This window comes from Pelodiscus sinensis, chromosome 27 (assembly GCF_052426305.1).
Source record: "Pelodiscus sinensis isolate ZL-2025 chromosome 27, ASM5242630v1, whole genome shotgun sequence".
In the NCBI taxonomy this organism is placed as follows: Eukaryota; Metazoa; Chordata; order Testudines; family Trionychidae; genus Pelodiscus; species Pelodiscus sinensis.
In genome coordinates this window covers 7,894,830-8,007,696 of record NC_143078.1, presented here as the reverse complement: position 1 = coordinate 8,007,696, position 112,867 = coordinate 7,894,830, and the positions used below count along the sequence as shown (strand labels likewise).

At 49.1% G+C, this 112,867-nt stretch overlaps 1 protein-coding gene across 6 annotated transcripts; it reads left to right on the top strand.

Moving 5' to 3' along the window:
- The first annotated feature begins 6,743 nt into the window (after positions 1 to 6,743).
- On the top strand, positions 6,744 to 91,031 carry TMCC2 (transmembrane and coiled-coil domain family 2). Of its 6 annotated transcripts, XM_075909880.2 has the most exons (6): positions 6,744 to 6,939; positions 7,128 to 7,493; positions 24,649 to 25,155; positions 77,235 to 78,169; positions 81,722 to 81,857; positions 84,590 to 91,031. In XM_075909880.2, exons 2-6 carry the CDS (start codon positions 7,302 to 7,304, stop codon positions 84,899 to 84,901), a joined length of 2,082 nt encoding a protein of 693 aa, XP_075765995.1. In that variant the 5' UTR covers positions 6,744 to 6,939; positions 7,128 to 7,301; the 3' UTR covers positions 84,902 to 91,031. The 6 variants fall into 6 exon arrangements, with proteins under 6 accessions (XP_075765995.1, XP_006133119.2, XP_075765997.1 ...); XM_006133057.5 differs by having other exon boundaries at positions 6,744 to 7,493; XM_075909882.2 differs by lacking the exons at positions 6,744 to 6,939; positions 7,128 to 7,493; positions 24,649 to 25,155 and adding exons at positions 46,306 to 46,786; positions 51,845 to 51,987.
- Positions 91,032 to 112,867: the final 21,836 nt, after the last annotated feature.

The window sequence follows — 112,867 nt, the reverse complement described above, 5'->3', positions numbered from 1 at the left end:
AGCACCTGCTATTTCCCAAAATAGCAGGCACGCTATTCCAGCGCCCCTGTAACTCTCATTCCATGAGGGTTAAGGGATTTGTCAGAATAGTGCCTTATTTTGAAATTTGGTGCTATCTACACAGCGCCAAATTTCAAAATAAGCTCTTTCAACCAAGACTCGGAATAAGCTATGCAATTTGCATAGCCCAAATTGCGTAGCTTATTCTGACCAAAGGGTGCTGTTTAGACATACCCTAACTTGTAGATTTTTTTCTGAGGAAAGAATGGTGGGAAATATCTTGCAGGTAATTATTGACTTTTCTTTTGAAATCAAATGCATTTTGCTGCATTGTGGTTGAGAGAAATAAAGGCAGCAGATTCTATCTGCACATCACCCTGATATATAGAAGGCAGCATTTCAATCACATCTATCTATTCCATGCTCATCCCTGGTATCTGAGCTGCTGAAGCCCCAACACCCCTAGCAAATGCCTAGCAGTTGTTTGAGTGCGGTGATTCCTTTCTTAGACTGCAGAAATTGACAGCCTTATCTCCATGGCTCCACCAAGCAAGAATCCCACTGCAACTCCACACACCAAAGACAAATACCATACATCAGGTATTTGTGATCAGATACATGTCAATCTGTATGTTTGATTTGATCTGCGATCTCTCACACACAACGAAGAGTGCTTGATGCCTCTCAGCAGATGAGAGTAGAGAAAAAATATTAAGCCCCCATTGTAAAGGGCATGTCTTGATTCTTCTTGATTTATGACGTGCTGGACAGAGCTAATTGGCATACATCCCACAGATGTTGTTTCCAATCAAATGTAAAATGTGTTTAATGAATAGCAACTTTCGCTTCTCACAATCCCATGTTTATTTTTAAAAGATAGACCTAGATGCTAGGATTTTGATTAAAACAATAGAACGTTGTTTGGAGATGAACATTGTTTATGGAGGCTGGATAGTTCTCCCCCAGTACAGAGTGATGGCATGAGGTCTGTCTCCCACCTGCGTGCCATTTAAGTCATATTTTGAGGGTTCAGGTGGCACTTAAGCAGTATATATGCTTTTTGCTGGCCTTCTGCACAGGGAACTTCACCAATATATTGTCTTTTCAGTGTTTAATCTGGATTATGCAGCCATAGGACAAGAAGCAATGGTCTTAAATTGCAGCAAGGGAGGTTTAGGTTGGACATTAGGAAAAATTTCCCAATTGTCAGGGTGGTTAAACACTGGAATAAATTGCATAGGGAGACTGTGCAATCTCCATCACTAGCAATATTTAAGAGCAGGCTAGATAAACATCTATCAGGGATGATCTAGATCAGGGCTACTCAATACGCATGTAGCCCATGGCCCGTTTGTGTGCAGCCCATGGTGTGGTTTGGGTTTACGCGTGTTATGCTTAAATGAAGCACACAAGATCTTTTATGGGGGAAAAGGCAGTGCACTGCATTTATTGAGAATGCAACAGTTGCATATGCTTTTCAATCATTCACACACAAACACCATACACACACACAGTCCTGCCAGACAATGTTATAGTTACCAGTCCAGAGTCTGGATCAATCTAGTGGCCAGCCAGACTGATCACAGAGGGGGAGCTGGACTCTGTCTGTCAATCGATCCAATGCTCCTGGAGTTAGTGGCAAGACGAACCCAAAGTTCCATAGCAAAGCACCCTGCTTTTATAATCCTCTTTACCTGTTGAAGTCTATGGATTTCACTGTGTCAGTCTGTGACCAGCTACTGTTATCTTGTCGATGTTAATCATTCCCAAAACATCTCCAAAAGGCTCATCCTGTCCTGGATGTTAATCAGTTGTTTTTAGGGATGTCTTTACGTTTAGAGTCGTCAATCTGCCAATCTGATCAATTCTTGACCATGGGTACGCACTGATGGTTTCTCTGATGCCAATATGTCTCTTCGCAGTCTGTCTTTTACAGTTTGTCTTCACCCCACATTCTCCCCCTTCTCTCTTGACCATCTGGCTCTAACAATGTCCTTCACACCATATCTCATTCATACAATCAGTCTTTCACAGAGTACAAACAGCAAAGTTTTATATTGAACAAAAGCAAACAGCATTGTAAATTGCCTTACTAAATTTTGTACTTAAAATAATTCACACTGAAGGATCGGGCCTTCAACACTCCTCTAATCTCATTGACATAGACACAATATGAGATCTTGTCTCTCTACTTACTAAACTTTAAAATATATATATATCTTACTAAAGGGCTTAGTTTAATAAAATATTAAATGTGATACTATGTTACCTTACATTGCTACATTATTAATCCTAAAATACAAATATAAAACGAATAAAACTTTCAGTTCCAACATACGGAGCTCAACATGCAGCCCACAGGTGGGATCCTTTGAACATGGCCTTCACAGGGAACACGCTTCACAACGGCGAGGCATCTCCCATGTGGGGTGAGCACTGAAAGACGCAAGCGGACGGGCTGGCTGGAACAGATGGGTGCAGGGTGTCGGCATTTCTAGCCCCCAGGGAGGAGGTGCTGGGAGCACCAGGGCATTGTGGGAAGTGTTGGCTGCTTAGCCTTGTGGCCAGAGCCTGAGAGGTGCTGACTGACTCACACTGGCCACGTTTGGGTCCGGCGCCACAGCTTAAGGCTTAATCTCTGTATTCATTCCCGTCAGTGGGAAAGAAGCAATTTGCATTTATATTTGCCTGTATATGCAACCATACTTAAGTTGCAGCCCTTGGCATGTGCTGTGAGTATCATTGTGGCCTCGGGGGCTTCCAAAATTGAGTAGCCCTGATCTAGATGGTGCTTGGTCCTGCTGTGTGGGGAGGGGACTGGACTTGAAGATCTCTCAAGGTCCCTTCTATGGTTTTATGATAGGGCCTGATTGAGAGAGGTGGAATGAGGGACCATGGAGGCTGCAAGTCATCAGCACCTCTCAAGATCAGAGATATAGTGTGATTGTGTTGTGTTGTTTAGTGGTTACAGCAGGGAATAAAGGTTTGTGGGTTCTGGTCTTGGTGGTGGTATGACATCACTGCCCACAAATCACTCCCCTGCTCTGTACCTTAGTTAAGTTACCTGTAAAATGGACATAAGTTAAAGAATATGTGGCCCACAGATGGTGGGAAGCCCATCTGGTTAGTGTTTGTGAACTTATTCCAGATCTTCAAATGAAGGGTGCTGTCAGGGAACAACATACTATATTTTTGCTTCAATTGATCCCTTAAAATTAAAGAGTACTATCCTGTGTTTGTGACTTTGTCAACCAAAGCTTAGTCCCACTCTTGAGAGATTAGCCTGGGCACCTACAAATCTATTCTTTACCCACATTGATAAAAGGATACCTTTATCCATTAAGGTTTTGTGCTTGACAAAGAACAACACAGGCATGCTAAACTCTTAGCCCTCATACAGATGAACTAATATGCTTATGGAGCTATATCAGGACAGAGTAAAAATAACTCTTTGCAGAAATAGTCCGAGCAATAAGACCACCTACTGGATCACATCTGCTCTGTACTGAAATAACATGCATCAGTCAGAAACGGAAGATAAGAAAAATGCTGCAGACAAGATGAGAAGCTTTCATACCCAAAACAATCCATTTTCACCTGAGCCTTTCCTTCTTGATGAAACAGGACAGGTGTGAGCTACCAAAATCATTTTGTTTCATTAGAGTAAATAGAATTACCTGTAAGGATTAAAATAAAATGTCATTATAGGGCCATGCTCTGAAGCTTTTAATTATTTTTTTAGCCATTTAAGTCATTTTTAGACATTGTACAGGAGTTTTGATTGAATAAAGACTGAGCAACATATGATTTAGAACTTCAGGATTTGGACCGTTGATTGTAACATCTTCATTTATACATTGATATATTAAATCAATACTACTACTGAATATTATCATTGCTAATACCAAATAGCTCCTTTCATCTAAAGATCTATAAATAATTTACAAACACTAAGCCTTCTCCTGCTTTAGCTTTGAAATGCAAAAAACCTGATGCCGACCTTTACTGAAAGAGGCAAGCCCACCCCAACCGCAAGACAACTCTGCAACTCCTCCTCTTCCCTCCAGCTTCCACAGCCACTTATGGTAACTAGAGAGATCACACATGGGCTGTGTCTAGACTGGCAAGTTTTTCCGCAAAATCAGCTGCTTTTGCGCAAAAACTTGCCAGCTCTCTACACTGGCCACTTGAATTTGTGCAAGAGCACTGACGTTCTAATGTAAGAATTCAGTGCTTCTTGCACAAATACTTTGACGCTCCCACTCAGGGATAAGCTCTCTTGCACAAGCATACTTGTGCAAGAGGGCCAGTGTGGACAGGCACCTTAATTTTTTGCGCAAGAAATCCCGATGGCTAAAATGGCCATCGGAACTTTCTTGTGCAAAAGCGCATCTAGATTGGGCCCAGATGCTTTTGCACAAAAGCACTTTTTCGCAAAAGCATCCATGCCAATCTAGACGCTCTTTTGCAGAAATACTTTTAACGGAAAAAATTTTCCATACTGATAAAATTGAACAACATAATTTTCTTATTTAAACTGCTGAAATGGGAACACTGCAGCATCTTTGGCAGAACACAGACACATTTAACATTAGATATCCTAAAGTTTCAGAGTGATAGCCGTGTCAGTCTGTAGCTGAAAAAAACTTAAAAAATAATGCATAGTCTTGCAGCACCTTAGACACTAACAAAAAATGTAGATGGTGTCATCAGCTTTAGAAGTGGGTCGTACCATCCACAAAAAATGAGGAGTACAGGATTTGTGTCAAAAATGCCCCATCTAAACTGCCTTTTTTTTCAAAAAGAACCATTTCGAAAAAAAAGCGGCGGCCACCATTATGCAAATGAAGCGTGGGATATTTAAATCCCCACTTCATTTGCACTTTCGATATGTCTAATTTACATCCCTCTGCCAAGAGAGGGGTGTAGTTTAGACACGGCCTTGACTGGCTCCGACCAATGATGCATCTCATACCTGTCTCTCGCAGTGGTCAATGCCACCTATTTCAGAGAAAAATGTAAGAACCCTGCAATTAGCAGAAGTGGGGTGCACTTTCCCCCATATAGGTCTCATGCTGCTGCTCCTTCATAGGTAGAAATTGGCTTAAATCCAGAATCATTCATGAGACAGTGTTAAATATGGATATACTTATACTAGCTGGTAACTCATCAGATTGTATGCATGTTTGATGCTATTCCGTCTTCTTCTATCACTCTCCTGGTCACCTCTTCACTCATCCAGCCTTTCTCCCAGTTCCCACAGCTCTTGAGCCGCATGAGGCTCTTTGCTCATAGAAATACAGCTCTTATCGGGGTTACCATACATCCAGTTTTTTCTAGATATGTCCTTTTATTCCCATGTTAAATTGCCATCTGGCTGGCTTTTTTAAAACACAAAAAAGTCTGGGATTTGAGAAGGGAGCACCTGCCTTCGAGGGAACGTTCGACTGTCTTTCAGAGCCACGTGCCTGGACAGTTCATGGCTGCTCTGCGCACACGCCCCAGTGCCTGGAGGGAAAAGCGTGTGGCTGCGGCGAGGCTCCAATGAGACCCAGGGTGTTAATAAAAGAATAAAAGAATCTGGGCTGCCTGGCTCTGGGGGAGGAGTGGGTGCATTAGATTAGAGTGAGGGCAGAGCCATTTTAGAAAGTTTTATTTTATTTTTTTAATGGCCTCCCTCTCTGCAGGGGTAGAAAAAGGGGGAACCAGAGGAGCCTTGGTCATTCCCAGAGAAGTTCACTTCACCTGTGAGATGCCAGCAGGCCATAGGCAAGGGCTGGGGAGGAGAATCCTTTATTCCAAACAAACTTTGAAGAAAAGCCAATCCCTTCTGGAGGTGAAGATGGCTCTCTCAGAAAACACAAGGTGAAAAACTGCAAGTTTGCATGGTTTGGGTACAAAAAAAGGGCATTTTGTTCCAACTGAGACAGAAATGGAATTTGGTATTTTTCAGGGTCTACATAAAAGGGCACAAGAAATTCAATGCGAGAAACAGTAAGAATTTCATGCAACCTGAGTGCTAATTGTCTTACTGATTTTTCTTCTGTCCATGCAAGAAAGGAATGCGTTTCGCAAGCTCTGACTGAGATTATTAATGGTCTGTCTGTGTGTGCGTGCGCGTGCAGATGCGTGTACCTTAAAGGGATGAAAGAAAAATCTCTTTGGGGGGCAATTAAGTTTAGGAAGTTGGAAAGGAAAAGAAAAGAAAAGAAAAGAAAAGAAAAGAAAAGAAAGAAAGAAAGAAAGAAAGAAAGAAAGAAAGAAAGAAAGAAAGAAAGAAAGAAAGAAGGAAAGAAAGAAAGAAAGAAAGAAAGAAAGAAAAAGGGGAGAAGCCCTGGCCAGCGATCAGAGAACATCATGCAAGTAGGAGGAGTTTCCATGGCAATGAAGAGGTGACTATTCCACTCCCCAGTGCATCTGTCTAGCATCCTCCCCTTGCAGAAGTGGGGCAAGGTGGGCTCCTGTCTAGGGTCCAGGTGCGGGGACCTTGCAGTGGCCTCCCTCCCGGCTCTGCAGCACCCTGCCAGCTGCTGCCTGCAGTGCAAAGCCGCAGCCCGGTGCAGCACCATTCCCACTGACAGCTCCTGGGAACCGGGCTGGGAGAGGCGGGCAGCTGCCGGCCAACCGAGCCTGAAAGCGGCTCGGCGTCACGCCCCCTCCAGGCTCCCCACTCCATCGGCTAGCTCCGATTGGGCCGCGGCGGCTGTCACTCAGGCTCCCCCGCCGGCGGGGCGGATGGGTTAGGCTGAGCAGCAGCCGCGGCGGCCGCATCCTTGCGGTGGGCAGCGAATCCGGGGCAGTGGGGGACAAGCGGCAGCAGATGTCCAGGCGGCGGAGGGGGGAGGGGGGGGCGGCGGGGAAGCGATGCCCCCCAGGCCCGAGGAGCTGCAGCCATGCAAGGCTCCAGCATTTTGCATCACTCCCTGTTTCTCCTGAGCAGTGAGTACCAGCGTTGGGGGGAGGGGGGAGATGATTAATTGCATGAAAGGGGCCCCCTCCCGAAGCGCAGATGCAATCACTGCAGCTCAAACAGAGGGGAAAGTTGGGGGGGGATAAGGGAATGACCTTCCCTTCCTCCCCTCTCCCCCTGCAATGAGTTTGTTTGGATAAAGGATTCTCCTCCCCAGCCTTTGCCTGTGGCCTGCCTGCATCTCACAGGTGAAGTGAACTTCTCTGGGCACTGACCAAGGCTCCTCTGGTTCCGCCTGTCCTGCTTTTTCCTTGTTTTCCCCTTTCCATTCCTCTGCCATTCCTCCAAGAAGTGGAAGTGCAGCTCCGACCGCCCACCCCAGCTCGTCAGCATGAAGAGGTGCAAATCGGATGAGCTGCAGCAGCCTGAGGAGGACTGCGCTGGGGCTGAAGATGCTCCCAACCTGGCTGCCATGGATGCCAAACCCGGGGATTGTGCTTCCGCTCTGCCCGATTCGGGCGCCGCTGCTCACCCAAACCCTGCTCCCCATCCTGTTCCCCGGAGCAAGCCTCCCGATTTAAAGGTAAGCCTCCCAAGCCACCGCCTCTGCAGGTATTGCAAAGGGACTTGGGTTTTTCCTGCATGCTGCTGGAACACAAGTTCCATCCAGAGATTCATATGTGGTTTATTATTTGCATGAGAACTTGACTTTCTAGTTGAGGAGTAGTGATGATTGACACATAGCAGTATTTTCTTTTAGGGTTCCCCCATTGTACTCCTCTACCCCTGCTGTGTACAAATAGGTATGTTATGTGTTTTTAAGCCTATTCACCAAAATATTTTATTTAAAAAATCGTAGCTTGTGGATGCTACAGAGGTATTGAAAGGGCTGTGGTTTATGGGACATGAAGAGCAAAGGGACACTAGTTGTGAGTTTGTAAATTGATGTTAGTCTTTTCTTTAAGAGAATCAGTGCTGAAGAATAGTCATTCATACCCCAGCTTCTGATCCAGTTTACACTTTCTTGATTTAATCTGGATTATACTAATGTCACTGAGATCAGAATCTGGTGATCTCAGCTAAAAAAGGTCTGAAACCATGCCTGCGGCGGGCCTTTCTTGAAGGATGAGGGACTGTGGCAGGGCCCATGTTCTGCAGAGGAACTCAGCAGATCATGTTAAATAAAACCCAGGGCAGCAGGTGTGAAGGAGCTAAACTAGAGAACACCCACACCTTGTCTGCTTTAATTCAAGTGCAGCTGCAGTCAGAAAAGTATGTAAAAATGCCCCCTTCTCACTCCCAGCGCTGCCTTCTGTGGGTCACACCTACATACTGGCAACAATATGTTTTTACTAGCACTGCAGAACTGGTACAGCTCTGGGAGAACAAGCTGGGTTCTGTTTTGCCTTGCACATCACCATCAGAGCTACTGGCTAATCAGTTCCTATTGGTCACTGACATCAGTGCAAGAGGAAGAAAGGGCACTGCAGGAGGTCCCCCTTTGGAGCAATGCTGCTCCGGAATCATTGGAAAAGAGGGATACACGGGAAATCTGACTTGCTTTATTTTCGCAGAGGCAAGTTTTCTGACTGTGACTTCTCTTCAAATTCTGCAGGCACTGCAGTGCATTTCACTAGATCTAAAACATGTTCTCACCCCGACTTGATAAAATAGTGCACCCCTTATTCTAATAACACTGACCCTAGAGTGATTTTTTTTATCAGTTTCAATGTGTTGTACAGGAGGTATGTGTAATTAGCTGCAGGCAGGGAAACTGAGGCAGAATACCAGGGCCTCGGGTTGTGTAAGCCATATTTCATTGGCTCCAGAAAAGCTGCAGGGATTATACCTGCTGATGATCTGGCCCAGAGAGGTTAAACACCTTGCCCAAGTTCACACAGTGGTGGATGGTACCTAAGTGTCATGACTTTTAGTCCAGTGCTTCATCTCTATTTGCCAGTGTCGCCAGTTACCCCAAGGCAGATGTGAATCAAAAATGTCCATTAGGCTGTGTAATGTCATTAGGCAGGTGCCTCTCTTCCTCTTGGAGTTGTGGAGCTCTCGGCTTCTCTGTCATTGGCTCTTTCCAGTTGCTGTTGTGCTTTCGGATTGAATGCACCTGTCACTGCTGCTCTATGAACAGCAATAAAAGAGCTGCTAAGAGTTATGCATAAGACAGATGACCAGAGCCCCCGGTGGTATGCTTACCCCACGTGCTTCCAAAGTGGCTTTTGCTGGCCAACTCCTTCAATGGACACTTGGCCTTCTGCTTGCATGGCCATTCGAGCAGCTCCATGCATGCCTGATCCAACTGCTCAGCTGTTCAGACTGGCCTGCAGTGAATTGGATGGGGGCAGAAAAAGGTGAGGAGGCACGGAAACGTAGGAGAAGGGACCAGGGAAACAGAGCACAGGCTGAAGTGGGTGGCAGGACCCTTCCAAAGAGAGCAAGGGGGAAAAGCAGGCAGGAGAGGGAAAGATGGAGAATAGTTACGGGAGGCAAGAGCAGCTGAGAGCGGAGATCAAGAGACACACACACCAGGGCAAGCGAGCCCATGTCATCCCCAGCTAGTGCATCTCATCCTGAACTGGAGCAGCCACTTACCAGGACTGGGTGGGGAGTCCAGTCTCAATGGCTTATTTAGTCCTGGCCTCCTGTACTGAGACTGCAAGCTACGGTGCTAATTATGGTGGCTTTGTCCTGTGGACAACTGTGCACTGAGACTCCTAGGCCCTCCACCAAATAACTTCATAGCAGAATAATTTTTGGTCACCAGTGACCTATGCTGGACGTGTACCGGTAACCTGGAAAAAAAAGGCTCCCTTCTGTTCTCTCTAGTCTCCTTACTTCTCCAGCCCCTTCTCTGCAAACGCGTGGTGGTTTCCTCTTGTACAAGTATTAATCCAGTTCTTTTGGTATGAGCAAGCTTCCCATGACTAAAAAAAAAAAGAAAGAAAGAAAAACACTTAAGAATCCTGGCAAGAAGCAGAGCAGATGTGTGACACATAATTCTGCTTAAAAATATGTTGGGTGGTAGATATTTCTGAGCTCTGCATCAACATGCCGCAAAAGAAGGCATTCACATCTTCTCTGGAAGAGATGGTAGGCTGGGTGTCCTGTGGGGAAGAGATCATAAAGGCATTTTGCCCCTTAGATCTCATTTCTGTCTTCCCCAGGCAGCTGTGATCTGTGCAGATTCTCTCTGGTTTTTTTCCATAATTGCCTGAGTTTGATGGCCACAGGAACCAGGGTCTGAATGTTGAAACCTGTCATGGTTTTGATCTAAAATCATCTCTGTCGTCATGGTCCCCGCCTCTCCCCTTGTGTTTGACCTTGGAAGTGAAGAGCAGCTGGGAATCTGAAGGCTCCACTTGAGTTCCACTCCTCTCCCCAGGCCTGATCCCAAGCCCGTGGAAAACCTCCCCTTGCCTTCACGGAGCCCTAGCATAGCCCACTTGTGTGCTGCTCCGGGGTGTCAAGGAAGTGGAAAGCAGCCAGGTCCTCTCTGCACATTCCCACCCTGCTGCAGGAGCATTCCTAACAGGTGCACAGCCAGTGTAGACAATTCCTTTGTCGCGCCCCCTCCTAGGGCAATGGGAGTGGCCAGCTTACACTGCACCATGACGGTCTCCTGGAGGCCTGAGCCTGTTGGCATAGATTAGAGCAGTCCCTGGGCAGGGCATAGCTGAGGCTCTGGGCTTGGAGCTGTCAGTGCCTAGCTGGGGATCCCAGACTTTAGCACTTACCTCCCCCACCTTGGTCAGTGTATGGCCATCAGGGCATGGTGCTTTTCACCCAGACTTTTCTTGACAGGGTGATGGACTTTGTGAGCAAGATTTAACAGGCAGGGTCCCATTCTGTGTGGGCTGGGCTGGGCTTTAGCCTTGTTAACTTGGCATGAGTTTGTAGCAACAGGGTTGAAAAACTGAATAATTCGTCTTCCTAGGGCAAAGCCGTTGCTCCTGCTCTAGGGTTACACCCCTTGCAAACACAGCCTGATCTAAAAAAGCCCATTGTAGTCAATGGAAAAAGACATAATTGGGGATTGGATCAGGTCCGTGAAGCCACACCCTACAAACTAAACTCACTTTGAACCTAGACTTCACTGGAGAAAAAACTCTCATTGGGGCCAAACCCTGAACTTTTGACTCCACTTTTACTCTTGCTCTTTTATTCCTTATTCAGGTAGGTCTGTTTTTGGGGTGCAAAGGGACCCATTAAGAGTCCCTCTCTTTCCCAACTTTCTAGATTGCCCTCCTAGGCCAGGTCTACACTAGGAAACTGTTTCAAAATAACTACATTGGACTTAACTCCCGATTTTACGAAATCAAAATAGCATGTCCCCACTATGGAGAAAGCCTCGAAATGAGTCTGAGGCAGGCTCCATTAATGTGGATGTGCTGCCTCCACTTAGAGCCCCAGGAGGCACTGGGGAGTAATTAGTTCGAATGACTCTGGGGAATCATTATTTCGAAATAGCAGCATCAGAGCATCCACATTAACACTATTTCAAAATTAGCGTTATTCCCCAAGAAAAGCAGGAGTAGAGATTTTGAAATAACGGGCGTGGTCGTGTGGACGCTCCTCTTGTAAATTAGACCTAAGGGGGTTATTTCAAAATAAAGCCCTAGTGTACATCAGGGTCTAGAGAACCTTTCAAGACCCCTTCTTGCAGCTTCGGCCAGAGAATGTCCATGCTCCTGACCCAGGAGTTGCCCGCAGGGGAAGCTAAGACATTCCGCCCCCCCCGAAAAAAGACATTATCCCTAGATATACTAGAATTCACTTCCTTGTCCCAGCCATTTATGTGAATTTTTTGGTTTCAAAGGACACCGTGAAGGTGGGTTATGTCCCTATGGTTAGATGGCCCTGAACAGAAGTGCCCCAGTCACTGGAAAGTCCAAATTTACCAAATTCATCTTGGCTCCAGGCATGGATCCCACCAATTCCCTTTGCCTCACTCATGCGCACACCAAGCGCTACATGGGGGACTGTGCTACCTGCCTCCAGCTAATGTAAACCACCATTTCAGAAGTGTGGGGGTGTGAGTAGGTGCTCAAACAATTGCTCAAAGGCAAGAACTCCAAGCAGTTAATTAATACCACCACAACATTCTTCGGTATCATGTCTCAACCAAGGATCTCAAATCACTCTGAAAGTGTTAATCATGGATTCTCACACAGCTTGGGGAAGATCATTACTGTTCCTATTTTACAGAAGGGGACACTGAGGCAGGAAGTATTTTGCCTAAAGTCACACAGCAAGTCAGTGATAAGAGCCAGGAATAGGACACAGGAGTCTTGCCTCTCAGTTCCCTGCTATAACCCAGTTGGCCACTCTCATCAAAGTTTGCTCATGGGGAATAGGTTAACAGGTTTGGCGCACATGTTCATTGCACAAGTCTGGAACATCGAGGTTCTGGATTCAGTTGTGAATTGCATCACACGTGACGTGAGTTTGGGTGGTCTCAGCCTGATGCCAAAGAACCTTGCACTGCATGGCTATGGGCTCTGCAGAGGGAAGCTGTATTTCCTTTCCCTAGTCCGGGTGGTGATGCAGTGACTGAATAGCCATTGGAGGAAGCTTGCACAGTGCTTCTCCATATCAGCCTCTCACTGCCGTGAGCATTAACGTTTCCGTTCCTTCATTGTGAAAGGCCTCTTGCTAGCAAAATTCATCTACCTGCCTCATCTTGGAGGAAGCCCCAGGTTAACTGAACCTTCCATGGGACCTCAGATCTCTTGGGCAACTTGCCCTTGTTCCTTCATGTTCTCTTTTCGTGCACCCTGCCTCACACAAGAGGAAATTCACCCCCATGCAGCGAGTGGTCACAAAAACCAACGTGCCACTAGAATCCCACTTGAGCCTCCCAGAGAGGGCACCGGAGTCTGGGGCATAAGTTTTGGCCTGCACAGTGGAGAATTTCACCCACATGGTCAGGTTTAGAACCATGAATCTCTCTTACCCATTATGCTCCCTGCTGCCACCTGCTTTGAATATCCATTGCAGGGACTCATCTTTGTCCATTAATAACATTCCATTGAAGCCACCAGTGTTCTAAATGGGTCTAGTACATCCAATACTACAGAGATTTCATTCAGCCACACAGCAAGAGCAATTGACCTGCTTGAGCCTAGAACAATGCAAATACAGGTACATTCAGCCTAAAACATACCTGCAACATTCATCAGCATCCAAGCAGTTACACCCTACAGAGAGGAAAAGTTTGATTCTGAATGTCTTTGGAGTCGGTTCAGAAAACAAATAGGAGAGGGTGAAATGCTTGGGGGCTGAGAGAAATTGCACTCCTTATGATACAGCTCTAGCTGTTTTAGGTTACGTCTACACTGTGCAGTTATTTCAGAATGAACTATTCTGGAATAGTTATTCTGAAATAGCTTACAGGTGGTCCTCGAGGTACGAACACATCGACTTACGACCATTCGTACTTACGACAAACCTCCCATTAAGTGCATTACAGCCGCTCCCCGAGTTACGAACGCGTGATCCACACTTACGAACAGCGCGGCCACATTTAAATGAATGGGGTCCGACTTACGAACAGATCGAGTTACAACCAAATGTTTGGTATGTAACTCGTTCTTAATTTGGGGACTATCTGTATTTTGAAATAGCATGTCTACACTGCAGGGAAGCTTCCCTAATGTAGACGTGCAATCCAATTTAGAGCCCTACGAGGAATAACTTGGAATGGCCCTGGTGAGGTGCTATTTCGAAATAGCGGAAGTGGGTCATCTACACACACCTTATTTCGAAATAGCTATTTTGTAATAGGCGTTATTCTTCACAGAATGAGGTTTATAGAAGTCAGAATAAGCCATCCGTTATTTCGAAATCACGGAATGGCTGTGTAGATGCTCACATAGTTATTTCGGAATAACCGTCATTATTCCAAAATAACTTTGCTGGGTAGGACACACCCTTAATGAGCAGGGGAAAAGAACATGGGCAAAGTTTCAATTGCTTTGTAGCCCTTCTTCAAATTTAACTTCAAGTCTGGAGTTTGAGCAGGGTCACAGCATTATTGAAAAATAATTACAGATGCCAAAGAGTCTGTGTTATATAGATTTTTATACTGCACTCATCACAGGCACATCTAAGCTCCTTCCAGTAATGCAATTGAGCAGTGTGTGTTACATCTATCACGTGTCTATTCTCTCAGCCTCACCTCCAGGGAAGAAGTGGGCAGAGAGGGGTATCATGTTTAAAATATATGCATATATACCTATTGGTCTGATTGATTATTTAAGTCACAGCCATGGTTTTATTTTCCGTATGAATGTAGTGCTGGTGATAGGCAGCAGCCGTATCTAGTTACACTTCCGTATGGAAAAATTTCCCATAGGTCCAGTTGTTTTTTTGGAATTGATCAGTGGTTCTCCTGGGGTTAACCCCTCCTCCAGCTGAAACATGTAGGAAGCCAATAGGAATCAATTGAGCAACCAGCAAAAGCTGAAGAGACCATTTGAAGGGCTTAATGGGGGGCTGCCTGAATTTCCACTAGAGCCACTAGCTATTCCTACACTGGCCTGGCTCCTGCCCTCTCAGGGTTAGAGATGAGTTAATTGTCCATGCACATGTAAGCTAAGACGGACTTAAAAACTAAGTTCTCTATTTGGGATGCTATTTACCCCTGGGAGAGCACCAGAGCCTACACTGCAGCTGAGTCCCAATTAGGGCAGGAAAACAGCATGGCTGAGGGAATCACTTGTAGACATGGTAGACGGGAGGTTAGGGTTGTACTCTTTTCTCCTCCCCGTGCCTCACTTTCCCTTCACAAGCGGTGTCTTTTTCAGTTTAGTTCTTTGGGAAAAGAAATATCTCCCCCTATACGTGCCTAGTGCTAGCACTTTGGGGCCCCAGCCCTGATTGAAGCCTCTAGGTTACGGGCACGTCATCTGGAGATCGACATTTTGACATTCGATTTAGGGGGTCAAGTATAGATCCATAAATCGAACGCTGAGGGCAGCTCCGGCTGGCACCTGTACTCCTCACAGTTGCAAGGAGTAAGGGAAGCCAATGGAAGTGTTAAGTGTAGATCTAGCCTTACACTTAAACTGCCTTTAATACAGCTGTCTTTGATCCGGGAAGATCTGTGGTTTGGATCCCCCCACCAGATGGCCCTTCTGTGCCCCCACCCCTAGTGCACTCCAGCACTTCCCTCCTAGACTCCACCTCCCTTCCACCCCAATAATAGTTTAAATACAGTGCATTAAGGATTTATCCTGTGCTGTGTTATACATGTACAGTACTGTAAAATGGTCTATACATTCAAAAGCTTTAATAATAGACTAGTAATGTCAAATACTCGAGGTCTGGAAAATGCCATGATCTACATAGCCTATTTCCCAAGGCTGCCAAATTAAAAGAGGTCTAAGCATGTTCATTTTATTATTGTAATAAACTAGGATTTACATGGTGAATCAAGACTGTGCTTTGGGATAGTGCAGTAGGTCATGAGGGAGCAATTTGGATAAGCAAAGACGTTCAGATGACTGTCGATAAGATCGCAGCTTCCAGCAATCCCTTAGTATTTACAGAATTCCTCCTGTTTGTCCATTTGTGTTTGATAACATTTTAACAATTAGTTGTATCGATGTGTAAATAGCTAACAGGAAAATAGGGCGAGCAGCCATTTTTATTCTAGAACTGCTTTCAAACAAGGTGAAAATCTTTGATTGAACCTTGCCAAAGCTAGCAACAATTCAGGCCCACACTGGTGTAAACCAGGAGTAATTCCTATTAAATCAGTCAAATCAAGCTAGTGTAAGTGAGAGGAGAAAAAGGGCTTTTGTGTTGAATTAAAGCCCAGAACATGGTTGGTAGATCTTTGAAGCCAAAGAGATGTGTTATGGATATTTGCACATGAGTCACTTTTTGAAACAGTGGCCTTTTTTCTTTTTAAAATCGTACAGATTGCTGTGGATTTTTTTTTGGATTTGATTCATAGATATTTTGGATGCTATTCCATTTAGCAAACTGTATCAAACTTCTGCATGACAACCTCAAAATCTTAATCCCCTTAATGAAAGAAAAAGACTGTAAAGGCACAATAAACATTTATGACTACTGAATTTTTCAAGAGATTTAGCCACCCACAAGCTCAGCCAATGTTGCTAACTTTTTGAGGGCTTTTTTGTTTGTTAAATTAGCTTATTCTGTTTTCTGGGCTAGCCATTTATAAAGTTTTGAAAAAACAAGGCTGTTTTCTCTGACATAAGTACTAACTGTTTCATAAACTACTGCTAAACAAGAATCTAGTAAACAATTTCTTTACTTTTTTTCTATTCTGTCAGATTAAAGGTTATAAGACCATTGAAAACAAGTGGAAGTTTTAACCCAGTAAGAACTGAATAAAAACTGAAGGAAGACTCAGAACTCTGGCTTGCAAATTTAAAAGCCAGATTTCTTCCTCTTTGTGCAATAGCTATTTCCATCAGTTTCCTTGTAGATTATTTTTAACCAGACTTCAATTTAGCACTGAATCTGCCCCATCCAACACAACACTATCATGACTCTGACTTTCTCTGCATGCAGTTCTCCCTTAAATTCCCTTGAGTACCTTATGTGTAAAACCCCTTAAAATTTTTGGACAGTGTTATCCTGGTGATTACATTTTTCTATTAGTATAAATTTTAGGCCAGAAAGATTAGAACTTGCTGAAAAATATAGGCCAGGAATAAAATTCTGCCTCACTGAAATCAATGGCAAAATACCCATTGAGCTCAGTGGAAGAGGATTCCAATTTCATCCTTACGTGATGTAAAGAGTACAACTCCATCAAATTGTTATAGCTCTGCCAAAGTACATCAGTGGAAGATATGGACCTTGTGTATCTAGTGGAGACACCAATATAATCTGAACTCACAGCTGCTGTTAAAATGCTCTTTTTCTTTTATTCTCTCACTCCTCCCCCACCAAAGCCTTCTTTTGTATTTCCTTTTATTACTTTTAAAGCATGTGAATTGGTCATTTCTTTTCCCAGGGAGCTTCTAAAGAGCAAACAAATAATTTAAATCTACATTGTACCCTGATAGTAAAAATCTGTGGGTTTAGGGTTATTATCTAATGCTGTCTCTGTTTCCATAGAGACTCTAACGAGAATAAACTTTAGATCACGATTTCCTGAAGTAGAAGGATAGCACAGCGGATTTATTATATTTCTCTCAGGTAGAACCTTAGAGATAGCTGCATTACAACTGGATAATGCAAGTATTAAAGTTTTTGTCCTAATGGTGTAATTGTATTGGCTAGTGATGCAGCTATAGTTACCACCCTGATTCCTTGTAAATATCAGAAGCAGACCCATTATTGGATTAGACACTGGTTTATAAATAGTTGGGTTTTTTTTAGGGGGTGGAGTTCTTGGCCAGCCATGAAATGTTGCAGTTATCTGCCAATGTGTGTAGGATTTGCATTGCAAACACTGCTGCCTTTCCAGAATTCAGTGGCTTTGCTGGTTGACCACAAGGGCTAAAAGCAGCTATTAGTCCTGAATCCCCATCACATCATCATTTCAGGCAGGAGAAAATGTGAATATAGGTAAAAGGTGAGCCATAAGTCTTGGGGCAAATTCCTGCCCTCACTGACTGAAGTAACTAGCAAGACTTCCATTGCCTTAGAATCCTAGAACGGGAGAGGTCATCAAGTCCAGTCCCTGCCCTCACAGCAGGACCAAGCACCATTATTCTAGATCATCCCTGATAGGTGTCTGTCTAACCTGCTCTTAAACAGTTCTCCAGTAATGGAGATTCCACAACCTCCCTAGGCAATTTATTCCAGTGTTTAATCACCCCGACAATCAGGAAGTTTTTCCTAACGTCCAACCTAAACCTCCCTTGCTGCAATTTAAGCCCATGGCCTCTGATAATAGAACAAGAAGCAAAGGAGAACAATTTTTCTCCCTCCTTCTGGTAACACCCATTTAGGTACTTGAAAGCTGCTATCCTGTCCCCTTCTCCGTCTTGTCTTTTCCAAACTAATCAAACCCAATTCTTTCAGTCTTCCCTCATAGCTCATATTTTCTAGACCTTTAATCATTTTTGTTGGTCTGCTCTGGGTTCTCTCCAATTTCTCCACCTCTTTCTTGAAGCGTGGTGCCCAGAACTGGACACAAGACTCCAATTGAGGATAAGGATTTCAGTTCTACTCAAACTCATCGCAAAGCAGGGACAGCATAGCAGGCTGCCCTTACATGGTCCTGCCCACAAGGGCTGATATGGAGAGGCTATCCAAGGATGAAAGGATTCTCGTAGCCCTCGCTCATTCAGCCCACGTCCAGCGAGAATGGAGGATTGTGAGATGGGGTCATCTCTTACCGGGAAAGGGATTGAAATCCACCAAGCTCATTTCACAGAGGCCACTGAGCAGCCATCCAGTGGCAACAGCCTTCAGTCACTAGCCACATATAACTTGGTGATGTGGAGACTGAAGGCCATGAGCCAAATGCTGATCTGTCTTACGCAGGTAAAAATCTGGGTGTTACGCTGATTGCAATGGAGTCACTTTGGATCGATACTAGGGATGTTAAATATCGGTTAATTGAATAGTCGATTAACCTCATGATTCTTATTGGTTAGTCGACTATTCTAGAGTCCCCAGGGGTGGGGCCGGCAGCCAGTGTGCTCCAGCACCACTCCCGAGGAGTCCCCTGCCACTCTGTGCTGCTGACTGTGCATCAGAGGCAGCAGCATGGGGTGCCAAGTGGGAGCTGGTCTGCAAGGGAAGCCAGTTTAAAAACCAGCTTCCCCTCAAGGACCGACTGCCTGTCACTCCACACTGCTGCATAGCATGTAGGGTTGCCAGATACTTTCACAAAAAATACCGAACTTGGGGGGGGGAGAATTGGTTAGGGGGAAAAAAAGGGGAGGGGAGACCAAACTTGTTGAGAAAAAAAGCACCTTGAAATCCCCCCGCTGCCCCTGCCAGACGTGCCTTCCACAAGAATCTGCCCTGAGTAAGGCCTGCAGGAGTTGGTTTGTAACTTACAGCATGTCAGGGCAGGAGTCACAGAGGGCGGTAGCTGAGTATTCTCCCACAAGCTTAGCCATGACGCGAGAAGATTCTGTCCAAAGCTTCTTCCAGGTGTGTTCTAGGAGGAGTGAATAAGAGCCCAGTCCTGTAGCACTAGCATTGCTCCCCTATGCTTGCACAGATTGCGACTGATTTCACCAGCATTCCATAGGGAGGGTGGGGAGAGAGGAGGTGACTCCTGTGCAGATCTGCTTGCTGAAGCAGGCTTCTAGGGGGAGAATCCTTCTAGAGGTGTGTTTGGTCATTAGTAGTCATTAAGAAAAACAGCCTAGTTCTTTTTTTCCCTGGGACTTAGGCTAAGAGTAAGAACCCTTACAGGGCTGTGAGAAATGTACACGTTGACTTTAAGGTTTAAAACAAACAACCCCAACTGCTGCATATCCCAAAATGTTCTTTCCTCACCATGGAGCAGACTCTCTTCTCTGCTTCTTGGCTTGGCTCAACGACAGCCAAGCGGTCAAAGTTGCCACCCTGCACTACCCATGAAACCCCATTGAGATTAAAAAACAGGACTATGTAGCACTTTAAAGACTAACAAGATGGTTTATTAGATGATGAGCTTTCGTGGGCTAGACCCACTTCCTCAGATCAAATAGAGGAAGAAAATTGGCACAACCATATATACCAAAGGATACAATAAAAAAATGAACACATATGAAAAGGACAAATCAAATTTCTGAACAGAAGGGGGATGAAGTGGGGAGGTAAATTTCTGTGAGCTAATGATATTAGAGGTGATAATTGGGGAAGCTATCTTTGTAATGGGTAAGATAATTAATGCCTTTTTTAGACCGAGGTGTAAAGTGTCGAATTTAAGCATGAGTGACAGTTCAGAGGATTCTCTTTCAAGTCTGGTGTGAAAAGGTCTTTGAAGCAGGATGCAGGTAATCAAGTCATTGAGACAATGCCCTTTCTGGTTGAAATGGCAAGAAACTGTTTTTTCTTTGTGATCCTGTCTAATATCTGTTTTGTGGGCATTGATTCTTTGGTGAAGTGTCTGAGACGTTTGTCCAACGTACATAGCAGACGGACACTTTCGGCACATGATAGCATAGATTATATTTCTGGATGCGCAGGAATATGTGTTCTTGATCTTATAACTCAATTGGTTAGGTCCAATAATGGTATCAGCAGAGTGAATATGTGGACAAAGCCGGCAACAGGGTTTGTTGCAAGGGAAGGTACCAGGGTTGGTATTAGTGTGGTATGTCCTGGGGTTGTTGGTAAGAATCATCTTGAGGTTAGGTGGTTGTATATAGGAGACTGTGGGTCTGTCTCCCAGAGCCTTTTGGAGTTTAGTATCCTGTTCCAGTATAGGTTGTAGTTTATTGATAATGTGTTGGACAGGTTTAAGTTGGGGGCTGTAGGTGATGACAAGTGGTGTTCTATTGTTGGTTTTCTTTGGTCTGTCTTGAAGTAGACGGTTTCTAGGTATTTTTCTGGCTCTTTCAATTTGTTTTTTTATTTCTCCGGGTGGGTAGTTGAGGTTTATAAATGCTTGGTAGAGATCCTGAAGTTTCTGGTCTCTGTCAGTGGGATTAGAGCAGATGTGGTTGTATCGAAGGGCTTGGCTATAGACGATGGATCGTATGGTGTGTTCTGGATGGGAGCTGGAGGCATGCAGGTAACTGTATGAGTTGGTGGGTTTTCTGTAGAGAGTGGTGTCTAATTTTCCATTGATGATTTGTACTGTGGTGTCCAGGAAATGGATCTCTCGTGTAGAATGGTCCAGGCTGAGATTGATGGTGGGGTGTAGGTTGTTAAAATCTCTGTGGAATGTCTCCAGTGTTTCTTGGCCATGCATCCAGATCATAAAGATGTCATCGATGTAGCGTAAGTAGAGAAGGGGTGAAAGGGGATGGGAGCTGAGGAAACGTTCTAATCCATTGAGATTAGTGAGTTTGCATAGGTGAACTGGAGATTTAGTGCCTAACTCTCAGATGGGGTATTTGACAGGGTTGCTGATTAGCAAGTAGCCCCTCATGGCCAGAATTCCCCTTTTCAGCAGCCTCCATCTCCAGGACCGCTTACAGATCCTTCTACAGCCTTTCTTAGTAGTCCAACAGCCATGTCTGGGGCCAGTGTAGTGACCACAAACACCACAAAACATACCCACCAGTAAAGTCCAACACAGAAAACCAAAGGATCGCACTCAGCTCTGGCTTTACACTGAGGTCTTCTCTGCCACAGCCTGTGCTTCTCAGAGTCATAGCTAGCTAGCTGTCTGTCTGTCCGTCTGTCTCAGACTTGGCCCCTATCACTCTAGTTGTTTTCTCTTTTCCAACAGCTCCCCTGTGCTGCTGGAGAAGGCAAACTATATACTGCCCTCCTCCAGTGAGCACCTTCTAATTGGCTGGAAGGACAGGAGTCCAGCCCCACCTTTTATTATGGTTGCTGGTCCCAAGCCCTTAAAGGAACAGTATGTCTAGGTTTCCTTCCCATCCAACTCCTCATTCTCCAGAACTGCTTCCTCTTTTCCACTACCAAACCATTTTCCAGGCCCTTGTTCATTTCAGCTCCCTGATGGGGTCTTCCTTCTACTCCCAGTCAAAGAACTGGGAGGAACTTTGAGAGGTCATCAAGTCCAGTCCCCTGCATTCCTGGCAGGACCAAGCTCCATCTAGATAATCCCAGACAGGTGTTTGTCCAGCCTGCTCTTAAATATCTCCAGTGATGGACATTCCACAGACCCCCTGGGCAATTTATTCCAGCGTTTAATCGTCCTGACAGGTAGGAAGTTTTTCTTAATGTCCAACCTAAACCTCCCTTGTTGCAATTTAAGCCTATTGCTTCTTGTTCTATCCTCAGAGGTTAAGGAGAGTATTTTTTCTCCCTCCTCCTGGTAACAATCTTTTAGATACTGGAAAATTGCTATAATGTCCCCTCTCAGTCTTTTCTTTTCCAGACTAAACAAACCCAATTCATTCAGTCTTCCTTCTTATCTCATGTTTTTTCAGACCTTTAATCGTTTTTGTTGCTCTTCTCTGGACTTTTTCTAATTTGTCCACATCTTTCCTGAAAGGACTAGGGGACCCCACTTCAGTATGTACAAACCCAGAGAGAGGAACCTCAGGGGGGACTTTACAGAGCAGCCTCCATCTTACACACTGAGTGGAAATAAGACACAGCCTTATGCCTGAGTGTACAGCCGGGATTTTAGGACTGTGGCGTGCTAATCCCAGCTCTCTTCCTTATGCCCTCTGTTGTTTGGGGAGAGTCAGGTAGCTTTTCTCCGTCTTGCTCATCCTTCCCAGGATTAATGCTTCAGAAATGTTCTCTGACCAGTGTTCCCTCTAAGTCATGTTCCTGCTAATTCTTTACATCCACATGCAGATTTTTTTTCCATCTGTGTGCGGAATATATTTTTTATGCGCACCAAAGCATGTGAAAATGTGCACCACCAGTAGAAACACAAAACCTAGTTGTGGGCGCTCTGCTAATCAGCTGGGCAGCACGGGAATCTCTCCTGAGTGTCTGCACAAACATACAACTCACAGGGAACACTGCAGCCTCTGAGACTTACTTAGGAGAAGTTCATAGGACAGTAGATATGTGCTAGCTTTTAGCAGATCTGCTGAGGAGTTGGGAAGGGGGGAAAGGACAGTTGCTCCAGAGCCTGGGAATTCAAAGGGGCTCAGGGTGTGGCACTCTGACAGCGCTAAGGATGTGGGAAGTGGGGGCCAATGTTCCCTCGAATTTTGTTCACACATGTGCAGAATAAAATTTGTTATGTGTACCAAGGCATATGCATATGTGCACCACCCATGGAAACACATGCTGCCAGCCATGAGCTCTCTGCTAATCAGCTGGGCAGCACCTGAATTTCTCTTGGGCAGTCGCCCAAGTGCTCACCTTAGAGGGAACACCGGTGGGGGCTGTGCCGCGCTTCAGGCAGCAATAAGGCCGGGCTGCCCATGGCCCTGCCCCTTCCAGGAGTGCGGAGCTGCCTCCCCCACTTGCTCAGGGACCCACAGAGGCTGTCGGCTCTGCTGGCTCTTAGTAACATACCTTTGAGCACTGAACTGCCTTGACTAGTCTTTTGTGTGCTCCTGCTCTGTAGAAAGCGCAGGCACAGATATTGCATGGAGCCACCGAGCTGTGGTGCTAACAAGACATGAATGTCATTTGGGAGCCGGGTGCAGCTGAGCGGAGGGGGGCTGTCACTCACCATGTGGCCGTGTCACAATTTATACTGAGACGCCACATGGCTTTTGGCCTCTCTTCTTCCCTAACCTGGCCTCATCTTGAATCGCAATGGGCGCCTTTCTAGGAGAGCAAAGCTCCCTCACCCGTCACTGGCTGCTGCTTTTGTGGGGCTTCCATCCTGCCCCCCTTGCACAGTGGGGCTGTGGCATAAGAGTGAAGGGCCATTAGTCCTGCTTCCCAATACGTAACGCTTGAAAGGAAGGCGAACCCCTCTGCCTGGAATGCCTGGCCTGCCATGCTGATGTGGTCGCCATAGGAGCAAACCCCTCCCTGACAGGTGTTTCAAAGCTAGGTTTGGCTTCGGCATCGGCAACCTGAACTGATCAGCAGGCTTGGTACTAGTAGCAACACGTGCTGCTGTTCACGGGACTCTGGCATGTTCTTTTCTCAGGCCTGGGGTGCTTAATGCCTGTCATCTGGCTTTGGGAAAAGCAAAGTGCTGTCTTCTGCCAGCAGACACCTTATCGGGTACTGGTTAACCGGTACCTGGGAGCAGCCCCGTGGGGGTTGGGATCCTTGTACATGGTGGGGACTGGGAGCAGAAGCCAGCCCTCTCCAGGTGCATGGCTGCTGGCTGTCCCTCCCTACGCGGGAATACCTGCAGCCGGGAGCAGCCGGGATTCTCGCACATGGGGAGGGGAAGGGTTCAGCAGCCTGCTGAATTGGATAATCAGTTAAACCTAATGTTTCATAGTGCAAATGAGGGAGGCAACGGTCACGTTCCCCTCGAAGAAGGAGGGGTTCAGGGCACGCAGGGGACATGCACGACGGGAAAGGCAGTAACAGTAGGATCTGGTTGGTTTGGCAGCCCAGAATGGGAATGGGGAGGGGTACAGATAGTTCGGAATGGCTTGTTAGTTCGAACTATCTAGCCCGGGCTGCGTGTAGCCACGCGGCACGGGGTTCGAACAAGCCGGCATTTAAAAATGGCGCCGGCCGGCTTATGCAAATGAAGCCCGGGAAATTCAAATCCCAGGCTTCATTTGCAAGTGCGGTATGCCTACATTACCCCCCTAGTTCGAACTAGTGGGGTAGTGTAGACATACCCTGGGAGAGGGGAAAGAAAATACTGCATGGGAAGAACCCAGCCCTGTCGCAGCTGCCCCCCTCGGCCTTCCTTCAAGTTGCCGTGCTGGCGTGCTGTAAGGAGCAGTTCTCAGCAGCGTGAGTTCTTTCTAAAGCACGTGCTGAGATGCTCAGGGACAGGGCAGTCCTTGCCTTCTCAGAGCCCGCCAGCCCGGCAGGAAGGCAGTGGCTTCTTTTCCAGGATCCCAGTGTTACGTCGTTGATTTCACTGCCGCTGCGTCGCTTTACGCCAATAGATAATTTGGCCCCATGGCTGTCGTATCATTAAAGGGTATTTTTCATCTCCATTCTATCTCGCTGCTGTATACGGACCAAGGAGGAGCAGGGCTGTACGATGCAGCAGGGTATAGTAACAGTGGTCCGTGTGCTTTGTTTTCTCTCCTCTGTCATAGAAAATACAGCAGCTCTCAGAAGGCTCCATGTTTGGCCATGGCCTAAAGCACCTTTTCCACAGTCGCCGGCGGTCGCGGGAGCGGGAGCACCAGAACTCCCAGGACTCTCTGTCCCAGCACTACGGGATGTCTGACCACGACTCCCCTGACGAGAAGGAACGTTCGCCCGAGATGCACCGTGTCTCCTACGCCATGTCCCTCCACGACCTCCCCGCACGCCCCACCGCCTTCAACAGGGTGCTGCAGCAGATCCGCTCCCGCCCGTCCATCAAGAGAGGGAGCAGCCTGCACAGCGGCAGCCGCCGGTCCAAAAGCAGCTCCCTTGACCCACAGAAAGGCAGCCCCCATCTGGGCCGTAAGGCTCCCCAGGATAGTAGCCTCACTGCCATATTGCATCAGCACCAGGGACGGCCCAGATCTTCCTCTGCCACGGACACTGCCATTTTGCTGGCCGAAAGTGGGGCTGTGTACTTCCTCTCGGAGGAGTCAGAGTGCCTCGCCGACAAGGTAAGGTGGAACCGCGGAGAGACGACTCCCACCGTGGGAGATAACACGAGGCCTGCCGCATGCTACCAGGCCTGGCTGCAATGGTGTTTATGGCACTGCACGTGGCTACCTTTGATCTCCAGGGGTAGCACCTCTGTGTTAAAGATGCGGGAGCTGCCGTCTGCTTCATTTTCAAGCAAATTGGACGTGTTCCTCAGGCTCCGGGCAGGTTGCCAATGGGACTTTCATTGTTTTGGGCGTTAATGTGAGGAAATAAGAGATTGCATAAGGGCTGCAGTTGCCTGCACAGAATTAAACCCTGTAGCATCCGCTTGAATCCTTGCTAGGCCCTGTCTTTGATGTGGAGGTTATGTCATGTACAGAAGGTGAACTAGGGGATTAATAGTCTGCTCTAAAGAGAACACTGGGCCCAAGAGCCTATAGCATGAAGAGTATAAATTGATGGGATTGTGTATAGTGTCCTGCAGAGAAGTACCCGGCTTGCACCATCCCTGCATGTATTCTGTCTGACCCTGTTGCACCATGACTTACGCTCTCTCTCTCTCTCTCACACACACACACACCCACCCACACCCATTAGTTTCTGGTCTCCCTGGCAGCTGCCCTTGGTGTTGCTGTTTTTGGAAAGCCCCTTCGTGAGGCGTAGCTGCCAGTCGTCCCTTTGGGATGATTTCAGGCCCGGTGCTTCCCAGGCAACGACGTAGCCAGGAGGAGCGCGATCCTGTTTCTTTTCCTATCAGCCAGGCTTGAGTCAATACAGCTGAACTTTGGGATGGTGTCTGTGAGTGGGTGGGAGCCAGAAGGGAAAATGCATGAGTCCTGCCGTCACGCTGAGGGCGTCAGAGGAAAAGTAAAAAGACTGGGTGGGAAGGAATGTGCTTGTCTTCCTCTCTCCCCCTTTCAGTGACTGCAGCTTGTCTGCAGAAGCATGCCCAGGCCAATGTATTATCCAAGAAACCTTATGTACCATAACCAGCCGCTTCTCGTAGCTCACACAGAAGCCTCTCAGCTGATGTCAGACTAGGGGCACCTGCTTAATCCCTGTAGTCTCTGGGTGAGAATCTTTTAGCTTATAAAGAGAATATCATGTGCTCAATATCTTCTCCTCCTAGGGTTTGTCTCAGTGCCTATTTTTAACTCGTAACTCGTCCCTCCCTTTGTAGACGTTTTGATCGAATGAACTCATCCTCTGGCGTGCTGCACAGTCATGGTCTTATTTGGCTGGGTGTTTCGTTACAGGACAGCTTTCTGCTCTTGAGTTACCGCCAGATGAACCCCTTTGGGGATTGCAGGGGTGTTACAGAGACAGGCTTCGGCTCCATCTCTACAACCTTATGCCCACAGGCTGATTTGGAGAGAGAAAATGCACAGATCCCAAGGCCAGAAGGGGCTACTATGATCATCCCGTCTGACCGCCTGTGTAACCCAGCCAGATATCTGCCCCCAAAAGGAATTCCTAGAGCGGAGTGTTTAGAAAAACCTCCAATTGGGTGGAAAAATTGTCAGCGAGGGGCAATGTTCCCTCTAACCTTTTCCATCCAGCTGCAGAATAATTTTTATGTGCACCAGGCATGTGGGAATAAGCACCACCAGTAGAAACACAAAACCTGCCTAGGGTGCTCTGCTAATCAGCTGGGTTGCATTGGAATCTCTCCTGAGCAGTAGCATAAACACACAATTTACAGGGAACACTGTTGATGGAGACTCCAACACAACCCAGGGGTTATTTACTGTCACCATTAAAAATGGACACCTCATATTCAGTCTAATATTTTCAGTCCCAGCGCCCTATTTCTCAACTTGCTGTGCCACTTGTGACTCCTGGATGCTAGGCAGTGTTCACTATAGGTGGCCACCTATGAGAGTTTCAAATGCCACCCCATTAATTAGCAGAGCACCCACAGCTGGCATCATGTGCCTTGATTGGCGGTGCACATCTGCACATGTTTTGGTACACATAACATTTATCCTGCACATGCATGAAAAAATTAGAGGTAATGTTAGTGCCTAATGGGATTCTGCTTCATAGAGTTTTTCATCTACTCTAAAGAGAGATCTAGCAGTGCACAGGGCCTAAATGTGCATCTTCAAAACCCAAAATTAAAGACTCAAGCACCTTGCAGGACTGGACCCTGAGGGGCCTGGATTTTAAGCAGCATCCGTATCAGGTGGATGCCAATAGGTACAAATTTTAATTCTTTCTGTCTGAGGTATTTCTGAGGTGTCTATTGTAGGGATGTGAATGGTTAACTAGTAAGCATCACCTTTATTGGGTGATGCTTACTGGCTACGGTTAACCAGCGGGGGCTGGAGCAGCCCCCTCGTGCTGTGGGCAGGGAGCTCAGTGGGGCCTGCCGCGGGTGGGAGCAGCGCTCCAGCCTGGTTAGAGCAGCCCCTGTCCGTGGCGGGCCTGGTCCAATATGCTGCAGGCAGGCTCCTGCCCATGGCAGAAAGGTGTGAGACTCTCCAGCCGGGCTTGAGCGGCCTCCCCGCCCGCCCCCATTTAATCGTTTAACCAATTAATTAATTAAACGGGCTTTTACATCCCTCGTCCATTGCCCTGAAATCTAACCTGGCACCAAGAGGCCAGTCATGGGTGTGCTACAAATGCTTAGCTAGATAGCGCGAACCTCTTCAGCGGCACACTCAGGTGTGAGGCAGGGATGGCCTTGTGGCTGACTGTCAGAAACAGGCCAGGGCAGAGTTTCGAAGGGCGGAGGGGGCAGCCCTGGTGCATGCCAGACCGCAGCTTTTCATCCCGTTCCCCGGACTGTCAGGGAGTGAGGGGGATGTACTTGCATTCTGAGCAGGCCTCTCACCCCTGGCTGGTGAGCAGGGGGAAGGAGCGGTGCGGGGGCTTGTCTGTCTTCCCCCGCTGGGCCTTCAGCCGCTGCCCAGGAGACAGCCCCTGTTCCCTTCCCAGAAGCCAGCTGTGCAGGGGAGGAGAGGAAAGCGCTACAGACTCATTTCCGTTCGCCTGTTGGGTCACTTCCCTTCAGAGCCTTTTCATCAGTAGCTCTTATTGTGTCATTAGTTATTTTCATTACGATGCAGCCCCGCTTGGCATGAGCTATTGGGGGGGGGGCGTTATTAGATCAAGGTGTTCGCAGTGCACCCAGGGACGTGTAAGCAGAAGCTCCATGCTCCTACTTAATGCTTCAGGTTCCCCCACTCCTCTGTTCAGGACAGTGCGTGGAGCATTCCCAACTTTCATGGTACAGGATCAAGCATTCAGGGTAGGGGTTTGAGTCTCCTACCTCCAGGCCTCAGCCACCTGTTAGATGAGATTTCCTGAAGGTTTTCATGCCAGATCAGCAAGACACACAGCCAGCAAATATATGTAAGTGGCTGCAAATTGGGGCTGTCCAGAGTGATTTTTAAATGGCTTTGCGCATAGCTCATCGAGAAGATGATACTTCCGTCTAGCATTTAGCAGTCTTAATTATGAAACAGTGCAGATTCACACAGCTGCACAGCCCTCCGAGGACCAAAAGTGCAGCCAGCGAGGGAAATGACACATGCTCGTTACCTGGGAGCAGTTTTCAGCTCTGTTGCTGCTGAGCGACGGAGGAGGAGATGAGTTTATTGTTCACTTTGTTCTCAGGTGCAGTTGCTCAGTGCACCAGACTGGGAGCCATGGCTTAAAGCTGTTTCAGGGTCTCTGAGGTAATGGTTTTAGTGGTCTCAGTGGCACACATAATAGATGTGACTGAAACGCCACTCGCTCAGATGGCAGCATTGCCAGCCCTGAAACTCACCAGCCTGGCCTTCAGAAATCAGGAACATGGCTCAAAAATAATACAGTTTGGGGTTTTTTTATTTCCCTTCTGGGCTTCCAGCCTTTACGATTCCTTTGTTGAAGCTTTTCTCTCCAATCATGAGGGCTGGAAACTTACTTTTGCTTCAGATGAAAGTTGAGGTTCTTACGTGGTAACATGACTCCAGGAGTTTGGATTTTTAAGAAAAAAAAACCAAATATTGCAAGACTTGTAATAAAATCCCGAGAGTTGGCAACACCGTAAAAATTGGCCTTAGGAACAGTCGGGAACTAGAAGAAAGCCCTGGACCACGATACTTGATCAGTGCTGGGTATATGAATACTCTGGGGGGATAACTAGAGGAGCAAAAGCTGGTCAGAGTTGGAGTGAATTAGTAGAGCTGGGGGTGGGGGGACAGGATTTGAAGAGCAGACAGCGGCAAGGGAGAGGTGAGGGTCCCAGGTTTGGAAGAATAGGAATGGCGTAAGTGAGTGGACAGAAATAAAATGGTGGAGAGGCCTAGAATAGCAAAGGGGTGATGGTAGTACACAATGCAGTCAACTTGTGGAACTCCTTGCCAGAGGATGTTGTGAAGGCCAGGACTTTAACAGGGTTTAAAAAAAAGTTAGATGAATTCATAAAGGATAGGTCCAAGATGGGCAGGAATTATGTCCCTAGTCTCTATCAGAAGCTGGGAATGGGTGAGAGGGGATGGATCACTTGATGATTCCCTGTTCTGTTCTTTCCCTCTGGGGCATATGGCATTGGCCACTGTCAGCAGACAGGACAGAGTGCTGGATGAATCTCTGGTCTGACCCTGTATGGCTGCTCTTATGCGATACAAGTCTGTGTATTGGCAGAGCTTGGGTCGGTGGCAGGTCAGGGCAGGGCTGCTCTGGGGTCCAGGGTTGGACTAACGAGGATTGCAGTGCGCTAGGGTAGCGTTTTGGGGATGAAATGAGAGGAGTGCTGCAGCTGCACTGTCAGCACGGTGGGGTGGACGGGACAGGGCTAGAGTGGCAGGGGGAATGTGCATGCAGAGGCTCAATGGGACCCGTCTGCACTCTGCCTAGCTCTGTGCAGAGCTGTCCTTCTATTACGGCCAACCACAACATTCACACAGTCCACAGGTAAATTCACAGCGACCAGGAAAAAAAAATGACCATGACAGCAGATTCTCGCACTCACATCAGCAATGGCCTGGCAAGGCTCCAAAGAGGGACACACTAGTGCCCTGGCTCCAATCCTCCGTGTTTAGTTCCTTTTCATGGTCTGGATCCCTTTGCTGATAAATGCAAACCCAGCTTTACCTGCTCCGAAGGCAGCGTGAGGTTCCAGGTGGCAGTCTCCTGTTCCAGGCTGATGCCCTTCAGCAACACAGCTGCCTCCTGGCAGCCTGATTTGTCCAGTCAGAAGAAAGGGATCCAGGGTAGCAAGCCATGACTGCTCCTTTGGTGCCTGAAATGAATTTCTCTCTCTGTTCTACTGAATCTTAGATGAACAAAATATGACCTGGACCCTTTTGTTGCCTGATGAGTCGATGGAAACAATAACGGAGCCTTTTTTTTTTTTTTTTTGGCAATCTGTATTTGTCTGTTTCTAATTATATGCTTTGAGCTGCAGCAGAAATGAAAGCTCTAGGAACATGTGCTCAGACACAGACATGCATGTATACACAGAGCAATACACGAATAGGCCTGGATGCATTTAACGCACACACACAAACACACGCTGCTGCACACAAATTTTAAAAATGCACAGAAGGACACACATATACACACTAAGGCCTGGTCTTCACTAGAGCGGAAGGTCAACCTCAGATACGCTATGTTAGTTACGTAGCTGGAGTCAATGTATCTTAAGTCGCCGTCCACACAGCAGGAGGTTGACAGGCGGCAAACGCTCCCATCGGCTTCCCTTATTTCTCACGAGGGGCAGGAATACCGGCACTGACAGGAGCACCCTCTGGGTTTGATTTAGCGGGTCTTCCCTAGACCTGCTAAATCAAACCCAAGAAGATCGACTGGGGCAGTGTCGATCTGCCACATAGTGTAGACATGTCCTACGAGATATAGTCACAGCCTCACGGACACACACAAGTCAGACACAAATACACCCATGGACACTCACACGGCACTCACTAGCCCAAGCTCACAAACTCCCTCACCCATCTTCAGAGTCCCTCGCCCAGGCACAGACATCCCTAGAGGCACATCTACATGCTCCCATTCAAACAAGCATAGTGTGTAAATTCACTTCCTCCGGAGGGCTCCTTTGCCGGACCCGAGCAGTGTCTAAAGGGTCCATTCCCTTAATGGACACGGGAATCTGTTCTGGCCCCGATGTTACTTGTTTTGTTTTGCTTTGCTTCTAGCCTTTTATTATGGCCTAGGATTGGCCTTTGCTGCAGCACCCACCCCACTGACCCCTTGTTTGCTTGCCACACGAGTTTCCTACCATGGTAGCTCAGACTGACATATGAGAACTGGAAAATAAAACAGAGTTTATGTCAGTTGATAAGGCAGCATAAACGAGCACACAAAAAAGGGCAGAGAAATAATTAAATGCACAAGATACTATGAAAAATAAGATCTGAGGTGATACTGTGACAGAAAGGCCTTCTTAGGGCAACAGAAACAATAAGAATATTTTAGAAAGACAAGAGCTCTGTAATATTAACTGCCTCATGCTGTGTTATGTGTCCATAGCCTTGGGGGAAAAATAGAGCCTCCAGGGTCTTTTCCGTAGTGACCTCCGTGCAGGGTGGAAGTGTGTGAACGGGCAGGAAATTGGCTGCTCCTCCCTGGCGTGCTGTGAGGTGCAACCTGATATGTGTGGTTTGCTCTCTCCCTCCATCCCTGACCCTCACTGGGCTAGCGACAGTGCTTCCCCTCCTTGTGACCGGCTGGCTGGCGAATGCGTCCCCCTCAGCCAGTCACCTTGAGCTACCGCCTTTGTTGCCCTGGGGAAAGGCCGGCTCTGCTTTGGGGCAAGGGCTGTCTTCTTGCTCCACGTTTGAACTAGGGATGCGAACAGGTAACTGGTTAACCAGTTCTCTGGGGAGCAGCCCCCCATCCATGGCCTGCCATGGGTGGTGGGCTGCCCCAGCTCTATGTGGCTGGCAGCTGGGGCCGGGAGCCAGCCTCAGCCCCAGCATGGAGCTGGGCGCGGGAGCGCTGCAGGCTGTGGGGCTGGCGCTGGGAGATCCCACAAGTCAGTTGACCAGTTAAATGTTAGGTAAACATGTTAGGAGTTTACATCCCTAGTTTGAACAGCACACTGCTGTCCCGATCCCTGGCTGGAGCGACATAGAGCTGGAACACCAGGGGCTGGCTCTAGAGCCGGATACTTTCCTGCCTCTCTTTGGGTGCCAGCCTTTATGTCCCAGCAGAACGGGTATAAAATGTACCCCAGATCCAAAGGGAAGCACTTAACACCCACCCTGCACAAGGACAAAAGCCAGCGCAAGGCACAGTGCATGGGAGGGTTGGGTTCAGAGGTGCTGAGTATAGCACACAGGAATGCTGCCCTTTGCCCCTTTCACACCCTGCATCGTGGAGAGCAGGAGGGAGGAGAAAAGACTAACAGGAAAACCTTTCGTATCCATGGAAAAGTACTGGGTGACCTGGGAAAGGGGGATTTCTCCATCACACTAGAGTCCATGACAGACACAGCCATAAATTATCTTCCCCTGTCTCTAGCCTCTCTCATCTTCTCTCCCCCTCCCCCCCGCCATCCCCGCCCCTGTATTTTCAAGGTTACTCAGAAAGATGCTTCTTTGTTTTAAAGCTATGGGACATCTAGATGAGCATTTAGCTCTGTGGCCGCTCATTTGCAGTGGCAAGCCGTGTAGATTTCTCCCTGTAATTAAGCTGTGAGCTGTGGCCTGAGAGAATGCACCGGCTGGTGTCTGGGAGCCAGGAAGATTACAGTAGAGGATGCCTGTCTTGTTGGGTTACTGCCAAAGAGCGGTCCCTTTGTGAGAACTGTAAATCAGTACAAAGCCAGTAGCCATTCAGACCGCTGGAGTCACATGCCAGGCGAGAGCCTCTCAGTGTGATTAAAACATTTCGCGCTCTCAGCCTGTTGAAAATCAATAGTAAAACCACACTTCGCAGGCTAAAGAAAACCCCGCTTCGTAGGGCTAAAAGACCCCCTAACAATCCTGCTTCTTAAAATAACCCAGACAGCTCCACTTCCTGAAGTGAAAATCCCCAACCACATGGGCTACAGCGAGTTAAGATAACGAAAGGACTTTCCCAACTTGTAGAAAATCCGACTTAGCACCTTACAGGCACTGGATGAAATTCATTCCTATACAGAGCACCACTTATCCCTACTCGAGCTCGGATATGAAGTCTTAAGTAAGATTTAAGTGTTGTGTCGGCCTTGTGCTTTGCCCGCTGCACATGGGTGAATCTGGCACATTCATTCATTAATCGTTACAGTAGGGCAGTATTTTTGTCCCTATTTTCACAGACAAGGCAAAGAGACATGAAGGAGCAGAGTATGCAGTATACAGATACAATCTAGAGCAAGATTTAACTCAGAGAAGCTATGGGCTCTGTAGCATTCCCACACTGTGTGTCTTGTAATGCAACTAGTATTGTCTGATGGAAATGGTTCAAGCACTCGCTCCTTTATTTCTGAGTCCCAGGGAGTTTCTGCTTCTGCCAGTTTGTTTTGAACATTTTGATTTTCAGTGGCACGTTCTGTGGTTAGGGGGAAGTTTGGGGACTTCAAATGTGGTTAAAATCACGTGACGCTGCAAAAATGTTCTTGTCTTACCCAATGTTATCTGCTTCTCTGCGTCTCTCTGACTCAGATCCGCTTTCTCTGCTGACAATCAACAAGCTATTTATTAATATTAGTTTTGCTGTTCATCCTGGGCAGCTACAGGTGAACAAGATGCATTTGGTTCTGGCTTGTACACCATCCATAGCATTGGCAGGGAGGTGCCATTTGTCAGTTCTTTCCTTCACAGAGAAACAGCGGCGAAGAGATAGGACGGGAAGTCAGAGAAGTTGCATTCTACTCCCAGTGGCATGCTGTGTGCCCGTGGGCCAGTCATGTCTCGGTGCCTCAGTTTCTCCTCCCACTCTTAATCTGCCTTGTCTACTTAGAATGTGAATTCTTTAGGGCCAAGACTGTCTCTCCGCCCTGCATGCATTTGTACGGCACACAGCATAGCGTGTGGCTGATCCCAGTTGGGGCTTTCCCACACGACTGAAATACAAAGAAGAATATAGGTGGACCTCTCTGGTCCAGCAGCCTCTGGGCCTGACCAGTTTCGAACGAGGGGATTTGCCCGAACAGGGAAAGCTCCTCCTCTTGTGGCCTGTGCTGCCCTGCTGCCCCCGGCTAGGGCCCCAGCCTCCTGGAGTTCTTTAGTTGCCATCGGCTCAGCTTCTGCTGTGAGCTCCTGGAGTGCCATGGCTGGGGCTGGAGGTACCTGGCTGTGGAGTTCTAGCCACGTTCTGGTTCCAGTGGCCTTTGGGGGGGCAGCCCCAGCTCCGGACCCAGCTTCAGACCCAGCTTCAGACCCAGCTCCAGCCAGGGAGCTCTGGCCCCTGTCCCAGCCTCAGCTGTGGAGCTCCAGCCCCGGTTGCATAACCAAACAGCTGGGATCTCCAGCCTGCAGGCAGCCAGGGAGCTCTGCAGCTGCCTGGCTCTGGGGCCGGGGCCGGAGCTCTGCAGCCATGGCTGGGGCCAGAGCTCCCTGGCTGTGGCTGGGCTGGAACTCCCCAGCCTCGGGGACCCGAACCCCCGACACGGACCTCCCATCCGAGTTGCCATCCCCTGCTAGCCTGCTCCTACCCTGCCACCAGACATTCCCTGTTCCTGGGCTTTGTGGTCAAGAACCAGGGATGTTTCTGGACCAGAGAGTCCTGGATTAGGGAGGTACAACCTGTCCCAGGAATAACATAAGAAGCAGGTGGGATTTCAGATCTTGGGTGCAGTCTGTGGTACTGGATGCTCTACATTCCTGGGAGCATCATCAGTCCCCAGCTAGCCCAGGACTGAGGTATGCAAAGATGGCTTTATATTGTATACTAGCGATGGGCAACCGAGGCTAGTGAGTGGGCTGCATGCGTGGCCCTCCTTCCTCTCAATGGGCAACAAGATTGTCATGACCAAAACGGTCTGCCAGGACGGCAGTTTTGCTAACTGCACTTGCATGCCTAGAATTTGCAGGGAGTGCCGACTGACCCATAACAGAGCTGGGATTGGCTACAGAGGGAGCGAACGGCTCTGACAACCAATGTTGCATGCATCCAGCATGCCCCTCCCTTCGTGTGCCACGGCTTTACATACTGTGTCACTTTAGGTAGGAAAAAAACGACACGGATTAAAACCAGCAGAATCTGGCAACTCTGCGTGTGGGCGACAGTAAACAAAATGTCTCATTGGGCCACGTTCCATTGTTTCCTGCGTATCATGCACCTTTATAGGATTCGTTAAAGCAGTGGCTGGCATTTATGATTGTTTCTTGACGGTGCCAAACCAGTTTCTTGAGGTTAGCTAAGGGCATTGGTTAATGCTTTCATCTCCAGGCTGCTTGCATCTCCTCCCGGCTCCTAGAACAGAGAGCCACAGGGAGCAGCCTGCCGCTTAAAGCGGTGTGGCTGCTCTGTGCCTGAGGGCCCCGCTGGAATGGAGACCGGTGGGCCGGGTCTGGCGGCCCGTGGGCCAGATTAGGCAGCCCCCAGGCCAGATCCAGCAGCTTGGTGGGCTGGATCCGGCCCGCGGGCCATGCCTTGCCCACCCTGACCTAAGCACAGGTTTAACTTTGAGCGCATGTTGTTCCATGGAAGTAAGTCTCTTCAGGCAGTTCTTCTGGTTCTCCCTGCGCAAAATGGGGGCAAGAGTAGTTATCTGCCTGGCGGGGCAATTGTACTGCTCATGCACTTAAATTTAAGCATGTGCTTATGGGCCGGATTTTTAAAGGTATTTGGATGCCTAAAGATGCAGATAGGCACCTTATGGGATTTTCAAATGCTCCAGTTACCCAACTCCATTGGTTCCCATTGATTCCAGTGGGAGTTAGGTGCCAAGCTCCCACAAAGCTGCCATCTGCAGCTTTAGGAGCCTACATACCTCTAAAATCTGGAACTGAGTGCATTTGATTGGGTCCTGTTGTATATTGTACATCTTAGATTGTGAAAGTCTGGGGCAAAGAGGCTTCTGTGTTATTTGTTTGTACTGGGCACAGTACAATGAGGATTTGGTCCCTGACTGTGGTCCATAGATGTTACTGCTGCCAGGCCCACCAAAGGGGCAGGCAAAGGAGCAACTGCCCCAGGGCCCAGCAGCAGCTGGAAACCCTGGACCCTTTTGAATTACTGATGGAGCCCCAGGCGGTGCTGACGGGCTGATGGCGGGAGGCTAGCTCCAAGCCCCGCCCCTTCCACCTGAAACCTCGCCCCTTCCAGGAGCACAAAGCCTTGCCCAGGGGCCCAGCCGTACTAATTTTCCCTGCTCCTCCATGGCAGGCGGGTCCAAATGTTGTCCCCCTTTGCACATGGAGAAACTGAGGCACCGAGGAGCAATGCAGCCTGGCATTTCCAAATACAAATGTTCATTCTGTTCCTAAGAGGCTTGTGCAAATCCCAGTGGCACCAAGAGACAGAATCTTGCAAGCTCTCTGTATGCTAGACTCCGACTGGCTGGCTGACTTAGCCCTGCCACAAGTCCATGTGCGCACCGATAGCCGACCCCAACTCTTTCTGTCCCAGCTGCATTGCAGATTGCAATGTGGCATGCCGCATTAATAAGAATAAACTTTTCACCCAGGCATTTCATATTGAATTTTGAGTTAATTGCATAACAGCTTAAGTGTAAGAGCTGGATTAATCTCTTACATAATTGCTCAGCCTTAGCAAGTGTTCTTGGAGCAGCCATTGACATTTTTTAACTAGGTCCCTGCAGCCTGCCTTACCAAACTTAATTTAAGGCACTTCTGTTTTCAAGTCCTCTGCCTAGTTCCCTGCAGCCTACCTCTTTTGACCCAGAACCCCCCCTACTGGTGACAAAATTGTTTGCATGAAGTTATTTTCTGAAATTCCACACCAAAGGCTTGTCTACACCTGCAAGGTACTACACTGTAACATTTTCACTAGTGAATGTGGCCCTCCTTCATCGTAGTGGGCCACAAGATTGTACTAATCAAGGTGGCTTCCCGGGACAGGGCAGTTTTGCTAACTGTGCTTGCATACCTAGAATTTGCAGGGGGTGCCGATTGAACTGTAGCAGCGCTGTGACCGGCCGCAGAGGGAGCGCACGGCTCTCACCATCAGTGTTATGTGCAACCAGCACGCACCTCCCTTCACGTTTCCTGGCTTTGCGTGCGCGTCACGTTAGTAATAGCAAAAAACGACATGGATGGAAACCAGCTGAATTTAGCAACCTTATGGGTGGGCAACGATAAGCAAAACATCTCTTGGGCCACAAGTAGAACCCCAGTAAGCCCCACGTGGCCTTAAGGCAACAGGTTGCCCACCCCGATCTAAGTCAATGTTTCACAAGTGGTAAAAAAGTCTCCTCCCAGCAGGAGCGAGCTGCATCCTACCCAGACTAACTGGTACGATGGGGCTCTTTTGGTTAGGGCGGAGAATTAGAAGTCAGGCCTGTTGGGTTCTATTTCTAACTCTGGTATATCATAGGTGACATTAGTCAAGTCACACTCTCTGCGACTCCTTACACCCCTTTGTCAAACTGGATTGCGTTTATCGGCATTGCAGGCCAGGTTTCTGACACTGACTTTTGTCTTTGAAGAACCGGATTGAGATCATCAAACAGCCTTCAGTGGCAACAATGTTGGCATGATCTGGATTCCAAACTAGCAACCCAGAGCGGACAGGCTCATCATAGATTTGACCCTTGAGCCTCCACTCCCTGGGAAATTAATCTCTTAACCTTAGAGCCAACCTTTGGGTATGTCTACACTACAGCATTATTTCGAAATATCTAATTTCGAAATAGTTAATTCGAAATAGCTTATTTCAAAATAACGCGTCTACACACAAAATGCATTTCAAAATAGCGTTTTTCTATTTTGAAATAGCGCATCCACACTGAGTGGATGTTGAATCGCATTTAAGGCTGGTTGGAACCAGTTCCAACAGGGCATCAGGTCAGAAGTTGTCTTGTGGCCAGGGCACCCTGGGAAGGGCTGGAGGCCTCCTATTTCAAAATAAGCGTCTACACAGCGCTTATTTTGAAATAGCAGTTTCAAAATTAGTGCTATTCCTCGTGGAATGAAGTTTACCAATTTTGAAATAAGCCCTCCGCTACTTCGAATTAATTTCGAAATAACGGGATGGCTGTGTAGATGCTAGGAAAGTTATTTTGAAATTGCTGTTATTTCTAAATGACTTTGCAGTGTAGACGTACCCTTTCTTTTCTGTTATGAGTTCCTGAAATCAGAGCTGAAACCTCCCCACAAGAGCAGCTTCTCCAAGCGCCCTCCTAGGATGCTTTGCCTGCTCCACATTTTCTGTTGTGTGGTGTAGTTTAGAAAAGCAGGCTACTGTAGTAGTAAGAGTAGGATAATTATGGGATGAGACAAGGCACATTTGCTCCCTGACTGGATGACTGCAAACAACTTCTGATGTGCTGCTCTTTTCCCCTGCACGCAGAATGCCACAGATGCTCCATGCTACTGCAAGACACCACGTGGCACAAGCGGTCTTATCAGCCAATCATGGAGCAAGAATCCTTCTGTGCCACTTTCCAATCCAATTCACTGGGTAACCGGGTCCACCTCCCCTTTTTTTAGGCTCTTTTCTTCTGGAACACGGAGACCTTGGCTATAGTGATGAGCATCTTGTGACTCATTCAGATTTCAAGCGATTGCAGTAGACTTCCTTGCGTTTGATGTTGATTTGTCTGACAGGCTGTGAGTTGCTTAAAACTTGATTGTATCTGACCGAGGGTGACTGCACGTACTTCTTTCTTTTCTCTGCTTTGGGCCATTGTGGTGGCTTTGTGACTTAGGCAGATGTCTCACGGGGCACACGGTTGAAACTGGACAGCTTCACTCCCCACATTCCCTTCGCACATCAGAGCCGATTGAGGGGGAGGGGCAGGCTAGTAGATTTTGTGTGCTCCCACTCCTCAGTGAGTAGTGGGGGGGCTGGACCACTAGCGTGAGCTCCACATTACTGGGGGGTGTGAGCCTTGAGGGCTGGATCCAGGCAAACCGGGGGCCGGATGCGGCCCCCGGACCTGAGGTTTCCCACCCCTGCCTTACTGGATGCCTGTAGGTTTGCTGGTGTGTGCACACATGATGTGTGTGTGTGTCTGGCATTTGTGTTCATGCATATGTGGAGTATGAGAGTACGGTACCTTTGGGTGTGGGGCGTGCATGGCATATACATGTGTGGGTTTTGTATGGGCAGGATTATGTATGTTCATTTTGATGTCAGTGGAGCTCTACTGAGTTATGCTAGCTGAGGATCTGGCCTTTTTTTGTGTGGCGTGTTTGGGTTGTGTGTTCACATGACTTACACTTGCTTGGTGCGTGTGGTTTGTATACAGCATGACTGCATGCAAGTGGAATGCACATGTGAGTATTTGTGCGGGTTGCATGTTGAAAAAAAAAGCAAACACGATTCTGGGATGCATTAACAGGAGTGCTGTGAGCAAGACACGAGAAGTCATTCTTCTGATCTACTCTGAACTGATTAGGCCTCAATTGGAGTATTGTGTCCAATTCTGGGCACCACATTTCAAGAAAGATGTGGAGAAATTAGAGACAGTCCAGAGAAGAGCAACAAGAATGATTAAAGGTTCAGAGCAGTGTTTCTCAACCAGTGGTACAAGTACCCTCAAGGGTACTCGAGAGAAGTGCGGGGGACACGTCAACACAACTGTGCTTTATTATTTTTGTACTTTTTACACCCGAAAATTTCATCACCTGCACAGCTATGATTAAGTTGTTTAAACAAATGTTTTTCAATGGTAGAAAAAGATTGTGTGTCTGAAAACTGTAGGTACTGGGGGTACTTTTTTTTTTTTTAAGAGGGTACTTTTTTTTTTTGAAAAAGGGGTACTTCATAAAAAAAGGTTGAGAAACACTGATCTAGAGAACATGAGGGAAGACTGAAAAAATTGGGCTTGTTTAGTTTAGAAAAGAGAAGACTAAGAGGGGACATGAGAGCAGTTGTTAAGTATCTAAAAGGGTGTCACAAGGAGGAAGGAGAAAAATTGTTCTCCTTGGCCTCTGAGGACAGGATGAGAAGCAATGGGCTTAAACTGCAGCAAGGGAGGTTTAGGTTGGTCAGTAGGAAAAACTTCCTACCTGTCAGGGTGGTTAAACACTGGAATAAATTGCATAGGGAGGTTGTAGAATCTCCAGCTCTAGAGATAATTAAGAGCAAGTTGGACAGACATCTATCGGGGATGGTCTAGATGGTGCTTGGCCCTGCCGTGGGGGCAAGGGACTGGATTCAATGACCTCTCGCGGTCCCTTCCAGTTCTAGTGTGCTAGGATTCTATGTTCTGTGATTGTAACAGCAAAAGTGCAAGGATCACGTCTGGGTGATGCAAGAAGTTGTTATTCCTGGTTTAAAGCAAGGATCAGGTCTCAGGAAAGATGCTCTTGCAGATTCTCTGCGCCTGTGCCAGTGTGTGCGCATGTGCACGTGTGTGCAGAGGTTCAGAGCATTGGTCTTTGAAATCAGACATCCTGCCTCAGACAGCAGCCCATGACTATGGTTTGAGAAGAAGGTGCAAATGCTCTGTTCATGCGCCTACTCCAGTGGGCAGCTGTGCACATAGGGAGAGCTTCCTCTGGGTGTTGGCAGCAGAGGAGGGGTGGGGAGGCTGGGTAGCAGCCGCACCACCTGCTCTTGTGTGGAAGGGTGGGGGTGTTTTCCGTGCTCCCCAGAGTGTGGCATGTCTGGATGAAGCCAGCAGGTGCTGCTGCAGCCCGTGGGCCGAACAACAGAGCGCTGCTTCGAAAGGCATGGGGAGATGCGGATTTACCACCCGCACTGCCCAGCACTTGTCAAAGCGCTGGAGATGGGAGCAGTGGCGCAGGCACTGTAGTGGGGAGGGAGGAGGGAGGCAGGCAGGCCACAGCAGCTCTGAGGAGATTTTTCATTATCTCACTAATCTCCCCTTGGTGACCCGCCAGGGAACAGCCGACAGAAGGGGATTATCTCCCTGCTGAGTTGGCGGTTGAGGCTGGCACAGCGGAACCCCACTGGGCTGGGAAGCATCGGCATCCTGCTCACAGGTCTTAACCCTCCCTGGCCCTTGCTCAGGCTGGACAGTTTGCAGCCACTGTCAGATTAACGGCGGCGCGGATGCAGGTGGGTGGCGCCCCGCAGGGCTGCAGCCTCCATGAGCAGTTGAAGGAATATTCCCCTTTCCTCCCTCCCCTAGAGGAACAGGGGAGCCAAGCTAGATTTGTCCAGGGTGCTGCTGGAGAGCCAAGCGCAAGGTCACCTGGGATTCTGCTACCTGCCTCATGCGGCGAGATGGTTCATGTCCAGGTGAGTGCCTTCGTCCCTGTCCACTTCCCCTCCCCCCAAACCTGGAGAGGACAGCAGGAGTCAGCCAACCCCGCTGGATGCTGTCTGTGCCGCTGCATCTAGCAGAGTGTGCCCTGCAGCAAGGTGCGGTGGTGCACAGAATGGAGTGCAGTGGGGTAGAAGACCACAGAGAAAGACACTGTGTGTGCAGGGAATTTGTAGAAAGCCTTTTGCTGCTCGGATGCTGATTCCAATCCAGCCCCCGGTGGTCGTCTCTGTCCAGTGTCTGTGTAGCAGCGCTCTGCTCTGTTCCTAGCGGACGGGTATTCCCACAGGCCCCTCATCATGTAGGAAACACCTGGCTTGCGGAGGTCAGGGAAGACTTTCCGTAGTGGGGAGGGAGGGATAGGGAGGAGTAGGTCAGCAGACGCCAGAGCGTGGCAGGGTCGTCTACATTACTAGCCTCAAGACTCCACATCACAGCCAGTCCCAGCATAAATAGATGGTCCCTCTTCCGAAGCCGGTCTCTGCCTCTTCATTGGGCTATGGGGCTGCTGCTGAGCATTGTGGGGAGCCTCCGTTGTGCCAGCAGGTTTGAGTGCTCCTCCATCAGCCGCTCACGCGAGGTTTCTCCTGTCTGGGTCAAATGTGTCTGTTCGTTTATGGTGCTTTCATCAGCGACATAACTGAGGCCTGCATCATTGTTTCGTGCCTCACTCCCATTTCTGGTGTGGAAAATCGGCCTCTTTCACTTTTGCCTCCAGCCTGTAAACAAAGTCCTAGCAGGGAGATCAGAGCTGGACAGGTCTGAGCCTTGCATCTCTGCTGTGGACAGGTGTGTTTTCAGCCCAGAGAATTAGGTGTCCAAAATCCATTTAAAAGTTGCAAGGGCCGGGCTGAACGATTGTTCTCCAGAAGAGATTTCAGCAGCCGTTGTTGGTCACTCTTTTGGTCATTAGATGGCATCGTAACTGCGCCACATTAGGGCTGCGAGGGAGCTGCGTGTGAGGCTTCCTAATTCAATTGTTTTAATAGAATTCACACTAGAGATTAAGATACTGTGAGGAGGTCTGTGTGTGTCTGTGTAGGCACGTGCACAACAAGCCGGACTTTGGATGATGGCACCTACTGGTTTACACCTATGAAGATTCCAGACTGGATTGAAGGCAGGAACACACATGAGGACTCATTGTGGTTCCTCCCCCTTACGGAAGCAGAGCACAGTCTGATCCAGCTGGCATCCGCTGTGAACAGCTGGTGGCAGCGGGCTCTGGGGAGGGGGTGCAGGTCAGAACGGAAGTGCAGTGGTAGGCGTGAGGGATGAGACTGGACTAGCTGTGCAGGTTGAACCTCTCTAGTCCGGCACCCTGCGGACCTGACTGGTGCCGAATCAGAGAATTTGGCGAATTACAGAAGATCATTATTGCCTACTAGCATTACCAACACTTCCACTGCTTACAAGCTCTTAGAAGACATGTAGGGGTAAATCAGAGCTAAATAACAGCACAGAAGACCGAGACCCAGGACTAGTGGCTGTAAACAAACTTTATGGGACTGCGGGAACCTTGGCCACACCCATGCTAAGTAGATAGCCGGCTAACTAGATTCATGCCGGACCACGGATGATGCCGGACCAGAGAGTTCTGGACTAGAAAGATGCAACCTGTGTTGCTGGCCAGGCCTGAGGTAGGGTTGTGAATAGGTAAGTGGTTAACTGGTTACTTGGTAAGCATTACCCATTAAGGGTGATGCTTACTGGGTAATGGTTAACCGGTAACGGGGAGCAGCCATCAGCCCCACCCACTGCGCCACAGACAGGGGCTGCTCCTCAGCGGTCGTCCCCTCTTTAACCAGTCAAACACTGTGTTTAATCAGTTAACCAATAAAATGGGATTTTACTTCCCTAGCCTGTGGGGCAGACCAGAGCACAGAGGGGGGGCCAGCGCTGGAGCAGCAGGGGGCTCTGTGGGTCAGACTCAAGATGTGCTGGCACAGCTGTGAGATGGGGTACCTGTGACTGGACTAGCAAGGAGCATTTCAGGTCAGGGCTGAGGTGCCTGGGCAGAGTCGGCCTGCATGGGCGAGTTGTGTTTCCTTGGCATCCCGAGAGACGAGAAGAGATCGACACTGGCTTTGTGGAAGGCGGCTCTCCACCTTGGGGAAAAGGCAGAGGGGAAATGAGGGAGAGGTCATGCTGGGAGGAGAGAACCCAACAGAGGTCATTGTCTTTGCTTTTCTCTGAATGCTCCCTCACGTGCTGTGAGCATCCCTGGAGTCCCCTGGCTGCAGACAGAGCAACCTCAGCTGGGCAACTCCTAACTGACGCTCCTGTGACTGAGGGCAGAACAGGTCCCTCCCTCTCTAGGGTGAATCTTCCTGCCAGCAACAATTGTGGGAGCTCGAGAGAAGAGCCAGGAAAAGAGACTCGTAAGCTTGGACTTTATGCCCATTGTGGAAGGAACCCTTTTTTGTATAGCGCCCGGCACCCATCCCTAGGTGCAGCATCTAGGTACTACTGCAATGCAGATAGTCACGCGAATACACTGCCCTGAGGCAGACTGGCCGGATAGCTGGAATCAGCTGTGCCAATGTATGAAATAAATATCGTGGGGGCCGTGAGTGCCATGGGGCAATAGCTCATGTCAGAAATTGACCACTGAATTTTTCGTCAGCGCATTGAAATGCTTCAGTCAAGCTCCCTGCACGACTGCCCTTGGCTCTCTTGACAGGATAAAATTACAGTAACGAATGACAGCGTCAGCTGCCGACTCCTTTTCTCCTCTCCCTCCCCTCCTTCCTCCCCCCAGCAGCACTGATACCTTCATGCTCCTCAGATACTTCAGTCATTAGCCATACCAGAGAAGTGGGGGCTGATACCTCAGATTGGCTTCTGAGCAGAGGGAGAGATCCGTTTCTGAATGGAATGGGTCAGCGGTATCCCTGGGGTGACTACGTGGCTGTCAATAAAATTATACTGTGGTGGTGGTGGGATTTGATCCAATGAGTTTAAACCAAGCCCTTTCAGTACAGAAGAGCTCAGAATACGTCACAAACAGATTCAGTGACTATCCACGGGGAGATTGAGGTCAGCTCTGAAATGAAAGTACCTCTGGGGTGAAACAGGGTGCGGTATTTTGGTTGCAGTAAACAGCAGAGAGGGGGATGAAATTGCATTCTCTGTTTATACTCTCACAAAAATAAAGCCGCTCCATGGCCTTCTTAATATTCTCCTCTTGACCCCAGCATTCCCCCATTACTACTTATACTCTTGCCTGGTTCATGTGGCGTATGATATAACAAAGGGCAACCATTTGCTTCACTATTGTGTTTTCTTCTTAATCCATCCCCGCACTCTCCCACCCAGCTGTTTTCTGTGCGCCAATCCTTGCATAACTGGTATTTCCTGCCCGGGGATTCTCAGCATTTGGGCAGTTTTAGGGGACCGAAGGATCATGGCTTCCCACGTGAGTTCTGTGTGGTTTCTTATGTGGCGGGCCTCGCATATCAAACCTTAAAACCCAAGGTTCTGTGTGTGTCTACATGAAAGGCTCAGTGACAAGTACAGCAAAACAGAGAACCAAGAATGGAGTCCACTGGATGCCCCTATTACCGCCCTCTCTAATTTAAAAGGAGCATCGAGAGGCCCTGTCCTTCACTTGTTTTTGGTAGCCTTCCAGTTCCCCTGCTTCCGTGTCTGCAGGATTCCGCAACAGTGTCTGTTCAGACACACTGCTCCTTCTCAAACTGCTGCTGTTAGGTTGCATGTTGTCTGCTGAATTCTACCCAGTCCTTTGTAATTATGGGGGCTATGTTTGCTCCTAGTACAGTGTTTCCCAATTGGTGCAACGCGAAAGCAAGCTGGCACTCACCCCCTCTTAAAGAGACAGAGCTGCGACGGGACTTTTTTTTTTTTTTGCTTGACGAAACGCGGCGTGGACCTTAAAAAAAAAAAGGCAGCCCTAGTAGTTCCACGGCCAAATAGAATTGGGAAACACTGTCCTAGCATACTGAGCCCAGAAATTCTGGAAAGACCAGAATTATGCCTTTGAACATAAGAAGGCCCATCTAGTCCAGGATCCTGTCTTTCGACAGTGGCCAATGCCAGGTGCCCCCAAAGGGAGTGAACAAAACAGGGAATCATCAAGTGATCCACCTCATGTTGCCCATTCCCAGCTTCTGACAAACAGAGGCAAGTGACACCATTCCTTCCCATCCTGGCTAATTGCCATAGATGGATCTAACCTCCATGAATTTATCTAGCTCTTTTTTGAACCCCTCTGGCAAGGAGTTCTACAGGTTGATTGTGTGTTGTGTGAAGAATTACATAAGAATGGCCATACTGCGTCAGACCAAAGGTCCATCCAGCCCAGTACCCTGTCTGTCGACAGTGGCCAATGCCAGGTGTCCCAGAGGGAGTGAATTGAACAGGTACTGATCAAGCCATCTCTCTCCTGCCATCCATTTCCACCCTCTGACAAACAGAAGCTAGGGACACCATTCCTTACCCATACTGGCTAAAAGCCATTTATGGACTTAACCTCCATGAATTTATCTAGTTCTCTTTTAAACCCTGTTATAGTCCTAGCCTTCACAACCTCCTCAGGCAAGGAGTTCCACAGATTGAATACTTCTTTTTGCATGTTTTAAACCTGCTACCTATTACTTTCATTTGGTGACCCCTAGTGTACATTTAGGGCCTCATCAAAAGCTCACTGCACTCAACGGGAGTGTTTCATTGGATCAAGCCCTTTAATGTAGAGACTGTGTTCTGGAGAGACCCCACTGGAAGAATTGTTACCAGATATTAGGTCACAACCTTTGCTCCAGTTCCTAGCTGGCCTTACATGGAAAACTCCAGACTGGTGGTCCCCGTAACATTGAGGACTGGCTGTATCTCATCCTTGAAAGTCCTGAGCTGGTGTTAGTGCAGATAGCTTAGCCATCTGCTGTGCAGCCCAGAGCGGAGACCTCAGGGAAGTCAGTGAAAGTTCCTCCCGTCTGACAAGCCACGTTCTTGTTGGCTGCGACGGGACTGGGCACAGCAGCGGCTCCTTCTTCCGCGCCAGCTGGCATCTGATGGAGTTCGGTTTCAAGGGGGGGGAGCGTTCCCCCTTTTAAGGATCAGGTTACGCAGAGCTTGTCAGAATTCACAACTGTCCAGTGACAGACTCTGCTCCTGAGCGCCAGAAGGTTGCACGTCAGGCAGTGTCTCCTCCAGCCCAAACTCTGAGTAAATTCAGGAGGGGAAGAGTTTAATGCTAAAAAAGTGGCGAAAGGGGATTCTGCCTCCAGGAGGCTGTTTTGCTTCTGAAGAATGAACAGAAATACCTCTATGCTGTGAGCTGTTGGGCAGGGGATGCCAGGAGTCCAGGGTTATTTTCCAGCACCTCCAGAGTATCCTTTGCCTATTGCTTGTAGCTTGGAAGGAGAAGACAGGAGCAGAGACTAAGCCAATTGGCTTAGATCGAAACAGGCTCGACTTGGATGGGTCCTCTAACACAGAGGAGCCTCATTCACTCATCTGAACCGCAGGGAGGCCGGAAGTGGATTGTGTGTTTTATGAAGTATGGATTCAGCTGGCAAGCGTGGTTCAAATATGTCTATTTTCAGGGTGCTGAATCTCATGATGTCGCATTGCTGAGTGAGTCTGACCACTTTGGTTTAATTTTAAGGGCCAGATCCGCACTGGAGCCGTGATGAATGACACGAGGATCTGGTCCTCAGTTATTTATGGTCTGTGATACTGATTGTTACACTATTCTTTTGTTAAGGAAAGGGGCCCGGTTATCTCCCGGTGTGACCCCTTCAAAGCCAGTGGAGTTACTTCATGGTTGAATTTGGGCCACATAGTCGTTGATCCACTAGAACTCACTGCTGAACTCTTAGTGGTTACATCTTTACGCAGCAATGGGATGAGCCCCCTGCTTTTGTAAGAAAATGATCCGGCTGGTGGGTTAGTGAAGAGCAAATTAGCAAAGGTTCTACGGAGACGATTTTGTCCGTGATTTACGAGTAAAACAAAGCTGGATAAATTGACACATCCTGGGACATGAATAGATGAACAGGTGGAGATAGCAACATGTTGTGTCTTCAGAGCACATTTTACAATTGTTACGAAAGTAGAATTTGAAAGTCACTCCCCCTCTCGGTCTCATCATTGTTTGATGGTCGCGCATAGTGAAATCAGCACTGAATGCCACTTTCCGTTTGTGCCCTTGTTTAGACAGATTGCCATTCCCAGTGCGGTTTTGTTTGACCTTTAAAGACCATTTTTGCTAGGAGAAAGGATGGTTGTTGGTATGCAATCCAGGGCCACATAGGAAGGAGCCTACAGATAAGCACCTAAGTCTGTATTTTGCACCTACATGGGCACCCTGTTTTTCTGAGGGGCGGAACGCCTACAAATTGTACTGAAGTCAATAGGAACGAAGGTGCTCGGCACCTTTTAATGCTTAAAAATAATAGCATCAAGTGGTTGTCCTCCATAGATCTCAAAGTGCTGTACAAAGGAAGTTCCCACAGATGGGGAAACTGAGGCCTGGAGAAGGGAAATGAGTTGTCTGAGATAGCCTAGCAGGCCAGCAGCTGAAGTGGGAATAGAGTGCAGGTCTCCTGAGTCCTAGTTGTGCTCTATCCTAGGCAACAGTGCCTCCCGCATCAGACCTAATTCACATTGGTACCTAAATATGGACTTGGCTTTAAACCATGGCTCAAAGTTTCCTGTGGGACTTTGGGACAGAGTACCTCACTTTTCCCATCTGTAAAATGGGGATAACTTTGTTAGTGCTAAGTCCTTACTCAAGTAGGAGGTGCTCAGGGGAGGAAAAAGATAAATCATCCCAGGACCTTCAGAAAATGTTAGGGGTTTAAAAGTCACTGAGAGAGGGGCTAAGACTCAAACTATTCTTGAGAAAAGAAATCAGGGTCAGGATGATATAAATTGCCCCCCTCTCTTCCCAACCCTCTTAGCTAGAGAATGCAAATTGATGACAGCAGCTTTGTTAGCCAGACCTAGGGAATTCTTGCAACATGCCTTCCCTGTGATTTCATAACAGCTGCAGAGTTCAGGGATATTTCATGCTGAAGTTGGTAGAACATATCCACCCCAACAATACCTCACAGATATTTAATAAAAATGAAAAATACCAGTGTTGCAAAGAAATCAAAGCAATCAGGGCAAATTAATGTATTTTAGATACGCTACCCTCAGCATGGATTGGTCTTTGGATGTGCTCTTTGAGGGCTTTCTCCGCTCTGGGAATGGGGAGGTCAGTCCGTCGTGTGTGCCTGTTTCATGATTTGTTTCTGAAGTAACGGGGCCCTTTTCCCTTTTGGTTCAAGAGCACTGTGTCTATTAGTTGGAATGGAATGTACAAACACAGATTTAGCCATTTATGAGAGGGTGCACAGTCTAGTGATCAAAGCAGGAGATGGGCCATCCAGACCTCTGGGTTCTGTTCCCTTTAGAAGGTAAGTGTGGTAAAGTAGTCAGATCTAGGGGCTGGGAAACAGGATGCTGCAATTTTATTCTAGGGTTTTTCACTGCCCCCCTAGTGACCCTGGATAAGTCAGGTAGGGACACATATTGTCTAGAATAGTTTCTAATTTCTGGGTACCTAATTTGAAACAAATTGGGCCTGATTTCCTGAGGTGTTGAAGGCCCATTAGTCTCGTGGAAATTAATGGCAGTTGGTGGCTATTTTATAAAAATGAGACCCAAGTTCTTTCAAAGTGGGCACCAAGAAAACTGAGGCATCAGAAGCCACTTGGGACAGTGTCCGCTCTCAACTTTCTACGCCTCCCTTTCCTCATTTGTAAAGTTGGGATTCTAATTAGTTGTATCTCCTCCTGACCTGGGGTGTTGTGGGATGTTATTCATTCATGCTGATAAGGTGCTTTGAGATCCTTGGATGAAACATGCCAGGAAAGGTCAAAATTAATCACAAGAGGAGGCTCTTAGATACTGCTCCTAGCTATTATCATTTCATTAATCCTGAAGGGGATGTAGCTACGGTACCAATGCACCGGTTAGCAAACAGACTTGTTTTCCTAACGCTTCCTTTGACTGAGGGCCATTGTTTGCCATTCCAGTTCATGCTACTGCATAGTCCTTTGAAGGGTACAGTCGAATGAATAGATTTGTATTGTATGCCCACTGTACTGACAGCACCATTTGCCAGCTCATGTGAAAGGTAACACACCCAAAGCTGACCTGGCAAGATTTTTGGTGGTGGGTAGCAGTACATTCAGAAATTCCTAGGGCCCCATTGTTCTCTCCTTGACATCTGCTGCTATCCGGTTCAGCCAGTGGGATTTTGTGGCTGAGAGTAGAATTTGGCTCTCAGCACTAGGGATTTTAAAATGTGTTTAATCAAGTAAACGTGTAACTGTAAAATTTCAGTGGTTACACAGGGTATGTCTACACAGCAAAGTTATTTCGAAATAACTTTCCTAGCATCTACACAAGCCAACTGCTATTTCGAAATTAATTCGAAATAGTGGAGGGCTTATTTCGAAATTGGTAAACCTCATTCCATGAGGAATAGCACCAATTTCAAAATTGGTATTTCAAAATAAGTGCGGTGTAGATGCTTATTTCGAAATAGGGGGCCTCCAGCCCTTCCCAGAGTGTCGTGCTGGCCACCCTGGCCACAAGGTAACTTCTGACCTGATGCCCTGCTGGAACCAGTTCTGGAACCAGTTCCAGCTGGCCTTAAATGCGATTCAGCATCCAGTTCCAGCTGGCCTTAAATGCGATTCAGCATCCAATCAGTGTGGATGTGCTATTTCGAAATGCATTTTGTGTGTAGATGCGTTATTTCAAAATAAGATATTTTGAAATAAGGCTGTAGTGTAGACATACCCACAGTTACATGCAGGAGAGGGAGCCCGGGGGGGGGGGAGGGGAGCAGGCAGCTCCCCAGGAACTGGTGTGTAACATACCGTGTAACCGTGAAGGTTAACCGATGAGCCCAGGCTCATTGGTTGACTGTGTACATGGCTGCACTTTCATGTCCCTGCTCAGCACTCAAGTCAGAATGAACAAAGGTATTCCTGGCCAGTGACTAAACCATCATTAGACTCCTTACCCCCACTACATTCACAGCCTGTGTCTGTCCAGCTTCATCCTATTTTGTGGCTCTGTTTACACTATGAAAATGTTCTAAAAATCCTCCTCTGTAGCTAATGCCAACTCATCTGCACTGCTATTAGCGGCACTGAGAGTCCTACAGTAGCTGGGCTTTGGGCTGCCAGGTCATGGAACTCTGCTCAGAGTAGGCCTGATTTCCCAGAAGCTTTTAACACCACCAGCTCTCAGGCTGCCAATGCTCTGTCTGTTGGAGCTCACCAGGTTTTAGCAGCTGTGGGAAATTTTCCAGAAGTTCCTCAAGTGTTAGCAGGCCCTTAAATAACATCACTCAGGGAGTAGCAAATCCCACACTTAAGGGATAATCTTTGACTTATCTCTGCAACAACGTCGGCCCAATTTATCACAATTGAGAATTGACCCACCTGGCTGAGTTGAATATAAGCCAACTCCTCATACTCCCCCTCCCCACAGCTCCCTGGCACAAATATTTCTCAGTCAGTCAAATCCTGGGGCCCTTTCTAGGACAAACCTTCCCTTAGAGCCAGTGGGAGTTTGCCCAAATGCAGAGATTTGAAGCTGTGAATTTTTCCCCCGTCTTTCCCATTACTACTGTTACTTCAGTAATGTCCCCAGGCACCAAATAAGATTGGGAGCCCGCTGTGCCAGAGGTGGAACTTGTGTGTAGTAAGAGACAGTCTGCACTTTGAAGAGCTTGTAATTTAAATGGACATCGTGTAAGATAAATGATGCATTTATTTCCCTCTTACGTAAAGGGAGCTGAGGCATAGGGTAGATTAAGTGATTTGCCCAAAGCCACAAAGGGAGGCTGTGGCAGAGCAGGGAACTGACTGCCCAAAGTTTGTGTTTTAGCCCATTGACTTAGCCACAAGACGGTCCTTCCTCTAAGGCTGCCTGGCTTGATGAATCCCTCTTTGAAGAATACCATATAAGAGAGATCTCTGACTTTGAGGCCTTGCAGTGCTGGTGGGTATCTATTACTGCCATTCCCATGTGGATATCCTATCATATGTCTGTTAGCTGAACTGTTAAACATAAAAAACCACACCTAGTGTTTATTTCTTAAGCTGTTTCTCACCGGAAAGGAGCAGCCTGCTCAAACAAAGCGCGGCGGTTTTATTTGTTCTCACAACGCCTTGGAAAAGCTGGTGCAAGAGAGATGGTGCGTCCCTTCCAGCACCCAGCCTCCGGGTTCCCTCTGTTCTCACTGGCACCAGCCTGTGCTCGTTGTTCTTGGCAGCTGATACAGAAGCTTCAGTTCCCCACAGAGCTGCCTCTGCACACATGGCACATAGTCCCCCGCCACCGCTCACCCTTCTAATCCTTAACTTCAGCCATGACAGAGGGAGAAGAGCTGGCCAGCCCAAGGATTGCTGGCCTGACGTTCTGCAGAAGCCACGTGTGCGTCCTCATGCCGGAAAAGCACTCTTCCGACTCCTGTCCTGGGAAAAGGATATTGCTATTAAACTCCCTAGTGGGAGCCTTTGTAAGTACGTCTCTCTCCTCCTTCCTGCTTCTGTGCGTGGGACAAGGACATTTCCAGGGATAAGTGGTGAGGACCAGCGTGGAACCTGGTAGAGAAGGGCTGGCTGCTAAGTGGCTGGAGCTCAGGTCTAGAAGGCTTCCAGCTGCAGTCTTGCAGGGCTTAGGCCAAGAGAGGATGTGTAAGGCTTTGAGCACTAGGGCTCACAGGTCTCTAGAGGGCTGGGGTGCATGAGGACTAGGAATGGATCAACTTGCAGATCGCTGCATGTGTCAGTCTCTTGGCTGCAGCAAACTAATCTCTGAGCTTTCTTAGCTGGTTTGATGGAGCGTGGCTCTTTTTTGACTTTTTAAATGGCGTGCATTGATTTGGCAGCTACTCTGATCTACTCGAGAACCTCAGGTGTTTCTGTGAAGCCCTGCTACAGCGCAGGGCAGCTTGGAGGAAGGTCTTCTGGCAGCATGGCTCTTGAAAGCAACGCTGTGCCAACGCAGGGCCTCTTGCTGGCACTGACAGGGAGCAGTGTCTGAAAGCCGGTGGGTGTTGATGAGTTGTACTGTGAGGTGACTTGTTGCTTGTTGTGGATGCTTGGGGTCAAGGTTTCAAAAGATTTCAGGGTTCAGTTTTCCAGAGCTTAGTGCCTTGTGTGCACCATGCTTCTGAAAATCCAGCCAATGTTGTAGGTGCCTAAAGGAGACTGGAACTGTCATGAAAATTCTGCCTCTTATTAGCAAGGTCTGAAAAATAGATGTAGTTCTTGTGCCGGATTAAGTCTGCTGGTGAGAGGCCAGGGGTAAAGATGCGGGGGAAGCCTGCCAGCAAAGTTAGTGGTCAACGATCCTCATGAAAAACCCATTTTGAGACAGCAGTGTGGCACTGTGGCCAGAGCAGAGCTTGCTTACTCAGGAGATCTCAGTTCTAGTCTTAGCCCTGATATTGGTGCAGCATGTGATCTCTTGTGTCCCATGAGGGTAGTAATTCACTATAGGAAGGTTATGAGGCTAAGTGAATGAATGTGTGAAAAGTACACCCAGTCCCCTTGATGGCTGGCACTGTACAATGCTGGCCTTACTGTCTGGCACACCCTTTAACGCTGGCTAGCCATGGAGGTGTTAGGCTTTGTCCATACTTACGCAGAGAACAACGCTTCGGAGATCAATCTTCCGGGGTGCGATTTAGTAAGGACCTACTAACTCAAATGCTGACGGTATCGCGAGGAGTTGGGAAGTCGACAGGAGAAACCCTCCCGTAGTGAGGATGCTGCAGAAGTTCGATTTAAGCTCTGCTTCTCTACACTATTCTTGTAGCTGGAGTTGCGTGTCTTAAATTGAATTTCTCTCCGAGTGTAGACCTGGCCTTAGAATGCTAAGACAAAACGTGTGCATGTTTCACCCTGTCGGGCCAGTTACCCACTCACCTTCTTTGTGCTGTAGGGATGTGAAAGATTAACCCATAAGTTACCAGTTAACTGGTGGGGGCTGTCCCGAGCAGCCCCTGTCCGCAGCCAGGGTTGGGAGGGAGGTGCTGACGGGCTGCTTCAGCTGGGTTGGAGCAGCCCCTGCCTGTGATGGGGGTCAGCACCAGACAGCCCCTCCGCCCGCTTCTCCTGTTAATCAGTTAACAGGTTTAACTTCACATTTAAATCAGTTAACCAATTATATGGGATTTTACATCCCTATCTGAGCATATCAAAACAGGTGATTCCCTGTGACTGGAACAGCCTTTGAATTTGGGACCATCCACGAACTTATAAAGCTGCATTCCAGGTTCCCTCGGACACAGGCTTCAGTATAGCCTGAGCCCTGAAGGCTTTTATCCGAGTTGTGCAAACATTCTAGGGAAGGTCTGTGTCTCAGTCTTTCCTAAACTGAGCCAGAACAGCCTAGCAGATGACATGGGGTTTGTGTGTGCTCCGTGGGAGCTGCCTTGCAGGCTAAATAGGCTCCAGATAGCACCAGAATTAATAGCAGGGCCATGAATGGGGACTGTTAGCTCGGAGTCAGGGCTGTAATCACCATCCCGTAAAAGCAAACGTGTGTACATCCCCTGCTGATTGTAGTGCATTTGCTCCAGTGAGTGAGAACAGAATTTAATCCAGGGTTTCTGCAACGAGGAAGTGGAGGTTAGCGTGGGGGCAGGGAGGGGATATTCTATGCAGGTTTCAGGGGCTGGGGAATTTTTTCTGGCCTGCTGGGAATTGGATAGGGTGGGGAGATTTGGGTAAGCGCTTGTGAGCTATCAGGAGAGGCAAACCCCAAAGCAGAATTAAAACATTTAATGATCCTGTTAACTTGGGTTTTTGATGTATTGAGGTGCTGGTATCCCAGCAGCGGGTTTTCAGTCTGTGTCAAACAGATTTGTAACTGCTCTGTCACTCTGAGAGCTGCGTTCCCAGGGACACATGTATCGGATACCTGTGAGTTTTGCTTTTTGGGTGTGTTTATTGATGACCATCACCAACCGCTGCCATTTGAAAACCAGATCTGAATTTTGCATCTCTGCCTTTTCTCTTATTCTCATGAGCTCTGCTGATTCAAATGGTTTGTTTTGTCAGCCTTTCCCCTGCTCTTAAGCCACATGCCAGAAAAAAGAGGATTGAATTGTCTTTTAAAAATATGTCACCATGGGGCTGGAAAACCCAACATAGTTAGCTGGCAGAATTCCCCCATGCTGGGGAAATCCCTGTGTGGTATAGAGCCAGCAGAGCTAGTTCCTGCATCAGCCACTTCCCAGGTTAGGGGCACGGTCAGAGGGAAGAGGGCAGGGTTAGAGTGACAGGACTGTTTTGTGCCAATGTAGCTTTGGGATTCTTTTCCCTCCTCAGTTCTTGGTCCTGTTGGATTCTGGGAAGTGGGCAGGCATAAAGGGTCCTTCTATCAGCTGATGGGGAGGATCCACTGAGCCCAGGAAACCCAATGAGAACCTGGGACAAATAAAAAGCAAAGAGGGGCAGGCATGATGGTCGAAGGGCCAAAACAAGGGAACTGGAAGGGGACACCGAATAGAGAGCCCCAGACAGCACCCACTGCTTCTTGAAAGCATCGAGGGAGCCAGCGGACGCTGCCCAGAGGAACTCCGCCTGGATGTGAACAGATAAAAGAACAAAAACGAGCCCCACCGTCACAGGCCCCTCTCTCAGACAGCTTCTGCTCCCTGGTGTTCGGAATGGCCACCTTGGCCATAGCCAGGAGGAGGTGGACAAGGAGGTCCCAGGACTTTGAGGGGCCACAGATGGTGTAAATAAACAGGTGAAGGGGGGAACGGGACGTGCAGCCAGAACTTCAGTAAGAGGTTCCAGAAGAGGGGCTGCATCCCTGGCGCCAGGGCCTCCCTCACACCACAGAACAGACAGGCACCAGGGACAGGGTGACCCGCACTTGGGGCAAGTGGGCACAAACCAGATGTGCCATAGGGGTGAGTTCTTCCCTTATTTATACCCCTGCCAAAACTTGTGAGGAAGCAGAGTGTTATTGAGGGATAAATAGGGACCCCAGTGTTCTGATCTGCCAATAAAGTGGTAACCTCTGACTTGTGGGACTATGGTCGAGGTCAGATTCCTTTTATACCGAGAGCAAGTTGGGGGCTTTATTTTTGGTTACTTTGTTTCCCTCTTTCTGTGAGCTCCCACCAGCTGCAGGCAGAGTGTAGATTGTGATCTTGAGCTCTGGGGCTTTTATCTGTATTGCTCAAACATACTGGGAGAAAGTGTGTGTCTGTGTCTGTTCGGTCCTTCCTAAACTGAGCCAGGAGAGACTGGCCGGGGATCTGGAAATTGCATGGGCTCCATGGGCACTGGCTAGGGTTACTAGATACTTTCACAAAAATCCTGAACATGGCGGGGGGGAAGGGGGAGAGGGGGGAGGGATGCGGACGGAAGACCAAACTTGTTGAGCAAAAAAAAAAAAAAAAAAAAGTGGTAGCTGCGCCTTTGAATTCCTATGCTCCCCACTCCCCCTCCCCCCACCAGATGTGGTAGGGGGAAAATGTTCCCGCCGGCCTTCCGTCTGAGAAAAACAGAAAATACCAGACATTTTTACATGTCCGGTATTTTCTGTTTTTTTTTTTTTTAAACTGGACAGAAGACGCAATTACCGGACTGTCCGGGCAAAAACCGGACACCTGGCAACCCTATCACTGGCTCACTGAGGCTCTTCCTGATAGTATAAGAATTAACAGCAGGACCGTGAATGGAGGATCTCAGTTCTGAGTCAGGATTGTAAACACCAGCCCCTGCTGACTGTAGTACATTTGCTCCAGTGGGAGCAGAATTTAATCCGGGGTGCAGAGCCAGTTTTGGCAAGGATTAGCTACCTAAGGATGCACGCTTCTTTTCAAAGTATACAGAGTAAGCTGCTGAGGGCTTGATGCCCACAGAAAGTCAGAGCTGCATAACGGGCACCTACAAGAAAAGGAAAGCAAGGGTTCGGTCAGCTGCAGATCGGCTGGTGGCAGGCAATTCATGGCCTCTATGCTGCTTGACAACAGGCCTGCTGTTTTTGTGGCTATTTCCTCCTTTCACAGAGGTTAGCTTATCTGCAAACTGCAGGTGTTCCTTCTATCAAATAATGCAGTGCATGGACCTATCCTCAGACTGGCCAGCAGGTATATGCTTCTTAAAAGAGAAATGCTCCCTCTTAGCTTCCACTGGGGGTGCTGTTCTGTAGCCAATATGACCGAGACACATCTTGGCAAAGGATCCCCCATTCTTTTCAGGCAACTCTCATTTCAGACTTGAAATATTCATTACACCAAACGCCTGCCTCAGTTTCCCCCTTATATAGCCCATGCAAAGGAAAACGGCCTTTCTTAACAGCTCATGCGGCCAATTTCAGACATGCAAAGTACCACGGTCTGCAGACTTCTCCTAATCAAAACAGGGCCTTCCAAAGTCAAACAAGGTGGCAACGCGGCAGCTTTTCAATCCCATTCCAAGGTCATGTTACAAGGGCACTGACACAAAAGTCATTAGCCACTCTGGTCTTTGTTCCAGGACCCCATGCTCCATATCATCTACCTGAGAGCTCGAAGACCACAAGTCACCTCTCCCTCAGTAGGTCTCCCTGCAGTGTTTCTCTCCCAAGGCCTCCCTACTTGCAGGGCCTCCCTCCCCTGTCGACCACTTGCTGCCGGGCTTGGCTCTTTACTGAGTAGCCTGGTTCTTCATATGCTCTAGAGGCCCCTTCCAAAACTTTCCTGCAACTCGGCAGGCTCTCCAGTTCTAGCCCAGAACTTTAACAGACTTCCTCAAACTTCCAGTAGCTCACAGTGATGGCTTTCTTCTTCTGGCTCCCTGCAGCTCTTTTCCTTGAGTAACTCCGCTGCTCCTTCTGTCTCTCCTCCATTCTCAGACTGCTCACACCTGACCTGGCCTGGCCTTTCCTTACTCCTTCTCAGACTCAGACACCTGGGCAGCAGCTGGTGAGTCACAAAGGCACCACATCCCACTCCCTCTTAAAGGGGCCAGCCACTCGTGGACATGGTTTTTAAACAGAATTTATGTTTTTTTGCAGTGCAGGTAAATGGAAGCAGGATTTGGGGAGCCCATGGTCCCAGCACATGGAGGGATGGGGATTTGGGGTCAGGGCATTTGGGGAGCTGATAGATATAGGTCCGGAGTGCTGTCAGTGCAGAGGGCAGTTTTATGTTGCCTGCGCTCACAGCTAAAGCAGGACAGGATCCATTTCCTAGAGTAGACAGGGCCGCAGGGAGCAGCGACGGTGCTGGCTAGAATGTGGCTTCATATAGCCCATTCCCTGGGTGATCACTCAGAAGCGGGTCACAGTATCATCACCACCATTTGCAGATGGGGAAACTGAGGCACAGGAAGGGGAGTGATGTATCCCGGGACACTTAACCAGCTGAAACCAAAGCTATTGTGTCCAGTCCTGGGACCCCCACTATAGAAAGGATGTGGATGCATTGGAAAGGGGCCAGCGGAGGGGGACCAAAATGATTAGGGGGCTGGAGCACATGATCTATGAGAAGAGACTGAGGGATTTGGGTTTGTTTAGTCTGCAGAAGAGAAGCGTGAGAGGGGATTGGATAGCAGCCTTCAACTTCCTCAAGGGAGGTTCCAAGGAGGATGGAGAGAGGCTGTTCACAGTAGTGACGGATGCAGAACAAGGAGCAATAGTCTTAAATTACAGTGGGAGAGGTTAGGTTGGATATTAGGAAAAACTATTTCACTAGGAGGGTGGTGAAGCACTGGAATGGGTTCCCTAGGGAGGTGTTAGAATCACCATCCTTAGAGGTGTTTAAGTCTCGGCTTGACAAAGCCCTGGCTGGGTTGATTTAGTTGAGATTGGTCCTGCCTTGGGCAGGGGTCTGGACCTAATGACCTCCTGAGGTCTCTTCCAACTCTGTGATTCTAAAGCTGGGAACAGACCCTGGATCTCTGCACGAGTCTGCTACCCTAACCACTAGACTACCTGGCCTTCTAGAACACCGGGGGTTTTAGGCCATTCTGGTGTAAATACGGGGAAGAATGTTTAGTCTAGAATAGGCAAGCTCCAGTGACAGTTAAGTCATTTAACCTGCACTTTTCTTTCTCTTTAGCTGATCTCTTCCTAAGTAACTCTGACCCTCCAAAAGTGGCACTCACTTGTCCTTCAGTCTGCTTGTGTTTTATACCCTTCCCACACCCCTGGTCTCTCTTGTCTCTTTAGATTGTAAGCTCTTTGGGGCAGGAACTCTCTGGTTGTTCAGAATCTTGCACAATGGGACCCCATTCTTGACTGACTCTTAGGCACTGCCATAATAAACATCATAAGATATATTTCTTAGAGTTGTCACCTTGGCTGCCACTTTCTGGCCCCGGGGCAGCACGGGAAAAATTGATGCTGGTCGGTTGCAGCATCACGATGTTATAGTGCAAATAAGGAGCATATGGCAGTTTAAGTGATGATCAGGAGGTTCGAGTTTCAGCTACTCCTTGCATGTCTGCTTGCATCAGCTGGGTGGGAATCTACTTGGTGTTCCCCATGAAACACATATCTGGGACAAATTTGGCTCATCCGTTTGGTGTGTACAATAAAATGAGTTGAAAATAACATCTTGGAAGCTGTTGTTCTCTAGTAGCTTTGGGGTGGGATGAGTGGAGAATTGGAAATGCGCCTTTGCAGCTTGCATGATGAGAGTGTGTAATATATTGTGCTCTGTTGATCTGGATTTCTGAACATCCCGAAAGCTCGGGGCTTTTGGCACTAGAGGTTTGGCTCAGCTCACTATAAAGAGTTGAATTTAGGTTCCAAATACCCTTAAAGTTTGAGACTGTTCAGACCTAAATCTAGATTTTGGGAAGTGGGTAGTGATCGTAGATGCTCAACTTGAGACTCCTTAAAAGGGCCTTATTTCAAATTGGTCCTCCAAAGACAGAGGCACCCTAATCAGTGTTCCCTGGAGAGAGTCAAATGCAGTCCAACTGATTAGCAGAGCACCCACAGCTGGCAACAGTCAGCAGCAGGTGTGTCTTCTGGTGGTGCACATCCACACATGCTTTGGTGCACATAACAAAATTTATTCCACACATGAATGGAAAACCCGAGAGGGAGCATTTCCCATAATCATTAGACACTTTGGCAGTCTTGGCCTTGGTGTTTACTTGGAACTCCATCTCTAAGTACAGCAGTGCTGGTCTCCCTCAGGGCTCATCTACACTCGGAGTGGGGCACGTGAATCACAGCTTAAGGAGACGTACTTGCTCTAAATAGACAAGGGGCTTCTGTAAGCAGGGAACACCCAAGCACACCAGCATCTCACACTTTCCCTTCTGTAAGAAAACAAAATAAATCCAGCCTGAGACAAACCAACCCAACAACAGCAAAATGACTTACCAGAAAAATACCCTCCCCAGCCTGCGTGTGTCAGGACTAGTTAGTATCTTTGCTGCTCTGCGCATTGGGAAAGAACGGGCTTGCATGCTGAAGAAATGCCAGAATGTTCACTCAGCAAAGCATAGCTTGATTGCAGAGCCTGTCTCAGGTGCCCATGAGCCATGCCTGTCACAGGAGAATATGGCAATTTATAGAAACAAACACGTTCTGCTGCTTAGCTTGGTAGAGGCGTTTTCTCCCTCGTTTCACCTCATATTTGGCTGCCTTCTGTCCTCATTTATCATGTAAAAAAGAAATGAAATCAGCCCTCGGAAGAGTGAGAAGGCAGGTGCTGGTTCAACTTCGGATCGCATGTCTGCTGGAGCAAATCTGGAGTGAGTCCTATGAAATTCAATGGCGTCACACCGGGGTCAGAATGAGGGTACTTTTACACTGCCAGCAGCCAGCTCAAGGAGACCTACTTGTGCTAGCTCGAGACGAACTAGCATGCTAAAGTTATGTGACAGCACGAGGGATGGGATGGGCTAGCCATTTGAGAGGCTAGGCATGTAACAGCAATTAGGGATGTGAAAGGTTAACTGGTAAGCATCACCCTTAGTGGGTGATGTTTACCAGTTCCGGTTAACTGGTGGGGGCTGGAGCAACTCCCCACCCACCACAATGTTCCCTCAAATCTTTTCCATCCACGTGCGGAGTTTTTCCATCCATGTGCGGAATATTTTTTTTCTGTGCACTGAGGCATGTACAAACGTGCACCACCAAGAGAAGCACACACCTAGCAGTGGATGCTTTGCTAATCGGCTGGGTAGCAGTTGACTTTCTCCTGAGCAGCCGCACAAGCGCACAACTTGCAGGGAACACAGCACCATGGACAGGGGGCTGCTCCAGCCCCACAGGTCCCAACACAGACAGGAGCTGCTCTGACCATCTGGAGCAGCCCCTGTCCATAGCAAACTTGTGTGTGTTGCAGGCAGGGGCTGCTCTGACAACCTGGAGCAGCCCCTGTCCACGGCAAGTCCGGATACATTGCATGCACTGCTGGACTTCAGCAGCCCCCCCGCCTGCCTCCCCTTTAATCAGTTAACCAGTTAAACTTCACGTTTTAACCAGTTCACCAGTTAAATGGGATTTTACATCCCTAACAATAACACGCTTTGTGCTGTGTGTGCAGTGTAAGCACTTAGATACACAGATAGGTAGATGCTGCTTCTAAGTGTCTAGCTACCATAATGCTTTGATTTTAAACGCCATTTACAGATGTAGTGATGCAGCAATCCCTATTTGGGCAAAACACCCTGGCTGTGCTCTTGCAGTCCCTTCTCACTCAAAACTCCCAGGAGATCAGCAGAAGCTCTGAGTGCTTTGCTATTGGGGAACAGAGCCCTAATTGTTCAGCTGTAACCGGAGTCAATCTGATTAGACTCCAAGGTGGTCACCCTGTTAGCTTGTGTCAGCAAAAACAACGAGGAGTCCTGTGGCACTTTAAAGACTAACCCAGCCTATGAAAGCCGATGCCCAAATAAAAGTGTTAGTCTTTCAGGTGCCACAGGGATCCTTGTCTTTTTTCTAATTAGACTAAATCGCACAGGGTTGTGAAAAATCACACAGGGTTCTGTAGACAGGGCTAGGCTGATGGAAGGATGCTTCTGTTGACCTAAAGACAGAAGTATGTAGCACTTTAAAGACTAACAGGATGGTTTATTCATCACATAATAAACCATCTTGTTAGTCTTTAAAGCGCTACATACTTCTGTCTTTTGTTTCAGCTCGACCAGACTAACACGGCTGCATCTCTGTCACTATTCTGTTGACCTAGCCACTGCCTCTTGAAGAGATGAATTAGCTACCACCACAGGAAAAAAGCTTCATTCAATGCAGAGAGCACCTACAACTAGGGATGTGAATGGTTAACCAGTAAGCATTACCGTTACTGGGTGATGCTTACTGGTTATGGTTAACTGGCAGCCCAGCCAGAGAAGCCCCCTGCCCCCCCCCCCCACAGCCGTTTAAGCAGTTAACCGGTTAAACATAACATTTGACTGGTTAAACGGGATTTTTAACTACAGCCTGCCCATTTAGTAGCTTGCTGCTGGAGCTGCTGTAGTATAGACATCCCCCTCGCTCCCTCCCTCTCTTCTAAACTTTGCAGGTCATTGGATGGGCATGTTCCCCTAGCCAGCATTTCTCAGCATGGCAGGGAGAGCTGTCGGCAGCGTGATGTCTTAGGTTTGCCCTGGCACAGCACTCTCCAGTTCAGCTTGCCGAAGGAGAAGTGGCAGAGCAGCCCGTGCAGACTAACCTTTGGCTTCCTGCTTCCTTCATGAGATGGAGGTAGGTCTTGGCCAAGGTTGATCTTACAGTAACATCACGGGAAGGACCGTGGTGACATGGCTTTCTAGGGGCGGTGAGTAGTTCCGTTTCTAATGCTTGCTGAAGGACTGAGACAGGCTCCTATGAATAAATAAAATCGGCTGGTATGTTAGATTTCAGAGCAGCTGGGCGTGTGCAGGAAGCTCTGATTTCAACTGAAATCCTCTTTGAATTAAATAAAAGAAATATTCTCAGGCTGGTGAATTGGGGGAGGGATCTGCTACGATCTAATTTGTTAACTTTTCCTCCACCGCCTGCTCTTTACGCAAGGCAATGCTGTGGTCATTCGCAGTCAGAGCACAAGAAGGAAGGCAGAGTGGTCAGGGAGGAGAGGATGAGGGTCTGGACATTTTGGACTCTGTTCCTGGCTATGGAAGGAGAGTGGTTTACAGCAGTGAGGAACTGGGAGTCGGGAGTGGGTTCTGCACTCTGCTCTGTGAGTTGAATCTGGCATCAATGGTTAGAGCAATCGGGACTGCAGGTCGGGTCCAGTGTTCCCTGGAAGCTGAGCACTTGTGCGGCCACTCAGGAGAGATTCAGATGCCATCCAGTGGATTAGCAAGGGGCCTCAGCTAGGTTTTTTGTGTCTACTGGTGGTGCACATTCACACATGGCTCAGTGCACATAAAAATTATGGGTGGAAAAGATTAGAGGGAATATTGGTCAGGACTCCTGGGTTTTATTCACTGTTCCAGTCCTTTGTCCTTGGCAAACTTCTGTGCCTCAGGGCACCTGTCTATGAAACAGGGCTAATTATAATGACCTAACTCATAAGGTTATTACAAGTTCCATTTATGTATGTGAAGTGCTTTGAGATCCTCAGATGAGAGGCGCTATGGAGAAGTGAAGTAGCTTTGACTATAGGAAATGCAGGTTGTAGCAACAATAATTCTTGCATTCTTGGAGGTTTCAGAGGCAAGGGGAGGCAGGGCCTCCCCTGGGTCTTTGTGCTCAACCCTTCCCCTAGTCTGACCATTCCCGAAGGCACCCACAGCAGGGTATTGCAGCTTGCAGAATAGTGACTCCCTCCCTTCACCCTAAGATCTACAGGACCGTAGTTTCAAATTTGCTTTAAATATTTCATTAGTTTGTTGCTGAATCGCATCTCTAAAAAAATCCATCCATAAATATTTAGAGGCACAATCTGAGTATTCAGCTGTAGCCATCAATGCATAGATCTCCAGACAGAGTTTTTAAAATGAATTTGTCAAAAGACCACCCTTATCTAAAATACTCATTTTAATGTTTATTACTGTAGTACAAAAACCTGCTTCCAAAGTCTTCCTGTCCTTTTGGTCATCCCTGCTCCCCACCCACCTCCACCCTCGTCCCCATTTGAGAGCACCCTTAAAGGGACAGCATTCCTTTTCTTCCAGATAGCTGTACAAATTAGCTTCTACTTCTATTTAATTAAAAATTTTTAAGAGAACCTTCTACCAAAATCAGTAGCTTACTAAGATATACAATTATTTAATATGCCTAAAATCTTTGGAATCATATTTTAAGATAAACATATAGTGAAATTCCATAAACATGTCTTGTTATGAAAATCACAAAATAAATTAGTGTTCCCTTTTTCTAAAAGCAGTGAACTTTGTTATGCACACACTAAACTGCTCTGACTGATTAGTTTAAAATAATGTCTCTGTTTCGCTGAATTTAAATATCTAGTCATCCGGAATGATTAATTGATGAAGGCTTAAAAGCATGTTTAAAATATAAGATCAGATTAGAAATAATGATGAAGAAAATGTAGAACAGAGAAGAGCTGCATCATGTAGTCCGTAATATTTAATGATGTATTCAGCAAGACAACTGATTTCCCCTTACTAAAAAATGTATGCAAATAAATTTCTGACAAACTTCAGGGTATAGCAAAAAACCTGTGACTGTCATTTTTTAATCCCAAATTTAGTGCTTTTAGTTAAGTACCTTCTGCAGGTCCAGTCTTCACAATCTGGCATGCAGTGGAGAACATACTCCATTGTCTTTAGAAAGAATTTTTAGAAGAGTGTTTTTCCGCATCTCATTTGCTACTTTTCGGTTCAGGGATTTGGCTGCAATGGGTGAGCAGAGAAAAGAGGGAGACAGTGGGGGAAGGGGTCTGGTAGTGGGGAGAGGGAGGGCCTGAGCAGAGCAGGTACAGAGTATGGGTGGGGCCACGGGCCAGGGAGCTTGCCTCCCCAACCAGCAGCTTCACCCACTGCCCTTGCACACTAGGTAGGACCCCATGGTACCACGTTATATTACTTCAGTGGTATAAGGCATTGCAGTGCACTGGATTGGAATGGTGACCACTTTACGCTCCACTTTGCACAGGTATCCATCACGACCAAACCTGTGGAGGTAATTTAGTTGCTTGCCCATTTATTAAAGCATTTTATAGACTATTCATAAAGGCACCCTGTGTGTACTGTGGGACCCAAACCACTGTACCAGGGAGGTGGCAGGACAGGGCAGCACAAAATCCGGGGGAGTTCCCCATTCTTTGGAGAGCTTTCTTAAGATGCCCAAACAGCAATCTACACAAGCTCCATCCTGCTGGCGTGCAAACTGCAGGAACATTGTAACAGCCATAGTAAATCAACCCTGTGTGACATTGCTCCTGCCGCGCACGGCCTATAAGGGAATGTTTGCTCAGCTTATTAGACTGAGCCTTGTGCAGAACGCAGTTCCCTAGGTTCAAACTGTGTTTCTCAAAATCATTTTTCCTCCTTCCTATCACATACACACCAGAGGAACACCAGCCCCCAACCCATTCATTAGAAAGGAAAGGATGGGAAACAAATGGCAGTTTAATTCTGCTTTGACTTAGGAAAAGCTTTCCTCGTGTATGGGAAATGTGGCTTTCATTAATCCCTCTGTTAAAGCTACTGTGCCGTCATTTGGGTTGGCTGGGATTTAAATGGGCTTGCTTGTTAATGCTGCTGAAAGCTGTCCTGGCCTTTTTGCTTAGCAAACAAGAACCAGGTTGGTTTTCCCGCTGTGTGTCCGAGAAAGAGCAGAGCTTTCACCTGAGAGGGGCTGGGTCGACAATCCCAAAGACCAAAGTCCCCTGGTCTCAGGACTAGTTGCGACATGGGTGGAAGCAGGCCAGGTTATCCCCTGGGTCCTCCTGCTGGGGTGTTTTAGCCCTGCCCAGAAGAAGCCCTCTTGAGACAGAAGACTTCAGCATCCAGCCCCATCTATGTCACTGCCTACTGAGATCAGCGGAGCAAACAGCCTCTTTGGGCCCCTAAACTAGGTGGGAGGAGCCCCAGCTCTGCACTCCTGTAAGGGGCAGGGCCAAGGGCAGAAGGGGTAGAGCCAAAGGCAGCCAGCCCTCAGCATTGCCTGGAGCATGGTGTAGCCCCCCTTTGAATCACCAGGCCCTGGGGCAACTGTCCTCTTCGTCCCCTCATCGGTGGGCCTGGCTGAGTCTGCCAGCAGTGGGGTCTGCTAGCGCTGATGGTAGGCCCTGAACAGTGAGATGTCACATGTCCTCCACTCCCATTGACTCCTAGGGATGTCAAATCCCTTGTAATAGTTACTGGCTACACATGAAGTTTATTTAACCTGTTAAGCAATTACAGGGGGGAGCACCCCTCTCCTCCCCCCGGGTGACTGGGCTGGAGCAGCCCCTGCCTGCAACCCTTCCCTGGGACCACCACGGACAGGGGTTGCTCCAGACGGAGGACGGGGAGTTGCTCCAAGTTAACCTTTTATATCTCTATTGACTCCAGCTGGTGCCGAGGGCACTCAGGGTGGGCTCATCTATCAGCGCTGGCCCCCAACATTTTGGTACCGGAGGCGGGGAGCTCAAATGATGCCCCCACATCCCCTCGCTTGGGCCAAAACGTTGAAAGGTCTCAATGCTGCCTCCTTCCTGTTCTACTCCTCTCATGGGACTGTGCATCTAGCAGTGTTGTCTTCAAGTCGTCATTGTCAAGTCCAAGTCGAGTCTCAAGTCACTACAGTGCAAGTCTCAAGTCGAGTCTTGAGTCCCTAAAGTCACTTTCGAGTCAAGTCCCAAGTCGAGTCTCAAGTCTTAATTTAAAAAATGTCAAGTCACTTTTGTACAAGCCACCAATATCGGCCTTTTCAGACAATTTTTTCACCAAGTTGATTTAACAAAATTAGCAAGTCTCAAGTCGAGTCTCAAGTCACAAACAATGAACCTGAGTCGAGTCTCGAGTGGAGTCACCTTGGCGACTTAAGTCAGACTCGAGTTCAAGTCGTGGGACTCGAGTCAACAACTCTGGCATCTAGAGCAGAGAGAATACATATGCACCAGCAGCAGACACAATTTTCTACACGCTGGGTCCTAGTGGTGCCTCCCCCTCCACACTCTGGCACCTGAGGCGGCCGCCTCACTTCACCTCATGGTAAGGCCAGCCCTGTCATCTGTACTACACAGAGGGTCAACGCTGCTGCAGTCAATCTTCGTGCTGATACTCCCGCTCCTCACGAGGAGTAAGGGAAGCCCACAGGAGTGTTTGCTCCCGTCAGCCTCCCGCTGGTTGGATGGTGCAGAAACTGGAAGGTGTTTTGATCCTACCACCATGAACACGGAAACGATCTAGAATGGAACAGAACCAACAGAGAGCACCAAACAAAGTAATCGAGATACTCAGGTGTCAGTCAAATAGTCCCAAAAGTTGGGCACTGCACTAAAAATGGTCTGATTTTTTCAGCGTCGCTGACCTCCACAGCTTCTTGACGGGCGTTGGGTCAAGCTGTTGAGGCAAATCAGATGTAAAAGGAGAACATTTGTCATAGGCTGAACATGAAAAACAATGCAGCTCCCCAGGCGTGGCTGAGCATTATGATTTTAAAACAGCTTTGCCCTGAAATGCTTGTCCTGCAGCAGTTTTATTATTCCATTTAGTCTGATTACATCGCAGGAGGCATTTTCCTCTTGCACTCTCACCCATTGCGGGTGTCTGCAAACCCGCTTTCCAGAGGAGAACAATATTGTCTCCCAGAGCACAGGCCCTGCCCTCGGGTCTCAGGTTCTTGCGGAGAACTTGGAAGCCAGAGATGGAGTTGTTAGTGTGGTTTAGAGGAAATCCTGTCATGTGTTTGCACGGGTCCGAACTGTGCATTGTTAGAAGTGAGTGGGGAAATTAAACTTAAAGGTCGGCCTGGATCTCAGTTCTGTTTATCTGACATTTGTCCCAAAACCCAATCGTAGGTATTTAGCTGGCCTCAATGGTAGTGGAACACTGCCGCATCCGTTGGCTTGCAGGAGTTTCCATCACAGACAAGGTTTATAGTTTGGTTCAACAGCTCTCAGCGCTCACTGCAGCCCCTGTGGATAGCCCTCAGTGCTGTAGTCTCTGAGTACCGCACAGTCTGTAATGGGTGTCCTGTAACGCAAGGGTTTTCAAACGAGGGCTCGCGACCCAGCACTGGGTGGTGGAATGTTGGGCCCTGGGTCTTGTTGCTGCAGGGGGATCAGGTGAGCAGTGCGGGGGCTAAGGCAGCTCCCTGCCTGTCCTGGCACCACTGGCTGCGCTGCGCCCCAGAAGCGGTCGGCAACAGGCCCGGCTCCTAGGTGGAGGGGCGGCAGGAGCGCACAGGGCTCTGTGCTCTGTCCCTGTCCTGAGCACTAGCTCCACACTCCCATTGGCTGGGAACCTGCTGCTGGCTGCTTCTGGGGTGCGGCATGGTCTGCGGTGTCAGGAGAAGCAGGAAGCTGCCTTAGCCCCCCGCTGCACCCCTGACCAGGAGCTGCTCAAGGTAAGTCCCTCCTGCTGCAGTCCTGACCGCCCCCCCCCCCAAGCCAGAGCCCCCTCCTACAGCACATAGCTCCCATCCTGAGCCCACACTCCAGTCAAATGATGTTGGGTTGCGGCACCAATGACTTTAAACTGGGTCATGAGAAAGACAGTTTGAAAGACACACAACTGAGAGGCAGGGCAGCGCTATTATCCCCATGACACACATGGGGAACTGAGGCACAGAAAGGAGGTGTGACTGGCCCAACGTGACACAGGGCATCTCTGTGGCAGCTTCAGGAGCAAAACTCAGCTCTTCTGAGCCTCAGGCTGGTGTCCTGCCTCTGGCCAAGCTTTCTTCACCAAGCCATAAAGGAGGGTCAATGTCCTTGTCAACCTCCCGCTTGCATCCTCCCAGCTCAGTAAGACAAGCTGCTTTGCCCCTTTCCACTCCTGGCACATTTACAGGCGTCAGGTTCTCTCAGGCATCTCGTCTCGGTTCTGCCCTGAGCAGCCAGACGGCTTGTCTTGTCTCATTACGTTAGCAGCTCTTCAGGGCTGCCCTCCCAGCTCCAGTGGGAGCTTTTGCTCAGAAGCAGGAAGGCTCAGCACCCAGGCTGCCTGCCCTGCTGCCGTGTCAGTCTCAGGTCAGGCTGAGGAAGCCACTTTCTGTGCTAAGCAAGGACGTGCCAACTCTCCCTGCAGTGGGGTGTGGGCTAACACATCCGCAGGGCACCCCCACTCTGCTCTCCTACGCTATAGCCCCATGGAGGGGAGAAACTGTTTGGGGATTAAGGACCAAGGCACCGTGTTACCCTCCATAGTGCACAGCACGTGGAAAGGGGAGAGCAACAGCATCAGCACCCATAGGCGGCTGGTGAAGGTAGAGTGGGGGTGGGGTCAAGCCCTCAACTCCACCCCCAGCCCTGCCCCTTCTGCCCAGGACACATCCACCATCACGGAGAGGGTGGGCTGCATGCCAGCCACCCTCCCCAGCCCCGGAGCACGGGAAGGGCGGGCACTCCAGGGCAGCAACACTCTGCCCCCAATATGCCTACATTAGGTATTCTGGGGGCAGAGTGTGGCTGGGGCCAGGTTGGTGATTTGAGAAGGCAAAGCATTTCCCCATCTAGCATACCGGCTGCTGATGGCAGCACCTCTCCATTTGGTAGGAGCTTTGTAGCTCTGGTCTGCCATATGGAAAGAGAAGAGCTGGAGAGCAACACTTCTCCATGCTCTTTGTGCGGCTGCAGACTCCCCTCTGAAGGGGACCACTGCAGGTGTGTCAGGGATACACGGCAGCATGGGTCCCAAGGCTCAAGATGCAGAGGCTCCTGACTTCTCCAGCCATTCCAGCGTTGGGGGATGGAGCTGTGAGCCAAGGGCAAACACCTCATCTCCCCACAGAACACGCAGGGCAAACAGCATGGGCTGAATTCTGCCATACATGACACTGCTGTAAACCCAGAGTTACTCCACTGACTTCAGCATCATGAAGAGCAGAATTTGGCTCTTTCACCAAGGAAACCAGAGCTGTTTCCTAGCTCCTTGGCGGGCTTTGTTTGCGGAGAATAACAAGGGGACAGAAAAGCACAGATGTTGCTTATGTTCCTTGGGAAATGAAGTGTTCTTCAAGAGTATCCTTGTCTGATTTATCATCCTAGGGCCTTTTTCTGGTGGTGGTTGCAGAAGAATTAACTCATCGCATCTTTAGACAATGGCTGGCTGTCTCAGCCACTACCGATTCCTCCCACTGTGGTCTTTTAAAAGAGCTGTTCAACTCTGTTGGAAACCTGCACCTTTAACAGCTTCATCTTCTATTCAATCAGAAGATAAACAAACCAGCAGACTGAACACTGAGCCTGCATAATGGTGTGTAAAGGGAGCTGCTTAGCTCAAGACACCACATGAGCTGTGTCTAGACTGGCAAGTTTTTCCGCAAAGTCATCTGCTTTTGCGGAAAACTTGCCTACTGTCTACACTGGCCGCTTGAATTTCCGCAAAAGCACTGACGATCTCATGTAAGATTGTCAGTGTTCTTGCGGAAATACTGTGCTGCTCCTGTTCGGGCAAAAGCCCTGTTGTGCAAATCATTTGTGCAAGAGGGCCAGTGTAAACAGCACAGTACTGTTTTCCGCAAAAAAGCCCTGATCGCGAAAATGGCGATTGGGGCTTTTTTGCGGAAAACCGCGTCTAGATTGGCCATGGACGCTTTTCCACAAAAAGTGCTTTTGTGGAAAAGCGTCCTGCCAATCTAGACGTGCTTTTCCGAAAATGCTTTTAACGGAAAAGTTTTCCATTAAAAACATTTCTGGAAAATCATGCCAGTGTAGACGTAGCCCACCAAACATCAGTAGAGCACCTTGCTTCTTCCACGTCCTCCTACACCCTGCATAGATCTCACCAGTCCTGGAGGAAACCCCCTCCCCACCATAGCGGGATGAGTAGGCCGCTGCGCATCAGGTATAAACCAGTGTAGCTCCCTCTAAACCAATACAGCCACTGACACTCACGAGGCCCAATCCTCGGCTGATGCCAGTGTTAAAACTCCTCTGCATGGATTATTAGTTATTTCGCGGGTCACGGCTTTCTTGTGAAGAGAAGCAATGAAGAAGGGACTCTGTGACCCAGGGAGCTCACAATGTGGGTGCTTTAGTCTATGTAGGAAAGAATCATAGAACTCTAGAACTGGCAAGGACCTACGTCATCAAATCCAGTCCCCTGCCCTTACTGCAGGATCCAGAACTGTCTAGGATCATGCATGGCAGATGTCTGTCTAACCTGCTCTTAAATATCTCCAGTGATGGAGATTCCACAGCCTCCCTAGGCAATTTATTCCAGTGTTTAACCACCCTGACATTAGAAAGTAATGTCCAGTCTAAACCTCCCTTGCTGCAATTTAAGCCCATTGCTTCTTGTCCTATCCTCAGAGGTCAATGAGAATAATTTTTCTCCCTCTTCCTTGTAACACCTTTTTAGGTACTTGAACACTGCTATCATGTCCCCTCTCAGTCTTCTCTTTTCCGGACTAAACAAACCCATTTATTTCAGTCTTCCCTCATAGGCCATGTTTTCTACACCTTTAATCATTTTGGCGTTCTCTGGACCTTCTCCGATTTGTCCACATCTTTCCTGAAATCCAGAGCCCAGAACTGGACACAATACTCCAGTGGAGGCCTAATCAGTGCAGGGTAGAGAGGAAGAATTACTTCTTGTGTCTTACAACACTCCTGTTAATGCCTCCCAGAATGATGTTGGCTGCTTTTTGTGTGTGTGTGTGGGGGGGGGGGGGTAATTGGGGCTTCCTTGTAGCAGAATGCACATACATGAGAGAGACTGCCCATTGGGTGCAGTGCATAGAGATAAGAGGCAGATACCCATTTGTTAGCTAGAGTAGTCCTGGCTGTCAAGGATAAATTTGGTCCAGCAATGGCCAACTGCCTGCCTGCAGTATTTCAGCACCATTTTAAATCTGTAATCTGCAGGGCTGAGTACACCATGGCAGGGATACTTCCTTTGCGCCGCTTTAAAGTGACTTTGCACTGTCTGACACTGCCTCCTTCCCAAGCAGCCCTTATTACCTCACTTAATTACATCGGAACCCTGGGTGCCCCAGCTAATTTAACAAAGCTGCGTGAAATGGGATTTCCTATTAACCGATTAACATAGAAACCTAACGACTTCAGAGCCGTGATCTTTGATGGAATCTTCTCCAATCTTTCTGAAAGTGACAGGAAGTTTGAATAAATACATACCACGGCCAGGCAAGGTGTGGGACTCCTTGACGTCCCCCCTTTCATCAATACCGCTGCCTCTTTGCTATGCAGCTGGAGGCCAGGGACATCTCTAAAAAAGGAGTATTTACCAGGCTGTTTAGCATTAAGTGCTGTGTGGCTTCCATGGCTCTGTGATGCAATTTCGGTTCCCCATCAGGTGTGTGGTGTAGCATTGTTTTTGGGAGCAGCTGAATGTACTGCTAGGTGTCCTCAAGCATGGATTGCTTAAGCATGCTGTCTCTGTGGCATGTATATGTACACACACACACACACACACACACACACACACACACACACACACACACACACACAAGACTTACCCAGCATGTAGCTTGTCTGCTGGCTTCTGCCTGGGGCCAGCCCAGGGTAGGGAGTGGCCTGTTCACTACAGCCCAGTTGACAGCTAGCTGCTCCTCGGGGGTGAAGGCCACATGGCGACTGCTGCTTGAGAACAGCCCAGGGCCACGGGGGCTGTGCACCACAGTGGCCTGGCAGCGACTCAGGGCAGCAGAGGCTGTGCACCATGCTGGCCCAGGGTAGCGGGGGTCACGCAGCAGCTGGTAGCTGCTCCCTGGGGAAGGCTGGAGTGACGGGGACCAAGCTGGCAGCCAGCTGCTACTCCTTGGGTGCTTGCTGCCCCCTTGTGGGCATTCGTGAGGATAGCTGTCCTTGCTGTTGCACCCCTTCTTTTCCATTTGATGCGGAACAATCCATGCCATTGTCCTGGCACAACCAATCCCTGACTCTGCTTTAAGTTATGATAAGAGGAAATGTGGTGCTCCTAGCTCTTACCATTTAGGAGGAGTTCTTGAATAAATGGACTTGGATGGACGGACATACAGACTCCCAAACTCTCTAAAATACATAGTAGATGGGGTGAACCTATGTATGTGTAGAGATGAGAGAATTCTAAATAACTGGTGGCTTTTATTTGGGGTAATGCCCCAGGGATTGGTTGGCCTTGTCTGTACTTGGGAATAACCCCAGTTCAGCTGTCAGTATAGCTGCAGCTCTAAGTGGAGATTGGGGTATACAGGGTTTTGTATTGACTGGGCTAGTCAAGGCTCAAGCTTACTTGTAATAGCGTAAATCCTGCTTAGCTCAATAGGTGGCAAACCCTGGCCAGCCCTTGTCTCTACCTGCAGGCTAGCATCAGTTGTGCTACGATTGTCCAAGTTAGTGCCTTTAAAGAAATGACCCAAACAGAATTTTGAGAATCAGCGAACCTCCCTGTTAAATAATCCCACCCTCCAGAAGCACTATGTGCTACAAGCCAGTGGATTTTCAAGGCTGATCCACTGATATAGATTTGTCATGCTGGTGGCCTGGTTTCAAAATCCATGGAGTATTTTCCAATGACCACTTCCCCTGTCACGGCGTGGGCTGTGTACTTGACAAAAAGGGAACTAAATGACCCTGTCTCTGCCCTAATTATGCATTTTACGGAAATGAGCAACTTCTTCAGTTAATTGGCCGAGCCAAGTTTCCCCTTTCAACCTGCATCGGAGCTGCTATCTTGGGTTGTTTTCTTTCTTTTTTAAAATTGCTTTTATCCTTTACTGTGTATAGAAATGTGCAGCTGAAAAAAAAAAAGCCCATTTCCTGCAGCTTCTAATTCCTGCCAGCCGATAAGAGACCAGGGTGAGCCTTCCCTAGGCGCAGGGCCTGGAAAAGGACCGGAGCAACCAAAAGGCTAAGAATAGCCCAGCAGGCGTAGTTTGTAAAGTCTGCAAGTTTTTTTTTTTTTTTTTTTTTAAATTTGCTGATCTAATAAGGATGAAGCAAGTTTGCAGCACTCTCCAGGGCTGCCTGTGGGTTGGGTTTTGTTCCTGTGCCTTTCTTCCCCTTGCCCCAATGTACAGTAAGGCATCGGAAGCAGAACTATAACAAAAGACTAGATGCGCCCCTGGCATCATTCATGGACTCCCCAGACTGTATTCCTTTGCGGCTCTGCCTTAGCTGGATTTTCCCTGCTGCTCAGCAATGCGGATTAAACTACCATGAGACGGAAGAGAGTGGTGGATCCAGATGAAAATTGGAAGGTACCATGTAATGGTCAGTCTGGGTGGATTGAGCTGAGAAACCATTGATACAGCCAGCAGCAAAAGCTGAGAGGGTGTGGGGGGAAATCCTGAGATGTGCTAAGTACCTGGCCTTCCAAGCTCCTTTAAGGCAATTGTTTTTAACCAGGGGTACTCGTACCTCTGCGGGTACACAACAGGCTTCCAGGGGGAACATCGCTTCTGGAGATTTGCCTCGTTTTATAACAGACTATACGTAAAAAGCACTAGCAAAGTCAGTGCAAACTAAAATTTCATCCAGACAGTGACTTGGTTATACTGCTGTAGAAACGATATCTCCAAACTGTAAATACAATATTTATATGCCAATTGATTTATGGCAAAAATGAGAACCTAAGCAATTTTTCAGTCCTACTGTTCTGTAACACTTTTGTATGTTTACGTTTCATTTTGTAAGCAAGTCGTTTTTAGGGGAGGTGAAATTTGCGGGTATACAAGGCAGATCAGATGCCTGAAAGGGATACAGCCATCTGGAGTGATTGAGAGCCAATGCTCTACGGACCAGGGCCAGAAGCCGGGTTCTTATTCTTTTGGGAGGGAGGGAAGCGAGTGACAGAGGAAGAATGGTGTGTGGTTATGGCACCAGACTGGAGACCGGGTTTCAATCCTGGCTCTTTGACTCCCGGCGGGAGTTTGTTCTAGTCAATTTCTGTCTGTGTCTCGGTTCTCTTGTCTGTGAGGTTAACAAAACTTCCTTTGTTAAGGGCTGCTTCTTGCTATGTGTCTGTACAGCACCTAACACAACACAGCCTCAAGTTTGGTTGAGCTCTCTCAGTGGGAGCCTAGTACTAATAAGGAAGAGGGAACACAGCTGGCCATCTTATTGGGACTCGGGAAGGCTCACTGTGAAAAAGGAAGGCAAAGAGTAAAATTCTGACCCCATGGGCATAGCTAGCAAAACTGCCATGGACTTCACTGGGGCTGAGATTGCCCCCAGACATTTTTAAAAGCAATAAAACTCCCTGCAGTGTATATTGCAGCAGGTGGCTTTCCATCCTCTGGCAAACAGTTTCAAATTCAAAAACATTCTTGCTCTTAGTCTGTTACTGTACATAACAATTATGGCATGATGTTATTATTGGCTGTGTGTCAGCGCTTCGCAAAACATACCAGCAGGAGACACAGGCTTTCTGTACATCTTCGAAGGTCTTCCCAGATATTAACAGTGCCTTTAGAAATTCGGGTCTTTAACACTCCAGAAAGGCAGACATCCCCCGCTCCATGCATTTGAAATCTCTCTCAACCACGGATGGGGGCACGGGATGAGGAAGGAACATGTCTGATCTTAGAGAAAATGCTTTATTTCTATGTATAGTCAAAGGTCAGCTCAATCCTCAACATAGAACCAGCGTGCACTGGTGCAAAGCCCTAGTGCACCAAGGTGAGGCAAGGTCATTTGCACTAGTGCAAGCCTCGAATTTGGCTTGATGCATGAGCGCTGGGGGGTTTGCACCAGCATAGCTACTACATTGCTACAACTATCCCCTAACATTCTCCCACCTTTGGTCACCAAAAGTACTCTGAGTTCCTTAGATGTCTCCTCCTGCTGCAGATTCCGCCCCACCCCTCAGCTCCCTAGTAGCGCTGGGTGCCAGGAGCCACCCACGAGCCTGTGAGAAGGGCTGGCTGGTCACTTCGTGAGTGGATCACTGTAACCAGGGAGTTTAAGGGCATACAATGGAGCAGCGGAGATGGCCTCTCGGGTACAAACTTTGCAGCCTTCTGCCTGCTCAACTTCAGCTCAGTGGGTGTTCCACGCATGATCAGACTCTCGATTATTTTTATAGCACTCACAGACATCACAGACATACAGAAAGACAAAGTCACTCTGTCCCAGAGCTTATTGTCTCTGGGCCTGATTCTGCTTCCTAAACTCATTAATAGAAGGGGTTCCATGCGATTAACATGAAAGCAACCCGTGGTGGAAGAGTGGAGAATCATCAGTAAACAACAGAGGCAAGTCACTCCCTAGCAATGAAATCTCTGCTTGTCTCTTCCACCCCTAGGACGTGTCACTGACCCTAACTTTTTACATGCAGTCTCTGGAGACCACTTCACCGCTGCTGTGCAAGATGCTCCCTGTGGATAATATATTCGAAAGTAGCAATCTGTCAATATTATCCTGCATTACAGGATCAGTCAATAAAAACAGGATGGAAATTAGAAATCAGGCCGTGTCTGCCAACAGTATTTAACTTTTAGCCAACTCTTCATTAGAAGCTGTGAGCCATTTGTGCATCACCTAGATTTGCATAACAATTTGCATAGAAAACTCAGCCCCTGGAAGATGTGTGGTTTTCTAATGGGAAGGCAGTATGCTAAGTGTAGGCATTTTCAAGCTGGGGAAAGGGAGACTGGCCTGGTTTCTATTCCTGGCTCGACCAGTGACTTTTTTTGCATGGCTTGTGGCTAGTCACTTCCCCTCTCAGTGCCTCAGGTTCTATGTCTAGAAAATATAAGTTAAAACGCTCCCTCTTTCCCGAGGAAATGTGGGGGGTTGAGAATGTTTGTAAAGGGATCTGGAATCCTCTTACAGAAGGACAAAGTGTCATTGGGATGGGGCAGGAGGTTAACATGTCTTCAGTCTTGATATTAGAAAGAACAATCTCTTCCCCATTTGTAAATCCAGGGCACACTTGGGTTCCTCTTTCCTGTTTGTGGAAATCCAGGGCATTCATCTGTGCTGTAGAAACCAGAGCCTGAAGAAACAGGCCAAAATACAGTCTGGTTGCTTAACCTCTGCCTGTGCTCCTGTTTTGGTGACAGATTTGACCATCAGTTTCAGCTTCCTAATCTTCCCCTCTTGCGCAGTATGATTCAGCGGATGTGGCCTGGTTCCTGGGTTCACTTTGTACCACTACAGCTGACTAAGAACATAAGAATGGCTATATTGGGTCAGCTAGTATCCTGTCTTCCGACTGCAGCCAATGCCAGGTGCTACAAAGGGAAAACTGACTCACTGAAGTACTGCCCCTCTTGGTCCATCCATTTCCTCCTCTGTAAAGTAGAGAAAATGTCACTTCCCCACCTTTGCAGCTCAGGAGGTAATTGTGCTAAGCCTTGTTGCACTCAGCAGTAACTCCTTTGTGAAGAAAGGAGACAGCTCCTGAGTGTACAACTGTTAGAACCTGAAATGCTTCCAAGTTTAGAACTTTTTTTCCAATTCTGTGTGCCTGGGCGGTTTGGATGTGTATGTCTAGCATGCTATCTAGCATTCAATGGGGAGAAAATGCCGGAGGCAAGCTCCCCTGTGCAGGTGATCCTACAGTAGAAACTTACTCCAAGAGTAGCCTGTATTCCTTAAGGGTACCCAATGCAATGGTGATAATGGCGTTGCTGATGGGAAACATCTACCAGGGTCCAAGCTGCCTTTCTCTCTTCTTTCCGTGCCTCTGTTTGTTCATTGCGATAGCACCTGAACCTTCCCCCATTCCCTGGGTATATTGGTTTTAGACCCCGCTATTCAGACTTCTCCTTTCTCTTTGCTCCCAGCTGGACAAAGGGGACGTGAGCACACTTAGCCTGCCTTCCAACACCAGCCATGGCGACGCTGACATCTGCTTGGACGTTCCGGACGGCACCCCGGACCCGCACCGGACGAAAGCTGCCATTGACCACCTGCACCAGAAGATCCTCAAGATCACCGAACAGATCAAGATTGAGCAGGAGGCTCGGGACGACAACGTCGCCGAGTACCTGAAGCTGGCCAACAATGCTGACAAGCAGCAGGCCTCCCGCATCAAGCAGGTCTTTGAGAAGAAGAACCAGAAGTCGGCCCAGACCATCTCCCAGCTCCATAAGAAGCTGGAGCACTACCACAAGAAGCTAAAGGAGATCGAACAGAACGGGCTCTCCCGACAGCCCAAGGATGTCTTCCGGGACATGCACCAGGGCCTTAAGGACGTGGGGGCCAACGTCCGGTCCAGCATCAGCGGCTTCGGAGGCGGGGTGGTAGAAGGCGTCAAGGGAAGCCTGTCGGGTTTGTCCCAGGTCACCCACACGGCTGTGGTCGCCAAGCCCCGGGAGTTCGCCAGCCTGATCCGGAACAAGTTTGGCAGCGCCGACAACATCGCCCACTTGAAGGACACTCTGGATGACGGGCACCCCGAGGAGGCCTCGAGGACTCTGAGTGGCAGCGCCACCCTGGTGTCCAGCCCCAAATACGGCAGTGACGACGAGTGCTCCAGCGCCACCTCGGGGTCGGCAGGGGGCAGCAACTCAGGGGCAGGGGCAGGGCCCGGTGGCTTGGGGAGCCCCAAGTCCAACACCCTGGACAGTCACCACAATAACTTTGACACCATCCTGGAGGAGCTGCGGGAGATTAAGGACAGTCAGTCACACCTGGAGGACTCGATGGAGGATCTCAAGGCGCAACTGCAGAGGGACTATACCTACATGACACAGTGCTTGCAAGAGGAGCGGTACAGGTAGGGCCCGCCCCAGGGCAGGTGTGTGTGGGCGCATGCATGGGTGCCACCTCCCTGTTTCTACGAGGCTGTTCCTAGGTGGCTCACCCCAATGGGCCTGCACCTCCATCAGCCCTTCATAGCACTGCTATTGTATACAGTAGCTCTTTGCAATTTGCTGTGCAGAGCTATTCATGCCAACGCCTTCAACGCCCACCGCCACAGTGCTCACAGGCAACCCTACCATAACACTGTGGGCAGGTCCAGCCAACCTTTGCAATGATATAGTAACAAAGCCATGTAGGCTGCCTGGCCCTCAAAAGCAGCCCTACGGTAACAAACCGCGGTGCCCTCTTGCACAACAGAAACAAACAAACGTGTGTACACAGAGGACGAGGATTTTGGTAAGGAAGTAGAGTCACGTTCCAATCTTCCAGTATGAAACAAAAATTGGATGTCATGGCGCGCACTCGGCTTTTGTGGGGAGTCGTAAATTCCAATTTGTTTTACTAAGAGGGGGAACTGGAGTTTAAACCCACAACCCAGCCAAAAAGGCTTATGGAATACAGCAAATGGTCTATTGGCCATTTTGTGTGTCACAGACAGGCCCGTTGATGGGGGGTCAGTCGGGCAAAGGGGGCAACTATAGTAGTGGTGGGGGCCGGAGTCCCATGCCCTTTAAATCACTGCCAGAGCTCCCAGTGGTGCGCTCCTAAGGGAAGCATGGCACTCTCCAGATGACGCTGAGGGCTGCCTAGCCCCAGCCCTGCCTGTTCCACTCAAAGCCCCGCCCCTTCTGCCTGAGGCTCCGCCTCTTCTGGCGACGTGGGCTAGGGGTTCGGTGAGGTTGTAAGCCCCACTGGTCACAGCTCAAAAAAGGTGGAGAACCACTGGCTTAGGGAATGAGATATAAGGCCAAGCCATTCAAATGGGCAAATCTAGTGGCAAAAAGCTCTCTAGGTATTCCAGTGACTGGGCCTTTTCGGTTCTCCGTGAGAAGTGAAACCCTAGAGAGCTGCTCCCACTAGAGAAAAGAACCAGGGTTTGTTACATTGAGCCTAGCAAACTGTGTGTGGCCTCCACAGTTAGCTGTCAAACCTCACAGCAGCCTATAGCGCTGAAGAAACCCTGTAACACTTCCCCTCTGCCAATCAGCCTGAGGAAAAAAAGGCTATTTGCTATTTATACGAGGGAAGAGGAAATGCGTCATCTTGCTAGACAGACAGTGCCGGGCCTCTCATCGCCTGGGAACAGGAACTAAGGACCAGCTTCCAAAGGAGGCATTGGCTTGGTCTCTCTCTTTTTAGAGCGTTTTGGCTGAAAGCTGAAACACAGTTTAAAAATACTTCCCCAACTGGGAGCACAGGCACACAGGCGCACACAGGCACACTGGCTTGTGATTGCATTGGGGTTCCTTTCTTTCCCCAGCCCTGCTATTTGAAGTTTCTTCCAGGCCCTTCTGAGGAGCTGGAAAATGTCTTGAAATAGCCTTGGCCAGTGACAGAGGAGATGGAAAGAAAACACCGTGTTCCCAAATCCAGATAGTCCTGAATGGCCAGAGAAACTCCCTTCCCTTCCTTCCTCTCCCCTCATCCTCCCCCCTCCCCCAACTCCCAGTCCCCTTTGTTGGAGGTGGGAAAGGCCCTGGGAGTCTAGTGGAGCGAGCTGGTTTGAATGCAGCGCAGGGGCACATGCTCCGTAGGATGTCATCTGACGGCTCTGCTGGGACCAACATAATGCATGGTAGGGCTGCCCTGGCTATGGGCTCTTTGAGAGCAGTTTTGACACAAAGTCCAAGGACTGAATGGGCTGTCCAATGAGCTGTCCTCTCACCCAAAGGGTATGTCTACACAGCAAAGTTATTTCGAAATAACAGCCATTATTTCGTAATAACTTTCCTAGCGTCTACACAAGCCAACTGATATTTTGAAATTAATTCGAAATAGTGGAGGGCTTATTTCGAAATTGGTAAACCTCATTCCACGAGGAATAGTGCCAATTTCGAAATTGCTATTTAGAAATAAGAGCTGTGTAGATGCCTATTTCGAAACAGGGGGCTTCCAGCCCTTCCCAGGGTGCCCTGCTGCCCACCCTGGCCACAAGGTAACTTCTGACCTGATGCCCTGATGGAACCAGTTCTAGTTCGCCTTAAATGCGATTCAGCGTCCAATCAGTGTGGACGCACTATTTCAAAATAGCAAAAAGCTATTTCAAAATGGATCTTGTGTGTAGATGCGTTATTTCGAAATAAGATATTTTGAAATAACTATTTCGAAATTAGATATTTCGAAATAACGCTGTAGTGTAGACATACCCTTAGAGAGCAGGGCTAAGGCCCTGGGCCCTGTTCGCACTGCTGCTGCCTGTGTTGTGCCTCTCCTGGGGATGAAAGGGGCGGGAAGGTTTGCTTCCCCCTCCCCCCATTAGACACAAGGGTCCCTTCCAACACATTTTGTCACAGAGAGAGCAGCACAGGAGATGCTTATAAGTTATGTACTAGGGATGTGAAAGTGGAACCATTTACATGGTTAATCAGTGAGCCTGAGTGCATCAGTTACCATGCAGTCACACACAGCCGCTCCCCCTCCCTCCCATTGCTCAGTTGCTTGCTCCCAAAGTCTGTGTCAGAGGCAGCAGCATGGAGGGGGGGGTGGAAGTGGGGAGGAAGGGGCGGGAACTGTTATGCATGGGGAACTGGCATGTAAGCCAGCTCCCTGCGTGTACTGACTGGCTTGAGCGGAGCTGCCTGTTCTCCCTCCCACCCGGGGCGGCAGGTAGGAGCCACAGCCCTGCGGGTAACCCCTGAATATTTTCAGCGATTACACGATTACGTAATTCAATGCATTTTACCATCCCTACTATGTACCCAGCAGGTCCTTAAGTTCCACTGACCTCTGGCTTCAAGGCCATTTGAATACCGTCCACAGGCAAAGGGAGGGCTGGAGAATGCAAGGTGGCTGCTTCTGAGGCGAGACCAGCACCTCTGGGACTGCAGCGCACACCAGGCGCCTAGAGGCGAAAGAAAAGAGAGATGAAGTAAACCCCATGTTACCCATCACTGCATGCACACAGCCTTCTCGGTCTGCTTCTAACCTGCCTGCTTTGAACTGTCCATCTGGTGACTCCAGGCCACACTGGAACCTGCACTATTTGTTTTAGATGCTCCAGTGCCATTGCTAGGGATGAGATGGTTAACTGGTTAACTGGAGGGCTGGAGCGCCCCCCCCACCCACACCCATTTAACTGGCCAAACATAATGTTTAACTAGTTAGTCACAAAGGTTAACTGGTTGGCCGTGGTGTTTGGCTGGTTAACTGGTTGGGCATGACGTTTAGCCGGTTAACCGGGATTTCACATCCCTAGCCATTGCTGTGTGGAGTGCCTCAGTTGCTTGACAGCCGAAAGTCATTTCCATGGCATCCAAGTCACCTCCGTATGTGAGGCACCTGTGAGGTTTGGGCGGGTGCGGGGAGCTGGAGTTAACGGGGTGTAAGGAAATAGGCACAACGGGAGAAAGACAAGTCAGGTGTAATAACATGGCTGCCGGCATTCACACTCTCTCCCCACCCCCAGGTACGAGCGCCTGGAAGAGCAGCTGAATGACCTGACCGAGCTCCACCAGAATGAAATGACCAACTTGAAGCAGGAGCTAGCCAGCATGGAGGAGAAGGTGGCCTACCAGTCCTATGAGAGGGCAAGGGACATCCAGGTATGGCAACTCAGCCCACCCTGCCCTCCTTATGCATTTCTTTGGCCGATAGGATAGGGCAGAGTTGCGGGGGCAGATCTGTGCAGTGGGAGAGGGGACATCACATGCCTGGTGGGGAAGGACAGGGCTTGTACATGAAAGACTGAGGGGATCCTTCTTTCAAGGAATGAGCTATGTCACTGGCTGGGATACACTTTTCAGAGGCAGAAAGCCCAGGGGAGACAGCAATGGGACAGTTTAGCCATGGCCCTCGGAGACTCCTCGTGCAGTAGGAAGCCGTGTGGCTCAGGGGACTGGTAATGGGCTACTGAGTGTTTTGTGGCTCTTCGGAGCCAGCCCTGGCCCAGATGTTGTCACAGTCTGATGGCCTGCATGGAATATGTGCCCAGAGCATGCCCAGTTCCTAGTGAGCTAAATTCACTTTACACAAGAGGAAACCACAGGGGGGTTTCTGACCCGTGCACAGGTCCGAGCGACTGACTGACCAGCTGGGCAGAGCAGCAGCCTGGGAGAGTAGAGGGGCTCATTGCAGGGTCACCAAAATGTAAGACTGGAAGGGGCCTCAAGAGACCATCTAGTCCAGTGCCCGGCACTGAGGCAGAACCAAGTAACCCCAGATGATCCCTGATGGGTGTTTGCCCAACCCATTCTTAAAATCCTCCAAATAACAGAGCTTCCACAACCTCCCTTGGCAACCTTATTCCAGTGCTACCCTTAGAGGCAAGGAGCTTTTCCCCAATAGCTAGCCTCATTCTCCCTTGCTACAGAACAAGTCCATTACGTCTTCTCCCTCCTTCAGTGGTCATGGGGACAATGGGTCACCCTCCCTTTGTAACATCCCTTAGCATATTCAAAGACTTACAAAGTCCCCACTAAGAATGTAAATTCCCTTTTAATTGGGTAGCCAGTTAAATCAGAAGCTTAACCCATTAACAAATGGGGCGGGGCACGCTCCTACCTAGGTGGGTTGGAGGAGTGCTGTCCCCAGCCACAGCTGTGTGGGAATGGCCCCACCACCACAGGGAGAGGCTGCTCCAGCTCAGTCACACCCGGACCACTGTGGACAGGGACTGCTCCGGACACCCAGAGCAGCCCCGTCCACAGCAGGGTGGGTGGGGAGCAGCTCCAGCCCCCACAGGTTAACCAGAACCAGTAAGCATTGCTCGTTAAGGGTGATGCTTACCAGTTAACCTTACACCTCCCTAGTCCCTGTCTAGTCTTTTTCTCTTGAGACTGAGTGCACTCCAGCTTTTAACTTACCTCTTAGGTCAAGTTTTCTAAACCTTGAATCAGTTTTGTTGCTCTCCTCAGTTTTTCCCCATTTTTCTTAAAGTGTGTGGTGCCCAGAAACAGTACTGCAGCAGAGTGGCATGGGCAATTACTTCCCATGTCTTACATACACCATTCCTGCTAAAACATACGGGACCCAATGCCAGCTCCCAGTGCTGGTCTAGATTTCAGGGGTGCTCATTTGTAGCGGTTCTCGGGGGCACCTCTGAAAACGGGGCCGGTGTGTTCTTACAGGAGCGCTAGCTAGGCTGTTGAAATCTATGTATCTGTCAGTCCATTCATCTACTGTTTTTGTACGGCAACCATTCTTGTAGTCTGATCGGAAGTGCTCCATTAGGACTGTCACCTCGCACAGCTCTTGGCATTGTCACCTTTTGGGTGTCAGTAATCTATGGCCCATTTGTCAGAGGCCCCCAGAGAGTGGGTTGGAGTGTAACTGTTCGGCACAGTCTGCAGGAGACTGTTCTGCCCCCATGTGGCAATTCTGGGAACTTTCCAGTGCAACTGACCATTTGATGAGGAGTCCTGTGGCACCTTATAGACTAACCGAAGTGTTGGAGCATAGGCTTTCGTGGGCAAAGACCCACTTCGTCAGATGCAAGTAGTGGAAATTTCCAGAGGCAGGTATAAATATGCAGGCCAGGATCAGGCTGGAGATGACTGATGTAGATGCGCTTTTCCGGAAAAGAGCCCCGATTGCCATTTTCGCGATCGGGGCTATTTCCGGAAAAGACTACTGGGCTGTCTACACTGGCCCTTTTCCGGAACAGTGTTCCGGAATAAGGACTTATGCCTGAGCGGGAGCAGACTAGTTTTTCCGGAATAGCGGCTGATTTTGTACAGTAGAGCGTCGTTGCTTTTCCGGAAATTCAAGGGCCAGTGTAGACAGCTCGCAGCTTATTCCGGAAAAGCGGCTGATTTTCCGGAATAAGTGGCCCAGTGTAGACACAGCCATGGTCTATAAGAGCTGTTATTCCATAATAACTTTGCTGTGTAGACACACCCTCTGTGTCCTAACACAGTGCATGAATGCCATCTCAGAATCCTAATACCAACCCTCATTTGCACAGAGATAGCGCCTGCCATCAGCAGATCTCAAAGCACTTTGCATATGCTAATTGAGCCTGAGAGCTTACAGGTGGTAGGTGAGAAACACTCCCTATTCCGGGTGGATGCGCTGAGGTCCACAGTATCTTGTCCCAAGGTGTTTCATGGCCAGGGACAGAGACCAGGAGCTGAGCTCTCCCCAAGCATCCTGGCTCCCCAGCCTCCTGCTCTAACCCACCAGCCTCCCCTTCCTCACAGAGACAGGCACAGAACCCAGGCATCCTGATTCTAGCCACCAGACTAGAACCCTGTGCCACGTGCTGTAGCTGCCACCTGGTGGCGTCCCTCCCTCCACCCCAGGCCCAACTCACCCTGGCTCCCATCTGCCCCTGTAGGAAGCGGTGGAGTCGTGCCTCACCCGCGTCACCAAGCTGGAGCTCCAGCAGCAACAGCAGCAAGTGGTACAGCTGGAAGGGGTGGAGAACGCCAACGCCCGGGCCCTGCTGGGCAAGTTTATCAACATTATCTTGGCCCTCATGGCGGTACTGCTCGTCTTCGTCTCCACCGTCGCCAACTTCATCACGCCCCTCATGAAGACCCGCATGCGCATCCTCAGCACCGCCCTGCTGTTCCTCTTCCTCTTCCTCCTCTGGAAGCACTGGGACTCCATCGCTTACTTCCTGGAGCACGTGTTGCTCCCCAGCTGATTCCCTGGCCAGCTGCCAGCGCCCTAGGGCAGCTTTCCATTTTCCTACTGAGAAAAGGGGAAAGGGTGGGTGGGGGAACTGGAGCCTTCCTTAAAACGTCTTCATCCATTCAGTTCAGTCTGGTTTCCCACCCCCTGCACCCATTTGTAGTCATATCCCGCGTCCTCATCGCAACTGGGAGCATGAGCTGCTGAGCCCGGATTGATTACTCCTCCGGGACACCCTGGGGGATGAGGATGAGGAGAGCGAAGGAGAGTTTGGAAGAAGCCTGTAACTTCCATGTTCTTGGTTGGTTTGTTATTTTTAATATTATCATGACAGTCTCTGGGAAGGAGGCTTTCTTTACATCTCAGCCACCCCTGGGACTGCAGTTTAAAAGCTTTGTATCCAGATCAGAGTTTGCCTTCAAACCCAGCCACTGGGAAACTTTCTCTAGAAAGGGGAGAGGTTTGTTTCTTAAAGACAAGGCTGGTGGAAAGCTCAGACCTGGGATGCAATAAAGAAATCGACAGCAAAAGGAGGGAGCAGAGCTCAAGGTGAATATTCTAATGTCTCTGCTCCCGGGAGAGCTTGCGTATTTGATGAAGCAGAATGTACACATCACACCAGCTTCTCCAAACCACACGCATGTTCACTCTCATTGTTACTGACTGGCTGACAAGCCCAACACAGAATTGGGGGTTGCTATGATGGCTTCCTTTGCACAGCTGATCATTGGCTTGTGGCCGGCAGATACCAGTTCTGGTTCTGATCAGAAAACACGCACACTTCTGGCACAGATGAAACACTTGGGTTGTCTTTTGTTATTTTTTTCCCTCCTGTGGCTTTCATTGCATTTCTTCAGGGACACATGGACCTTCCAACATCACCCCCACGAAATTGAGTCTGCCCAAAGTGTCGTGTGTGTGTTTTAATTTATTTCAAGGTTCTGTTTCCATTTGTGAATCAAGCGTTGGGGCAAAACGCAGCTGCTTTCACAGCCTCCAGGTCTCTAAAGATGACAGAGCATGTTGTCTTGAAAGTTTCTTGAATGATTTAATATATGAGTGGGGATATAGATATATATACACACACACACTCAGATCCTCTCCTGCTGCAAGTGGGTGTGATTCCAATGATTTCAGTGGAGCTGTGCCAGTTTACAGTCACAGAAAATGTGTTTTCGTGGCTCATTTTGGTTTTCCTGGCTCAGCCAGAACTTACACAAATGTTTGGGTTGTATTGTGGAAGTCAGGGGATGTGTTGAGTTCACAGGGAATGCAGGATTGAGTCCTTGCAAGGAGGGATTGTCATAGGGGATGAGCCGCCAGTCACCTCTGTCCATTAAAGGAAAACTGCCTGAGCTGTCTCTCCCCTTGCTCCTGGGGGTTTGACACCTAAAAAGTAGGATGGACAAGCCTATACAACCTTTTGGCTCCTCAGCTGATCATCAGGGACATGTGCTGAGTTTGGAGTAGAAGCATCTAGCGAGGAAATTCATTCCTGATGGGACTTCAGGAATGAGTCTAAACTGTGGTATCCCAGCATTTTGTACACAGCTGCTCCCATTGGCAGCAGTGCAAGGACCACATTTGTATCATGCAAAGGTCAGTTGTTCAAGGGTTGTTGCAAACGATATGCAAGCAACATATCAAAGGACTTTCTTTCGTATCCCATTGCAGATCTGTGCCCAGATGTGATCCTTGCACCTTTGCCAGAATGAACGTTGGGTAAAGAATAAGTGACTAAACAGTAGAGAAGAACAGAATCTCCACATTGTGGAGCCTTATTCCCTCCACGTTGTGCCGTCACTTACACTTGTGCGAACTTACACCCTGTTCTGATGTAATGCGGCAGTGGTGCGAAGGGCAGCACAGGGTGTGATGTGGTGGAAAAATGAGGCTCCAGGAAGGTCTTGGACAGAACTGACAGGTGGCTTCCCTCGTCCATTCTGTAAGATGTTTGCAAAGGCCCGTTAACAAGTGAAACATCCTTTTTCTGTATCACTTATGATGGGTGATACCTGGGGTGACCGTGTATCATATGGGCATGTGAGCTCGGTTCCTGCATTTCTGCCACTTGTGCCAGCACCTAGACCCAGGTCCAGGAACCTCTGAGTGTCCATTTGACTTGGGCACTCGTGGTTAGGAGCTGGACTTAGAACTTCTGGTCCACAGGAGGGGGCATGTCTGCAATTATATCCCTCCTCCCCCCGAGCCTGTTTGGAGTTGGATGATGGGGACTGCTGCTCAGAATGATCAGCTGCCTACTACAGAGAACTCTGTTGGAAAAGCTCTTACGAAATGGATGAGCAAACACTGAGCCTTCTTGGAGACTGAGGGGAGTGTGAACCCCAACCTCTCTTTTATAGATATATTTATTTTGTATTTTTGTAAGGATTTAGCTGGAGTTAACATTCCTGGATTTCTCAGTTATCCAAGGAAGCCAGGATTCTGTTGGCTACAGTGAGTTAATTTATCTATCAACATCAGGTTTCATCATCTAAGAGCCAAGGGACAGAAACTTTAATGCACTGGTAACGCCGAACGACTACAACTTCCGGCCTAGATTCAGGAAAACACATCAGGACAGCCCATAGGCACATGCTCAACTTTCAGCACTTGCTAAAGTCTCCTTGGAGTCTGCAGGATTTAAACACATCTTTAAGTGCTGACTTGCAGCAGGGCAGTCCTAAGCATGTGCTTTAAATACTTCCATGCACAAGGGCCTAAACAAAACAAAAAAAATCAAGGTTCGTGTTCTACTTTCACTAGGGTAGCTCCACAGCCTTCAGCAGAGCATGCAACAAGCTAAATTCTTTCCTGTCAAAGCTGCAGGTGTAAAAGACAATCTAGCGAACAGGCTGTGTGCCTTTCCATAGCACTGACTGCTTGCAACTTTCTGCATTGAGGGGGTCTGATTAATTGGACAAAGGGTTTAGCATCTTTGTTGGGCCTGATTTTTTTTTTTTAAACATACAAGTATAAATTAAGCCTTGTTTTCACTCAGTGGAAGATCAACACTGCTGTGATTCTAGTGAGTCTAGTTAAGACTCAGTAAATCAAACTCAGAAGGCACCCCCATTGGTGTCTGGTTCTCCTGCTTTTGCAAGGAATAAGGAAAGCAAATAGGAATGCTTGCTCCCATCAGAATCCCACTGTGGAGTAAGCCAACTCCAGCTACAAATTTTACATAGCCAGGTCTAGTTGCTGTGTAGACATACCCTAGGAGGCCAAGGCACTAGCTAGAATAGATAGAGTGGGAAGGTGCTAACCTGGGACTGGTGATCGGGCTGCACAATAGAGCTTCCCAAGTTTCATTTGCCTGATAGGATTGTCTCAGTGCTGTTTTAAACAGACAAGTCAAAGCTGTTCTAAGCAAACCTGTCATCATCTCAGGGCCGCACTGGAGTCAAGAGTTGGGGGAGGCCAAAAACAGCCATTATCACCCCTTTTAAAAAGCCTCCAAATCTCCACAAGTCACCAGAGTTTCCTAGCCTGCAGATCAACTTAACTACAAAATTGGACAGCCCTGAGCAATTCTGTGAGGTCAGTGTAGTCTCCCATGTAGACACAACAGCATGCCCTTCAGCAGCACCACCAGATCTGTACTGCAGCAGCATAAACCTACCCTTAATGTAGAAGGCAGGCAGGATTTCTCCCTTTTCCTCAGACACCACATCAGGGGAGGAACCACTTAAGCCAGATCAAGGGACCTTTATTTGAGAGCAATCCCATTTACATTCAGAAACAGCTAAATTTCTAGCAAGACCTAGACCTGCCCAGCTTTCCTCCCTCCCCCTTCACAAACACATGTCCACCTTTTCCTGTTTATATAGCCAAGCTAGCAGGGTGAGGCTAGGGCAGGGTGCACCTTGATTGTACCCAGCTTGTCTTGGCTGTAAATTCCAGACTGTCCCTTAAAGTGGTATTACTCCCTGTCACAGTCACTGTTGTATAGTATATTATTATTTGTATTATGGTATCAGCCGAGATCAGGACCCTCTGGTGCTAGATGCTGTACACATCCATAGTGAGGGGTGGAGCTGGCCTCAGAGAGCTTCTGATATCAATAGACAAAGGGCGGGAGGGGAAACAGTGGCTCAGAGAGTGTTAACTGACATTCCCATGGTCACCCATCAGGGCAGTGTCGGAGTTTCAGCCCATCCGCTTTTCATGGCATAGGTGACTTGAGTTTGTTCAGCAAGAGCTGCAGTTGTTTGTCAGGGTGGGGAAATGGGTTATTTTATGAAAAATTGTGGAGAACTTTTGAAATGTTAAAAAGGATTTTAATAGATATAATGGGACAGTTTTATGTCCTTGTTCTTCAGGAACTGTGGCCCCAGCTCTGCAAACAGGTAACTGTACTTGTGAGTCATTCCCAATGACCTCAATGGAGTAACATCATGCAGTGCCTAACTATTTGCAGGATTGGGGTCTGAGCGTCCACAAATCTTCGGTCTTGGGGATACCAGCAGGGAGGTTCAGCACCCCAATTTAGATTTTGTTTCAAGTTTTACAGAAATGTTTTCTGGATTTTTGTTTGTTTTCCACCACAAATTTTTGGTGATGCTCTTAAAAGGCTCCTGCAGTTTTTCAATCCAAATTCGGAGCTAAGAGTTGAAACTGCCAAAACCAAAACCAATGGTTTTAAACTGACCAGTCTGTTTCCCTTGTGTAGGAGGAGTCATGTGCAAAAAGTGAACAAACTGTGTAAATGGCAAAAACGCTTTTCTCCAATTAAAAAAAACTGGTTTCAGAAGTAATTCTCTTGCAGGGAGGGGGGTTAATGAAGAGGAATTTGCTCTTTTTAATCATTGATATTTATCATCTGATGGCGGAAAATAAAGGGAAATTCACCCCAGCATAAGGCCAAGTCACCATTCAGCGCCTCAACATTGCGTTTAAACTGTGGTACTTCAGTGTCTGCTTTATGAACGGGGCAAATTTCACCCTTGGAGCCTGATCCTGCTAAACAACTGCTGGATAGCACGGTGCTCGGTGTTATTATTACAATGGTCTCCTCACGCCAGTACAAGCCCACTTAATCATAAGAGTGCTGATTCAAAGTGCACCGAATTCACTGCCAGGACTCCTGTTGGTGGAACAGACCGTGTGCCAGCCAGTTATTGTTTGCAGCCTCAGCCCTGAAAACATTATACTCAACATGTCATTAGTGGTACGTTTAGCTCTAGGGATGTCAGCAGCACAGTGAATGCACTGCAGGATTTATCAGTAACTAGGTGCACAAAACCCTACCTCTTCTGCTTTATGCAGCACCAATATCACAGAGCCATAAGGAAGGAAGGACCCGAGGCCTACAACCACAAAGGCCCAAGAGTAGCTTTATTTCCATGAGCAGTCCCCTGAAGGCTGTGATGGTCAGATAAGTTAAGCGCCCCTCCCACTGAATGTTCATTATTAGTTATGAATTATTATTTATTCTTTGCCTTGCTGTTTGCCTATGGCCCCATTCATAGGCACTGCCCCGTTCAGAGCCAGGCCCCCAGTGCACTAAGTGGTGTACAAATACATAAAAAAAGATGGGCCCTACTCCCAAGAATCGGAGGAGAGATTTTCAGGTGTGGTTTGCGAAAGTGCGTGAGACAGCTGCCAAGCGCCCGTTAATTTCTAATCCACCAAAGCTCTTCCATAAATTCCAGTAGGCACCGCCCTGTTCCTCTGAAAAGCAGGTGCTTCCTTTAAATTGGGGGTGGGGAACCTCAGGGTGTAGCCCCCAGCTTTCCTGGATCTGGCTCCTGAGGCTCAGAGCATCCCCTTTCCGCCCGCAGCATTGGGGAGCCCGTGATGATGCTCCAGCCCCTCTGCTGACCCACTGCAAGGCTGGAGCCCATAAAATCTACTAGGCTAGGCCCCACTAGGCTCTGGTGGGCAAGGAGACTGTGTGGAGTGTCTTTCTCCCTCAGTTGAGGGCCACAACAGTGAGGGTGGGAGGTTTGGCGTCTCACTTGTGTGCAGCCCCCAACTGATTTTTCTGTGGGTCAGTGACCCCCCGACCCAAAAAAGATTCCCCACCCCTGCTCTATAGAAGACAAGAGTGTAACACTGATAGGGTCTTTTGAAAATCCAGCTGAAGTCACTGGGAACTTACTCAGCAGCTTGATCAGGTGTAAGGATCATCAGAGCCAGGGCCTTGCTGCCCAGCCGGGAAAAAAGCAGAAATACTCTCCGCAGGAGGAACTCTTCTGATGCCGTGTATGTCCACGGTTGACTCTTGTGCCACTCTCTGCCATAGGCTGGCTCTTTCCCAGTCGCGGACCCAGCTGCGAGAAGCCCCGATTTCATCTTGCGACTATTTATTTTGGTTTTTGTGCGTTGACTTTTTTTCCCCCCAATAAACATGTAAAACAACCCATCCAGGCAATCAAAAAGATGTGGTGAAGCCGGCGCGTGCGTTTAAACACAAATCCCACAATGGCCGTTTTCCCGCAATTCTGCTAAAGCGGAAAAGAAAGGAGGGAAGGGGAAAGCGTGAGAACATGTTTAAAAGGGCTGATGAAGGTGGGTGGGAAGGGAAAGGCATGGAAGGTGCCGTTTCCCATTCTCTGTGGACGCTGGTGCTTCTGGTTGAGCAAAGCCCCCTCGTCTGTCCTAGGGGACTGCTCTTGGACACCATCAGGGGATGAACCTGAATGAAGGGTTTGCTGTGGTTCTTCAGGGATTTTTCCCTCCCTCATTACCGGATTTTAATTTTAAAATCTGCTGAAAGGTAAAATGGGTCTGTGCCATCCCAATAACTGAATTTAAGAGCTTTTTGTGTTGCACTGACAACAAACAACACAGGTTGTTGGCTGCCCATCGCTGGGGGCACATGTTCATAATCAGCTGGGCCAGGGACTCTGCCCACGTTGCCCTCTGTGCACTGGTAGGAGCAGGAATGCAGGATGCCGGGCCTGTTTCAGTTCTCGGCTGCGAGGGGACCCTGTGTTATTGGTGGAGCAGCACTGGGAAGCAATAAGGTAGCCAAAGCCCAGGTTGGATTTCAGTGGCCTGCGCTGACCCAGAAAGGGACCGAATCCAGAGCAGCAGAGCAAACAAGAGCAGAGGTTTGGGGGCTGATGTTTCAAACCGAGCCGATGGCTTAGCTGCCTTTGAGGGAAGACTGGCCCCTGCTCCTTGCTGCCCTCTCCCTTGCCAGCCTATGACCAGAACTGGAGAATAGACAGTTGCTATCACCCCTGTTCCTGGAAGAAGTGATTGAATGGCAAGCTCCCCTCCCTGCCCAGCCCAGTCCTGTGGCTGAAGAGGGAAATCGGTGAGGTGCTCCCCACCAAGGTTCCCTGTGAACTGAGCACTTCGGCAGCCACCCCGGAGAGATTCCAATGCCGCCCAGCTGATTAGCAGAGCTCCCATAGCCAGCAGCATTTCTACGGGTGGTGCACATCCGCACATGTCTCCGCGCATGTGACAAAATTTATTCCAGACTTAGATAAAAAATAGAGGGAACACTGCTCCCCATTCTCCTCCTGTTGCTGGAGAAACAAATTAGAGGGGCGCTTGAGTTACAGATCTCTGGGTGGGGGGTGAACGCAGACACTTGCTCTGCCTGGGGCAGGTGCTGAGCCTCCATGGGCACTGTGGTGAGGGCTGCGGATGGGCAGGGCCTCTCCCTACCAGGCTGCTTGTATGTGAAGTCAGCTCAGCTGGTGGGGCAGACACAGGAGAATTATCCAGAGGGCTCTGGATGCAATTCCATCCCGCCCCACTGGAGCGCTCTCCCTCCAGCCAGCCAGAGGGAGGGTGAGGAGCAAGGGAACAGGACACAGCTTCAGTTCGGTGGGGCGGCCAAGCCGGCCTGGATTTCCTTGCTGGCTGAGTGGGATGGGCTCCCCCTCGCACTCCTGGGCGGGTGTAAACCAGCACCTCTGCATTGCGTCGCATGGAGCTTTGCTGACTCCGCCAGCTGTCATGGTGCGATGCTGCTTTGCAGCAGCTGGGCTGGGATGCGCGGTGGGAAATGGCTCTTGCAAAGGGCCTGGGGAGGGGCTGCTGCTTTTCTGGGTCCGACTGCGCCCCTGTGCTCAGACCAGATGAACAGCGAGACACCAGCTGGTCTGCCTCTGTGCTCTGGCTGCCCTTGCTTTGGAGGGCTCGAGTGGGCAGCTGCCACCTCTGCATGTAGGACCCAGCATGCGCCTGGGAACGTGTCCTGGTGTGTGTCTATGGAATAGGGGACAGGATGATTGCTCCCCTGTGCCGGTCTCCTGGAGCTCATGGTCGCTCCTTGGGTTGCAGCAAGGGACTCTCTCCTGGCTAATGAGTACTGAGTAACCTGTACTGAGCCCGGGAGTGCAGGGGGCATGACTGAGGGGGTATAACAAGGGCACGTCACATTGCAACACAGACCAAACCCAGGGCAACGGAGAGAGGATGGAGGTGGGGCGAGCAGTGGGGGAGAGCAAAGAAAGAGAGAGGGCGGTGCTTGAAGGAGGGGCAGTGGGCAGCAGCTGCCTATGGGGCTGTGCAAGAATAGAGGGATGAAGCTCCATCCAGCACAGCCCCAACGAGGTGGCCGAATGAACATGGGAACCACTGCCCTCCAACCCTGGACAGAGCTTCCAAAGCCTCATCCCCAGGACAGCTCCTCGGACAGAGCAAATCAGCGCCATGGACGTGACACTGTGCCGGTTTACACCAGCTGAGTGGCTAGTCCTTTGTACGACGCCCCCCGGACACATCGTACAGCACTGGCGTTTCCACTGTGTGTGCTTGTCAGTCGTCTGCAGGCATGGAATTCCTTCCCCAGCTCATTCCCTCCCCAGCTGGTTTCCCTGTTCCCATTGGAGCATCGCCGCTGCTGATCCGTGGAAGCGGGCGCCTGCCATTGGTCTGCACAGCGGGCGAAAAGAACAATTGATGAGAAAGCGGGGTGGGGCTCTGTCTGTACCACTGACCGACTTTCTGCCATTAAATAGCTGTACAAAATTTAAATAAACTTTCAAAGTTTGAAAGCTCTAAAAACAAACAAACAAGGCCTTGGCCCTCCATTGTCTGGTGAATAATTGGACTCTAGCTCTTTGGCTGAGGTTAAAATTCACCCTGGGCACCAGCTAAGCCCCAGTTTAAACCTGTTTATTTGGATCGAGGTCACATCAAGGCGGGAACTAAGCCCTCCTTTTTGTGCTAGGTGCTGTATAAATCCAGACAAAAAAACAGGTCCCTGCCCCAAAGACCTTCCAGTGCAAGAAGCAGGCTTGAGACAACAGATGGATACAGATGGACAAAGCAGGGAGGGGGGTATGGAGTGAGCCAATAATGAACCGTGTTGCCTTGGAGACGCTAAACTGCATCATGTTGCTCCCCAGGGGGGCGGAGTGGAAGGAATAAAACACTGCCTGACTCTAGCAAATCCGGGGTCCCTCCTAGAGTGCTGCTTAGCATCTCCTAGGCTGCTGGGCCATGCTCACCCCTTGGAGCCAGGATTTTGCAACCTCCCCCCCCCCCCCCCGGCCATTGTTAGGGAGCGTGGTGCTGCAGGGAGGGGCCCGAGGCAAGTGAAATGTAATATCAAGGCCTAGACCTCCCAGGGGAAAGAAGATCTTGGGGCATGAATGATGGGGGAAGGGGAGATGTTGTTTACCTCAGGCACCTCCCCATATTCCAAGCAGGTTAGTTCCATTCTGCCTCCCTCGCCCCACGCTTGGCCTTCCCCACCACCCTGCCCCCTTTGCAGCCTGTGAGCAGCCAGGCCAAGGAGACTCAGTGCTCCTCTCACTCCTGGAGTGGTTCCCTGGGGATCACCCTGGTGCGGCAGAATGAGCCTGCTGGGGGGGTGCCCACCATACCATCCCCAAGGGCTGTCAGCCTGGCCCCTTTCGCCAGCTGGGCTGATGTCAGCACGAAGGGGGAAGGTACAAAAGGCAGGCTCAGCAGGGCTGGGCTTTCTAAGGCCCGCTCCCTGGCAAGCCAGTGCCTGCCAACCCCAGCCGGGAGTTATTAGTTTCCCAAGTGCCGGGCAGCTAAGGCAAGTTTTTAAAAAGGGGACCTTTTAAAGAAGCGCCTCGTCTCTAACCACTAGAGGGCACCAGCCTTCCACCTTGGCATCCCATGTAGCAGACCAGAGTCACACATGGCCCTGGAGACACAGGGCAGGGGCTCTTTGAAGGCTCAGCCTCTGAGAAGATCCCTCTGGGGAGAGAGGGTGGCTTGGTGGTTATGAGGAAAGGATCCTTTCTGTGCTGGCCCTCACTCCCTATTCTCCCCCTCGTGGGGTCGCCCTGTGTTAGCTCCTGTCCATTTTCCGTGGGGGCAATCGGTGTACCGAGATCTGTGGTTACCCCTTTGGAGCCTGCGTGCCGGCTTCCACTGCGGAGGTTGGTCCCCACTGTATGTCAAATATGTTCAGAGCTCAGAGGTCCCCACTCCTGCTTGGAGGCCGCGGGGAGGAGAGGCGAGTCTGCCCCTCTCCTTGCTAGGGATTCTCTTTCTACAGTCCTGGGCACTGGAGGGGCAGCCAGGCCAAATGTGAGTGGCAGGGTGATCCCACTCCCTAGGGCAATCCATGGGATATAAAGGGTTCTGCAGTGACTGAGTCGGAGACAGGCAATGTGTTATCTAAGTCAGGGATTTCTAATATAACAGGGGAGCACTGGCAACCTTGCAGGGCGTTTCCTGATGTGTACAGCCCTGTGCAGAAACAAAACTTTCCGCATCCCTAGCCACAAACATGAGCCACGGGATGTTAAAAGTGGGTTAAACAAGTAACCATGTCAGTGCTGAAAATCTCAGCAGCAACATGGTCACACCCTGCGGGTGCTTAAATAATTATTATTATTTAGTAATAAATTATTTAAGCTTTATACTTCAGAGCCCGCAGCGACATGGGGCCAGCAGCCCTACCTGCCAAGCTCCCAAGGAGGAGGCTTCACCGCCTCTTCTGACAGTTAAACTGGCTCTTCTGAGAGTTAAACTGCCACCCTGACAGTTAAACACTGGAATAAGTTGCCTAGGGAGGTTGTGAAATCTCCATCACTGGAGAGATTTAAGAGCAGGTTGGACAGACACCTGTCAGGGATGATTAGACAGTGTCTGGTCCTGCCATGAGGGCAGGGGACTGGACTCGATGATTCTCGAAGGCCCCTCCAGTTTTAGTGCTCTATGATTCTACGAGCCACGAGAACTGAGGAGGGATCCAAATACCGAGGCTCCCAAACTCAGTGGTCACTCTTGAAAATGTTGGCCACAGAGTCACGACCATTTGCTGCAGTGGTTCACCTAATGGTAGAGCCCTTTCCAATTTAGCAACGTCCTTCTTGACCTGAGGGTACCAGGATCAGACACCGGCTTCCAGTAGCAGCTGCTGCAGGCTAATTTATAAACTAACTTCCTAGCTGGAGTCTCAGACAGTTCACCCCACCTCTTCCTCCTCTGAACTATGAAGTTTGGGCGGGTTATAGAGCACAGAGCTGGAGCTCCAGGGACCTGAATTATAATCCAAGCTCAGCCACTGGACTGCGAAGTGGCCTTAGAAAAGTCACTTCCCATCACTGTACCTCAGTTTCCCCATCTGGAAAATGGGGATAAGGAGACTGCTCTCCTTTGTAAAGGACTTTGAGACCTACAGACCAGGGGGCCAACAGACTCCATGGGACCCTGAGGACAAAAGGTGGAACTCAGTCCCCAAGTCTCATCCAGGACCTGGCCGCTCTGTTGACAAGACCAGCCCGGGTCCTGCCTGCAACACAAACCCCTATCCACTGGGCGTGAGACTGAAATCCCTCCCCTCCTCCCGAAACCCAAAGCAGCTGACAGATGGTGGCAAATAACATTCTGAACATGCACAGACGAGGCCGAGGGGTGCCTGAAAAGCCCTGCTGGGGAGCTGATGTGCCCATTGTGTTAGTTCTCTCGTCCCCCGAACAATTCCTCTACTCCAGGCTTCCTAATGACTTGCATTCTCCGCGGCCGCATTCACTCAGCGGGGCCAGGCTGGCTCATAACAGCCCCCTTTGTCCCCACAGCAGGGGGAGGCTTTGACGTCACCGTGGGTAGAATTCCTTCATGCCATTCAAACCTCTCTGGCTGGCCTTGCTAATTGCACCTTATGTAATAGCTGCAGCTGGGTGCCCATTCCTCTATTGAAAGCAGGATAAGTCGGAGTGACAGGGCTCTCAGGTCCCGGGGCCTGCCAGGAATGGAGCCCCGGGAGGAGGCCAACAAAGACTTCTGCAGAGCCACATGGGGAGGGGGGGGGTCACAAGAGCCAGAAGGGGGTGGAACCTCAGGATTCCTCCCAGCATCAGGCCCTGGGACTGGTCCAAGGCAGCTGGAAAATGTCCCCAAAGGCTGTCTCTAGACAGACATGGCAGCAGCAGGTGGTGACACATGCAAATCTTCCGTCCAGGACCATGCAGGCCCCAAGCAGGAGGGACCAGTCTGCGCTCTCTGCCCAAGGGAGATTATCATGCAGGGTTGTTAACAGAGGATGCGCCCACCAAGGGCTGCCACTGACAGGCAGTTCCCAAGGGCCTGTCCACAGCCTTTCCCCCCACTGCTTGGTGGAAATAGGAGCATTCAGACACGCTCAGTAGGAGAAGCCAGACAGACGCCTGCCACCCTCTCTGCACCAAGGAGCGAGTTCTGGGCTGAGATTCTGGGCTGAGAGGGGAACTGATGCTCTGTCAGGGAAGCAGAGAGCGGGGGGAGGAAGGGGCAAAGGCAGAGAAGGAGGGAAGAGACTGACAGAAAGGGGAGATGGGGTGAGGCCAAGACTGAGAAAAGGAGGAATAAAAAAAATAAAATAAAAGAGCTGGAAGGATGGCTCTGGAAGGAATCCACACCCAGTGCAATTCCCACCTGGGTGTAAAGCTTCCCCTGCCCCTCTGGGCCCCGCTGCTGGCAGCCCCCTCCTGGATTTCAATTCTGTGCCCCCTTGTGTAAATGGCCTAGCAGCATTGTCATGCAAATCCCCATGCAGCAGCGCCTGTCACCCGGCACCACTGAGTGCGTCACACGGCAGACAGCACAACATTTACTCACCATCCCCTTAGTGCCCTGTGAACTCCAGAGATCCCCAGGGCACCTCTGTGCCTCCTTTAATCAGCTCGTCATCACCTACGCCTCGTGTGGTCTGGGCCTGTTGTGCAGGTGAGAAGCCTTCGATTTAATGGGGCTCCGTCCCACTTTCAGAAATAACCATTGCAGTGTCCACATGTCTAAGGGGAGGGGTTTCATTATTGCTGGTCATGTGTATTATGGTAGCATCTGGAGGCCCAATCAGAGCCCTCATGTGCTAGGCTCTGTACCCACTAATAACAAAAAGCCAGGCCCAGCCTCAGAAGGTCTGGCTCTCCAGCAACAAAAGACCCATGGTCAGACAGTGACTGCTTTGGGCAGGGGGCTGGACTCAATAACCTCCTGAGGTCTCTCCCAGCCTTAAGATTCTATGATTCCCTGTGGTACCATCAGCTCCGCTAGCAGAATCAGCTGACTCCTTCAGAAGCACAGGAGCCAGTGTCCTGGGGATCTGGTGACAAGCTATCAGCCCTTGACAAGACATCCACCCCAATGTCCTCATCAACCGCACTGCTGGCCAAAGGATCAATGGTACCCTCTTACGGCCCCCCTCCCTATTCATATCATCCTGCCCACCCACCTGATTGGAGGATCCATACAGGCGGGCACCAGATGATGAGGATGCTCAGCAAGGAGCCGTGGTCCCCCTCTTCCCCAGTGCATTGGGTCAAGCAGGAGCAGCTGGCACAGCCAGGACCGCCCAATCCACTGGCAGTGCTTTTTTCTACCTGCCCGGATGAGGCAGTGATCCTGGCCTCTCCCTCGCCACAAGCCACACTAAGACCATCTGAAAAGGAGCCTTGAATTTCTCCAGCTCCTGCTTGATGAGGTTCAGGAACCTACCCACAGACTCCTAGCTCTGGTTCCTTCCAAAGCAGTGTGCCCTATTATCCGATTTGTGAGGATATATCGAGTCTTGCTAAAGCAGTGGTGGGGAGCCTGCAACCCACCAGGTTCTATGTGTGGCCCACGAGATACTTTGTTTTTTGTTGCCCACTTGCAGGCTTGCCAGATTTCGCTGGTTTCCATCCACATATTTTTTTCTTACCATTATCACTAACGTGCCACATGTAAAACCAGGGCACGGGAAGGAAGGTGCGTGCTGGTTGCACACAACAGGGACAGTGAGAACCATGCGCTCCCTCTGCATCCAATCAAAGCACGGCTATGGTTCAATCCACACACCCCGCAAATTCTAGGTGCACAAACGCAGTGAGCAAAACTGCCCTGTCCCAGGAGACCCATCCTGGTTACAACAATCTTGCGGCCTGCTGAGATGAAGAAGGGCTACTCATGTGGCCCACTCACTAGCCTCGGTTGACCATCGCTGGGCTAATGCCATTTTGGGCACACACACCAGCCACTTGTGCCCTGATCCCAAAAAGAGGGCTAAGAAGCAGCGCTTTATTCCCTCCAATGGGGCTGAATATTTTTTCCCCTCCTTAATTCCAAATCCTCAGTGGTCCAGTGGCCATGGAGCAAAGCAGGTTGCACCAGCTTTGGCCCATGTCTTTGAGCAAAGACACCTAGTGACCAGATCTCTTTGGCGGAGAGATATTTTTGCCAACTAATTTACTATCCCAGATAGCAACTGACCAGGCATGAATGCCCAATCAAGACTTTATTTATTACTACAAAATGTTGGCATTTGTTACTGAGCTACCACAGGGCCATAGGTCTCCAATGCAGCACTGGATTGTCTTGGGTCATTAACATAGGCGGTATGACCCAATTCAAGGTGGGTAACTACCTTCTGCCAACCTAGACTCCCCACTCTGTAGCTCCATCTGGACAAAGCATCCTTCTCTATTTCCTGTTCTAAGTTTTTCTGTAGTGTTGTGCTTTGCTGTTAAACAGCTGCCTTGTTCCACCCCAGAGCTGGCTACAGTGATCCCCATGTCGGGTCTGAAAAAGTGCAATGAGATGGAAAGACCATATACAACAAGGTGATTGCTTCCAGAGCATTTTCCCCTATAGGATTTAAGTAAGGCGTACACAGGAAGATCCGATAGCCTCCCCTAAAGGCTTGACCAGCCATTGGTGCCTGCCTGCCCCTTGCCTATGTGACAAAGAGAGCATGTTTTGTTTGCGTAATTATCCTTCAGTGCAAGGAGCTTTTAAAAAATAATGAATTGGACTTGTATGGCAGAGGTAATTCCATGGAAGGGAGATGAATGATCCAGTGATTCAGCTTGATAAGCCCAAACTGTCTGTTTTCCAGCTGCACGTAGGGTCAGAGAGTAAAAGAAGGGGTGAGCTGCCCCATTGTCACCCAGCACCACGCCTTAAAATCTCTGCAGCCCAGGTCGTCTAATCCATCCATCCAGTGCCAGGCTAACTCCCAGTGCTGCTGTGAACCCGTGCCCTGAGCAGACCTCACAAAGCAGCCTGTTTTCTGTCTCTGTGCTGTGCAGCAACCCCTCCCACCACCACCCCACCTCACGAAGCCTCCAGAAGCAACTTCCTCTTCTCTCTGTGGCAAGCCCTACCTTGCCCCCCGGAAGCACACTGTGCCGGATCCTCCCCTGCCCCGGATTCTCCCCAGCCTCCCTCCTTTTGTGTAATGACCGCTCCCCACTCCCCTCTCCCCTCCCAGAGAGTGGGCCACTGAGGGGTGAGGCTGTGGAGGAGGATGCACGCGTGGTGCGGGGGGATTACTGGATGAGGCAGGCACTTGTACCGGCAGTGAGTGGGAGAGGAGGCCTGAGACCTTGACCTGTTTAGTGATAAGGAGCCGGTAACAGGGGAGTTTTTCTTCCTTTCCCTGCTCAGCAGCCTGCGCTTCCCAAGAAGCGTTGGAGGGATGAAGTGTGTGCAGGGGGGGGGAGACCTGCCTGTGTGTGGCAGGGCCGCACGCACAGGACAGACAGCATCACTGCGCGAGACTCTGAGATCCCAGACGTGAAGGAATCCCTCCCTGCCCCACCAGCTTGGGCAAGCTTAGTCAAAAGAAAGCGCTGGTACCAGGAATAACATGTTTCGCATTCCAGGGCTGTCTCCAGGGGAATTTGGACTGATCTACGTGAAAAATGCTCTACCGCACTGGAGGTCAAAGCATTGGAAGGGAAAATTTCCTAGCAGAAAGGCCTAATGGAGTCGGAGCTGAGACCCAGTCAGCATCCAAGTCTGGCACAGGGTCATCTCAGCGGGGATGGCCTTAGCCCAATAAGGCCCCAGGGGAGAGACTATCTCTAGGTAGGCCTGCTCTAGCATATGGCAAAAGCAACTTGGGTAGTGGGGAGAGTGACTGGGAGACCATGAATCATGTCTAGGTTGGGTGGAGAGGAGGAAACAGAAGGAGGTGTAATGGGAAGCAGAGCATAAGAACGGCAGCACTAGGTCAGACCAAAGGTCCATCTGGTCCCGGATCCTGTCTCGGACAGAGGCCAATGCCAGATGCCCCAGAGGGAGTGAACCGAACAGGAAATCATCAAATGATCCGTTCCTTGTCTGATGCGAAGCCCATGGAAGGATTGCCATTCAATGGGCTTGCAGCTGGTCTTTGGGCCCCTGAGCTATCATTACAATACCTTTCTCCAAACTCCTGTTCGGCAGGACTCACACCTTATACATTTTGCTGTCACTGCCTTTGTACTCCTCTTGGCTTCTTCCTGCTGCTCTCGACTGGGGTAGAGAGAGGGGCCTTTCTGTGTTTCCCCTGCAGTGGTTTCACCTTGATTGTCTGTGGTGAGAGAAAGGGATAGAAACCATCAAAATCCCTAGATGTTGAATTCCCCACCTGGTGAATTCCAGAGGTTCTAGTCTTTCCTCTCCTCCACCCCTCCACTCACAGAGAGCGATGACTCACACCTGCCCAGGCCAGGGGAACACAAAACAAACCCTACACAACGGGAAAGCCCGCAGCTTTCCTGCACTCTAACAGGGCGCCCACCGTCCTTTCCAAGGCCAGAGTCAGAAACCTGTCTTCTCTCTAGCAGCTTTGGTAAGAATGGAAAGCAAAGCCCTCGCCACCGCCGGCCCTGGAGGAAGAAGAGGCTCAAGAGGAGAAACGGGGGACTCCCTGGGGCACCGCAGCACAAACACACACATTTGACTATCTGGAGGCATCCTACCAGGTCTGTGCTGAGGCTGCCCCAGCGATGCAATGGAGAGAGTGGACCGAGATCACTGGCAAGAGCCCATATGCTCATAGGGAAGTCATACAAGAGCTGTGCTCCGCAGTTGTCCGGGGTGCAGATTACAGGAGGTATGGGCTGCCGAGGCCCTGCTGAGACCAGAGGAGCTCTGTCCTCTGAGGATCTGCCTTGCCTGGACTTGATTCTGCTCTCAGGTGCAACTCAGTGGAGTTCTGATGGGGTGAATGAGAGGAGTTCAGCACCAAGTGGGGTGATGGCCGATTGACCCGCGGGGGCTCGGAAAATGCCCCATGTCCACTTCATCTGACTTACTGGGGTTAAAGCATGAAATGCCAGGCCTGTCCTGTAGCCACCAGGCCGAGTGGCCGTTCCTAGAACGAACTGAAAGCCCTGCCTGGCTGGCCCCAGAGTAAAAGCATCTGAGAACAAAACCGTGAGGGACACAGGAGGGCTGTGGGGCTAGAATCAATCCTGCCCGCGCTGTCACAGCTGTGTGATTCTATCAGCACTTACGCGTTTTTCCCGGCCATTGCAGTCTACCCGCAGCAGTTCATTTCTAGGACATCAGAGTAAAGGCGCTCTCCCTCTCGGGCCATGAGCCTACTGCTTCCGACTCCCATCCACCTGGGAGGCTACAAAGCTCAACCCCTCCAGCAATCGCTCCCACCGATTCAGCGACCCCGGTCTGCTTCAGTAAACCCCACTGCCCCGCTCATTACAACTGCCTCTTGCTTCCAGGCTGCACGGGGCTTTACATTTATGGCACATACACGCATGTATATATGTGTGTGTGTGTGTGTGTGTGTGTGTGTGTGTGTGTAAGTGCGTGCATGCGTATGCACACTGCCGTGTTGCTCACCGGGTAGCACACTTGTACAGAAGATTGAGAGGATCAAAGCAGGGCTGGGCTGCCTAGCAGAGTTTGGGAAAAATAAAGAACTTGCAGCTGGAGCAATTGCCTTGACTCTTCCCAGCTTGATGTGGTTTGGCTGTGGATGATGCGGTTCCACCTCACTCATTAAAGGCCGGGAGGGAATTGGGGGTTTGGGCTCCCTCACACGTCCATCCCTAGCCTCTGGTGTGAGCGTGGGGGGGGGGGGGAGCAGGGGACTGACTTTCATCTCTCTCTCCAAGGCAGATGCTTGCGATTACAGAAGGGCTCTCAGTGGCATTAACTGGGACCAGCACTAATTCCCTGAGTGGATCCGCCAGCACAAAAGGCATGTCAGAGCGCATCAGCTGTGTGTGTCTTAGCACGGCAAAACAAGGAGCTCCTGTGACTCTGTGTTTTGAAAAGGCAAATGCCTGCGCGTGCCGGCTGTTAGAAATGCACCGTCCTTCTACCCTCAGGAAAAGCTTAACCCCCTCACAACCAGCTCCTCGCACCACAGGAATATTAACATGGACAGATGGAGTCCCAAAGTCACCAGCATAGCCATCCCCTGCTGGGTTCCATGAATTCACAAGCATGGATGAAGGCGCATACCTTGGAGAAGAAGCTGTCTCAGGTACTTCTCTTGGCCCTTTCACCCTTGCACCATTACTGCCATTTTACAGGTGAACAAACTGAGGCACCGAGCAATCACATGACATGACCCAGGACACACAACAACTACACAGCAACATTATTTCTCAATAACTTAGTCCGCGTCTGCACAGCCAGCAGTTATTTGGAAATAATATCAAAACACTGTCAAGCTGGAGGACTTCTTACTCCGACGCCTGTAACCCTCGTTGTACGAGGAGTAGGGGAAGTCGGAGGAAGAGTGCTCTATTTCGAAATAAGGGCTGTGTAGATGCTCCCAATTTCAAAATAAGCTACGCAATTGATGTAGCTCAGTTTACGTAGCTTATTTCGAGTTAAGGCCTGCTGTGTAGACGCACCCAGAGGGAGCCTGTGGCAGAGCAGGGTAGCAGACCCAGGGCTCCCAAGTGAGTGCCCTAAATCCTGTATTATGCACTTGAACTAACAACCTTGTAGGGAGATACAGGAAACATGTCCCCTTCTCTGCCAGAGCAGGTGGCTTGAATGTCGAAGCATTTGTTTGGCCGTACCCACTCACGTGGGTGGCTGCATTGGAGCGCTGCTTGGAGCCGTGAGTTCAAATCCTGTCAAATCAGCACGTAGGAGGGAGAATGTCTGGATCTATTTGCTTTACTTACATCGTGTAACTCTATGGACTACACTGAATTCATACCTGTGTATATGAGATAGGCATTCAGGCCCAGGGCCTGGGTCTGAGTTGCCTTTGGATTACACCAGTGTAAATGCGGGAGAGACCCTGAGACGTTGGCAGAGATACACCAGAGCACCTCTGGTGGAAGAAGCACAAAGCAAGTCTGTCTGTGGATCCCGCAGAATGTGTTGTAAGAGGCCTGGTTCTCCCAGGTGTTTTGCTAGAGGGAAGGGAAATGAAGTGAGACTTGCCCAGAAGGGAAAGGTCCAGGCACAAAGCCGAGATCCATGGGTGAATCAGGTCTGCTGGCAGAGGAAGGAAAGGAGACAGGAGCGAGTTCTACTTGCTGGGGAAGTGATGAGCAGTGGCTATGTCATCCCGAGATCGCTTTCATGCTCTGTGCCAGCTCTCGCGTAGCAATGTGTCAGGTCTTTGTTTCTAGTCCTGTCTGCTCAGAGCTGGGTGGGCAAGGGAGGAACTTGGGAAAAGGAAACAAGCCGATCTGTCCTGGGATTTCCCCTGTGAGCTCAGCTCAACACCCTGTGTGGGCTGCTTCTGCATTGCAACACCCCTTCATTCAGAGTCACCCAGCTAAAACCCTGAGCAATGCTGCGGAGATAAGGAAAGCAAAAGAAGCCCCGTGGCTGAGATAACAGAAAAGTAGAGAGGGGGACGCGCTGGATAAAGGAAACTGACTCATGAGTCCTCTGCTCTGATCATCTAGTGGCCCGAGGCACCATGGAGAGTTGTTCTTCATCATCAAAGGAGCACCAGTGTCCCTGAAGGGTGAGAGCCGGCCCCTGGGCAGTGGGTGAAGGCCCAACTGGGGAAGGAAAACACAAGGCCTCGCCCCTTCCACCTGAGGCCACATCCTTTCTGCAACCTCCTCCTCCTGTGGAGTCAAACCTGGCTCCCACCCCAGGTTACTGTCCCTATCCCCAACAGGTGGCATGGCACCACTCTTCCCAAGTGGCCAGAGCACCTGGGGCAACTGCACCCTGGTGCCAGCCCTCCTGGACGGCTGGCAGAGAGCATACGCAGTTTTGGAAAGGCAATGCCTTCCCTTGCCTACATTACCCGCTGCCCATGAGCTGGCCCCTGTTCCATGGTGCAAAAGCCTAGAGAGAGAGATTTTAAGTCCACAGGGATCCAATATGGTCTTTCTAGTCTCATCTCCCACATTACACAGGCCAGATAATCCCACCCATTAATTTCAGGCCTGGGACTTCTGGTTGAGTGACACCATGCCTTTTAGAATGAAATCCAGTCTCGATGGAAAGATTTCAAGTGCTGGAAAATCCATCACCCCCTTAAATTCAATCTCTGGGGTGGGTCCAATGGTTATTTACCCTCACTGTTCTGAGAGATAGCTATAAAAGTGCAGCACAGGGGCACAGAATGGCCTGGCTCGTGCGTGGATGGTGGGACATCTTGGTTAAATCAGCAGCAGAAAGAAGATATTGGAGGAGAAGGTCCCCACTTTAAAACCGAGTGGCGGAAAATGCATGAGCGGAAGTGGTCTGTCCAGGAGAGCTCTACAGGAATCACATCTCCCACCCCCACAAAGTCACCGGGAGTGACATCAGTCCTAGGCTCTCTGCAATGTGCAAAGTTTTGCATTGAAAGTGCTTGTGGTTTGCTGTGGCCTACGGCCAACCGAGCGCAGGACGGGCAGCTCCCGCTTGCTGTCTTAGAGTGTTTTTCATGACACAGCAGGCTGTGGAGCTCGGCCAGGGTGCTTGCCGGTGCTGTCCAGGCCCGGTGAAGAAGGTCATTTGTTTATTTATTCAAATGTCTAAAATCATCTTGGAATCGCCAGTCTTTGTGCTCCCCTGCAGCACCTAAAACCAGCTCTATGGAAAAAGACAATGGCCCCATGCCAACTAACCCCTGCCCCAGACATCTGCCCCGGAACCGGCTCCACAATGAGAAGCCGACATGACCCAGATAGCCCGCGCTGATAGATCTGCCGGAGCCAGCTCAGGCACACAGAAAGAGAAGGACAGTCCACCACTGAGAGACATTGCCAATAACCACGTATCCTCTAGGGCACAGGTTCCCAAACTGGGGGCCATGCTCCCCGGGAAGGTGTGAAGAAATTCCAGGGGGGCGCGAGGTGATCCAGCCCCCCTGTCAATTCCCCCCAAGAAAAGCCTGGTCTGTCTGGTAAGAAAATTCAGGGGAGTATGGGGCGTCCTGGGTAGACTTCAAAATGGCCACCTTAAAGGAAAATGCCGGCTCTGCTCTTAAAAGGGCAACTTTTTTTTTCTCAACAAGTTTTGCGCTATTTTGGGGGGTGGGGGGCCTCAAGGTTTCTCAAAAATCAAAAAGGGGGCATGATGCCCAAAAGTTTGGGAACCACTGGGGGAGAATGCTTTGCAAACCCAGTTAAGTATGTAGTGCTTTGACACTACAGTGCTGGGAGCTGGGAGAGGGATTAGACAGATACACAGGTAAAATTATCAGCCTCTTCCCACTAATGCCTGTGGACGGATCCATCTGGAAATGGTTCCTGCTGGTAGAACCCCTCACTTAGCTTCACAGGGACAGGTGGTAGAGTGGGGTGAGGAGAGAAGCAAAGCCCACAGCCAGTTATTTGAATCCGAGGAAAGCTCAGAAACCGAACCTGGGGGGAGGGGGTCTGGTTGCTGCTATTTCTCCTGACAAATGTAATAACTTAGTTGCACATTTAAAAATAAACTTGAGTCTGGAGGAGGGAGGGGCAAAAAACCCCGCTTGTAGAAGAAAACAAAGAGGAATTTAATTAATGGCAATGCCAGGAATGTCTCTGCCACAATTGAGATAAGGAGGATCAATTGCTTCTGCTGGAGGTTCAAAGGAAATTACAGGCAGGGCGAGAATTGTTATTGTCAGGAGGGTACAAAGTGCGGGTGAGAGAAGGAGGAAAGTCAAGGGGAGAGGAATAGAAAGAGGGTTGGTGCATGCAAGTGAAGGCAGGGCACAGACAGCTAGATAAGATTAAAAAAATAATTGATCAGGCACTTTCACTAGCTCCCCCAGGATTTGTTTTGTAACATGCCAAGCTGCCTGCAGGGTGAGACGAATGGTATGGGCACAAGGTTGTCTCACCTATTCCCCTTCCCCTGGGTTCTGGCCGTCCCACTTTTTATAGGGAAGGCAACAGGCTGATGTGCATGGGAGGGACCAAGCTCTGCCTACATTCAGAACTGCACCAGCTGGGTCTGTTTAACAGCCATCTTAGCTCAACTGGTGCAAAACACAGAAGGGACACCCAGAATACAACTGAAAGCTGGCATAGATGAATGGAAGTTAAGGCTCCACTAATTATTTAGTCAGACCTTAGTTACTCACAAAGTTGTACCAATTTAACTACAAGTGGGATTTTAAACTGCTTCGTTAAATGTATGCAAATGTGTGTCATAATTGTTTTCAGTTATGTCGTTTAGACTTAAACTAAAACCACTATATGAGCAGTCCTGACTAACCAAAATATACAGACTCATGAACTTTCATGGGAAAAGCCCACTTTTCGTGCAAGGCAGCAGAGATCACAAAACACTGAGCACAGCCAGCAGGGCAGGCATTGTGGGACACTGGCAGAAGCCAGTTCTCTCAATAAAACAAACAACAGAGTCCACACTAGCTCTTTATCAACAATAAAGGGAGGGGAAGAGACAAAAGTCTCTTGCAGGAGTGGAAGTTCTTTGTCACCAAAACTGGGTGTTTTTCCTGTCAAAAATTGCATTATAGTGTGTACGCTCTCACTGTTTTGTCAACAAAAAGGCCATTTTTGGTGACAAAACATGCCAGCCTAGACAAGGCCTGAAGTGGAGGTGACTTTCTCTGTGGTTCTTCAATCTGTCATAGGCAAATCACTCAACAGTGCTTTGAGATGTTTAATCTCCTGGTTAGGCAGAGCAGGGCGCCCACCCCACTTTCTGCCTGTTAGGAAGACTGCAAAGTCCTTGTGGAGGGAGCTGGTCAGACACCTCTGTAGATTCAAAGGGAACTTGGGCTTCAAGGCACCGGCCTGTCAGGGCAGGAACTGGTGAGGTCTCTAAGTAGGCGGGAGATGTCGCCTCTCAGACCTGTTCAAACATGATAGCGCACTCCATGGAAACGCTGCTCTGGGAAGGTGAACCATGTCCAAACCCAGCCATGATCACAAATGGCGCAATTCCATCTAATTAGCATGCACAGCCACACATTAATTACACAGGGCTCAACAATCAGCCAGGGGCCAAATAAAGGAGGGAAAGGGTGTGCGCCTCAAGCAAAGTGAGGCGTGTGAGCAGACAGGTGAAGCCTGGCGTGGGAACCAGGGCAAGCTGACTCTGCAGAGATGCAGAGACACAGCTGTGGCTTCTCACACCCAGGCCTAGATCTGTAGGCTACCCCAGCTCACCTGCCTCTGTGGAGTGGGACAGTCAGAGAAGCTTCTGTAGGACTCGAGCATGTGCACGCCTTGGATTCTACCATGCTCCCACGTCTTGAGGGAGCTGATTCTGGAGGGGCTGTCCAGGATCCAGTCTAATGGTCACAGATGGACAAAAGCAAACTCAGCAGGGGTGAGCAGAGGCCGGGGGCCAAACCAGCGCATCACGCCCTGGAATATTTATTTTTAAATCTCCTCCTTGATTCTTTTTATAGGCAGCTCTGAAAATCCAGTCATGAGTTTCCTTCTTATGCATTTCCACCAGAGTGGTTCCAGCGAATGGGTGCATGAAGCTTTTGCAATTAACAGGCTAGGCTTCTGCTCCCAGTCCAAAGGATGAGGCACTGGGATGGAGTCAGGTACCAATATTTCTAATACCCACTAAGAAAGTGAATAAGGTAAAGTTATTTACTTTGCTCCCATAACACAAGAACAAGGGGTCACCAAATGAAATTAATAGGTAGCAGGTTTAAAGCAAACAAAAGGCAGTATTTCTTTACACAACGCCCAGTGAACCTGTGGAACTCCTTGCCAGAGGATGTTGTGAAAGACCAGGGCTTTAACAGGGTTCAAAAAAGAGCTAGATAAATTCACAGAGGATAAATGGCTATTAGCCAGGATGGGTAGGAATGCTGTCCCTAGCCTCTGTTTGGCAGAAACTGGGAATGGATGACAGGGAATGAATCTCTTGTTCTGTTCATTCCCAGTGGGGCACCTGGCATTGGCCACTGTCAGCAGACAGGTTTCTTGGCTACATGGACCTTTGGTCTGACTGTTCTCATGTTCTTAAGCTTTTTCTATGTCTGGCAATAACAGCACCTGATCTTTTTCTTTCTTTCCCAATGTTACATGGATGACCAAAATAAAAAATTGTGGCAATAAAACACAGCTGAATGTGGAATGCAGAATCAAAACCCTAATGAGGTTTTGGATGACTTTCCCTTGGCAAACCTTCTTTGGTTGTGTTGTATATACAGAAACGAAGCTGTTTTGACTCAAGCATGGATGGGAAAAGGTTATTGCAGCATGCAAATTAAGCGATTACTTCCTGGATTGACTGCTGCAAGCGGGCGTGAATGACCTGAGGCTTAGTGATCAGAACTCCCAAGAGGGGTTGCAGACTCTGAACTGCAGCGAGATTTGTATTGCCAACAATAGAGCCAAGGTTTGTGCTTCCACCCTTGCTCAGGTCTCAGATTTTGCCTGGTCTGAACCGTCTGGCTTTTCTAGTAAGGACAAAAAACAATTTGGAGAAGCTGTGTGCAGAAGACAAGCGCATGATGAAAAGGAAAATGGTTTTATCACTGATGATCTTCAGTGCCAGACTGGATGTCGTTCTAATAGAGATGCTCTGGTCAGCTAAATATTATGGGCTGCATGCTGGCAGAAGCACTCTAGCCGCTGTTCTGAAGGAGGTCAGACAAGATGAAAATAATGGTCCCTTCTCGCCTTTAAATCTACGAATCTCACTCCTTAGTACTGATGTGGTAAATGGGGTTGCCTCTGTGGGTGAACATGGGAGAAAGATCACCAGGCACATTTCATGCTCCATGGCAGGGATGACAGTAGATTGAAACCAAATGGGAGCTCTCATTTGACCAGCCAAGGAGGAGTTAATGGGAGCTCCCCTTTGCTGCATTTTCTCCTGCTCTCCTGTTATTGCAACACTAAGGGTACGTCCAGACTACATGCCTCCGTCGACGGAGGCATGTAGATTAGCCAGATAGACAGAGGGAAATGAAGCCGCGATTTAAATAATCGCGGCTTCATTTAAATTTACATGGCTGCCCCGCTGAGCCGACAAACAGCGATCAGCTGTTTGTCAGCTCAGCGGGATAGTCTGGACGCGCGGGTGTCGCCATCAAAGGTATTTGTCGACCACCCCGGTATGCCTCCTGGGATGAGGTTTACCTGGGTGGTCGACAAATACCTTTGATGTCGACACCTGCGAGTCCAGACTATCGCACTGAGCCGACAAACAGCCGATCAGCTGTTTGTCGGCTCAGCGCGGCAGCCATGTAAGTTTAAATGAAGCGGCGATTATTTAAATCGCCGCTTCATTTTACTATGTCAGGTAGCCTAATCTACATGCCTCTGGCAACAGAGGCATGTAGTCTAGACATACCCTCAGTGACAGAATTCCTTCTCTCTGCCTTGTGAATTCATGCACAAAAGACACTGGTTTTCTAGACAGAGTTTCCCAGAGATCCTGGATCTCTAGATAGAGCTGACCAGAGAAACCAGAGATACCTGCTCATTTGAGATTGCTCCTGAGTTTGCTCCTTCTTTCTGGATTTCGATAATAGGATCTTCCACTTCCCCAACTGCAAATGAAGATCACTGATCAAGGGCCATTTTGGGGTAACTCGTTGGACTTCCATGGATAAACCTGGTTCAATTCCCATGTGCTGTGATTCTGGGATACGTTAAGAGGAGTGTTGTGAGCAAGACACGAGAAGTAATTCTGCTGCTCTACTCTGCACTGATTAAGTCTCAGCTTAATTTTGTCCAGTTCTGGGTACCACATTTCAAGAAAGTTGATGAGAAATTGGAGTGGGTCCAGAGAAGAGCAACAAATATTATTAAAGGTCTAGAAAACATGACCTCTGAGGGAAGACTGAAATAATTGGGTTTGTTTAGTTTGGAAAAGAGAAGACTGAGAGAGTACATGATAGCAATTTCAAGTACCTAAAAGGGTGAAACAAGGAAGAGGGAGAAAAATTGTTCTTTTTAACCTCTGAGGATAAGTCAAGAAGCAATCGGCTTAAATTACAGCAAGGAAGGTTTAAATTGGACATTAGGAAAAACTTCCTAATTATCAGAGTGGTTAAACACTGGAATAAATTGCCTAGGGGGGTTGTGGAATCTCCATCATTGGAGATATTTAAGAGCAGGTTAGACAGACATTTATCAGGAATGGTCTACTCTAGAGGGTGCTTAGTCCTGCCATGAGGGCAGGGGACTGGAACTGATGACCTCTCCTGGTCCCTTCAAGTTCTAGTATTGCATGATAAACTTCCCCCTTGCTGTCTCTAGCCAAAGTTGGCCTATGCCCTAGGGGTACTGCTTCCATCCCGTTGCTCCCTGTTTTTTGGATGCCTATTTTGAATCAACTGAACTTCCATGACCTCCACAAGGACTGACACTACCCAGGTCTTAAAGTAATCTGGATAGCAAAGAGGAAAAGCCCTGGTCAACAACCTACAGACCTCCCTGGAGTGACTCTGAGGCAGGTGGGTCATGGTGATGGATATAATCAGTGCATGTAAACAAATTGCAGGAGTGCTAAAATTTGGCTGCAAAGGACTAACATTCCACCCTTAGGCAATGAGGGATGTAGCTCAGCTGAGAGACCAGGTGGCTAAGTCTGCAGGTCAAGTCATGACACATCCATGACTCAGCCAGCCTAGGGGGTATATTGTGAACATTTGCTTTCAATAGTCTAGCCTCTTGTGTATCCAAATTCCATCCATCATCCTTCTAATCTCCTTATGCAGGAGATCAGGGGTCATGACACTTTTTAAAGTCAATGGGGATGTAAAACCAGGGTTCAAGGGAGAAGAATCAGGCCTTCTATAGCTGAGGCTACAACAGATCAGCTGCTGGGTCAGAATTCAACACCCTTGTGGGAAGCAAACTACCATATGCAGCAGCCTGACTCACCAACGGTTGGGCGCTGGGCCCAAAGGGTTGCTGCAGCTTTCATGTCTAATAATCTGTATTTTGTGTGTGTGTGTCTGTGTGGACTGACTCCAAACAATAGGCTGCAGACTGGAGGAGCTGTAGTCCCAGCAAACTGGATTCATAAGATAAATATGCATTTCAGCTGTACCCTGATTAGTCATCGTGGGCTTTGTCTTTTCACATGCCGGAGCTGGACAGTGTAGACGTAGCCATCAAGGTAACAACAACAAGAAACAGAAAGCTGAGAAGTGTGTGCATACAGGGGCATATTTTGCCATGAACTACCTTCCACAAGGCTGCAAAAAGAACAAGTGAGGGCACAATGTAGCCTAGAATGTTTAAAGAATTGCAGCATGCTGGGTTGCATGATTTGTGGTCCAGTGGTGAGTGCAGGACAGGAAGGATGACAGAAGGATTCTCTTCCTGACTCTGGGATGGAGTATCACCCCCGGGGCTGGAATCTCAGATCTGTCAGTGACGCACTGTGATTTTGAGCAAATCCCTTAGGAGTAGGGATGTAAACGTTTAACCAGTTAACAGATAAGCTGATGTTTATCACTTCTAGTTAAGGGTTAAAC

What these genes read in the sequence shown, in the direction of transcription:
- TMCC2 (XM_075909880.2), top strand. Translation starts at nt 7,302, where the DNA reads ATGAAGAGGTGCAAATCGGATGAGCTGCAGCAGCCTGAGGAGGACTGC. An exon ending in CAGAGTGCCTCGCCGACAAG is followed by an intron (nt 25,156 to 77,234) that starts GTAAGGTGGAAC and finishes CTTTGCTCCCAG; the next exon opens with CTGGACAAAGGGGACGTGAG. An exon ending in TTGCAAGAGGAGCGGTACAG is followed by an intron (nt 78,170 to 81,721) that starts GTAGGGCCCGCC and finishes CCCCACCCCCAG; the next exon opens with GTACGAGCGCCTGGAAGAGC.